Here is a 144,179-nt window from a genome sequence, read left to right as displayed (position 1 = left end):
CCATGATCTCCTTCATCACTGAACACAACAATAATCACTTTCACTGCTGGCTGCAACAAACTTGCTAGAGGATCGTGAAAAACATGAAGATTTGCCACTGCCACCTCCTGCTGAAAGAACAAGGTGTCCTTTGTTTCAAATTCTAATCTGCCTTCATCATGTGCTTCGGTAAAAGTATGCTCATGGGCTTCAAAAAACTCTGAACAAATGAATGGGCAGATCTCCTCTTGAAATAACATTTCAAAACATGAGACATATGAGGAAGAATCTGAAACGGAATCCTGAATGTTTTGTTCTTCTATGGTGTGAATGCACTGTAGGTCATCTTCATATGATATCACAACCAAATGATCAAGTTCCTTATTACATTCTTCAATCATGAGAAAAGAAATTTCAGATGGTCCTTGAAGCACAAGATGATCATTTATATCGTTTACCACAATTTCATGAAGAAAAACTTTTTCACTTGCTTGAGCAAAGATCTCACCTTGTTGTTCATGAGCTGACTGAATGACCTCCTCATGAAGATCTAGTTCCGGTGAGGTGGGAGCACTTAGATTTGTAACTTTGTTTTCTTCATGCCAGCTGATCTCAACAGTCGAATTCTTCTTTATAGGATTCAACACAAAGAATTCTTGGTCACCATGATCTGAATTTTGATCTGAAATAGCTGAGTCGACTGCATTACATTCTAAAATTGAATCTTGGCTATCTTGCACGCTGTCTTCTTCTGTAGGCAGATCTGAAACAAGCTCTTCTCTTTCATCAATTACAGCCATATGGCCATCTTCAACCTACTGATCTTGACAAGTATCCTCTAAGATTTCTATGTGCTGCTGAAACGGCTTTTCATACAGGGCTTCCATGGTCTCTTCATCCATGAAATTATCATCTTCATAAAACTTCTCAAGGCTTTCAATAAAACTATAGGCATGCTTGCAATAGTCTTGAACTAAATTCAATGATGAATAAGAGTCCTTATATCTTTCGATGAACATAGCATGAAAATCCTTTAAACAGTAAATACAAGCAGGCGGCAAACTTTCATACCATGATTGAGTTGTACCTTCCAGAGTGGCCAAGAATATCTTCATCAAGCAATCTTCAGGAAAATCAACCTTCAACTTGCGAATATGCATGTGAAATCTAACCAGATGTAGAGCAGCATCCTTCTTACCATCATCATTAAATGTAGGCAAATTCCTTGACCAATCTACCTTCGGAATTTTATTCGGAAAACCTGGAATGTGATCTCGGCTCATGGGAGCATATCTTCTTGCAATTAGGTCCATCATGAAAGTCTCACAGCTACTGATCTTCCTGTAGTGAAGTCGCCATGAAGCATAGGTTGCTGGATTCTTCAGTGAAAGGAGTCGCCAAGTGAATGATTTCAGCCTTTCAAGTGTCTAATCGTTGTCCACTATCAACAATCAGATCTGAACTTGATACATGTACTGGGGTGAAATGTAAATGAAGTGTTGTATTCACAAGCTCACGGAGATTGACTGAAGCAGCGTTTATCTACTTACGCTGATGTAAAACAAGAGCGTTTTCGAAGGCTACCTGGCGTAACTTCAGGCTCCGTCTAAGACTTATGAAACAAACACATCAACCCACAAACAAGTTTGTTCTCCCCAGTATGGTCGCCAGTATGTTAGCACTTGAAATTTCACCTCAGGCTGAAAAGGCAAATCTCAAAGCTACATCAAACCATTCAGCCTCGTAGCTAGCCCTACGAGGCAGGAGAAGGCTCTCTCTGGTCAAACTCGGTGGATTTTTCAATAGGATGAGCTGACCAATTAGAAACACTGATATTAGGCTAGTAAACTGATAAGGAGGGTTGATTTAAAGTTTTTGGGGTTTTTGGTGGCAATTGGAGGGAGTGCAATTCAGGGTGCGGGGATTGAGCTCAGGTTTTGCAGGTGGGTCTTTGGGGCAAGGTAGGAGTTTGTGTTGATGCCTTTAGCTGAGATGGATGATCAAGGAAGAAAAAAGAGAAGCTAAAGAGGGCAAACAATGACTTTGAATCCTCTCTAGACAGTGGAAAACATAAACATTAAACAAATTTGAAAGCTGAGCATGGCAAGCATGAATTCAAACTTTATCACTTCATTTGTTTAATAAGCTGCAGTAAAGAAAGAGATGGAACACATAAACACACTTACAATTACAATAAGAGAACACACCATCAACACAAGAGTCCACAAGAATCCCAATGATGTCTGCAAAACCCTGGTCTTCCTTAGCCAAAAATTGCAGAGATACAATGAAAATATACAATGATAGCTTCTCCCTCAAGAGTCCAACCATGAAAATGAGCAAGAGAAGGCATAATATAGATGATCTAACTCCTTTCCCCACCTCTAGGGGTCGTGCTCAGCTTCCTAGGAGCTGTTTCAACTAATTCTAAACTGAGCACTAGATAATAGGCAGTCAAAACAACTTGCCTCTAAAACTTAGGAAACCTATCCATGCATTAAATATTTACCATTTACATCAAAGAATCTTCTAGAAGTGATGAAGGAGAGTAAAAGTATCTAAGTGCCATGAAAATTATACAAAAATCCATCATTTACATGCCTCAAAAGTCAACCAAGATGAAAACAGTGTTTTGCTAGCCGAACTGGTCAAAACAGGCAAATTTCCCTGACAGGTCGCGCACATCACTCTGACAGGTCGCGCACATTCACAGCTCTGTTTGAGGGCCTTCCCGGTGTCCAAATCAGGCGCAAGATAGCTCGTTGGAAAGGTCTGCGAGTCTAGTTGATTTGACCCCTCAAATGTCATTTCTCCCAAGACAGCTTTCTGCAACTCAAAATAGGGGCAGAAAGTCAAAATTTGCATGTATTTTGAGCTTTTGGAAGCCCAAATCTCCATAAAATATGAAACCCATCCATAGGCAAGTATATTTTTGCATGCCAATTCCAAAAATGCAAAGTTTTCCCCGTTCTGAGTTGCCCCCATGTAGGGTCGCGCGCGGGGTGAGACCCGTCAAATGGCCAAAACCTGTAAAATTCCCAAAAATGCCAAAAATGCTTCAAAACTCTCAAAATTTCTTGGGTTTGCTGCTAGGAGGATGCTAATGAGTATCATGGTGAGTGAGAGAGGCCTCAGCCAAGATACGGAGCGGGTTGGTCTTCTTCTTCCTCTTGCGGGCCTCGGACAACCTCCTCTGGAATATCTTCATCTTTGCTTTGCAAACATGCATCCTCGCCCAGTAATGATTCTTCATGTTCCGTAGCAGTCTCTTGTCCTGGTTGGCCTTCTCCAGCAGCCTCTCCAAGTGTGCATTCACACGGATAAGCATGGATTCCCTCTCCTTGGGCAGCAAGTCACCGGGCCTCCTACGGTTGATGACTCGGTCACTTCGAATCCTCCACAGCTCATCCAACTCTTTCTCTTCCTCAAGTTGCTTGTTGCGCTGCTCAAGATAGTTTATTGTCCATTGGGCCATGTCGAGCTTCTGCTGTAACAAGCGGTATTCCGCCTCTCTCTGTCGGATGATCTCATGCAAATCTGAAGTGGGGGAGCGAGCATCAAGATCAATGATGTCAACCTGTGTGTCACCGGCTCTCTCCTCCTCTGTCATGGGCTGTTTTCCCTCCCGTACTACTGATGGAGAACGCGAGGTCCCTTCCACCTGGTGTGGAGATAACACTCGCTGACCTGTAGATGATGATGGCGAGACCCCTTCCACCTGCTGTGGAGATAGTACTCGCCGAGCTGCTGCAAACAAGGCCCTCGGGCCTTTCTGATAAGTGAGCTGAGGTGAGGAAGCAACATGTCTCGGAACAGTGATCTCAGGCTGGTGTGACGGACCTCCCTCCTCATAAATGGCCTCTGGCTCTGGCTCTGGCTGTGGTGGCACTGTAAAGAACTCATGAGAAATGAAGTCTACCCATGGAATACCCTGCTGACTCAACTGATGGGAAACAATGAGCTGGATGAGACCATGATGGCACAAACTCCTATACTGCTGAGCTGGGGACCGCCTCTAAAACACGGACACCATCCTCTGAATGTCCTGGAAGAAGAAAACCGGGATGTTCATCATCCTCACTCAGGTAAAGTGCATCAACAGGCGAATGTGATAAGAGAAGACCTGTGAAAATCTCGATTGATTTGGCAAGCACGAGGGCGATTGAGCAAATTTTGAAGCGGTTTTGTGAGTGACAGGTTGACGGGTCGCGCACAGGCTTTGACAGGTCACGCACGGGCTGACAGGTCGCGCCCGTTATGTTTTTGCACTGCAGAGAGGCGCCTGACAGGTCGCGCACCGCCCAACAGGTCGCGCACAGTCCCTGACAGGTCGCGCACCTGAAAAACGACCAATTTCTCTGCACTTCGCCTTCGTTCGCCTCTTCGCCCTATCTCTTTGCCTTGCAAGCTCTTAGATGCACAATGAGGGTGTTTTAGAGGGAATTTGACTCTTTATAGGCCCAATTTGAAAAAAATTACTTACCTAACCCACTTTCTAATGTTTTGTTGTGGCATTCACTTTTAACACTGATTTGAGTTTTCTTTGTCCTGAATTTGGCTCTTTGAGTGCTTTAACTCCGTTCTTTTTGCAGGTAGACCATCTGATGGACTCTGGCGAGAAGACCAGGGCTATTGCCGACATTTTGAAGAATTTTTGAAATTTCCTTATTTTTTGCAAAATTGACATGACCTTGGCTTTAAAAACAGGGTTTTTAAATCCAAGGTATAAATGAGTTGTACCTGATGAAAATATCAATGAAACATATTTACATACCTCCTTCTGGCTTGCTGGGGACTCATGGACTTTTGACCCATGACATTGCAAAGACTTTTGACCGAAACCCTAGACCTAAGACTTTGGACTTCAAGACAAAGCAAAACAAATGTGACACAAGCTCATTAACTGATATGACCTGATCCAGCAAAGCCAAGAAGGGAACAAGGACCAGCTCCTCCATCAGTTTTATGGCATGCCTAACGAAATGCAAAACTGACATTGATGAGACACCTACCTATGCATAATGCAAAGAGCTTTTGATCACCGATGGAGGGCATCATGACCGACACTAACAGAATGCAGGGTTGTATTGATCTGCAGGGAATGGCACCTTTACCACTTCCATCTTGAGCTCCTTCATATTCTCTTTCCACCTCCAAATTTTGTCCCAAAACCATGTTTTATGAGTCATTTTGCCAAGAGCACTCATCCTAGTTCAAGAGAGGCCACTCAGAGGTCCTGAGCATGGCTAGGGGTTCAAACCAACGTCCCTCCATTTGCTTCAACTTCCATCCACCTCTCCATACCCTAAAGACATCATTTTCAGCTTTGAAAGCCACTCGAATGCCCTCCTATAGCATTACAGGCCCTCCTGTAGCAGCCACTTGTAGGAAACCTATAACACCACTTTCCTTCATCAGTTTTGATCCCCACTGCAACTTTGACTTAGTCTATATGAATAATAACCCCCAACTATGATTTTATGATCAAGAGAAGCTCCTAGGCCACTCCAACCCTTCCTTTTCTTCACTACAAAAACAGGTAGAGTTAATTTCTTTATCACAAGTATGATGCAAATAGGTTACCGATTTACAAGCAAGTGTGAACTAGGTAGAAGATACATGCAATTCTAATTGGTAGTTTGATGAATTATGCAAGATAAATTAGTTTTCTTTCGGCAAGTAGATTTGGTAGTTTGATGAATTTTGCATGATAAAATAGCTTTATTTCTATAAGTAGATTAGCCTTTGTCCTTTCATGAATTGATTAGTTAGCACTTACAAGTTGAGTCAATGGCATTTCCACTTTCATAGCTAGAAGTAGTTTTCAATTGTACCTTCATCAACAAGGTTTCATTTTAATGCAGCAGGAGGAATGGTCTTTAAGCACTTTTTGATCTAATGTCATTATTGAGGGTCACGTGAGCGGAATCCAATCTGATGTGCATATAGCATTGTCACCTCTAAGTTTGTAGGAACCTCGGGTTGATAATTTGAGTTGAGGAGCCTTTGGGAGTTGCAACATTCTTGATGCAAAACCAGGGCTCACCAATTAGTAGAGCCCTAAGGTTGAATATTAGACTTCCCTGCTCATAAATTATTATTTTCAAGCAAAATTAAAGGAGGGTGCCTAACGCTTTCTAACAAGGGACACCCAAAAGCACCCCTTTTGGGGAAATGCATCCCCCACAATGGGGAAATGTTCCCCCTTACATCTCCTTGACAGGTGGGGTGCATGCACCCCACCCTGGGGGATGCATCCCTATGGAACATTGTTATTATTTACTCTCTAGTTCATTGTTACTACTGAACTGTTTATTCCATCTATCATATGATAAGAGATTATTACATAGCTCTTCAAACGTTAGATCAGCATCCATAGTGTTGATGTTCAAGGTTCCAATAAAGTGCTCATAAGCATTTTTAAAGCTTTTGAACATAATTACTATCATGTTGTCCTCTTTCATTTTCCAGCCAATGGCCAACAACTATTGTTTGACATCCTTAACCTTGATTAAATGTTCCTACAATGTTGCATTCTTATCATCGTGATCAAAAACAACATGTTCTTCAAGAAGAAGGTCATGCCTTCATCCAATGTCTCATAAACTTTCGCAAATGCTTCCAAATTGTTGTTGAAATCTTCCCTATCTAGATTTTAGAAGTATTTCATCTATTACAGACAATTTAATTAGCACTATTGATTTTCTATCTTGCTCATCATACTTGTCCTAGTCTCTATCCACATTTGTTGGTCAAGTATATTTGCCTAGAACCACTCAACTAAGAACCTATGCTTCAATATGGCCTATTACCCACCATTTTGTGGGTGATATCCCTGGGAGAATTTTTTTCTCCAAGATGGTCCTCAGTTTGCTGCCAGCAACCCCTTGCAGCCACTAATTAACTCATTGTGCCATTTCTCCACCACCTGAGCCAACCATGTGATCCATCACCCATCCGCCATGATCGTATGTTTGAAGGTGGACCTCCCAAACCTAAAGGTATGCCTTGTCATTTGGTAATTGAGTATTGTAGTTTTCTTATCATGGACACTTTTGGGCATGGATTAATGGGGGGATTAGGAAAAAAGAATGGATTAGGTTTGTGCTTTTGTCCTCGAGACCCCTTTTGGATATTAACCTTGGATTCTAGTCCTATGGGATCTCGTTTACTGACCATTTGGCTTTAGGGATGGTATTTCACGAGAAACCCTGAATTTGGTTGTGTGGTCTTGCTCCCTTATCCGCTTATATTACCCCCTTTCCATGCATTATTACCCCATTCATCATTTCTCCCACTTGGGTCTGCATTCCTCCATTGGGTCCACATAGGGCTAGTTGTTGATTTGTGTAGCTTGGGAGGTACTCCAAGCTCTAGGATTCAGGGTTTGGAGGGAAAAGTGCCACAAGAGTCACTTGTGGGCTTCAAACCCAAGTATGGGGTTTTGCACCCATTGGTATTTGGGCCAAAACCATGAGTACATTTCGACATGTGATGGATGTGGATGATAGCTCTTGGCGAGATGAATCTAACGCAATGAGAATCATCCGATTTTGAGTTGTAGAAATGGAGATATGAATTTTTGAAGTTTATAATTGGGTTTTGCACATGTATGTCTAGGTCGACTTGGTGTTAAGAAGACACATGACAGTTGTTCAAGCCCTATTATGATGTTGGAGGAGCCCTTCTATTGGTGTATAAATAGAAGGTGTTGGATAACACTTGAGGCATCCATTTGTGCAACACATAACTTGAAGACAAGCTCGTTGGAGGAGAAATTATCTCTGTTTTGGGCCGCAGTTAGGAGAGGCAAACCAACGAAGAAGGAGAGGGATATTTCTGCCCTACTTCAAGGATTCAAACTGTTGGAGGGTGGTCGAGTATCCTTGCTAGAGGTCGAGGTAGAGGAGCTGGGTTGCAGGGTTGTTGGGGACAAAAAGAAAGCAACATAAGGTTTCTTTGGGTGGGTTGTAGGTGGCAACGCAGGACTGTGGTAGGCCGCAGGCCCAGCCACTCCAAAACAAGGCGGCGTGGAGGTGTTAGGGGCTGCAAAGTGCCTAGAACAACAACACGTGTGGAGGAGCCTTCCTTTCCTAGGCCGCAGCAAAAGAGTTGCTTGGTGACTTGTTTAAGGGTTGTTGCAGCATGTTGGGTGCCCTAACCAATCAAAGTTAGGAACAACAGAAATACAACAGACTAGAGAAGAATTTGTGTTTTGTGTTGGGTCATTGCTTTGACTAGTTTTCGATCATTTTGACTAGCAACCTGTGGGAGCCAAGTTGGAGGCTTGAATTGGTGATGAGAGCCTTCATAGGAGCAGATCTTGCAGTGAAGAATTGGGTGTCATTGGTCTGGTGGAGGGAAGTGTGTTGGCTACCCAAAGTAGCCCTAGACTAGTTATCGTGAAGTGACGAAGAAGATCTGAAGGTTGGGTGGATTGGTGCCAAAAGTACAGCACTTTGATGGAAAAAAGTGATTGCTAGCCTAGCAGATTGGAGCTTGGGAATTGGCCAGTCTAGAGAGCAGATTGGATCAACCCGTGTACATGCAGCAAAAGTGACTTGTAGCAATGTTACGTGGCAACCCTCCTGGAGTCTCAATGTGTTTTCATTTGAAGGACTAAGGGGCAGCTTCAGTATGAGGACAGGTTAGAAGGGTTGTCCAACTATAGTCCATGGAAGGGAAGGATCAAGTTGGTCTTGCAAGTCAACAAGATCTAGGAGTTTGCCGAGAAATCCATCAAGAAGCCAACTGACCCAAAGGAGATGGAAGTGTATGGGGATTTGGATACAAGGTGAGATTGATCATCCTAGATGGTGTGAAGTATGCCCTAATACCTCATTTTTTTGGGAAGAACATCGCACATGAGATGTGGATGGATCTTCAGAATTTGTTCCAGAATAAGAACGAGAATTGGGTATTGTTATTGGAGGATAAGTTGAAGTCCACCAAGATGATAAAGGGTGAAGGAGTGACTTCGTATCTGACGAGATTGTCTCAGGTCAAAGATGAGCTTGTTGTCATCAGTGTGACTATTTCAGATGGAGATATGGTGAGGATTGCCTTGAAAGGGTTCACCGAGGAATGGAAGCCCTTCATCAAAGGAATCATTGCCAGAGAGAAGTTTCCATACTGGAATAGGTTGTGGGACGACTTCATTCAGGAAGAGTTGTGAGACGAGGATCTTCATCCAAAGAAGAAGACTTTTGATGATGATGTGGCACTTGCAGCGCGAATGAAGGGTAAGCAGAAGAAGGACTTGAGTAAGGTCAAGTGTTTCAACTGTGGCAAGATGGGTCATTTTTCGTCAAGATGTCCGATGAAGAAGAAGGGAGATGACGAGAAGAAGAAAGGAAAGCAGGTCGTCAGTGTTGCCACTTCTGTTGAGATAGACGATCTCACCAAGAGATTGGAGGAAGAGGACTTTGCCATGATCTCTCATTTCTCGCAGGGTACTATCAATGAGGATGGATGGTATGTGGAAAGTGGTGTGAAAAAACATATGACAGGGTCACATGAGGTTTTTGAGACTAGTTCAGTGGGACTTGAAGTTGCACATGGTGTTGGGCGACAAGAGTCAGTTGGAGATTCGAGGATCGAGAATTGTGCCATTCAGGATGGAGACAGGACGTGTGATGTGGGTCAAGGATGTACTGTTTGTACCAAGACTCAGATATACCGTGCTTTATGTCTCAATGATTAAGAGGAAGGGGTTTGAAGTCTTGTTCCAAGATAGGAAGGAAAGACTCGGGCACAGAGGCTCTAAGTCCGATGGGATTGTACTCGAAGTTACAGAGCATGGTCTATATAGGCTGACGGGCAAGACTATGGATCATGAGAAGCAGGTGGAGTAGGTGCAGGTTCCAGAGAAGCAGGTGCAAGTGCAGGCTTCATATGAGCAGGTATAGGTTCCCGAGAAGGCGGCCCAGGTTCCAGAGACTCTGAGGGAGTCGATTTCAAGAGGGAGCTTGCAGATTCAAAGGGAGAATCTACAACCCAAGAAGGGTGTGTGGTCAGTGGGGAGCAAGGGTGCTCCTACAACTGCCAAGAAGGAATCATGGAGAGAGTGGAAGACGTTACATGAAAAGAAGAAGAAGCAGGGCGCTTTCAGTAGTGACACTTCCGAGAAAGGCGTAGTTCACAAAATAGGGATTGTTGCGATTGTGAGCGTCGAGAGTTGGGCAAGTGTTGTGAGCAGTGATGATGATGATGAGTTACTTCCTAGTCTTGGAAGTACCTCCCTCATGAAGAGGGAGTGTTGATTTGTGTAGCTTGGGAGGTACTCCGAGCCCTAAGGTTCGAAGTTTGGAGGGAAAAGCGCCACAAGGGTCACTTGTGGGCTTGGAAACCAAGTATGGGATTTTGCACCCATCGGGATTTGGGCCAAAACCATGAGCACATTTCGACATGTGATGGATGAGGAGGATAGCTCTCAGTGGGTTGTAGGTGGAAACATAGGAATGTGGTAGGCCGCAGGCCTAGCCACTCCAAAACAGGGCAGTGTGGAGGTGTCACGGGCTGCCCAAAACAGCAACACGTGTGTGGAGGAGCCTTCCTTGCCTAGGCCGCAGCAAAAGAGGAGTTGTTTGGTGACTTGTTTAAGGGTTGTTGTAGCATGTTGGATGCCCTAACCAGTCACAGTTAGGAATAGCAGAAAGACAACAGACTAGAGAAGCATTTGTGTTTTGTGTTGGGTCATTGCTTTGACCGATTTTGGATAAGTTTGACTAGCAGCCTGTGGGAGCCAATTTGGAGGCTTGAGTTGGTGATCGAGAGCCTTCATAGGAGCAGATCTTGCAGTGAAGGATTGGGTGCCATTGGTCTGGTGGAGGACAATGTGTTGGCTACCCAAAGTAGCCCTAAAAAAACTATATTGAAGTGACGAAGAAGCGCTGAAGGTTGGGTGAAGATTGGTGCCGAAAGTGCAGCTCTTTGATGGACAAATTTGACTGCTAGCCTGGCAGATTGGAGCTTGGGAATTGGCCAATCTAGAGAGCAAATTGGATCAGCTCATTTACATGCAGCAGAAGTGACTTGCAATAGTGTTAGGTGGCAACCCTCCTGGAGTCTCGTGTTGTCCTTTGAAGGACTAAGGGGCAGCTAGTGAGCAGTACGGGAGCGAAGGGCTGACAGGACAAGATACGACATCAAGTCTGTGCAACATGTTTTTCATTGTATCTTGCATATCATAGACTATTGTATTATTCATATTGGGTTTAATATAACGAAGATTGGGTTGTACATTATTGTACAATATTTGTAAAAAAATGTGTATACTTGTGTACATGTGATTTATTGCTTTATATTTTCTGCTATGCAAAGTAGTTCTAGTTGAGATTCTTGGTTTGGTAGCATCAGTGATTCTAAGACTCTAACCTAGACGCAAGATCATGGAAATTCAACACTAGCTCTCCCCTTCCCCTTGCCCACACCTTGGGTCGGGCTTGGAATGATGCCTCAGAGGTTGGTGCGAGCTAAAAAGAAAAACAAAAGCAAAATTGGCCACATTCAATAGGAAAACGTGCCACAAAATGCAAAAGATGGTTGGGAAAAACAAGTTTAGCACGTAGGAAAAAGCCAATACATGAGCTCTACATCATCACCCTGGTTCCTACAGGTTCTATGAGCCTCCTTCATCAAGTAGGAACCCATGATTGTCCCAACTCCTAGTGGAAAATGAACCACTCTACATTAAAAGGGGGTATCCACTACTACATCTCATACATCATACTCTTACCCCTTGAGCCCCGAATAGTTAGTCAAATAAAAAATCATAAAAAGGCAAAAGGCATATAAAGAAGGGTAGAAAAATAAAGGTCGAGGCACCTCATGTACCACAATTGCTCCCTCCTATACATTATAAACCCAAGTGTGGGCTTCCCTTTTATTAGCTACCCTTGTACCCTAGCATGTGGCCTAGGGTTGCACCTTCTCATCCCCTACTTCATTCACCTCTCTATCACATACCACCACCTTTTAAAGGATGTACCTGAACATATTATCCCCTTTAGAAGTAGAAAACACCTAATAGGATACTTGGTTAACCCCATTTGGAGTTTGGGAGACATTGGCACATCTCAAAGCCCATTATGGAAGGGTAGGCCAATATGAAGTCCCCACCTATGGTCTATGGTTGGTAAGCTCATTTACTCGATTTCTTTAATGGCTTGTTGCACTGGAAGGCTAGGGGACGCATTGGATCTTATGCAGAATTGCAAATGGTCTCCATCTTGGGTTTGGTCTCCCTATACGAGGTCCTAACCTGCCAAAGGGCTACATTGGCACATGTAGGGTGTGCGTTCATGGGCCTCCACAGCAGTAGACAGCACTCCATGGATCCCCGAGGATGTTCAGAGATTGCTCGAGATTCACCTATTGGACGAGAAAGATGCACCTGGTTCACCTTTGCCCAGTTGGCCCCACAAATGTACCATGCACTTGGCAATAGACCCAAGACTTGTAGGTTGATGTGGCATCACCCACACCATCATCAAAGCCCTTACAGATGTCTACAGGCATCTTCGACTCATTTGGATACCCATGAGGTTATTATTGTGCCCCCACACCCATTGGGAGCACCACTGGTTTATTGTTTGGAGAACAAGGGGCCAACCCCTTGTCCGTCACTTTTGAGGGTCCTACCCTTCATTATGGCACCCATGGGCCTCATCAGGTCTCTTAGAGGGCTCTATGACATGTATTATTAATCATTTGACCTCATAAGAGGCATCTTTTTTCATTTGTGAGCTAGTTTGGTGGGCTTGTCACTAAAGGTTAGAATATTAGCACATTATTTTATTTTTGCAGCTTATGTAGGCCTAGGAGACTAATTTGAACTCCTCATTAATGTATAAATACAAGTGAGAAGAGTTCATTTTCTCATCATCACTTTGGAATGGGTCTCTTCTCTCTCTTGAAAATTTTGCACTTTTTCTTGGAGGATGAATTGGAGCTTTATGGATGAATTTTGATGTGTGGATTTGGTTTATCTTATCTTGGTGCATCTCTATTGTCAAATTGTGGATGGTTGGATATGTTCTATTACATGTAAGTACATGTTTTTAATGTTATTCTTGTTTTACTTTGTCATATGCATTGGATTGGGATTTTCGTTATTTTTAGGGCTAATTGTTGCGTGCATATACTACAAAAATTGTGGAATTTTGTCTCTATATAGCATCTCTCAATGTATGGGCCATGTAATTTGAATGAAATCTCCTAGGGATAACTCTATCAACGAATTCATCTTGATAAGCCATCACCTTTTGCACATTGAAGTATAAAAACTACAAGATTGCTTCTCTTTGACCTAGAAAGCTAGCAAAGTAGTCTTGAGGCCTCCTTGACTAAGAACCAAAGGTCCTCATTCATATTTATCATAGAATCAATTCTCCCAAGACTAAGGCACTGGTCTACCAAGAGGTGGTCACCTAAAATCAATTCCTTTTCACCTTTTCCTAGATCTAGCCAAGTTGGGTCACCTAGGGCATCATTTTCCCGACAAGATAGCCCTCCAAAAAAAGTTTTATCTCTTAGTCTCTCCTGCGTTAGTGTCTCTCCAATGCCTCCTCCAATTTTGAAGCCATTCCGACAGTGGAGTTGTGAGAAAATCCAAGCCTTAGCTCTGAGATCAAACTTTGTCCTAGTTTCCCCAAGGTTAGTGCCTCATAGGATCAATTCAACACCTTTAAGTGAATATTCTTTCTTTGATCCTTCCCCCTCCTTGTCTGGGTTAATAACATCATTGGTTGCTAAACTCTTACCTCCTAACCTAGGTTGGGTCCACTTGGTCTCATGTGGTCCCATTCCTTTGAAAGGACAATTCTTCAAGAACCATCCAGGATACCAATTTCAATAAGGATTTTAGGGATTGGGAAACTCTTTCACAAGTCATATTCCCTAAACCTAACTCTCAAATCCTCCCATCCTTCTCCTCCTTCTCCTAGAAGACATTGTACCTTGCTTAGAAAGCAAGCAAGCTCTATCCTTCAACCTCTTCTAGAAGGGATCCTTTGGGTCACGCCACATCCACTTATTGATTTATCCTTCATTAGTGACTCCATAATATAGTGGGTCTCCTCCCATCAGTGAAAGTCTATAAATAGTAGGGAGCCTTAGCTGAGGTGATAGTGGGCTAAGTCTCCATTTGTTTCCCTCTAACATTTGCCCTTTAGGGGTCCCCTTTAGGTCCCCTGCTAGTTTGAGCGGTAACATGGCCAACACACACTACTTCTATGTTATGAATAAATATATAGGAAATAATGTAAATGATAATAATCATAAATAATGATTAGCTAATTAGTAATTAGGTTGAAGAGTCATGTCTAAATGAGACATGACTCTCCGTGAAGAGACACTTGCTTGGTATATAAGCAAGCCTCTCTCTCTCATTGTATCATCATTCTTAATCACACATTTAATATATAATATTTGTATCATCATGGATATTTTTATATTCCAAGTCTTCTAGAGTAATTAATTTGTAGAAGGAACTTTATTCGCTTCATTTGGTATCGGAGCAGTTCAATCCTTTTGTCGCTCCACCGCTACACAAAACCTCATTCTCTAATCCAGGTCCTTGGCCATAAAAATCGTCAACCTTGTTGTCGTGTCTGAAGCATTCGCTATAGCGAGCGTGGAGTTTCTCCATCATTGATTTCATCAGAGGCCTTTGGTTAAAAAAATAGAAAAATAAAACAAAACAAATATTTAATAAAAAAGAAGTTATTATTAAAAAATAATAATAATAAAATATATATATATAAGAAATTTAAAAAAATTACATATAAAGACAAAAAAAAAAACAAAATCAAAAGTAGAAAAAAAATGCATATACATACGAAGTCGTAAGAAAAAAGAAAAGGGGATTGTCGACTAAAGGTCACACCCAACAACAGCCACGCTACACAGTGGTCACTGCGAGCTGCCCGACTGCCACCAACATCCATTTGGTATCGTTGTATGACATATTAATTCTATCGTTGTGCTGCTTCCCATAGTCACCTATGAGCACTACTATTTCCGATGTAATTTCCATCTAAGCCGTCTCAATTCTATCGCTACTAAATTGCTAATCGGTAACTACAAACTCGTCTTATCAACATCGATTTCGTGTCTGCCTATTCCACTGCAACCATAACACCCTGCTGCTTCCGCATCCATTGTTTTAACTCTTCGTTCTGTTTAATTATTTAGGAATTACCCAGTCGACCATCAACCATCTCATCACAACCGTCAGTAGATTTTTCATAACCACAGACATGCTTCCATGGCCCCACCGAATTTGGTTGTCTTCAACACCGCACAGCCGCAGCCAGCTGTTGTAGCCACACCCACCGCCATCGGCCATGCTGCAATTTTATTTCTGCTATACAAGGACGATGTGTATGAGCTAATAATCGACATTGATGAAAAGGATCATTAATCTTGTTTGCAAAGTGGCACAAGGAATAACAATAGACACGTCGAACGAAAGAGACAGGACACACGTGTGTCGATTGAAAAAATAAATAAAATCGGCTTGTTTGGAAAAAAAACTGACTACGTGCTTCCTAATCGGTTTGTTAAAAAGTAAAAAATTCCAAAGACATACAACAGTGGTATTATTATCATTTAAATAAGAATAAAAATAGTGTATATGTATGTGTGTTTTAATAAAAACGACCTTCAAAGAAGTGAAACGAGGCCAGAGAAAAGGGAATACATATAAGTATAATAAGTAATATTAAAAAAAAAATCACGAAAGCAAAATAAGTGAAAAAATAAAATAATAATTCAATTCAAGACGAGGGGCATCATTATAAAACCTTAAAAGTAAGGCAATTGGAGTCAACTCCTGAAGAAGAAAAAAATGGAGCCTAACAAAGAAATGAAGGCCAGAAGATTCTTAGAAACCTTACCCAGCTACGTTGAAGCATTATTTAACATTAAGGGAACTCTCGCAAGAAAAGATATTATTTCTATCTCTCCCGCAGAGGATAAAAAGTATATAACACCTAAAATCGCAAACTAATTAGTGATCCTTTCTTAGTGCGATAGTTTTGTTTGTCACTTACAAGATCATATCAACTTGTATCGACGAAGATGATTATTTTGAGATGAAAAGACATTCGAAACCGAAAAAGAGATCAGCGTTTTTCATCGACAAAGCTTTGAGGACAGCTTTTTGAGGAGGAAGGCAATGTTATGAACAAATATATAGGAAATAATGTAAATAATAATAATCATAAATAATGATTAGTTAATTAGTAATTAGGTTGAAAAGTCATGTCTAAATTAGACATGACTCTCCATGAAGAGACACCTGCTTGGTATATAAGCAAGCCTCTCGCTCTCATTGTATCATCATTCTTATTCACACATTTAATATATAATATTTGTATCCTCATAGATATCTTTATATTCCAAGTCTTCTGGAGTAATTATTCTGTCGAAAGAACTTTGTTCGCTTCATTCTTCGTATTGTAATTCAGCTACCTTCCAACATGAAAGGTAAAGAGGCCATTGCTACAAGTCAAAAATGCAGAAATATATACTAAAATATGGTAGAATGTTGGAAAGTCTTGCTCTTCTCTCCCTCAGTCCACAAACGAGTAAGAACACCCATACACTAGCTCTAAACACCTGTAGCAACCACGTATTGCTGAAAAAACATAGATTTTGCCAAATATATTCAAAAACAACACCAAAACATAAATTTATCTGAATTTTCTCCTTCACTCTACTGTAAAACACTAAAACAATAGCCAAGTCTTCCAGATCAGAGAATCTGGGCAGCAATATAGGCTAGAACCCTCTAATCTGCTTCCAAATCATTTGTACCGTTAAGAAAAATGAGAAATTTCACTGATTGACTATCCAAACAGGTCGTATAGTTCAGTTTTACACTGAAAAACTCATCATCATACGTACAATCCAATTTGAGGTTCATATAGTCAATCCATAACTGTACAGCCTCTCAATCATGTCTATATGAGGAAATTACCTCATGTGTGGGTTGATTTCCCCTTGGCAGCTCAATTTTCACCTTGTCGACTAGATTTCTAGCACCATATACCACACAAATCCTCACATACAGACTGGTTTCGCCTTGGTGGTTGTTTTTCACCTTGGCAGCTGTATGGCTGTACGTGTTGATCAGTAAGGTCTTTCCCTTAAAAAAATGATTTTATTTTCAATTTTCTTCTTTTCTCCAAACCTGGCCTTTTAAAACAATGAAAATCAATCGATCCATGGTTTTAAATGATTCAAAATGACTTTTGGCCCGTTGATATGTTATGCTATCAATCACTTGATCTATCTCAACTGACAGCAGTCCCTATGTCTTCACACTCTCACAGAATCTGTGGCTTTAGCCAAACTCTGACATCGTATCACAATAAGAAGGAAATCAAAAGCATAAAGGGAATCAAGATTACTCAAGAGAGTTCTATGTATGGCATTATTAAATGAGAAGTGAAAGCCTCCTATAAAGTATTACATACTTGTCAAGTCAATCCACTTTAATGTGGAATAAACCAACACAAAGTTAGCAAGTTGTGATACCTGCTCAAGACCCCTGCAGGCATATCAGTTTGGATTACAAAAGAGCAAACATCACTCCAGCAGATAAACAACCTCCTATATATCTCAGCAGCAAGTTACCTATTCTAGTCTACAAAGGACACCACACGCCACCTCTTCTAGTTCATCTGACCAGCCTTCCATCAGTAGTTTCTTTCCTATGGCGTCAGATGTTAGGGGAGATATGCATACAGAGGTTGCTGAAACAGAGGGAAACCTTCACTCCTATGTTTCAGGCAATGGCAATGGCAATAACTTCATACAACGGAATCCTCCAGGGTTCTTGGTCTCAGCAGTACTCAACTTTGTATCTGCATCCCAACTTTATATTTCGCCCTTAGATTTTAGCGCATAGACATTACAGATTATATATCAGATCTGCTTCTCACTTGCTTTATCGTAGTAGCCTTTTCACTCCCATTTTGTATCAACACTATTGTGCTAAGCAATCCCATTGACCTATTTGTGGTCATTTGTTGGACACCAATAAACGTATATACTCATATCTTATAATTATAGCAAGCAAATATATAGAACAGGCTGGTCAAAAATGTTAATCAATGGAGACTCTGACATTCTGACATTTTTAGTTTTATTTGCGCCCTGATACATCCTACAGTATCAGCTCTCCAAAAAACAAGCAAATTAGATCATTTGATAAGTTTTCAAAATGGATTATTCAGTAGTATGAAAATCAAAGTTCTCAACAAAAAAGGACAATTTCAGCTCTTCTATGAGTCCAGGGGACAAAGTAACAAATAAGGAATATTATATAAAATATGCATCCACAATCCCCAATTCATATCTGTCATTCTAAATGGACTGCCGCAAATAGTTGTCAATGCATGCTCCACAAAAGAATCTAATATTCTAAACATCGTTCTCTCTTAATTTTCATGAAAGCTATAGATCATTGCAGTTTGTAAACTTTTTAAGGTTCATAGTCTTCAAAGTGATACCAATCATTGTTTCTGCATCTAGTCCAAAATCTGGTAAGATCTTAATCACCATCTGTTAATTTCATTTACAGGCCTTTGCGCAGCTTCTGAAATGCAATTGACGTATTGCTCATGGTGTAACAGAAAGTTCATATCATAATTGTTTTCAGCCCATCACAAATCATCCAGGCAAATCAACAGCAGAGGAATATAAGATCATCCATATTTTGGATCTGTATCTTCTAGATATCAGTAACTTCTCAGACCTCAAAACAATTGGTCCAATCTCAGAGCTTACAAGTTCTATAAATTCATTCATTCCTAACTGGACTGTTTAAATAGAGAGAAATCCACAGAATTGTTAATTCAATCTAATATTTAAAATGCAAATGTTGGATCCACTGAACTATACCCACTCACAGTGTTCATTAACAATAATAAGAACAAGCCCCAAATAATCTACATAAGATACAATTCATTGTCATCACTACTACTTTGCAGTATAAAGACCACAGTTTGGCAATGCTTAGAATGGTGACATAAACATCGCTGCCATGCTCGTCCTGCAACCTGTCTAAAATCTAATCCAGGAGTAGATATTGTATGTATAAACCACCTCAAATTCAAGTAAACAACTCCCCCAGTTCATGATTTAAACTCGGCATCTATCTTAGAATTAGCAAATTGATTTCATTGAAAACTTACTAGTTCAAACCCATAGAACCCAGGCCTAATACTCCAACAACATGCGTCAAGATCACTATCATGCCCCGCTAATGTGTGTTCTTGGGCATTTGAGAGGAATAATCATAAGGCTGTGTAAACCAATTCACAAGGCAGTTTGGTTTGGCAATCAAGAGATCAGAAATGCCATCATTGATCAACAATATCAACACCACCAAGCCTAGCAGCCAAGGGAGCAGGTTTTGCATTGTTGGACACATCTTTGCAATATTTTTTATTTATTTTTATTTTAAGGACGGATAAATCACCAACATTCTCTGAATCACTTATCATACCTGGAGCAAATGGCCTTTTTGAACTTTGAATTGATGGCTTATTGGGTTGTCCATGTTTCCAATATATTTTAAGTATCTAAGATTCTAATGTCTCTAAAAAGGAAAATAGGAAGCACGGCAAATCACTAACATTACCTGTATCACTAACATACCTGGGTAAAATGGCCTTTTTCACCACAGATACAGCATGTAAGCTCCTCTTCCTTCTTTTTTTTCCAATTTTTTTCTATAGACTTAGCCTTTGACTCCCACACTTTAGCCTCTCTACTAGTAAACCCTGTGGGAATAGCATTTGGATCACGAGTCCTTTCATCCTCAGACTCATCATCACTAGCAGATCTTTTTTTCATTGTATTATTATCACGATCTTTGAAATCAGAAGGCTTAGGAGGTCCTGTATATTCCTTTCCATAAACCTCTTTCATCCATTCCTCATCTTTTTCATCATCCTGAGGATGAGCCATTACACAAGAACCAAAGTACCTTTTTAATCACCTTCAACAATGCAAATTGTAAGTAGTTGCAATTGTCCCACCCAATCCTGCAACAAATTTATGCAGGCGTTTGTTGAGCACCGCTTGGTTCAGAGCAACCACAATGGGTCTGTGAGACAGACATCAAGTAGAATGTGGTTAAGAATTGGTAATGCACTGACAAGCACCTTGTTGCCTCACAACTATACGCATGCATATGCACAAAAAAAAATAAGGTTCTTACCCTCACATACTGCATGCTTACCCAGCCAAAATCTATGGTAGGCCATGTAGCTTCTTGTAAAAGGTATACAAAACTTAATATTACTAATGTTAAACTTGATAATTTTGTGTATGTAGTTCCAAATAAATACAAATCAGGCCAAAAGAAGCATATTATTTTACATCAAAACTAGTCTATTAGAAATAGGGCTTTTGCACAGCCCACAATATACTATATAGTAAACAAGATGTCAGCACTCAGCAGTAAAGCATTATTTTACCAAAAGCAAAATATTTCTACAAGAAATGAATGAATCCATTAAGTACTACAGTAATCTACCACACTTCTATCATAAGTACTGTCCTGACAGTTGAAGTCTAATAGCAGGAAAATCCAACCTGAAATAATTACAAATGCTCCAATATAAACTCATTTCAACTAAAATGCAAACTTCCACAGTAGATATCATCTGAACAAAATGTAAAATGGAAGAGCTTCAAAAAAGTATTGTTTAAAAAAGGGCTTAACATTGTAAACAACTCTGAGAAAAAGAATACAAGGTGCAGGTATTCAAAATCGAACCCCTTTGCACCAGCTTAGGAACCAGCACAGGAGTTGTTCGCCAAGGAAAATCTTAAGGTAGAGAGAGAAACATGAAGTAATGCAGAAGAGGATCATTTTCAGAAGTTTAATGTCCATCTGAAAATAAGCGGAAGGATGTAAGTCTTAAGATTTGTTATGCTGACTAATACATGTATACAAGAACACTTTAGAGTGATGCAATTAATTTTACAACACAATACAGATTAAATGGTAAGGATAATTTTCCCATTCTTTACTTGATACAGAACATTAGTGGGCTTCCAACTCCAGTGATTTCAGGTATCATGTGTCAGATAAAAGTTTGTATGGAACTCATTATAAAATTCATGCATTCAATGACTCTGTAAAAGGTACATACAAGTTGGTGGACTCTCTGTTGGATTATTTCCCACATTAATTACCATATATTTAAATAATAATAATAATATTACAAAATTATATAATAAAATTACAAAAAAAAGAGTGGTAAAGAGATCACGTAACAGAAGCTCTATTTGGACAAAAACCTCAGGCTAGTGAAGCTCTATTTGAACAATTGGGAAAATCAAAACTAAGTGTACAACACAATACAAGGGAAAAGCTGCTAGAATTTAAGAAGCTGAAAAACTAGCATCAATCTGAAGCATTGTGCCAATACATAGCTTAAACTGCACCAACCATCTTGACTGCTTTGGTGTTCCCAAGTTTTTACACAGTATCTCACTATGCTCATTTGCAATTAACACAGAAGAACTATTAACAGCTGCTACCAAATAGTCAATTTGCTGCAACAATGTCAAGATACTATCAAGATTCAAAATCAACAAATTTTTATTATATCTCCTGAAGGCCTATTGCTGAATCGCTAGCTGAAACAACCCATATCAATCATCATATTGAAATGAAATCATGGTGTAATTTCTGTACACAATCTCAATTGGATAATACCCAGATTAGGAAGAATGGATATTGTCACTAGTGGAATTCATATAGTAAGAAAAACAGGGAGTTGTATATCCAAAAACTTCCCAACCATTTTCAAGATTTGGCATGTGTTTGATCCAGCACTCCACAGAGACCAGCTTATTTGCATCCAACAAAACTGAACTATAGTGTTTGTCTCTACTACTGGATACAATCAAAATTCACAGAATTTCAAATATATCTCTGAAGGCCTCCTGATGAATCATTTGGTTGGCACAGCAGTGCTTGTGGCAACAAAGATGAAATATATTAAAATAAGACAAGTGCTGCAAAAGATAGGCTACAGGAATCAACTTTAAGCAAAGTCTTTCCAAACCCAACTTTGAGAAAAGACTTTGTAGGTTTAGCAATAGACCATTCAATGAGACAATTTACTCAGTGCTTGTATCTAAAAGAACCACATTGAACATCCTGCACACAATCTGATTAGGGAATTTGCCAAATTTGCGAACATATGATACTGGCAATTGTGGAGTCCATATTCCAGAAGTTCCCAATCATTTTAAAGATTTGGCATTTGTTTTATCCTGCACTCCATAGTTAACTTTCTTTGCATCTAGCAAAGCTGTATTATAGTCTGTCTCCAATACACAATACAATCAATTTCCCACTACAATAATGAGAGGCTATCAAAAAAATGGGCATCTTTTAGATGCAGAATCCAAACCTGATAAAGGCATGCTCTTGAAAATAAAGGGTAAAAGAATTCAAATTGAACCTCTTGCTCAAAAAAGGCCTATATATATACCATCTCCACACATGAGATAGAACCCTATTATGAGAACTTTCATGGTTGAGTCTTAGAACCAAGCCACAATACATCATGTGCCCAACCTGATTCAGAAAATTTGCAAATTTGAGAACAGGCATTTGTTCTTGTTTCCCCATTGGTTTTGGAGCTTCAACATAGTTAAATGAAAAAATTAAAAAGGATAACCCTTCAACTAGTTAGGAAGGTGTTGCATATATGTTGTCATTGATGTCAACAACAGTGTCATTGATTTCAAAGTTCAGTAGCATGAGAGACTATAGCGGTTTGGATAGCATATCTTTGAAGGCACTTCTTCTTGTCTCTAGACCAAATGAGAATGAATGATGCATGGTAAGATAGCCCCCTCAAAGATCTTTCCAATGGCATATGGCACTTCCATTAACTCCATGGGAATCAAGCAAAAAGTGAAGTTGAAGTGAAGAGGTCTCACAAGGTTCCAAGCCTGGTCTTCAAGAATATCCAGATGCTTCAGCATATCCGGATATCTCAGCATATCTAGGCATCCAGGCCCTTTGCTGCAAAGAGTTATTAGTTGGATACAAGACTTGTTTCTCTGCATCCGAGCAACTGGGTAATCAGAGATGCAGCATAAGAGCCATTTAACAAAATCACTAGATTTTTGGATTTCTTCACTAGCCAATGAATGAACCCCAACTGACATGGCAGTACAGGTAGGATAACAGATGGTGCCAGGTGGCAAAAAGATGATGATGTGGCACCCTAAAATGCGGACACATGGCAAGAAGAATTAGACCTTTTGGATGGCCAAGTAGTCCTATTCCAAGTGACATGTGGTGACAACATGGCATGACACATGATATAAGCTTGAGTGGCAGAGGGCATGGCAAGTTCTGATTAGTTCTTGAAGTTTCCATGTGGCAGCCTCAGAACTAGTGTCAAGGACTGTATTGGCAAGGTTTTTAGCGTATTTAGCTCTTGACTAAATTAGCGGCATACAAGGAAAATTGACCCAAAAAAGCAGAAGGCCTGAGTTTACAACCATCTAACCATCTGGAGTTAATGCTAAGTGATCCAAGAATCCGGTAGTCTAGGGGTGCAAGCAGCTTGCACATATGTTTGAAACCTGAATCTAGATATAATTGTAAAAAGGACGCTTGGTCAAAGTTCCAAAGTCATGGTTCCATGTGAAAAATGTATCCAGGCATCTGGGGGTCGGTCTATGCAACAGTGTCGGCTAGGGCTAAAAGAGCCGGATTTCCAAAACTAATTTAAAATTTTAAAGTGTTGTTAAGGCTGTGATCCCACCAGTTGGTCATATAGGTTAGTCATATAAGCCCCAAGGAACCAAGAAGCCATTGATTCATGTTGTATCTGGGTCATCCGAACTGGTTTTCCAGCAAGCAATACTAAACCAAATGGAAAATACAGGTCGTGTGTTTAAATTGTCAGGCCTGCCATGGCTGGTTTCTTTGAAAAAATATAAATAAGCCAGAATACTTTTGAGTTGTGTGTGTGTGAATCGTGGAAATAACATGAAGAAGTTTCGGTACAGAGTGTTTTGGGGAGCAAATAGAAAGGAATAATACCTAAGTACCAGGAAACGGATAAGGGAACAGATATGGGTATGGGGTTTGAAACAGATATGGCAAATTTTCAAAAAATCTGGATACGATACGGCAGGATCGTGGAAATAACAAGAAGAAGTTTTGGTACAGAGTGTTTCGGGGAGCAAATAGAAAGGAATAGTGTCACAAACACTGATGTGAAATAAAACATAAAAACATGATGTATGAGATTTTGGAATTATACTGTGTATTAAGAATGGAAATGTCCATTCAAACCTAAAATCAAAAATGAATTTTTACTAACACAAAAGCATAATATAACCTAAAGTCAAAATGTTTTTTATTAATGCCAATGTCCAATTGACCATTACTAATCTAATGTTACTCTATCTATGGTGGAAACCTGAGAACCAATGCCTATATACCATCAATAACATTTGCATGCTTATTAAAGTAAAAAATAAATGCATGTAAGGATTCTATTAGATGTCTGCAAAAAATAAATAAATGGCATAAATAACTATGTAATTGCAAGAGGATAGAGCACTCGTATAGACGTATTTTCCTTTACTTAATGAAGAAATCTACAAGATGACGCCAACTTCAATCCCCAGCATAATGTACTCTGGTCCTATTATAATTCGAGAGATTAAAATGGTTACCATAAATACACTCGAGATTCAAACAATGTAGTCTAAAAATCATTTTCATATATTGTAGAATAAACTGGGCAAAAGTGCTACAGCTTCACCATCAAGGACGACGATCATCTCTTCTTTCTTAAAGCATTTTGTTGCAAATTTCACTCTGCAAAATACAGACATGCTCTTAGTTGAATCAAGATGGAAAGTCTTTGTAACTGAAATCTATAGTCTCATTTCTTTACTTCTATGGACATTAGTTAAACAATAAGCCAATATCTTCACTCATTCATGCATCTATACATGGAAACTTGGAAAGAGAGAGAATTCAGAAAATGAAACCTGTATTTTTGCCTGTACTCCCTGAGTTCTAGGGCCTGCACTTCAGTGATTAGATTATCTCCAACGCAAACAGGAGCTTTAAACTGCAATGTTTGAGATACATAAATTGCTCCTGGCTATATCATGCATATCAGCAGATAAACAATGAAAGTTAGTAAACCAATAGGATCACAAATTTAGATCTGGTAGTTCAAGTACCAATTAAATTCAACAACACCATTCTATTAATAAAACATTATATCGGTCCCAGGGGGGCAGTTCAATTGGTTAACTTGAAGTTTGTAAAATTGTGGAAACAAGGCAACCCAAGTTCAACTCCCCCCTGAAGTGACCCGGTTTACAGTAAGGACAGGTCTTAAACCCCCAGAGGTTTACTAGTAGTTACATGTCAGGCGGCTGCTTGGTTCCTCTGGGATACAAAAAAAAAAACATAAAAAATAAATACAAACAAAAATCATTATATCAATGCACTCTCATTAGCCCATTAGCCCAGAAACCCGTCAACAAAATTGTGTTGTGAATCTTAAAACCAGTAACTGCTGTTATAGAATGAGAGATTTTGCATGCTTTTGTAGATGAAAGTGCCCTATAGAATCACAAACTTGATCTATGTGTGGAATGGGATTCAAAAAATAGTAAGAGACCTTGAGAAAAAATACGCAAGCCATCAAGGTTAATGCATTGGCAACTCTTAGCTTGGTGTGGGAATGTGGTCCCTTGCTTCTCATTTCAACTATATAATTTATCAACCTTGCTTACGGTAACAATGGTAAGCCACCACTGCTATGCTTCAATTGCATCAATTTGTCCAAGGACTAGGAAGTCCACATTTTCTCACCAGATAATGGTTTAGCCAAATTCTTATGAATACCGTAGTGGACTATAATTTTTAATCATTAAAAGTATGAAAATGAAAAACCAAGTAAACTGCACTGCATATAATTGACCAAAAGAATCCCAAATCTTGAAATTGGTGTGGAATGGGGTTCAAGAGACAATAAGAGACCTAGGAAATAACATATACAAGCCATCAATGTAACTGGCTTGGAAATGATAAGCTTGGTGTAGGAATGCAGTCCCTTGATTCTCATTTTCAACCATATAATTTGTCATCCTTCTGAACTGTAACCAAGATAAGGCATCGTTGCTATGTTCAATTATATTTCATTAATAGTTCAAGGACCAGGAATTTCACATTTTTCACTAGAGAAAATGATTTGGCCATATTCTTACGATCATGATCATGCTATAATGTTTAATCTTTGAAAGCGTGAAAGTGAAAAGCCAAGTAGAACCATACCCAAGGGATAGCTTGATTGGTTTGGCCATATCACCAAAGGCATAGTGTGAATGGGAACCATTCTCATCGATTCCTTCGGCAGTTAAAACCACCTTCCATCTGAGATTTCGAGGAAGAGGGGAATTCCATGAAGTATTTTTCAGAAAAAAACTCCAAAGATTAGCTCAATCAGTTGAACCATCCTCCCAAGGCATGTTTCTGATGGGAAGGCCAGAGGTCACAGGTTCAAATCTGGTCAAGTCCCTCGGCCTCGGGGACACCAACCACTATCATGTAAGGCGGTTCAGCCACCCTGCATCCAGATATTCTCAAGAAAAGTGGGGAATCCTGCAAAGTTTTCCTTCGAGAAAAAACAAGTAGAACTGCATTGCATATAACTAACCAAATAGAATCTCAAATCTTGATCTTGGTATGGAATCAAGTTCAAGAGACAATAAGACTTAAGAGGTAGCATAATCAAGCTATCAAGGTTACTGCATTGCCAATCCTAAGCTTGGTGTGGGAATGCAGTCCCTTGCTTCTCGTTTACAACTGTATAATTTGCCATCCTTCCAAACTGTAACCAAGAGAAGGCATCATTTCTCTGCCCAGTTGTCTTGCATCAACTGCTCAAGGACCAAGAACTCAATTTTTACTGGAGAATGTGATTTGGTCATTTCCTATGATTGCCATAGTGGACTGTAATGCTTAACCTCTGACATTATGCTGGTTTGCCACCTACATTCAAAATGTTTTACTGCTAGTTAATCTTAGCAAAAATATAATTCATGTTAAAATTGACAACTAGGGCCAAATTCCACCTTAGAACAGCTCATATGATGGAGATTATTATTTTTTCGAGAGGTACAATTTCGATATAAAGATCATCTCATTCTGACAAGCAGAAATGGAATTTTGAATTTATTCTTTCTCATGCACAAAGGTCGGCCTCAGTCAAATGTAGGCTCATGAAGCCCAACAGATGTGTCTCCTCACTGTCAACGAAGTGTATAAATAGAAGTGACCTTTCTCTCATTTGGGCATCATTATCTCATCACATATCTCTCTCTCTCCTCTCTTGTTTGGTTCATACACGTTGGAGGCTTCTCTACTTCGCACGTGTTGAAGAGGACGAATTTCTGGACTGGTTTTAGAGGCCGAAAATTTCAGGGATTAGGGCAGCATTGACTTGGACTGTTTGACCATGCGTTGACTTCGTTTTGGAGGGCAGAATTCTGATTTCTGGAGGCCGCATTGATTGGCACGATTTTTGAGGTGTTTGGGGACTGTTTGACCATGTTGACTGCAGTGTTGACTTTTTGTTTGACCACAGAAATTACAGCATACTTTGACTGGGTTGACCTAGCTGTTTTTGGGTTGACTTTGACTCCCTTGGAAGGCCAAATTCTTCTGTTGTTGACCGAGCTGCTTGGAGGGAATTTTGGGGCAGCTTTGACCAATGTTGGCTTTCTGATTAGGGCTGCATTGACTGCTGATTTGGCAGGACTGTTTTGGGCATGTAATTCTGATATTTGTACTCTCCCTCTCTCTGTTGAACTATTGAAGAATAATAAGAACATTTGATCTAAGGATTTCCTCACATTGGAATTTATCCCTAGCATCCACCATATCTTGTGTCCTCTTGTCTTGGCTTGTCTTCTGCACTTGTTTTTATGTTCTATCCGCATTTACTATCAATGTGTTTACGTTAATGTGACTGCCACTGGATATAATTGGAAATTGTCATTGGGCTGCTAAAGGAACATTGAAGTAAATTGTGCTAAAGCATAGAACATACCATTGTTATCAAAAATTAATATGGTATCAAAGCTCAGGGGAAGACCAAGCCAAAGCAAGAGTGAAGCAAAGCAATCACTAAGGGAAGTTGTTGGACAAGGACTTGGAACTAGTTCCAATGATGACTACATCTTTCTTCAAATACGAGGACAAGCTTAAGGACAAATTCGACTATCATGCATGGAAGATGACTCTAGATTTGACATTGGAAGAAAATGATGCCATGGACTATGTCAAAGGAAGAATAGCAGAGCCTCCTTCGAATGCATCCGTTGCTGCATAAACAAAGTACAAGAAAGGTGAGGTTAAAGTTAAGAAGATTAATGTTGATTCTATTCATAAGCCTTTGGTTGCCTATATTTCTGATTTGGAAACATCTAAGGAGATGTATGACAAGCTGGTTGGGATGTTCAAAGTAAATAATGTGAATCAAGTTCTCTTTCTCAAGAACAAGTTGAAAGACATCAAGATGGATAGAGGAGAATCCTTCCAATCCTACTTCATGAGGATTACCGAGATCAAGAATGATCTCCTATCTATTGGCAAAGTCATTGGTGACAGGGAGCTCACTTTTATTGCACTTGGAGGCCTTCCAAGAGAATGGGATGTGCTCAACACTACCATCCTCAACAATGACAGGATTCCGGGATTTGATGAATTATTGGCCAGATGCACTCAAGAAGAAATAAGGATGATGGAAAGAGACAAGATTTCAAATGGAAACAATCCTACCGCCTTCTCCGCTCATTCTAAGAGAAGGAACAACGTTGGTCTAAGGAATCAAGGACAAGGGCTCAAGTCGGGATTCAAAGAAGGAAGAAAAGGAAGATTCTTCAATTGTAACAGGTTTGGCCACTTCGCTAGAGAGTGTCCTCACAAAAAGGATACTCCAAGAGATGATGACAACAATAACAATAACTTCAAGGGCAATGGCAATCAAGGGAACAACAAGTTCAACAACAAAGGAAAGAGAAATGCTTCCACTGCTCGAAATGGAAATGGTCGCCCTCCCAAGAAGTCGAGAAACTCCAGGTATGAAGAAGTTAATGTTATAAAGAAAAAAGAATTTTATCTTATTTCTGCCCTCTCCACCGCCTCTCCTCCAGACACATTAGACCAGTGCTTGATTGATAGTGGTGCCTCAATGCACTTCCCTGAGTACAAGGAGGCCCTCTCAAACTTGTTTGAAAAGAAGATGAATATGGAGATCATACTTGGGGATAATGCCACTTATCCCGTGAAAGGAATTGGGACTATTACTCTTCACTTAAATCAAGGTCAAACCCTCCACTTACAAGAAGTACTATATGTACCTGATCTGAAAAAGAAATTGGTTTCTAGTTCTGCGATGGAAGACAAAGGTTTTAAGGAAACATTTATTGATGGGAAGGTTCGTGTTTGAAAAAGTAACCCAAGAGATGCATTCACTCTTGGATTCAGGGTTGAAGGTCTCTATCAGGTTGGAGGAAGTCCGTTGGGAACAATGACTTGTGATACTTCTCTTCAATCCGAATTATGGCATCGGAGATTTGCTCACCTTCATTTCAAAGCCTTACCTGATGTAAGGAAGATGGTCACAGGTATACCAGAATTCAACTAAAATGATGAAGGTGTTTGTCAAGCATGTGAAGATGGAAAACATACAAGGGGACCATTCCCCTCAAGTGAAACTCAAACCACCGATATTCTTCACTTGGTCCATTATGATCTATCAGGTATGTTGCATGTGACATCTTTGGGTGGATATTTGTACTATGCTATTTTTGTGGATGATTTCTCCCGCAAAACACAAATTTATTTCTTATAGAAAAAGGATGAAGTATTCAAATTGTTCCAATCTTTCAAAGCCTTGGTCGAGAATCAAACAGGGAAGAAGATCAAATGAGGACCGATAATGGGACCGAATATGAGTCAAATGAATTCAAAGACTATTGTAGAGAAGCTAACATTAAGAGGGATACCACTACTGCATATACTCCTGAACAAAATGGTGTTGCCAAAAGGAAGAATCGTACTATCATAGTAGCCACCCATGCCATGCTACATGATCAAGGTCTTTCGAAGTTCTTATGGGGAGAAGCTGCCAACACCATTGTGTATGTCCAAAACAAATGCCCACATCAAGCTTTGGACTTTAAGTCACCCGAAGAAGTATTCACCGGTAAGAAACCTTATGTTTCTCATTTTAGAATTTTTGGTTGTCTCGTATACTTTCATGTGCCGAAAGAGAAAAGAAACAAACTATATGCATCTAGGAAGAAAGGAACGTTCGTGGGCTACTGTGAAACTTCAAAGGCATATAGAATCTATGTGCCTAGTCAAAGGGAAGTCAAATTAAGTCAAGATGTCACTTTCAATGAAGATTATGCTCTTAGAAAGATCTGAAATCTTCCTATCCCTAAGAAGGACAATGATGATGTTGATGCAAAAAAGCAGGATGAACCTCCGTCTGATGAATCGATGCCCGATGTTGAAGGTTTGATGGATCCCATTGATCCACCTCCTAGTGAGCCCTCTACTTCAAGGAAAAGGCCTTTGTGGCTCAAAGATACTCTTGAAGATGCTAAGAAACATATTGCACTGAGGGGGGCATTTCGTGAAAGCAAGAAGCCATTGTACCAAGGGTACTTAGTTGCCATGAGTATTGTTGTACAATCTGAGCCTTGTACATTCGAAGATGTCGTGAAACAACAAGTTTGGAAGGATGCGATGAACGAGGAGTATGAATCGATCATGAAGAATGATGTCTGGGATGTGGTTCCTAGACCCAAGGACAAGTCAGTGATCACTTTGAAATGGCTCTACAAAATCAAACATGCTGAGAAATTCAAGGCCAGATTTGTAGCTCGAGGCTTCTCTCAAAAGGAAGGAGTAGACTACGATGAGATATTTGCACCAGTTGCCCGATATACCACCATTCGTTCGATTATAGTTTTTGTTGCTTCACAAGGATGGAACGTTACACCAGATGGATGTCAAAACTTCCTTCTTGCATGGTTCGCTTAAGGGGGAAGTGGATGTGGAACAACCCGAGGGGTTCGAGGTTCAAGATCATGAGACACATGTATGCAGGTTGAAGAAAGCCCTCTATGGGTTGAAGAAAGCCCTCTATGGGTTGAAGCAAGCCCCTAGGGCTTGGTATGATCGATAGCTATCCTATGAAGTTGGGATTTACAAAGAGCGATGGTGACCCAAACCTATACTTCAAGGTTGAAAAGGACAGACCTCTCATTCTGGTCCTTTATGTTGATTTTTGTAGCATCGGATGTGTTCTAGCCCCGAAATTTTGTGGAGGGGATAGAATACATGTATTCTCCAAAACCCAAAAATCGTTTCTGGAAATTCCACCTAGAGACGACTTAAAATAATTAACTTTTTTTAATGGTTCCTAAGTCTAAACTTAGGAAATTTGGTTAATTAAAGGGTATTAATTAAGTCATGGTGAGAATCTTCTAGAAGAAGGCATGGCTCGATTTCTAGTTAATCTTAACCATCGATTATGTTTTAATATTGGTCGTTGGTGCTCCAACATAAGATTATAATAAGAAGTTGCTCAAGTAGATTGATTTTCTCAATGGCTGAAGTTCGGCAAAAGAAAATCGAGTCAGACAGTGAGTTGCAGGTGGGAGAGAGAGGGCATCAGCATAGTCTAAGATTGCAGGACAAATCTGGCAGAGGCAGCACAGAGGAGGGACGCAGATCGTTAGCGCAGAGGGTTGACACAGGACCTAGACAATCACTGCGCAGAGGGTGACGTAGAAAGGCCAGCAAAAGGGCAGGAGGTCCTCTTTGGGGTCAGAAAAACACTATCGAGTGTGAGAAATTCATTAGTAAATTTCTCTCAATGATTGAAGATTAATAAAAGAAACCCTCATCTGCTGCATCGGTTTTCCCACATTGGGTTTTTCGGGGGACAATCGTCCAAAAATAATTGTCATTGTGGTTATATATGTGTTAGTATTTTCATTGTATTTACTTTCCACCAAATTTTAGTTGTGAAGGCTGCAGTGTATGTATTTGGATATTTGCCGTAGAAAACTACAAATAATTTGTTTAAGTAGTTTTACAAATAGGAGAAATATTATCAATTACTGCAGTATGGTTCGGGATCACCGAATTTTCACATGGTATCAAAGCATTGGTAAAGCAGGAAGAGCTTGGTTGAAGACGAAATAAGGATTTCGAAAGCACTGCATATGTAGCAGTTCGAAACCCTAGAGAGGTTGCGCAGTCCATTTGCTAGGTGGGCAAATTTTTCGTGGAAAATTGATTCTCTGAGTGAGTTGACAGAGAACAAAATTTTCTAGATCGAGATTTGTCAAAGGCAGAGGGAGCAGCGCAGCAGTTTCCATGCAGAGCAGGACATGCATTTTGGCAGCTGCAAATTCAGTGTTGGGAAGGAAAAATAGCACAGGAAATTATGGATAATCAAGAAGTCTCAGATATCTTCCAAATTGGAAGATGAGGTTGCATTTCTATTAGGATCAGCGTCAGCTGGTGTTAGGTATATTGATAGCAGAGCTTTAGCTCACATGACTGGAGTAAGGGAATATTTCTCGAGCTATCAAGAGGAGCAAATGGACTTCCAAATCACTATGGGCAACAAAACTAAGTGTACTCCAGTAGGGAGAGGCACCATAGATTTTCATACGGAAGCAGGAACAAGCACTAGCGCCACGAATGTACTGCATGTGCTAGGATTGGGTATGAAGTTATGAACCTAATTTCATTGTTCTAGTTGCAGGACAAGGGATATGATGTATACTTTGTCGGAAGGAAAGTATATGTTGTTGAAGAAAATGTAACTAGGTTCGGTCTTCATAAACGTAATTTTGATATTTGTACTTATTCAGGAAAAGAGAAATTATTTTTGTATTATTTGTCAATGAGTTTCTTGCTCATTGAAAATAGGTTAAGCACATTTTGAAGTGCTTCTAGAGAGTCAAAGCCAAAATGTAATTACGAAAATACCCTTTGAGGGCATGTTACATCATGCAAGTCATCATACAAGGTCAAGGAAATAACTCCAAGCATGGTCAAATCCTCTCCTAGCACCAACGAAGTCTACAAGCAGCAAAAACGATGAATGAATGTTGAAATATAATGCAACTACAAGTCGGATTTAGGGACAATCATGTTGGCTTCAAGGAGGAGGGACAAACCTCTATAAATAGAGGTTGTCCACTCCTCATTTGGACACACACTCACATCTCTGAAATCTGCAAGGAAGAAGGCTTAAACAACGAAGAAAAGGTGAGAAAAGGGGCTACAAGGACAGTGTTACAAGAAGGAACAACAACGAAGTTAAGGGGTCGCTTTCTAGGGTTTCTGCAGCCACGCGTGCAAAGGAGTAAGGGACAGAATGCAGCCAGATCAGCAGCAAAAGTGCAGTGACATATCATTTATGGTTTGGGCTAGAAACTAGGCTAATAAAGATCTCCTACTCTAGTGTTGAAGGCAGCCTCACAAGCGAATGAAGAAGAGACATAACCGAGGAAGAAGAGGATATTTTTTGGGGCTAGAAATAGTCACACGTGCGAGGAGCAATAAGGGCTTGACAACACTTTAGGGCGGCAGCATAAGAAGCCTAATTCGGATGTGCAGTTAGGTCTACAAGGTATCCCAAGGTCAGCAAAGAAGGTCCTCCTTATAGCAAAGAAGAGGAGCCCTAATATTCTAGGGTTTCCTAACCTAGAGGACAAAGTGCTGGAAGACAAAGTGTCGGAAGATGTGTCGAAAGTGACAGTGCAGAAAGAGGAAGGATTTGACTCATGCTTGGAGGAGATCTTAGTCAAGGGTCTAGGGTTTGGCATTTGTTCAAATAAGAAGCTTCAATAAGAGAAAACTTACAAAGGGTTTGCCTCTCAGGAGTGGAGAGGGTTTGTCCCTGGCAGAGAGCCAAATTTTGTGTTCTTTTTATTTTGTTTTAGTAGCAGTTTGATGAAGCACACACATATGCACTAATAAGAACAAGAAGAAGTATAAGCTAACTAAGAAAAAGTAAAAAGACTTCACAAATTGTTATCAAGTCTCGGAGAATCACCACAACACTACTTTGCCCTAGATTCTCTAACATGGTATCAGAGGAAGGTGACACATCAAGGAAAGGGCAACTCACGAACACTCAAGCATCTACAAAGTTGAAGCATCAAGCCTAGTAGTCTCAACCACTTCAAGGACAAGAAGGGTCTACAATCCATCATTCATCAAGGAGGGTTACAAAGCTAGAAGGAGAGCCTTATATAAAAGAAGAAGCAGATCTACATCAAGCTACAAGTCCTCAAGCACACCTCATCACCAAGTAAGTCCACTTGGAGAAGACAACTTGAAGGACATCAAGATCCAGGGAAGACAAGCCATCAAGCTTTCAAGGAGGAAGCAAATCCATCAAATCTCAAAATCTATCAAGTAAGTACATGTCCCCTTCTAAATATACATCAATGTCTTTTTGCAAGGAAAGCAATAAATTGGTAGGCACCAATAAATTTATTACATGGAAGAAGAGGACTGATCTACTTCTCAAGGAGAATGAGCTCCTAGAATATGTCAAGGGGAACATCATTGTCCCTGCTAAGGAACAGACTCAAGCCTTAGCCAAGTATAATAAGGATGAGACAAGAGCTCAAAGGATTCTAATAGAATCAATCAAGGACTCTCTCATTCCCTATGTCTCCAAGTTTGAGACATCAAAAGAAATTTATGATAAGCTAGTAGAGCTATTCGCAGTATCCACCACCGGAGAAGTATTATCTCTGAGGAATGAATTATACAAGATGAAGATAACAAAGGAAGGAATAGCTCCCTACTTCATGAAAATCTCTGAGATGAGAGATCAACTTCAAGAGCTTGGGGAAGTCATGTCTGACAGAGAGATGGCAACTATTGTACTCAATGCTCTGCGCGAGGAGTGGGGAAACTTCACATCAAGCATTATGCCAAGAAGGAAGCAACCACTCTCAGTGATATGTGGTCTCTATGCAAAACAGAGAAGACTAGACTTAAGGTGAAAGAAGATGTGGGATCAAAGGAGCAAGCATTTGCTACCATGGCCAAAAGAAAAGGTAAATTTGGCAAGTTTGGTCCACGAAGAACAAACAACAAAGACATGTCCAAGATCCAATGTTTTGGATGCCAAGAATATGGACACTACAAAAGGAATTGTCCCAAGCTTAAGAAGGACAACAACAACAAGAGAAAGAGAGAAGAAGCTCATATAACTCAAGAGGTGGAAGAGGAAGGAAAGAAGCAAAAGAAGGAAGATCCTCTGGATCTCTACTATGACTAGGTCAAACTCTTTCCTTCTAGACTTCTTTCAAAGTTTCAGTAGAATAGGAGCATGTAGGAATAAATTAAATTGCATGGCTAGAATTACCCTCTAGAATCTAGCAGCATGATGTACATGGAGTTCTAGACACTCATGTAGATGTAGCATTTATGAGAAGAACAAAAATGCATAAGTAGAAATATCTTCTAGAATATAGGAGCATGGCAAATATAGCTCAAAGATATTCATGTAGAAGGAGCATACCTAGAATAGGACCTCATATATGATGGAAGAAAACTTGATCATGACAAGAATCTTAGAAGACCTAAATCATCAAAGGTAGGAAACATTTGCAAGGCAAGGATCCTTAAGATCCTATGATGGAATCTTCAAGAGAAGGTTTGTGAACCAAGGCAGATGTCTCATTGGGAATCCCACTCATGGGATTCAAGAAAAAGGGATGATATGCAAGCAGGCTAAGATGAAGCAAGAAGGGCTACACCAAAGAATGATCAAGGAGGATCAAGATGAGGTATGTATGCATCAAAGTTTAAGTCATGTCATCATTTGTATATTATTGAGTCATGGGTATAGTTCTATAACATGATCAAGCATGAAAAGATCTCTTTCACCAAGAATATGCTCAAAGGCATGTACCACGATGGAATGAAGGTCAACAAAAGAAAATGCTCACATAAGGAGCATAAGATTGTTGACTAAGAAGCAAGAAGAAATGTTGACAAGTCCAGAAAGCAAGGGATGAAGGAATGCTTCCACAAGAAGCATTAGGTGGTTGACCAATCTATCTGAGAAGAAGCAAATGAAGAAAGAGATCAAACATGTGAAGAACACCATGATCACCGAGAATCACTATCTGACAAAATGCCTTGAAAGATATCTCCCGAAATAAGGCAGGATAACTCTAATGAAGGAAGAAAGGACCCTTGACACCTATGAAGACCTTGGAGATATAAAAGGTGCAGATAATTGATTCTACTCTATGAAGATGTCGTGATGAAGAAGCCATCCAACAAAAGGAAAAACAATGTTGAAGCAATATCAGGATGAAGTCATGATGGGCTACCAGGTCAAAGCATATAAGCTAGCAAGTACAATGGAGCATCCATGAGGAGAGCATTCTAAAGCATGGACAAGATGACAAAGGAGTAGCCAAGATGACAAGACGAACCTAATAGTCACTTTCCACAAAGCAATGACATGACAAACCAAGAAGGAAAGTGATGGGTGGATGGTGCCCTACCGAGAAGAAGTTCGATTGAAGACTTCATGACATCAAGAAAGGAAGGAGATCATGCAACTGAAGGACCCACGAAGAAGAAGTTGTTGATGAAGGAAAGAGTCCCCAGTTAAGAGGGAGCTCTGACAGGTCCCTGATCAAGAGGGAGTTCTGAATCACTCCTGATTACAAAGGACTGACAATTGTGTTTTCCTTTTCATGGGCCTTGCAACCATAAGTCTAGATGAAGGCCATGAATGGAAATGTGAACACAAGATAGACACAACATTCTTGTCTTCACTTGGGAAGAAAGAATGGGAGGATTAGGTAATCATCTGGCATCCGATACTCTTTGAGGATGTGTAAGGCATCCAAGACAAGAGTAGGCAAGAAGACTGATATTCTTTGAGGGTTGGGAACCCAAGATAAGAATAGTCCTAGAAGGTCATACTCGAGAACACTCGGGTGGGTATGTACTTTGAGTGACAATGATGAAGGTGTTTATAAATCATTGGTCTCGCCAACATTGTGGCTCATGGTCTCGTGAAGATATGGAGTTGTTAATCAAGGCCTTGCACTATGACAATGCTGATGGATATGATGCTATAACAGATGGATTGCTAATCCGGTTTCTCTTATGTGAATTATTCAAGATTGAAAATTGCCAAACACCTTGTAATGTTGTATGAATACCTCTCTAGTTAAGAGAGAGTGTTGAAGAAAATGTAACTAGGTCGGTCTTCATAAATGTAATTTTGATATTTGTACTTATTCAAGAAAATAGAAATTATTTTTGTATTATTTGTCAATGAGTTTCCTGCTCATTGAAAATAGGTTAAGCACATTTTGAAGTGCTTCTAGAGAGTCAAAGTCAAAATGTAATTATGAAAATATCCTTTGAGGGCATGTTACATCATGCAAGTCATCATACAAGGTCAAGGAAATAACTCCAAGCATGGTCAAATCCTCTCCTAGCACCAACGAAGTCTACAAGCAGCAAAAACGATGAATGAATGTTGAAATATAATGCAACTACAAATCGGCTTTAGGGACAATCATGTCAGCTTCAAGGAGGGACAGACCTCTACAAATAGAGGTTGTCCACTCCTCATTTGGACACACACTCACATCTCTAAAATCTGCAAGGAAGAAGAAGGCTTAAAGGACGAAGAAAAGGTGAGAAAAAGGGCTACAAGGACAGCATTACAAGAAGGGTTTGTCCTTGGCAAAGAGCCAAATTTTGTATTCTTGTTATTTTGTTTTGGTAGCAGTTTGATGAAGCACACACATATGCACTAATAAGAACAGGAAGAAGTATAAGCTAACTAAGAAAAAGTAAAAAGACTTCAGAAATTGTTATCAAGTCTCAGAGAATCACTAGAACACTACTTTGCCCTAGATTCTCTAACATATGTCAAGCATCCCATCTGGAAGAAGATAAGATAGATTGAAGCTCGAAGCAACAGGCTATATAGATTGCAAATCGATTCTCCAATGGCACTGATAGGTAGTGATAAAAAAAGTAGGAAGGAACTAAACGAACTATGGCACAGGAGGATGCGACACTTGCACCATGGAGCACCTAGGATGGCTCAAAGAGATTGTAACAAGAGTTCTAGCTCTCAGCACCGAGCATGATGATCTATGCCGAGGATGTGTACTTGGGAAGTATGCAAAAGCAGCGTTTCCCAGAAGCGACAACAGAGCCAATGGCATGTTGGGATTGATACACTCGGATATTTGTAGCCCTATGTCCACCAGATCTCTTAGCGGTGGCGAGTATTTCGTCACCTTTATTGATGACCATTCCAAAAAAACTTGGATCTACTTCTTAAAGACCAAGGATTAGGTCTTTGATCGGTTTCGTGAGTTCAAAGCTCTCGTAGAAAACATGACAGGGAAAAAGATCAAGGTACTACGTTCAGATAATGATGGAGAATACACAGATAAAGACTTCACAGATTTCTGCCAAAAGGCAGGTAACAAAAGAGAGTGGAGAACTCCCTACAATCCACAGCACAATGGAGTTGCGGATTGGAAGAACAAAACTATAACTGGGGCAGCAAAGGCCATGTTGTATGATCAAGATTTGCCTAGATTCCTATGGGCAAAAGCCTACAACACAACAGTGTACATTCAAAACAGGACAGCTCACAGAGCTTTGGGGAAGAAAATGCCAAAGGGAGTCTTCACTGGGAAGAAACCTAAGGTAAGTCATTTGAGGATATTTAGAAGTGTGGTGTATTGTCACATTCCATATGAGAAGCGCAGTAAGTTGGATCAGACTACAGAAAAGGGGTATCTCATAGGATATAGCGAGACCTCAAAGGCATACAAAATCTACGTTCCTAGCAGCAGGTGTTGAATTTCCATGACCTTGGGTCTAGGTTAGAGTCTTAAAATCACTGACGCTACCAAACCAAGAATCTCAACCATAAACTAGTTTGCACAGTGGAATATAAACAACAGTAAATCACACATGCACATAATATGGAAAAAATTTTACAATTTTCAACCCAACTTCGTTATATTAAACAACATATAATACAACAGTCTAGGGCTCCCGTACCAGGGATAATGGCCCTCGTACATCCACTAGTACAAGATACAAAATTGGGGCTTTGTGTCAGTACATCGACGACCAATCTGCCCTCAACAAGATATTTTGATCATCTGGCTGATATGTTGACTCTCTCAGCTCCCCTTAGTCGTACCCTATACCTGCCCGATCCTTCGGCTCCAGATTTGTAGCTCCTGCCTCTATCAATGCTCCAAGTCCAACGAGCCACTGAACCTCGGCTATTCAATCTGCTCACTGGTTGATTGTTCATCCATCAACACATCAAGACTCCTATCGAGTTGTTCACAGCTCCACTTGTGAACAGCTCTCAACTGCCCATTGTTGCTCCTCAGCTACTAAGGGACTTCAGCCCACTATGGTCTTCCTGTGCTGCACCAATAAAGACCAACATAGGGCACGGAGGGTTGTCACCTATCACTACAAGATGTCCATCTCCCACAATGAACATGGGCTAGGAGGACTGCCCATCTTCTGCTATAGATGTCCTTCTCCACACACACGTCTCGGGCTCCACAAACTGCTCCTGGTTGATCAAACCCTTGAGCTCATCAACTGCCTCTCTTGCAACCACCTTTGTCCATCAAGGTGTTGCTCATCAGGCTCCAACTTGGACACTATCTCGTTGTCCTCTAGCAGACCATAAGTGCCCAATCACGTCCACACTTGGTCCACTCTCATGCTGCCCTCCAACATTCCATGAGTGACCAATCCTTGTTGTAGCATCTACTCCTAGTTAGGGCATCCAACACCTAGGAAACGCTTCCACATGGTTGCTAACAAACTTCCAAATTGTCCTGTCCTAGGACATCATCCACTAGCATCAATTCAACCTTAACACATCAATACAATACATACTCAGCTCGTTCTTGCACTCGTGCGTCCCTGTACTCGCGTTCCTGCACTCGTGTGTTCCTGCAGTCGCGTTCTTGCACTCACGCGTTCCTGCACTTACGTGTTCCTACACTCACGTGTTCCTGCACTCACGCGTTCCTGCACTCACGCGTTCCTGCACTCACGTGTTCCTGCACTCACGCGTTCTTGCACTCTCATTCCTGCACTTGCGTTCATGTACTCACATTCCTGCAATCGTGCGCTCTTGCACTCGCATTCTTGCACTCACACGTTCTTGCACTCATCCGTTCCTACACTCGCATTCCTGCACTTGTGCGTTCCTGCACTTGTGCATTCCTGCACTCATGCGTTCCTGCACTCATGCATTCGTGTACTTGCGCGTTCCTGCACTCCTGCGTTCCTGCACTCGCATTCCTGTACTCGCATTCCTACACTCGCGCTGCCCACACCCGAGCTGGATTTCTTGATGTGTAGAGTATGAAAGATGCTTCTTGGATGTGTTAAATGACTCTCCTCCACCTTGTATTTAAATTTTATACACAATACAAGGGCTGCATCAAATCACATGTGTGGGCTTGACTAAGCCAACCTTGACACTTGTTGTTCATGCCCACTCTTTAACTTCAAAATTCACAACTCAACAAAGACAACTCGGAATCAAACGATTCTCGATGCGTTGCAATTGTATCAACGAGCACTATCATCCTCATCCATCACATGCCATACCTCCATCAAAGTTTTAGCCCAAATCACGATGGGTACAAAACCCCCAAGCTTGGACCTTAAGCCCACAAGCCCATTTGTGGCGCTTTGACCTCCAACCCTCAAACAATAGGGCTTGGAGTACCTCCCAAGCTACACAAATCAACAGCAAGAAGATTCTAGTGAGGCGAGATGTAAAGTTCATGGAAAACAAAGCTTTCAGAAGATCTCGAGAAATGTCTGCAGGAGATCAATGATCAGATATTCCATTAGTCCAGCAGCAGCAGGGACCGCAGGTAGAAGAAGCAGGGGGACAGTCACATGATTAGAGTATAGTGACTAGTACTAGCATCTCCTCAATAGCAGGAGATCCAAGAAGTTCTCAGCAGACAGAGTTACAGGAACAGGTGGAGGAACAGATTGAACCTCCCACCACCAGTGGTAGGACCAGTAGGGAAGTGCGTCAGACCTTGAAGGATGCAGAAGAGTTTGTCGAAGCTCCTAGAACCGACAAGAGGCAGTGCAAGCAACCCGACAGATACCAAGCCTTGGTGGCTCAGGTTGCAAAACCCTCCAGCTTTCAGGAAGTCTCGCAACATCAGGTGTGGGTGGATGCCATGGTAGAAGAGTACAGTTATATCATGACAAATGATGTTTGGGAGGTGGTGCCTAGACCAAAAGATAGATCAATTGTGGGTTCCAAATGGATCTACAAGATCAAGTACGCTGCAGATGGCAGTGTAGAGAAGTATAAGGCTAGATTCGTGGCAAAGGGGTATGCACAAAAAGAAGGAATAGACTATGAGGATACCTTTGCCCCAGTTGCCAGATATACCTCTATCAGATCCGTCATATCCCTAACAGTGCAAATGGGATGGGAAATTCACCAGATGGACGTCAATACAACATTCTTGAACAGGGTGATAGAAGAAGAGGTGTACATAGGGCAGCCTGAAGGCTTCGAAACTCATTAGAAGCACACTCATGTATGTAGATTGAAGAAAGCCCTATATCAGCTCAAGTAGGCACCCAAGGCATTGTACGGTCGGACTGACAGTTACTTGCAGCAGTTGAGATTCTTCAAGAGTGACGCAGATCCCAATCTCTACTATCTGATGGTGGAGAATGAGCCTCTCATTTTGGTTTTATATGTAGATGATTTGTTTTTGACAAGGTCATCAAAACTCATAAAGGACTGCAAAAAGAACCTTGCAACAAAATTCGACATGAAGGATATGGAGTTGATGTACTATTTTTTGGGGTTGGAAGTATGGCAAAAGAATGGGGAAAACTTCCTCGGGCAAGGTTGATATGCTACAGAAATTTTGAAGGGATTCAGAATGCAGGATTGCAGATCCATGGCAACACCCATGATTACCAATTGGAAAAATATAGATGCCTCAAGGGACAATGAAGTCGAACCCACCTTGTACAGACAGCTAATTGGGTCATTCATGTATTTGGTCAACACCAAGCCAAACATTTTTTTCACTATCAATACCCATAGTCAGTTCATGGTGGAACCGAAAAGGGTACATTGGGCAACAGCTAGGGTCGGGTTGAAATATACTCAAGGAGATGACATCAAGTTGAGCGGATTCACAGATGCAGATTGGGCAGGTAGTTCAGTGGACAGGAAAAGTACCTTTGAGTACTACTTCAAAGTTGGATCAGGGATGATCTCTTGGTGCAGCAGGAAGCAAAAGTCAGTAGCACTGAGCTCAGTAGAAGCAGAATATATGGTGGCTAGCACGGCTACGTGCGAAGCCATATGGCTTGGGAAATTGTTGGTGAGTTTGTTCAAGAAGAAGATGGGAGAGACCAGTGTTTACTGTGATAATCAGAGTTGCATAAAACTTTATGAGAATTCAATATTTCATCATAGGTCGAAGCACATTGATATCAGATGTCATTTCATCAGATATTGTGTTCAACATGGGGCAGTCCAGCTGTAGTTTGTCCCCATAGGGGATCAGGTAGTAGACATACTCACAAAAGCTCTAGGGAGGGTTAAGTTCATCCAAATCAAAGAACAGATGGGTATGGTGGAGAATCTATTTCAATAGATTCTCAACAGGAATAGTTGAGATGGAATTGAAGTGCAGATGCAGTAGTTGACAGCAGTTCAACAGGGTCGGCAACAGCACAGATGCAACACATATCAGAGTTGCACAGAAGTTGGTGGGCAGCAGCAGCGAAAGATCAACAGTGTGACAGGGGATAATGCAGAGATAGGATGTGGCTTCAATGGGTTGCACCACTAGAACACATTCATCGCTAAGAGGGAGTGTTGATTTTTGTAGCATCGGATGTGTTCTAGCCACGAAATTTTGTGGAGAGGCTAGAATACATGTATTCTTGTTGGTACCATTCCATGACCTTCTTTTTCCTCTTGAAACACATCATTTGTCTACCTTTTCCCTCCATAGATCCCTTGTATTCCTTGAAATTGATTAGTTAACAGCATTATAGTTGTTAGTTTGCATTAAAGTTAGTTTATGAGTTTTTATGTTAGAAATTAGGAATTTTTAATAAAAAGGTTACAGGAAGTTACAACATCCTGTAAATGGTTCATCATCTGACACGTGGCATGACAGGCAAGCTAAAGCAAGGAATAGGAACGAAAACTAGAATGTACAAGCATGGAGAAACATTGATCCTATAGCGAATCCAACACTCCTTGTTATGCGGTCAACACTGGTCAAAGCCCCAGCCTTTTGGTGACAAACACAGCAACAACCATAGGTTTCCAAACCGGTTTCGTTTTGTTTCTTTTTGGAAATCGGTTTTGAATGGAAATGACCCAAAAATCATTCCATAGTAAAAGCGGAAACAGCAGCATAGTGAATGTACATTCAATCCAAATGAAAACCGTGTATTATTTGTTTTTAAAAACACGGATGTAGTTACAGTTACATGGTTGTTGATCTCTGTATATCGTTTTGAAAACAAAGCTTTTGTATGATCTTCAGAACTTAATACCAAAACTCGATTACAGTCACGGTTTCATTATAACATTGTTCATGCGTTAATACCTTAGTTGCTTGAGCGTATTCCAGTATACCGTTGAAACGCGAACGGGCCCTGCGTGGACGGGTATACTGTCATTTTCATTTCATTAGCAGCTTTTGAATATTGAATAGCATGCATAGTCATTAGAGTTATGCTTATGATTTCGTTGATTTAATTAGCAATCCTTATGAATGGTGTTTATGGTGATAGCTTAAAGGATTTATCGTTAAGATCATTGAACCGTATCTCGTAAGAGATCTGATCCATTGTTATATTTTTAAAGCATCTTCATAGACTCTGTTTGCATGTATTTAAATTTGTAGTATGCTTTTGATCTTTCATGAATGTTGAGTGTTAAATGCTGAGTGTTAACTAGACAGAGCTTTTACGCACAACATCCTTGTAAGGGGATTAAAATCTCGGTCTAGCAATACACAGTGTCTTTAGGACAGTTAGATGAGTTGAGTGACCTGAGTGTTAAGAGTGATAGGGAACATATCTTAACCTTCTGTAAAGAAGTACTGTAACCTACCACAATGAACACTTAGTTAGGAATCCTTTATGTCTATAGATTTTAGACGCATGCCTCAAAGTTTACTTACCCTGGTCGATAATAAATTTAGCCTAATCTAGCACCCTAGGTTTGTCACTACATTTTGGCGCCGTTGCCGGGGAGGCGTAGTTAGAGGATTTCAAAAAAAAAAATTAATAAACAAAAACAAGCAAAAACATAGATTTAGAAGTCATGTTTACTTATGCCTAGATCTAGAGATAATAAAGGTAGATTCACAAAAACCCCCCATCCAAAAACTAACCTACCATCAGGAGCAGACCCTTTAGGAAACATTGAACACACCACACCTGCTAAGGAAGTCACCATACAAGAATTAGAGGATAAACAAAAATCAGGGCAAAGACTCACATTCATCGAGAGGCAAATTCTATTAGCACACAAGTCACAGAAGAAACACTTCCCTGGATCCTCTATACAAGGAGAAAGTAGCACAGTGACTCAACAATCTTTCTTTAATCTTCTCTTTGAAACAAGTGACACTGAACAAGGAACAGAGGAACCTATCAAAATGGCTGAGGAAGGAGATGGATCAGTACCAAATCAAGGTCGAAGAGACAAGGAAGAGTCAACCTTTAAATTTCCTATTCAAGAACCACAAGAAGATGATGAAATAAAAATGAAAAACATACCTCCATCTGTGCTACCAAACTTTTATGGCATGGCTTCAGAAGACCCAGATTCATTCTTGTTTGAGTTTGACATTGTATGTCGAACATATGGTTACACAGATGATGCCCATAGGCTTAGACTCTTCCTAGCAACATTAAAAGCATCAGCATTAAGATGGTTCATGGGGCTCGGTGAACATGCGATAACTGATTGGGATGGCATGAGAAGAATATTCCTAAAGAAATACCAACCTTATTGTAGATCGAAAGATTCCAAAGATGATATCTTTAAGATGAACCAACAAGAGGATGAAAATTTAGAGGAATACTTAGAACGGTTTGTTTACAATTTACAAAAATCCAAACACCGAACCATGCCTCTTGATTTGATTCGAACAATATTCTTGAAAGGCATTCGAGAGGAATACTTAGATGATCTTAACTTGATGGGCAAAGGTGATATTTCCACTTTACCTTTTGAAGAAATTGCTGAGTTATGTGAAGAGTATTTTAGGAGCAAAGCCAAAATTGGAAAAAGAACCATATCATCCAAAGTCACAAAATCTGCTTCAGCAAGTGTCACAAGGGCTGAAATAGGGAACCTGTTAGAGGAATTCAAAACAGATCTGTTAAGTACCTTAGGAACTCAAATTGACACTTTAAAAGCTAAGAAGAGACAAGAAGAGGAAGATCAGATGATGGCTATCTTTTGCCCAAAATGCCGGAAGAAACATGCCTTAAAAGACTGCCCATTAGAAAACATTCAAGTTTGTGCCTTTTGTACTGAAAATCATGATATATTTCATTGCTCTAAAGTCAAGGTTTTGCAGAATTGTAATGTGGCAGCTAATGCAGATATGGAAAATGTGTATTACATGGGCGCAAAGAGACCATGGCAGCCAAAACCAGCACCTCAAGGTATGTTCCCAAATCAGAATTTGCAATTTCCTGTACATGATCAGATGTATGCTCAGAATTCATGGAATGTACCCATGCCATGGCAGCACCAAAATTACCCCCAACAACAATGGAGACCATCTCAACAATACTCTCAACAATATCATTCATATCCTCAATCATACCAACCATACTCGCAGCCATATCAACAATATCATCAGCCATACTCGCCATATCCTCAATCATATCAGCAATATCCTCAGCAACAAGTTGTTTACCCACATCAACTTCAACCCACTCAACAAGCATTGCCTGCTCCTCTACCAATAAATCCAACACAATTACAACTTCCATCTAACTCACAACCTCCCAGACCTACTCAAATCCCTGCTCAACCTATACCAAATCCAAATAACAGAGCAGAGAGGCCAGCCTACAATGTAGATGAGGGAACCTCATATCCCACATTACCCTTGCAAAATATCAATTTGAGGTCTAGTAAGGTACTTCACAAAGAATCTCCAACAGCTGATAAACAAGAAGAAAACAAAGAAAATGAAAATGAAACCGCAAATCAAAGAAAACAAAACGATGACACCAAAAATAAACAAATGCAACCATTGCATCCACCACCTTTTCCAAACCGATTGGTCCAAACAAAACTTCCAATGTCTATACCACAGTTTGATGTTTTAGACGAGCTCAAGAATGTCTATATAAAAATTCCACTACTACAAGCCATAAAAGACATTCCCAAATATACTAAAGCAATCAAAGAACTATGTCTTAAGAAGCCCACTAGGAAAAGGGTTGATCCACAAACCATTCATGTTATTGGACATTTAGCTGGCCTTATGACAAACACCATCTCAATGGAAAAGTATGTTGATCCTGGTATTCCCAGAGTCACTACAATCATTAACAACATACATATTCCAAACACCTTAATAGATCTTGGGGCCGCAATAAATGTCATGACTCTTGAAACCATGAAAACACTCCAGCTCACAAATTTGCAACACACAACAATTGTTCTAGAACTCGCTGATAGGTCTAAAGTGATTCCTGAAGGGATTTTGGAGGACATAATCGTTTCACTGGACTCTTGGGAGTATCCAGTGGACTTTTTAGTTCTTCAACCCAAATCCAATTTAGGAGGGCACCCTATCATCCTTGGTAGACCATGGTTAGCAACTGCTGATGCATTCATAGGATGTCGATCGGGTAATATGATCATTTCATGAGGAACTGAAAGATAACAACTCACTCTTTACCCATCAGCACAATCACCAGCAATAGCACACAATTTATGGCTTGACGATAAATACAATGATAAAGAAGAAGTACAATATGTTTTTAGCATCAACCAAATCTACAATTTTCAAGAACATAATAATGATGATTTGGTAGAATTGTTCCTTTCTCAACCTGATATTTCCGAAAATTTGAGAAATGACCAATATCATGCTGCAGATGAACTTTTAGCCCAAAATTTTCAGGAAACATGCACCATTCAATCTTTACAAACAACATTCCACAATATTTTTCCCATTCAATCCATCACAAACACACAGAGTAAGACCATAGAGATTAGTCCAGGAAAAACTCTGAATATTCGCACTCACCTAGACTCATCTCAACAAGAGAAATTGATTCAATTATTGAGAAAATACCAGAAAGCATTTGCTTGGGACTACACCGATATGCAGGGGATTCACCCTGAAACATGCACTCACCATATTTATACCAATACTACTATCAGACCAGTGAGGCAACCACAGAGACGAATGAACCCCATGCTCCAGGATATTGTTAGAGAGGAATTACAAAAACTGTTGAAAGTTAATTTTATTTATCCTATCTCTGACAGTCAGCGGGTATCCCCATTGGTAGTAGTGCCCAAGAAAAATGGTAAGTGGCAGATTTGTGTCGATTACAGACAATTGAACAAAGCAACGCTCAAAGATTATTCCCACTACCATTTATTGACCAAGTGCTATACACATTAGCTGGGAAATCATCATTCTCTTTTCTTGATGGTTTCAGTGGCTACAACCAGATCAGAATAGCCTTAGAGGACCAAGACAAAACCACTTTTACTTGTCCCTGGGGCACTTATGCTTATAATGTTTTGCCATTTGGACTTTGCAATGCTCCAACTACATTTCAGAGAGCTGCATTAGCTATTTTTGTTGATTTAGTTCATGATTGCGTTGAAGTTTACATGGATGATTTTTCAGTGTATGGCGATTCATTTGAGCATGCATTAGAGAATCTTGAAAAAGTTTTGAAGAGATGTATTGAAGCTAATCTGTCCCTGAGCAATGAAAAGTGCTTTATGATGTTAAACGAGGGGATAGTATTAGGCCACTATATTTCTTTTCAAGGCATTAAAGTTGATCCATCGAAAATCCAGATCATTGTCAATTTTCCAATTCCGAAGACTCAAAAAGAGGTAAGAAGTCTCCTTGGGTATGCAAGCTATTACAGAAGGTTTATTGAACATTTGAGTAAAATAGCTTCACCTTTGTTTAAGCTTCTAGCCAAAGATGTACTTTTCAACTGGAATGAGAATTGCCAGCAAGCATTTGAAACACTCAAAAAGAAGTTGTCAACCACACCAGTCTTAAAAGGACCTAATTGGAACCTACCATTTCACATCTTTACAGATGCATCTGATACTGCAGTAGGTGCCTCATTGGGCCAAAAAGAGGAGTCTTGTCATTATGCCATCTATTTCATTAGCAAAAATCTAACACCTGCAGAATTAAACTACACAGTCACAGAAAAATAAATGTTTGCCATCATATATGCTGTGAATAAATTCCGACATTATATAACTGGTTATGAAGTTTTTGTACATAATGACCATTCTGCCATTAGGCATTTAATGAATAAACCAGTAACTAGTGGCAGAGTTACCAGATGGTTATTATTGTCACAGGAATTTAACATCACAGTGTTAGATAGACCAGGTAAGGAGAATCGGGTGGCAGATTTTCTTTCTAGACTGCAAAATCAAGGTGAGGTTGTTCTGGTTGAAGATTCTTTTCCAGATGAAAATCTATTTGCAATTTCAATAGTGAATCCTTGGTATGTTGACTTGGCCAATTATTTGTCTACAGGAAGAACACCTCCATACTTTACTCCAAAGGAAAAGAAGAGGCCAGTCAAACAAAGTGCTTGATACTCATGGATTAATGGCGATTTATTTTACACTGGTTATGATATGATTATTAGACAATGTGTAAGAAATGATGAGATAATTGATATTTTAAAATCTTGCCATGATGAACCGTGTGGTGGGCATTTTGCAACTAAGCGAACAACATTCAAGATTCTTAGTCTTGGATACTACTGGCCATCTATTTTTAAGGATTCCAAGAAGTACGTGAAGAGTTGTGATAGCTGCCAAAGAATGGGCAAGCCAACAGCTACAGATGAGATGCCACTTCAGCCCCAAGTGCACCTAGAGCCATTTGAAAAATGGGCTCTAGATTTCATAGGAGCCATTAATCCAACCTCCAGTGGTAAGAAGTACATATTAGTATGTACCGATTACGTAACAAAATGGGCTGAAGCAAAAGCACTAGTTAGAGCAACTGAACAAACAGTGGTAAACTTCCTTTTTGAAGAGATTTTTGTAAGGTATGGAGTACCAAGGGAGATAGTGACTGATCAAGGTACTCAGTTTACTTCAAAGTTAGTTAAGGACATCACAGAAAAATATCAAATCAAGCACAGAAAAAGTACACCTTACCATCCACAGGCCAATGGCCAGGTGGAATCCACAAATAAAACTTTGGAAGGAATTATCACTAAGACGGTGGCAATGAACAGAAAGAATTGGGAAGAGAAGTTCAAAGATGCACTCTAGGCTTATAGAATCACGTGGAAGAATACTACAGGATTTACACCATATCAATTGGTGTATGGCAAAGAGGTAATGCTTCCTATTGAGTTTCAAATACATACTTTTAAGATGGCTGCAGATTTGGGAATTGATCTGAATGAAGCACAACAAGAAAGAATTCAGCAGTTGAACCAGCTGGATGAAATGAGGCAACAAGCAGAGGAAACAACAATCCTCATGCAAAAACAAAGGAAGCAGTGGCATGATGCACATATCAAGAAGAAGCAGTTCAAGGAAGGAGACTGGGCTTTACTCTTTGATTCTAAATTCAGAGATCATAAAGCCAAGTTTACCACACATTGGATGGGCCCATACGAAATCATTCAAGTTTATGACAACGGATCAGTCAAGCTCATCACTATTGATGGAGAAGGCCACTCCTTTATTGTCAATGGTCATCGCTTGAAACTTTACAATAAGCCCATCAGTAAGCAAAATTTTCTTCAAACTGTATCTCAACAGAGAGAGGTTGAGATATTGCAGCCTTCAGCTGTAGTATCTCTGCCTTAGTTCATTTCATTTCAATTTAGAAATTCAAAAGAAATTAAAATATATATATATATATATATATATTTAAAAAAAAAAATTAAAAAAAAAAACAAATAAAAAAATGGGTTAAATGTGAAAACCAGACTCTGGCACACTCTAACCCAGAATTCTTACTTGAAAACCAATTCTTTGGCTGGTAAGAATTCCTTTTCTTTTTGTTTCCTGTTTGATTCATCAATTGAATAATGACTTGAGGACAAGTCAACGCTTTAGTGGGGGAGAAGCATCAGCATTTTGTTTTCTTATCTCATCTCCTCATTGTAAATTCTCAAAGATTTCTTATCTCATCTCCTCACTGTAAATTTTCAAAGAGTTTGTTTCAGCACTCCAGATTTCAATAAAGAAGTAGTTTTTGTCTTTGTTCTAATTAGAGGGACCTGTTTAAAAACACTATGCAGTGGGACCTGTTCAACATACATAAAAGGGACCTGTTAAGAGACTGTTATCTCAAGTTACTTCAGCAAAGCTTCAACAAAGTTTCAACAGAGATTCAAAGGTTGCTTGTCACCGAGGCTTCATCAAACACCAAAGATCAAGGAACCTGCACACATATAATTCTTTTCCAGATTTCAAAGAAGCTGCACAAACATTTTCCAGATCTCAGAGGGACCTGTTGCATTCAAATCCATCTTAGAGGGACCTGTCATGAACAGCAAAGATTAGTCAAGAAAGACTAGTCCTACCTAGCATGCCAATTCAACGCTTGATCAACCAATAAAAGTGTAATGTATTCTTTATTTTTAACATTTAAATTCTTAGATTAATTTTTAATGTTAAATGTGATGACTATGACTGCTACGATCAATTTCAAAAACACCTACATACCTATCACCCCTTATCATATTCTTAATCCCTATCATCTCCCAACACTCTAGCCTATCCCATATTTATACGATTTTTAAAATCCCCATACTCTCCATACGATTTCTCAATCCCCTCTCATATCACCCTTCCAGCCTTTGTTATTAACTCTTTATCGGCCAATCAAACCCTACTGCCGGTCCAACATCTCTATTCGGCCAGGTACCAATGAACGAGGGACATGTGGTGAATTGTTTGAAAGCCAAATGCTATACGGTTTTGTTCATTATGTTTGAATCGGCCGAATTATAACATAACCACCCGACGAAGTCGAATGATGCAAACAACTATCTGATATCATACTCCAGTACTCCATACATGCCTCCAGCGTTCTCATGATGGTATTCATACGACCCGGTACAGCTACTCCTCTGTCATAAAATATGAATATGCTATGAATTGAGTCGGGTCGGTTATTAAAAAAATTTCATTTCATTCTCAGTTGTTCTATATTAGCAATTCGACTTCTGTGATTTCAACAGCAAAGACTGAGAGTAGCAAGTGCTACGAAAGGAAAACACAGTCATTTGGGTTTACAAGTTTCGACCTCCACCATAATTACAAGACAGTCATCTGGGCATCGCTTAAGTCACTGAAGGAGCTAGTTTCGAAGAACAGAGGGCGCCACCAGGTCAGCAGTGTGGAGCAAAAGACAAAGGTAACAAACCAAAATACCTTTGTTGAATTCGTAGGCATAAACGAAGAGGGTTAGAGCAAAATTTCTCTGTCAAAATGACTAATAGGGTAGAGCCAAGCACATTCGACAGTTCTCAGTACCACGATGACTGCATTGCAATTCTAAAAGAAAAACAATGGCTACCCTTCTTGGAGAAGTTTCATGGAAGCAATGAGGAAGTCACTAAACAATTTGCCTTTACATTCAATGGGGAGAAAGCCTTGATAGGTAATTTTTCATTCAGGGTTTCAAAAGACACCATAGCACAGTCCTTAGGGATCAGCCGAGACGGGGAGAAATACTTCAAGACAAAACAGTTCAGAGAAAAATCATGGACCCAATTCATGTCCAGATCGAGGGTCTCATCCATTAACTGGAAGAAAGGTGTCCCTAGGAGCTCGCTGATGCATCCATGGGACGAAATGGTGTATATCATCCAAAAATTTGTAACTTGTGAGGGCTGCTACAGCATCATCTACTTATACCACATCAAACTACTGTTACATTTGAAAGGGCAGTGCACTATTAGCTTACCATACTTCCTCTTGCAGAGCCTAACCAAAATGTCGAAAACCATCCAAAAGCAAAAAGGTAACGAGGACAAGAGCTTATATCATTTCGGGCTAATTAAAATTCTTATTGAGTATGAATTACAGAGAAGGGGAAGAACGTGGAAGGAATTCTTGGCTGCCAACCAAATCAAAGATGAAGAGGATGAGCAAGAACAGCAAGAGCACTCGGGATTTATGCATGACATTGATGAAGAGATTCCTGTGCACAAATTAAGCAATGTACCTCCACCCATTAGTAGTGTGAGGACGAGGAAAATGAGAAAAGAGGATGCCCAGAAAGCAGAGCAAGATAAAATTTTTACTACCTATACAAGAAGATCCAGGAGAGCACAAAAGACCCAGCTACAAGAAGACCAACCAGAATCGAATGCACCTGCACCGATGGACATTGAGAGCAGTGCTCACTCACAACCTGGACCAGAAGCTGAGATGGAGGTTGAGAGCAACAATAGGAAAGAAAAAGAGTCACCACCCGCCATTAAGAAACAAAGGAAGCTGGAAAAGCAAATTGAAAATTTAAAGGAAGAAATGATGGAGGCCAACATGCTGGAAAAAGTCATCAAGAAAGAGAATGAAATGCTAAGAGCACAGAGTAAAGAGACTCAACAGAAAAATGAGAAGTTGAGGGAGCAGATCAAGGAACTCGAGGCTGAACAAACTGACATTTGCAAGTGGGCAACCAAATGGTATAACCAAAAGAAAGCCCTCAAGGAGAAGTACAAGAGTTTAAAGCATGAGCTCCACAGTCAGAAAGATGCCCAAGCTAAGAAGAACATGGATGCATTGTTGAAAGCAGCAGAGGTGCAGGCAGGGACAGAGTTTAGAGGCAGCACATCAGGATTAGTGTAAAATTTTCTGTTTCCCACCCCGGTTTTCAGTTTCACCTTATTTCTCCCATGTAGTTAAATGCCCATTCCCATAGCCATACATTTAACAGACTGAAAAAATAAATATTGCTGAAAACACAAATTCTGGAAATTTTTCAGAGTGCTGGAAATTGCAGAAATAAAAAATCAGCAATTAAAACAGCCATTAAAACACATTTAAACTCAGTGATTTTTGGTCAACTTGACCCTGGAAAAACCCCCTACAACTCTTGGGGAAAACCAGTTTGAGAGCTCTTCTTTATTTCTGGAAAATGCCTTTTACAGAGAAAATTTTTCAGCAAAAAATCAGCAAAACAGAAATTTTTCCAGCAAGCAAAACTTATCTGTTTTCAGCCCAAACGACAATCTGAAAAATGCTGGAAGAGCTGTACGGACCGTACGGATGTACGGACTGTCAGGCCAGGTTAGCTCAGAAATTAATGAGCGCAAAACAACTGAGTGATATTATTCATTAGACTATTAATATTTATACATATACAAAAACGGATCAGTTCATCTTCTAGATGACTGTCCGGCTTCACCTCATCCGTTTCGGATTAGGTGTCAACATTCCCCCCCTTAATCTGAAGGGATGTTGGTGAGTCCAAGCATCGTTCTGAATCTTTCAAGCTTTTCTCTTCCAAGCGCTTTGGTGAAGATGTCCGCAATTTGCTCGTTTGTGGAACAATGACGGAGATGGATTGTTTTGGCCTCAACATGATGTCGGATCAGATGATATTTAGTATTGATGTGCTTAGTACGATCATGGAACTTTGGATTCTTGGCCAACTTTATTGCAGATGTGTTATCAATCATGAGTGGAGTAGATTGTATTTGTTTTACTTGCAAATCTTCAAGAATTTTCCTGAGCCACACAATTTCTTTCGTTGCTTCAGCTGCTGCCACATATTCTGCTTCTGTTGTGGAATCTGCTGGTACTGATTGTTTGCGTGATCTCCAGGAGACAGCTCCTGATCCAAGACTCATAGCATATCCTGAAGTAGATACCCCAGTTTCTTTGTCTCCATCGAAGTCTGAATCAGAGTATCCAATCAAGTTGAAGTCGTCCACCTGTGTATACTTGATTCCAAGGTCTTGAGTTCCCTTCAAGTACCTTAGAACTCTTTTTGCAGCAGACCAATGTCCTTCACAAGGCTTTTGCATAAACCTTGAGAGGATTCCAACAGCAAATGAAATGTCTGGTCTGGTAGTAGTGAGGTAGATGAGACTTCCTACAAGCTGTCTATACTTTGTTGCATCCTCAAATTCTTTTCCTTCAATAGATGTGAGCTTCAAGTTTTGTTCCATTGGAGTAGAAAGGGGATTGCACTCTGTCATGCCAAATCTGTTTAACAAATCTCCAATGTATTTCTTTTGAGAAAGAAATATGGACTTTGGATGTTGGGTTACTTCAATGCCAAGATAGTAATGAACATAGCCCAAATCAGTCATTTCAAAAAAAAATTCTAATTCTTTCTTTATGGATGCAATATAACTTTCATTGTTCCCTGTCATTAAAAGATCATCTACATATACCACAAGATATACAACTGTTTTGCCAACTTTCTTGACAAATAAAGTTGCATCATCAAGATCAAAATGTTTGAAGTTGAGTTTCAGAAGATGCTCAGTTAGTTTTTCATACCAGGCTCGTGGTGCTTGTTTGAGGCCATACAAGGACTTCACAAGTTTGCATACTTTGTGTTCATGTCCTTTCACAGCAAATCCTTCAGGCTGGGACATAAAAACATTCTCTTTTAGATCTCCATTCAAGAATGCAGTTTTTACATCCATTTGATGGACTTTCCAACCGTTCTGAGCAGCTAGTGCAAAGACTGTCCGGATGGTGGCCCATTTTGCTGTGGGAGCAAAAGTTTCCTCATAATCGACCCCTTCCTTCTGTGCAAAACCTTTTGCCACAAGCCTAGCTTTGTGCTTGTCAAGTGAGCCATCAGCTTTGTACTTGTTCTTGTAGACCCACTTGCAGCCAATTGGTTTGGTTCCAAATGGAGGATCAACCAGCTTCCAAGTGCCATTCTTTATGAGGGCATCATACTCCTTCTGCATCGCTTCTTTCCATTCATCATGAGAAGCAGCTTCTTTGAAGGAAGTTGGTTCAAAATCTGTAGACAAGTTCAATTCACAATCATAAGTAACATCCATATCAACAGGTGAATTAGAGTTATCTACATCACCTCCATCTTGTCGGTTTGAATTTCTGATTCCTGTTTTTCCAATTTCATCAGGATGAACACTTTCAAGTGTCTTTGTCAGCCACTTTGGAGGACCTTTCTGAGATGGTCCAGGCTGTTCTGTTGATGGAGTTGGGTCTGAATCAAGATTGAGTCTCCCAATTCTATCAATTACATCACTTAAAGCATCATCCGTTGTTGGAGTGTCATGCAGGGGAGATTGTTCTTCAGAAGAAGATTCCACATGTTGATCTAGTATAGGAATCCCCCCTTCAAGATGTGGAATCTGATTATCAAACTCTTGAAATGATTTTGGTTTTGTGAATCTATCCAAGCGATCAAGTTGCCGCTCAACAACACTGTCAGATTTGGATGATTCAAGAAAAATGACATCTCTAGATAAAACAAACTTTTTATTTACTTCATCATAAAGGCGGTATGCTTTAGATGTGTTTGAATACCCCAGGAAGATACACTTACGACTTCTAGCACCAAGTTTGTTTCTATGTACCTTTGGTATTAAAGCATAACAGGTGGAACCAAATATCCTGAGATGTTTTACCGAAGGAACATGTCCATACCACAATTCATAAGGAGTCTTGTTTCTTATAGCACTAGATGGACATCTATTCTTTATATATGCAGCACATAGAACAGCATCAGCCCAAAACATTGTCTTTACATTTTTGAAGAAAAGCATGGATCGTACCATATTCAAAATTGTTCTGTTCATTCTTTCAGCTACACCATTCTGTTGAGGATTATAAGGCACAGTTGTTTGATGTTTAATCCCATGTTGGCGAAGATAGTGTTCAAATTCATTTGATGTATATTCTTTTCCATTATCAGTGCGAATAGACCCAATATGAGATTGTGCATCATTTTCAATCCACTTATGAAAATTCTTGAATGTTTGAAAAGCATCAGATTTGTTCTTCAATAAATAAACCCAACACATTCTGGTGTAATCATCAATAAATGTCATGATATACTTATTTCCATTTGCAGAAGGAACAGGCATTGGACCACATAAATCTGAATGAATAAGTTCAAGCTTCCTATGTGCTCTTGAATGTGAATCATGAAAAGACTGTTTGCTATGCTTTCCTAGAATGCAAGCATCACATTGTTTATGTTTTCTAGGAATTGTAGGCAAACCAGCAACACCATTTTTCTTCAACAAGCGGAGACTATCATAGTTTAGATGTCCAAATCTAGCATGCCATAATAAACTTGATGGAAGTGTACCTTCATCATGATGAGAAATATATGAAAAATGTTGTGCATGAGCAGAGGTTCCTTGCAGTTTAAGAAGTCTTTCTTCTTCTATACCCCTCATGACAAGTGAATGGTCAGATGCCTTTCTTACCTCAAGCTTTCCATCAAACATATGAATGGAGTGACCTTGCTAGCGGATGTGGACCAGGGACAGCAAGTTTCTCTTGAGCTGTGGGAGATATAGAACATGATCCAGAAGAAAGTCTGGAAGACCAGGCAGTTTAAGCCTGACTGTGCCAAGCCCTGATGGCTTGATTTTTGACTGATCTGCAAAGTATACTGCTCCATCAACATTATCAGTGAAATCTTCAAAAAAATCTTTCCTATGAGTCATATGACAGGTTGCTCCTGAATCAAGCAACCAGTCATTTTTCGAAGAAGTAAGTGAAGCATTAAACAGATCTTCATTTACTCCAATGTTACATTGTGCCAAAATATAGTGAGCGGATTCAGGTGCTTTACCTTTGTCTGAGTCATCAGTTTTACCTTTCTGCTGATTTCTTCTCTGCTCAATCTTTTCCCATGGTAGCTTGCATGTAGAAGCATCATGAGATCCTTTTTGTTTGCAGCGAATGCAATGTAAGTCTGCCTTTTCTTCTTGAGGGTGTCTGCCCCCCCTGCCTCTGAAGTATCTTCTTCTTTCTCTTGAATGCATACTGTAACAAAATATCTCTGCCAAAAACTTCTGTAAACAAAATCCTTCTGAAAAAAAATATCTCTGCCAAAAACTTCTGTAAAAATATCCTTATATGATTCCCTTATGCATTATATATATCACTGTTCACATATATATATCATTGTTCAAAAATCAAAGAGCGCTCAATACACTGTTCACTGCTCAAATACACCACTGTTTAAAAATCAAAGGGCGCTCAAATAGTGTTCACTGCTCAAATACTGCTCACATATATCACTATATTACTGTTTAAAAAAAATGAGGGCGCTCACTGCTTTTCCATATATCACTGTTTAACAAAAAATGAGGGCGCTCAATATATCACAGTTCATGCAGTCACCAATATATATTCACCATATACCATTGCATATATTCAAGGTTAATGTCAAATTCTGCAGCCATTTTGGTTTATATTGCAAATTACAACGCATTGTGGCACAAATGTATTTGTGGTTCTCAATCAACAATTGAAGTGTCACAATTCCATAACGCTCACTTCATTGAACGCTCGCCTCACTTCATACAATCAATAGCACCGTTAGAATACCAAAAAACGTTGTAAGAATGCGTTGTAAGTTGATACAAAAAATGTTAAATGTTTTCCAGAATAACGACAGGTGTTTTTGGAGCCACACAGATGCCCTCGACACTAGCTTCTTCCGTTCCACCAAAGGCACCTTTAATTGTTACGCACGGGCTGCGGTAACACAATGCGGTAACCAATGTATTCACAACACAGTGAGCTTTCAATATATATATCACATGAAAAAAAAACGCTGTCACCATACTTGCAGTCACATTTCCTTAAGACCGTGCTCAAAAAAAGACGCAGTCTCAGCTTGCATCATTAAAAACGCAGTCTTCTATTCAGTTCTTATGTCATCAACGCAACGCAATCTATCAACGCAGTCGCAGTCGCAGTCTTCAAAACAATACCACGCATGCTTGCATCCATTCTTCAATATACCGCAGACTTTAACACAATACAACCCAGCATTTCCATATAATACAATACAACATAGTTTCAATACAACGCTGATGTACAATACCACACTTCCGCTGCGGAACTTTGTTCTTATCACAGTTTACAAATAACGCAGCATCAAATACATTAACGCAGCACCAATTCATTAACGCAGCATCAATACATTAACGCAGCATCAAATACATTAACGCAGTTTTCATACCAGTATTTCCAGCAGTCATGGCATTACAAACGCAGTTTTCATTCCAGTATTTCCAGCAGTCATGGCATTACAAACGCAGTTTTCATTACAGCAATTACCATTTACAAACTCCAATATCATTTTTCAAAAAAAAACGCAGTTGCATTTTCACCAGAAACGCAGTCATGGTTATGACAACTGAAACGCATCAACTCATACTTACATTCAACAGCGCATTCCACTCATCAACGCATAGAGCTGGACAGTCATGCAGAGGCAGGAGCTATTTCTGGGACCTGTGCTCTGATACCATGTCAGGCCAGGTTAGCTCAGAAATTAATGAGCGCAAAACAACTGAGTGATATTATTCATTAGACTATTAATATTTATACATATACAAAAACGGATCAGTTCATCTTCTAGATGACTGTCCGACTTCACCTCATCCGTTTCGGATTAGGTGTCAACACGGACGTACGGATGTACGGACCGTACGGACTGTACGGACGGCCTTACGGACTTGTACGGACAGCCCTCGGAAAAAGTGCAGAAAATCGCCTCCTCGATATTCGTGCTGAAAAATAATTTTTCCACTATTTTGCTCACAAAAACTGCCTTTTTCTGCTTGTTCTTTATGCTGTTCGGATTTGCTGAAGTGCTGCCTTGGTGTGTGTGCCAAACTGCTGCCTCTTTCTCCTCCTTGTCCAGAAATCTCCCTTGCTCTCTTGCTCTCCTTCTCCCAATCTGCTCATGAAAGAATGAATGATCTTTTCCTCCTTTTCCTCCCTTAACCCAACCCTAAATGACTTTTGGGTGATCCCTAAATCCAATGGCTGAAATAGATTTAGATCAATGGCTGAGATTAAATGCTCATTTAAATCTCACTTTCTATTTTTTAATTCACCCCACTTTAATAAAGACCCACTTAGTCATTTATTTCCAAAGTCACTTTTCCTTTCTAATTTTTCATTGACTTTATAAAGTCACTTTAAAATTAGACTTAGTAACTTTATCACTTAAAGTCACTTTCAAATTAGATTTAACTTTATAAAAATTATAAAGTTACTTTAGGAGAAAAATTAAATTCTTTTGGACACTTTTCCCTAGGCCAAAGATCAAAGCCTTAGGGAACCACCTGTCCTCCGGTACCAAATTTCAACACTCCCTCTTACCGAGGAAGGTGTTCCTCACCACACCCATCTTGTCTCTGAAGTAAACATGCTTGCCCCGTGGTAAGGCTTTGGTAAGAATATCTGCAACCTGCTCATCAGTGGAAATATACTCAAGCTTCACAGCTCCCTTCTGAACATAGTCTCTGATGAAATGATATCTGATCCCGATATGCTTTGACCTGTCATGAAATACTAGATTCTCCGTGAGTTTAATGCAACTCTGATTATCACAGTAAATCACTGAAGGTCTCAAAGGCTGACCAAATAAGCCAAACAACATCTTGCGAAGCCAGATGGCCTCACAACTAGCTAGACTGGCTGCCATATACTCTGCTTCCGCTGAACTCAGTGCTACTGACTGCTGCTTCCGGCTGAACCATGACACTACTGCTGAACCCAACCCAAAACAACACCCTGAAGTGCTCTTCCTATCAGAAGCACAACCTGCCCAATCAGAATCGGTGTATCCTGCCAATCTCACTCCATCTCCCTGCCTGTAGTCCAGACCATAATCCACTGTCCCCTGCAAGTACCGCAAAATGTGTTTTGCAGCCACCCAGTGAACCTTCCTAGGCTCACACATAAACTGACTCATCGTGTTGACTGCAAAACAGATATCTGGTCTGGTGTTGACCAAATACATCAAGGAACCAATCAGCTGCCTATACAATGTGGGATCCACCAACTCGGAATCCGAAGCATGAAGCTTCTTCCAGTTGGTGATCATCGATGTCGACATGGGTCTACAATCCTCCATGTGGAATCTGCTAAGGATGTCCACAATATACTTCCCCTGCCCCAGGAAGAAATGCCCCTCCTCCTGCCACACCTCCAAACCCAAAAAGTAATGCATCAAGCCGATGTCCTTCATCTCAAACTCCGCCACAAGATCTCTCTTGCAGTGCTCTATGAGTCTCTCTGCACCTGTAATGATCAAGTCATCCACATACAGCACCAGAATGAGAGGCTCCTCACCAATCACAATAAAGTAAAGGTTCGGATCTGCCTCACTCTTTGTGAAACCCATCCCCTGCAAGTATGCATCTATCCTGGAGTACCAAGCTCTGGGAGCTTGCTTCAGGCCATAAAGGGCCTTCTTCAATCTGCACACATGGGACTCCTTCCCATGCACCTCAAAGCCCTGTGGCTGCTCAATGTACACCTCCTCCTGTATGAAGCCATTGAGAAATGCGGTCTTCACATCCATCTGGTGGATCTTCCAACCCATCTCTGCTGCTATCGATATAATGGAGCGGATCGAAGTATATCGAGCCACGGGAGCGAAGGTCTCCTCATAATCAACTCCCTCTACCTGTGAGAACCCTCTAGCCACAATCCTTGCTTTGAATTTCTCAATGCTGCCATATGCAGCATGCTTTACCTTGTAAAGCCATCTGGAAGTAACCACGGATTTGCCCTCAGGCCTCGGCACCACCTCCCAAACATCATTCTTCATGATAGAAGAATACTCCTCCTGCATGGCCTCTCTCCAGACCTGCTGGCTAGCTGCCTCCTCATAGCTAGAAGGCTCAGAGTCAAGGATGCTGGTAACCATCGCCATATAGCTACAAAATCTCTCAGGTGGTCTACTCTCTCTGACCGGCCTCTTCGGCTCAGCAACAGATGTGGCATCTCTCAAGGTGTCCTGAAGCCACTTGGGCTTCCTCTTCCCTGAGCACGCTTCTCCCATAGAAGAATGAAACTCCTCCTCCTCATCCCCATCAGTAGCCTGAACTCCTGACTGTCTGTCTGCTGTCCTCCTGCCTGCACCTGAACCTGTAGAAGCTGAGGTACCGTGTGAACTGTCCATCAGTGGACTCCCTAGTGAACTGCTCTGTGAACTGCTCTGCATGCTGCCCGGAGCACCACCCCTCTGGCTCGGCGAGCCACTGCTCACTGATGGACCTGACATCCTCATAGATGTACCTCCGGATCCTCCTGATCCCTGCCCACTGGATCCCTGCGACTGACTCAACTGCTGCTGAGGGTCTGGCTGATCCAGATACTCTAACTCCCGTGACCTCCTAAAGGCCCTGTCCTCCTCGAACTTCACATCCCGTCTGACAACAACTTTCCTCTGTGCAGGAATGTAAATCCGAAAGGCCTTTGAGGTCTCACTGTAGCCCACAAAGATACCCTTCTCTGCGGTGGGCTCTAGTTTGGTCCTCTCCTCCTTGGGTATATAGGAGTATGTAATGCATCCAAAGATATGAAGATGACCAAGATCAGGCTTCTTCCCAGAGAAAGCCTCCTCCGGAGTCATGTGCCCCAAGGCACGATGCGGACTCCTGTTCTGCAAGTAAACAGCTGTGTTGCAGGCCTCTGCCCACAAGAACAATGGCAACCCCTGATCATATAACATGGCTTTGGCAGCCCCTATGATGGATCTGTTCTTCCTCTCCGCAACCCCGTTCTGCTGGGGGTTGTAAGGAACAGTGAACTCCCTCCTAATGCCTGCCTCCGCACAATAGTCAACAAACTCTCCAAGGGTGTACTCTCCTCCATTGTCCGACCTCAGGGACTTGATCTTTCGACCTGTCTGAGTCTCCACAAGAGCTCTGAACTCCTGAAACCGCTTGAAGACCTCACTCTTGGTCTTCAAGAAATAAATCCAGGTCCTCCTGGAGTGATCATCAATGAATAAGACATAGTACTCATATCCACTCAAGGAAACATGAGACATCCGACCGCTCACATCGGAATGAATCAAATCAAGTATCCCCGTCGCTCTGCTGTCACTGCTGGGAAAAGGGGATTTGGCAAACTTGCCCAACGCACAACCTCTGCAAGTATCGAAGTGATCAGTACTGAAATCTGGCACACCTGTAGTGATCTCCCGCAATGTCCTCAAGGCTCCATGATACATGTGTCCCATCCTGCGGTGCCAAATCTCACACAGCTCAGAACTGCTAGCTCTGCTGTCGGTACTACAGCTCAATGCCAAAGGGGGCTGGAATGCAAACTTGTACACCTTTGCATGGCGTACACCTATCACTCTAGCTGAATCAGCTGGAGAGCCCCTGGGATACATCAACACCTGTCCTTCCCTGAACAGTACCTCATATCCTCTGTCCTCCAAAGCTGAGACGGATATGAGGTTCTTCCTCATCCCTGGCACATAAAGAACCTCTGACACCTTCAAGGGAGGTTTGGACTCCCTCTGAAATGTCACTGTCCCCACCCCGACTGCTCTAACAACTCTGTCATCACCAAGTACTACCTCAATATCAGTGCCACTCTCTGAAAGCTCTGAGAAGTACTCCCGGACTCCTGTCATGTGACGTGAAGCCCCACTGTCCACATACCAGATACCTGTAGATGCTCCGCTAATCGAGGGAAAAGCATGTTCCCTCTGAACCTGTGTGGCAGGTGATCCTGCACTAGAGGACTCACATGTAGTGAATGCAAACTCCCAGTCAAAACGACCTGCAAAGTCCTCAATCTCAGCTGACGCTGCCACATCCTGGGTCTTCCCCTTCTTCTTCTTCTTCTCCGGACACACAACTGCATAGTGTCCCATCTTCTGACAATTCCAACACTTCACTTTGGAATAGTCCTTTTGTGAGTTACCCTGTTTACCTTTACCTTTGCCTTTGCCTCCACCACCGCTTGTGGAAGCCTGCTTCTTCCCTTTGCCTTTCTTGCCTCCTGCCATCAGTGCTACGTCCTCATCCTGCTCAACTGGCTTGGCTGCCCCAAGCTGTCCTTTCCTGATCTCTGTCTGAATACAATCATCCCAAAACCTCTCCCATGTGGGAAGGGTCTCACGTGCACAAACCCCATCAGCAAAGTTCAACCATGAACGGGGGAGGCCATTCACTGCAATACGCACCAACTCAGTGGATGGAATGGCCTCTCCAATCGCTGCCAACTCATCTCTCACATTGGTAATCTTTGTGAGATATCCAACTGCACTATCATTCCCCATCTTAATGTTCTTCAGCTTCTCCTTCAGGACCATCTTCCGGTTCTCATTGGTACTCTGGTAGAGATTGGACAATGCTGTCCACATCTCATGGGCATTGCTCTTTCCTCTCACATGAGGAATGCAATGGTCTTTGATTCCGTCTAGAATCAGCCTCTTACCCTTGTTGTTCTTTTTATTATAAGCTGCCAACTGAGTAGCATCAGTAGGCACAACAACAGGGTGCTGTGTTGTATGCACCATGATATCCCAGACTTCTGCCTCCTCAAAGATACTCTGCATTCTCTCCTTCCAAACGCTGTAATTTGTATGCCCATCCAACCTATCCTCCACCCTCAATCCCAATGACATCTTGCTGTCCTAAAACTGAAAAATAGCACTGCTGTGGTAAAGATAAACCTGTTGTTTATGAAAAATCAGCTTGCTGGAATTTTCTGAGTGAAAAAATCAGCAGTTGTATTTTTTCTCTTTTGCTGTCCCAAACTGCCCTTCAGCACTCAACCTCTGATACCATGTAAAATTTTCTGTTTCCCACCCCGGTTTTCAGTTTCACCTTATTTCTCCCATGTAGTTAAATGCCCATTCCCATAGCCATACATTTAACAGACTGAAAAAATAAATATTGCTGAAAACACAAATTCTGGAAATTTTTCAAAGTGCTGGAAATTGCAGAAATAAAAAATCAGCAATTAAAACAGCCATTAAAACACATTTAAACTCAGTGATTTTTGGTCAACTTGACCCTGGAAAAACCCCCTACAACTCTTGGGGAAAACCAGTTTGAGAGCTCTTCTTTATTTCTGGAAAATGCCTTTTACAGAGAAAATTTTTCAACAAAAAATCAGCAAAACAGAAATTTTTCCAGCAAGCAAAACTTATCTGTTTTCAGCCCAAACGACAATCTGAAAAATGCTGGAAGAGCTGTACGGACCGTACGGATGTACGGACTGTACGGACGTACGGATGTGCGGACCGTACGGACTGTACGGACGGCCGTACGGACTTGTACGGACAGCCCTCGGAAAAAGTGCATAAAATCGCCTCCTCGATATTCGTGCTGAAAAATAATTTTTCCACTATTTTGCTCACAAAAACTGTCTTTTTCTGCTTGTTCTTTATGTTGTTCGGATTTGCTGAAGTGCTGCCTTGGTGTGTGTGCCAAACTGCTGCCTCTTTCTCCTCCTTGTCCAGAAATCTCCCTTGCTCTCTTGCTCTCCTTCTCCCAATCTGCTCATGAAAGAATGAATGATCTTTTCCTCATTTTCCTCCTTTAACCCAACCCTAAATGACTTTTGGGTGATCCCTAAATCCAATGGCTGAAATAGATTTAGATCAATGGCTGAAATTAAATGCTCATTTAAATCTCACTTTCTATTTTTTAATTCACCCCACTTTAATAAAGACCCACTTAGTCATTTATTTCCAAAGTCACTTTTCCTTTCTAATTTTTCATTGACTTTATAAAGTCACTTTAAAATTAGACTTAGTAACTTTATCACTTAAAGTCACTTTCAAATTAGATTTAACTTTATAAAAATTATAAAGTTACTTTAGGAGAAAAATTAAATTCTTTTGGACACTTTTCCCTAGGCCAAAGATCAAAGCCTTAGGGAACCACCTGTCCTCCGGTACCAAATTTCAACAATTAGCATGAGGACATGCTAATTCATTAAGCTTGGGGGAGATGTTGGTACCATTCCATGACCTTCTTTTTCCTCTTGAAACACATCATTTGTCTACCTTTTCCCTCCATAGATTCCTTATATTCCTTGAAATTGATTAGTTAACAGTAATATAATTGCTAGTTTGCATTAAAGTTAGTTTATGAGTTTTTATGTTAGAAATTAGGAATTTTAATAAAAAGGTTACAGGAAGTTACAACATCCTGTACAATGTTACTTGGGAGCGGGAGCGCGAGCGAAAACGAGAGGGGAGCGACCATTTTCAGAAGCTCCCGGTTTGGGAGCGAATCCGGGAGCGATTTTTTAAAAATATATATATATTTTTTATATTTTTTAATTTTTGATACATATATGTCAACAAAAACATGTAGAATGATGAATTAGACATAAAAAACATAAAAAAAACATAGATTGATCATTGAACCATATCACATCAATCATCTAGAAATTATAATCGTCATCAACCATGTCCACAAGTTAGTAAAATACATATTACAACTGCAACATATTGAGTCTTATAAATCATGATTCATCAAATTCAATCTTAAAGTTTCAACTTCAAGCTTTCAGAATTGAAAATTCAATAACATTTATCATCATTGATCACCAAAGTTGTACTTGTAAGCTAAGTTTAACCATTACAAGAAGTAATATCGAAGATATTTCTAAGTCCTAACTTCTAACTGTTAACATGATATGAAATGTTAAAAATTTATAAAATGAAACATGAATAATGAGATGAAATGAAACAACTTTAGTCTTTCACAAAGCATCATATTCATAATTCACAATCATTACCAATGAGTTATAATTGCCAAGGCCCAACTTCAAACTTCAAATTTTCATTGTCACAGTGATATAATGTTTACAAAAAATATCATTATGATATGAAAGAGTCAAGAGTCAAGGACTCAAAACTCAATAGGTATGAAAACTAAAGTCTAATAGAAACTAAAAAAGACAAGTAAACTGTAAATCTACATGTGGCCCTTGCCACGAGAGTCTCCAGGAGTATAAGCAGGTCGTGGTGGTCTTCTAGGAGTCTCCCGCACAGACCGACGACCAGAACTAGAACCTCCACGCGAGGGTGTAGATGGAGTTGGCGATAGCAAAGGAACAAGACTCGGACCTCGAGCACTGCTACTGGATGGTGGAGGTGGAGGTGGAGGTGGCATGGCTGTTGCAGCTGCTTCATTTTCATCCCTTACAAGTTCCTCTTCTAGTTCTTCAATATGTACAATGCCATCCTCCAAATTGTCATCCTCTGGGTGATTGTCCCAAATTTTATATGTGGGATCCTCATTAGCCCGATCACAGTAATGACTCAACAACCTCAAGTTGTAGTGCACATAAACCAAGCTTTCTGCTCGGTTTTCATTGAGTCTGTTTATTTTCACATTATGTATATAGCTGTAGGTGCTCCAACACCTCTCTGCAGAAGAAGAATTTACAACCTGTGAAAGAACTTTTTTTGCCAATTTTGGCAAAAGTCGTGGCCGCCATATGTTTCCCACCATGTGAGAGATTCAAATTTATCTTTGTCGTCCATTGCATGGAAGTTACCATACAAACCAGTGCCACTGAAGTATCTGCCTATTTCAAGGCACACAGCTGCACATTCCTCCCTGTCAGGTACCAACTTTTCTAATGCTTCCAAATATCCTTTAGTTACCTCTGGATCTAAATGGGATTTGGTCCTAACCCCACCCCCTGCTGCAGGTTGGCCCAACCAAGATGTAGAGTAGTATTTTGGCATAAGGATATACACCAAGCAATGTAGTGGAAGGTTAAGCCTATTCCACCGTTCACACACACAATCATGAATCAGTTTGTACAAGTTGGGATCTCTATTATGAACAATGTCTTTTATTTCCCCCAACATGGTATCCATTTGCTCATACACCTCGCCAATCACTGGTTTGTCTGTATCTGCAAACCGAATCATGTGATAAATTGGCTTGGTGAAATCCAATACCTGCCTCACACTTGTCCAAAACTACCCATCAAGAGCGGCCTCCTCCACCATTTCAAAACCTGCCATGTCAGCTACATTTGTAGCCCTTTCCTTTAACCCCTGCCAATGTGGACTTGATACCATGCTAGCTAATGCCTCTCTTACCTTCAAAAGGCGCCTGAAGGTGAGGTAATAGCGACCAAATCTAGTCTTCGCAATCTTCAGCAACTCCAATCTCGAGTGACTGCGGAAAAGGCCATGGGTATTGCTATGATTTGTAATAAATTTTATCATTTGTTTGCCTTTCTTGTGCAAATTACCAATCCATTGGTATTGTTCATTTTTGTTTTTGACAATATCATGCAACAGAAGGTTCAATGTGTGAACCAAACATCCAGACCAAAATATGTTGGGGTATTTATCCTCAATAATTGCTCCCGCTGCCTTACAATTAGGAGCATTATCGGTGATGACTTGGATGACATTGTATGGGCCAATACGCTCAATTGTTTCAAGTAATGCTTCTGCAATGTTGATGGCGGTCTTGAACTTGTCTGAGTAATCATGTGCAGCTAAAAAGATGGGACCACTAACAGACACAGCAAGAACACTTATCAATGGCTTGCCTTTTACATTTGTCCATCCATCAGATACAATGGACACCCCATGGTCAGTCCAAGAACTTGTCATTTTATTCAAAGAATGTGATATTTTTGCTTTTTCATGATCAAGGCCAACGGTTCTTGCCTTGTCATACCCAGGGCTCTTGTATCCTTTAGGGGCATCATTTATGGCAGAAACCATTTCGTGCCAATAAGGTGAGCGAAGAACATTGAATGGTATCCCACATGCATAGAGAAACCTGTAAACTTTTGAATCCACATCATTCCTACACCCCTCATCAAGGAAATTTGATATGGTTCTACGCCTTAAGGATGATGACCCTGTGCCTCCATGTCCATATCCACTGCCTTGGGAGGATGTTGAAGGAGTTCTTTGTGATTGTGAGCTTGGTTCAAAGAAACCCCTTGATTTTTTTGTTCTGTATTGGGCTTCCTCCTCTTCCCTTATGTATTTGGCTCTCTCCGCTGCTGACACCGCTGTACAAGTTTTGATTCCTATTTGTTTCTCTCCATCCCATGGCTTTTTCCCGCAGAGGTGTCTTCTAGCACGGGTGTATGAACCTGTGTAATCAGTGTTGCAATGGGGGCAATGAAATTTAGTGGTTCCACCCCCTCTCCCTGTTTCAGCCCTGTTAACATATTTCCACAATGGAGTTTGGTCTTGTTTAGTTTTTTGAGGGTCATGTTCACCTTCCTCCAGCTCCTCCTCACCGGGATTTTCACCCATTTGACTTTCTCGGCTTCTTCATCCCCCTCTTCAGTTTGAGGCTGGCCCCTCTGTTTCCTACTCTCCAGCACCATAATAACCATAAAAGGGACCAGGAAGAGAAAAATGCCAAGAAATATAGCCAGGTCCATGGTGTTTGATGTTTGTAGGGTTTTGATTCTTGAATCTGCAAATTAATTTAATTTATTGGGATTAATTAATTTAATTTAAATACATGATTTTTAAACTCAATAAGCTAAATTAAATTAACTAAATTACTACCTAACCAGCTAAACTAACTAAATTACTAAGTTACTTACCTCTGCAGGCTTGCTCCTCGCTCCTCAGCACTTGCTCCTCACTCCTTTGCTCTTGCTCCAGCTCCAAACTCAAGCTCAATGAAGTAACAATGAATATTTTTTTGGCCCATTGGCCTTTTAAAACCAAAAAAAAAATTTAAAAATTTAATTTTTTTTGGGTCCGCGGAATTTTTTTCCGCCGACCCGCTCCCGGCCCCGCGCGAATCGCTCCCGGAGCGATTTTTAATGCCCGGGAGCGATCGGGGAGCGATCGCTCCCGGGCGTTAAAAATCGCGCTCCCGGAGCGATCGCTCCCTAAGTCGATTCCGAACAGACCAGGGAACGCAAATTTTTTTGAGGGAGCGCGCTCCCGAAAATTGCTCCCATCCGGGAGCGATTTTGGGACCAGCCGCTCCCGCCCGGAGCGCGATTCGGGAGCGGGTTCGGGGGGCGCTCCCCCGCAACATAGATCCTGTAAATGGTTCATCATCTGACACGTGGCATGACAGGCAAGCTAAAGCAAGGAATAGGAACGAAAACTAGAATGTACAAGCATGGAGAAACATCGATCCTACAGCGAATCCAACACTCCTTGTTATGCGGTCAACGCTGGTCAAAGCCCCAACCTTTTGGTGACAAACGCAGCAACAGCCATAGGTTTCCAAACCGGTTTCGTTTTGTTTCTTTTTGGAAATCGGTTTTGAATGGAAATGACCCAAAAATCATTCCATAGTAAAATTGGAAACAGCGACATAGTGAATGTACATTCAATCCAAATGAAAACCGTGTATTATTTGTTTTTAAAAACACAGATGTAGTTACAGTTACATGGTTGTTGATCTCTGTATATCGTTTTGAAAACAGAGCTTTTGTATGATCTTCAGAACTTAATACCAGAACTCGATTACAGTCACGGTTTCATTATAACATTGTTCATGCGTTAATACCTTAGTTGCTTGAGCGTATTCCAGTATACCGTTGAAACGCGGACAGGCCCTGCGTGGACGGGTATACTGTCATTTTCATTTCATTAGCAGCTTTTGAATATTGAATAGCATGCATAGTCATTAGAGTTATGCTTATGATTTCGTTGATTTAATTAGCAATCCTTATGAATGGTGTTTATGGTGATAGCTTAAAGGATTTATCGTTAAGATCATTGAACCGTATCTCGTAAGAGATCTGATCCATCGTTATATTTTTAAAGCATCTTCATAGACTTTGTTTGCATGTATTTAAATTTGTAGTATGCTTTTGATCTTTCATGAATGTTGAGTGTTAAATGCTGAGTGTTAACTAGACAGAGCTTTTATGCACAGCATCCTTGTAAGGGGATTAAAATCTCGGTCTAGCAATACACAGTGTCTTTAGGACAGTTAGATGAGTTGAGTGACCTGAGTGTTAAGAGTGATAGGGAACATATCTTAACCTTCCGTAAAGAAGTACTGTAACCTACCACAATGAACACTTAGTTAGGAATCCTTTATGTCTATAGATTTTAGACGCATGCCTCGAAGTTTACTTACCCTGGTCGATAATAAATTTAGCCTAATCTAGCACCCTAGGTTTGTCACTACAATTCTCCAAAACCCAGAAATCATTTCTGGAAATTCCACCTAGAGACGACCTAATTACAATAATTAACTTTTTTTTTAATTGTTCCTAAGTCTAAACTTAGGAAATTTGGTTAAGTAAAGGATATTAATTAAGTCATGGTGAGAATCTTCTAGAAGAAGACATGGATCGATTTCTAGTTAATCTTAGCCATCAATTATGTTTTAATCTCGGTCATTGGTGCTCCAACAAAAGATTACAAGAAGAAGTCGATGGGTAGATGAAGAACACACCAAGGTAGATACTCAGTTCCTCAAGTAGATCAATTTTCTCAGTGGTTGAAGTTCGGCAAGAGAAAACCGAGTCAGAGAGTGAGATGCAAGTGGGAAAGAGAGGGCATCAACATAGTCTAAGAGTGTAGGACAAATCTGGTGGGACGCAGATCATCAGTGCAGAGGGTTAACGCGGGCCTACGCAGTCACTCTGCAGAGGGTGACGCAAAAAGGCCAACGAAAGGGCAGGAGGTCCTCTTCAGGATCAGAAAAACGTTGTGGAGTGTGAGAAATTCTCATATGCTACACCGGTTTTCCCACATTGGGTTTTTCCGGGGACAATTGTCCAAAAATAACTGTCATTGTGGTTATATATGTGCTAGTATTTTCCTTGTATTTACTTTCCGCAGAATTTTATCTGTGAAGGTTGCAGTGTATGTGTTTTGATATTTGTTGTAGAAAACTGCAAATAATTTGTTTAAGTAATTTTACAAATAGGAGAAATATTATCAGTTCTACAGTAGGATTCGGGATCACCTAATTTTCACACTTTATGTGGATGATCTCTTTCTAACAAGTGATAACTCTCTCATTCATCAATGCAAGAGGGATTTGGATTCCGAGTTCGAGATGAAGGACCTAGGACTGATGCATTATTTCCTAGGGCTGGAGGTCAGGCAAAAGCCAGGTGAGATTTTCCTTTCTCAAGGAAAATACATTGTGAAGCTACTTTAGAGATGTGGAATGGTGGATTGCAAGTCCGTGACTACTCCGATTGAACTCAACTTTAAGAAGCTATCTGGAAGTGTTGTTAGGCTCGGATTAGCAAACCCTACTGAATATCATCAACTTGTAGGGGCCCTGATGTTCTTGGTCAACTCCAGTCCTGACATATGCTGCGCTGTGAATACGTTGAGTCAATATATGGTCGAGCCTCATGACACTCATTGGATTGCCGCTAAGAATCTCTTGAGATATATCCAGGGCACAATCCAATATGGACTGTTGATTTGGGGTGGCATTGGATGTTCTCTAGCCATGAAATTTGGTGGAGAGGTTGGGGCACATGAGATCTCCAATACCCAAAAAGGGTTTGGGTAGATTCTAAACAGTTCAAGAGATATTAAAATAATTAATATTTTCAATGGAGTCCCTAAGTCTAAACTTAGGGAAAATAAAATATTAATGTGTATTAATATGAAACTGTGTTAGAATTGTCCAAAAGACATGGATCAAGCCAGATCTAATCTTAGCCGTTGATTAGGGACTTAATCTCGTCTGTTGATATGTCAATAGGAAAAGTATAAGAAGAGGCTTGAGGGTCACTTGGAGAAGACACCAGAGTAATCAGTCATTCTATTCTCTAGAGCAGGGTTTGCTAAGAGAGATAGAATTAATGATCGGGAGTTGCAACTGAGGGGCATTGAGTACAGAGACACAGAGAGACAAAGATAATGTCGCGAGAACAGCGCAGTAGCCAAGGAGAGTGACGCAGAGCCAGCCAGAGCTCATGCAGGGCCACGCAAAGGCAGTCGGGAGCTGCGTAGAGCCTCAGAGAGGTCAGCGTTGCTGACGTAGAGGGCTAGAGGGTTATCCGGAGTTTCAGCCAAGAGATTTGTCTCAAACAGAGAGGTATTATTGCCAAGGAAATTCTCTATTGGGTAGGCCAGTTTCGGCACCCAGATTGTACTCTGATATTGCTTAATAAGAAAACCCTCAGATAGCTACACTAGTTTTCCCACATTAGGTTTTTCCGAGGACATTAGTCCAAAAATAATGGTATCATATGGTGTGATTGTTTCTGTTTCCTTTAGTTGTTGATCTGTAATATGTTGGGCATGCACTAGTGTTTATTTTTTAGTATTTACATTGTAAATAACTTGTTAAGTAAAATAACAAGCAGGTAGGAATAAATCAGATAAAGTGCATGGAGGGTTTCTAACTAAGTAAACTTAGAAACGTCAACATGGTATCAGAGGGTGATTGCAGATCACAGGAGGACTAAGGACATTAGCCGAGCGGAGCAATAGCAACGGAAAACAGTTTTCCCGAGGTGACAGAAGTTGTTTCTAGTAGAGCAGCAACAAGGAAGGGTGACGCAGTGCCTGCGTCATCAAGGGTGAGTCGGAAAGAGGCAACGCAGCAGCTAAGGAAGGCAAAGGGAGCCTCACGCAGAAGCTGGGAGGGTTGACACAGTTGGCTAGGAGGTCGGGTTGCTGGTACCAGGATTGCGCAGAGCCTAGGAGCTCTCACCTTCAGGTTGTTGGGGTTTAAAAGGCTGTGGGAATATTGCAGAGTGGAGTTGGTGAGGTACTATAGTCAAAACAGTACCTAACAGAGTAAGGCCAAGAGGAGGGAGTTGCTGCCGAGGGTTTCTAGCCAAGGAACCCAGATCAGTGGTGCGGTTACACAAGACGATCAGAGTAGGGGGCATCTCAATAGCGGCAGAAGGATTTCCAGGAGGGAAATCGGGACTCAGAGGGAGTCCAGAAGAGAACTTCCAGACACGAAGTAGAGACTCGGAGGAGTCGAACAGAGAACTTCCAGGAGGGAAGTACAAGAGCATCATGGCACTACACGGAGTAAGAGACCAAGATAGACTGGACGGAGCGTCGAACTTCGCAGTCTGGAAGGCTAGAATCTTATCCGTACTTGACAAAAATCGTGTCAATAACTTCGCCTTGAAGGTAATAGCTATCCCATTCGACCCCAATGATAACGACAAGTACGAGGAGGCAATGGCAAGGGCCAAGAGCATCATCCTCGACAGGGTCAAGGATCATGTAGTACCACACATTGCCGAGAGGGAAACGACATATGAGATGTGGGAGGCTCTCAAAAAATTGTACCAGCATACTTCTGTGCAGAAAAGAATGCTACTTGAGAATCAGTTGAGGTCGTATCAGATGAAGAAGAGAACCAATTGACACCTTCCTCAGAGGACTGAAAGAGATCCGAGATCAGTTGACTGTTATAGAAGCCACACTGGATTAGGAGTTGATGGTGAGGACAACCCTAAATGTTGTCTCAGAAGACTGGGAGGTATTTGTCTAGAGTATACTTGGCAAAGGGACTCTCCCACCTTGAGACGAGATGTGGGTGGCTCTTCGCCAGGAAGAGATCAGACGGCAGTCGAAGATGGGTAGCAACAGCAAGGGGATCAAAGTCAAACAGGAGGAGGAAGATGTTTCCCTAGCATATGATGGAAAGCAAGAAAAGCGAAAGAAGAAGGATCTCTCCAAGATCAAGTGCTTCCACTATGGGGAGTTGAGTCATTATGCGACCTAGTGTCCAAGAAAGAAGAGTAAGGGAGAGTCTTCCGAGACTAAGGCAGCGCCAGCACGGGCAAAGAATGAAGTTTGAATAGACAATGACTGTGCCATGAGTGCACACACACCACTTGAGCGAAAGTGGGGAGACATCAAGTTGTAGTCAGGCGGACTACAGGCGATGAGGGGCAGGATCCTCGAGGTACCCAACCTCTTGGATTAGACCTTGCTACGGGAGCCCCGAAAAGGAGTAGCAGGACTGGCTGAGTAGAGTAGAGACGGATGCGGATGGAACGACACAGAGAGCTACAGTGCAGGAGTCTTAAGACAGCGCGAGGCTAGCAGGTTGCAACAGTGCGAGAGGCACGGGAGTGTTGCACCAGTGCAGGATGGCACAGAGAGGTGTGCAACAGTACGAGATACAGGGAGTTGTTGCAGCAGCGCAGAGGTCAGAGAGGGAGCACTTGTCAACGGCAGAGGGAGCTTCAACATCAATGGGTGTCTCTAGCCCAAAGGAGAGGTCAGATTGGGAGATCAGTTACTTACTTCTCAGTAACTGAGTTGCAGTGCAGCAGTGAGCAGCACGATGCAACATGATGAGAGGAGGTGCAGTGCGGATGCAATGCTGGGAGAAAGGACCAGTAGCAGCACAGATGCAGAGGGAGTTGTCGTACAGATGCAGCAGTGGCAGTGGCAGAACCATGGGCGGCAATACAGGATACAGCAGTGTAGAGGATGGTGGGCAGTAGACCTAGCATTAGCACAGGGACCGATGCTGGATGATCAGAGTAATACTTAGTGAGGAGTATTGCTAGAGCACAGTCCTCGCTAAGAGGGAGTGTTAATTTGGGGTAGTATCGGATGTGCTCTAGCCACGAAATTTGGTGGAGAGGTTGGGGCATATGAAATCTCCAATACCCAGAAACGGTTTGGGCAAACTCTAAACAGTTCAGAAGATATTAAAATAATTAACATTTTTAATGGAGTCCCTAAGTCTAAACTTAGGGAAAATAAAATATTAATGTGTATTAATATGAAACTTTGTTAGAATGGTCCAAAAGACATGGATCAAGCTAGATCTAATCTTAGTCGTTGATTAGGGACTTAATCTCGGCCGTTGATATGTCAATAGGAAAAGTATAAGAGGAGGCTTGAGGGTCACTTGGAGAAGACACCAAAGTAATCAGTCATTCTATTCTCTAGAGCGAGGTTTGCTAAGAGAGATAGAATTAATGATCGGGAGTTGCAGATGAGGGGCATTGAGTACAGAGACACAGAGAGACAGAGATAATGTCGGGAGAGCAGCGCAGTAGCCAGGGAGAGTGACGCAGAGCGAGCCAGAGCTCACATAGAGGCAGTCAGGAGCTGCGCAGAGCCTCAGAGAGGCCAGCGTCGCTGACACAGAGGGCCAGAGGGCTGACGCAAGGCCTCTTAAGGCTGACGCAGACCCATCCAGGGTGACGCAGGACCAGCGCTGGGCAGAGAGGGGCTAACGCAGTCCAGAAAACACTGACATTGGGGTTCCTGGGGCAAATTGGTGCTGAGGAGTTGCCGGAAGGAATATCCGGGGTTTCAGCCAAGAGATTTGTCTCAAACTGAGAGGGGTATTACTGCCAAGGAAATTCTCTGTTCGGTAGGCCAATTTCGGCACCCAGATTGTACTCTGATATTGCTTAATAAGAAAACCCTCAGATAGTTGCATTGGTTTTCCCACATTGGGTTTTCCCAGGGACATTGGTCCAAAAATAATGGTATCATATGGTGGGATTGTTTCTGTTTCCTTTAGTTGTTGATCTGTAATATGTTGAGCATGCAATAGTGTTTATTTTTCAGTATTTACATTGTAAATAACTTGTTAAGTAAAATAACAAGTAGGTAGGAATAAATCAGATAAAGTGCATGGAGGGTTTCTAACTAAGTAAACTTAGAAACTTCAACATGGACTGAGATACACTGTCAGGAATTTGAGGCTACATGGATATTCTGATGCTGACTAGGTTGGCAATGTGGTGGATGGTAAAAGCACGTCTGGTTGTTGCTTCTCTCGGGGGTCTGCTTCTATATCTTGGATAAGCAGGAAACAAAAATCGATTGCACTAAGCACCGCCGAGGCCGAATACATTGCTGCGAGTATGGCCTATTATGAAGTCGCTTGGTTGAGGAAACTCTTTAGTGAGATATTTGAGCACGGTCTGGATATCACCGTGATCTTCTGCGACAACCAAAGTGTGATTCATCTATCGGATAATCCCGTGTTCCACAACCACTCTAAGCACATCAATGTTAGGTACCACTTTATCTGGGATATGGTACAACGGGGAGCAATAAGGCTCCAACACATTAGAACAAATGAGTAGGTCGCTGACATTCTCACGAAGCCTTTGGGGAAGGTCAAATTCTTAACCTTCCGAAAGAGACTTGGAGTCGTGGAATGACCTTCCTATGAGGGTCCCGTATGAGTTGGACACAGAGCTCTGGGAGCTCTTGGGGGCTTGGCGTACTTCTTGGAGCTATGAGTGACCATAGGGTGAGTGGTTCACCTTCCCCTGTGATACCCCATTATGGTTGACATGTGTGTAGGGTGAGTGGTTCACCTTCCCCTACCCAGACACATGTATGTAGGGTGAGTGATTCACCTTCCCCTATGATTGACATATGCATAGGATGTGTGGTTCACCTTCTCCTATGGCATATGAGCAGTATGAGTGGTTCACCCTCTCCTGCTAATGCCCTCGCACACATCCTACCAATAGAGTCAGGGATTCATGGGAAGTACCTCTCATCTGGCCAATGAGTTGCATAAAGATGGTTAGGGACCATAGCACTACCGATTCATGCATCATGTACTGTCGTACTCCCTATGACTAGGATGCATGGTGTTCAACAACTTGATCTGGGATCAAGGACTGACTTTAGTCAGTGGAGAGTGGTATGATCTTATGACTCACTCTCGATCACTTCTTCTTCATTATTATTTCATGGTTTAGCAAAGCAGGCAGGGCAGTGATGACAGGGATGGTACAGGATGGCATCATGATAGTTGGATTAACAGGTGCAATTCTCCCTAGTTGAGAAAACGTGTTAAAATTGGAAACTAAGGCCAAATTCCACCTTAGGACAGCTCATATGATGGAAATGATTATTGCATTGGATTCCTCTTTTCAAGAGGTACAATTTTGATATAAAGGTCATCTCATTCTGACAATCAAAAATGGAATTTGGAATTTCTTCTTTCTCATGCACAAATTGTCAAGGTCGGCCTCAGGCAAATGTAGGCTCATAAAGCCCAACGGATGTGTCTCCTCACCCTCAACGAAGTGTATAAATAGAAGTGACCTTTCTCTCATTTGGACATCATCACCTCATCACGTATCTCCTCATCGATATCATCTCATCATCATCTCTCCTCTCTTGTTTGGTTCGTACACCTTGAAGGCTTCTCTACTTCACACATGTGGGAGAGGACGAATTTCTGGACTGGTTTTGGAGGCCGAAAATTTCAGGGATTAAAGCAACGTTGACTTGGACAGTTTGACCATGCGTTGACTTCGTTTTGGAGGGCAGAATTCTGATTTCTGGAGGCCGCATTGGTTGGCATGATTTTCAAGGTGTTTGGGGACTGTTTGGCCGTGTTGACTGCAGCATTGACTTTCTTGTTTGACTGCAGAAATTACAGCATACTTTGACTGAGTTGACCTAGCTATTTTTGGGTTGACTTTGACTCCCTTGTCAGGCTGAACTCTTCTGTTGACTGAGCTGCTTGGAGGGCATTTTGGGGCAGCTTTGACCACTGTTGACTTTCTGATTAGGGCTGCATTGACGGATGATTTGGCAGGACTGTTTTGGGCATGTAATTCTGATATTTGTACTCTCTCTCTGTGCTGAACTATTGAAGAATAATAAGAAGATTTGATCAAAGGGTTTCCCCACATTGGGGTTTGTCCCTGGCATCCGCCATATCTTGTGTCCTCTTGTCTTGGCTTTTCCGCTGCACTCGTTTTTATGTTCTATCTGCATTTACTATCCATGTGTTTAAGTTAATGTGATTGCCACTAGATATAATTGGAAATTGTCCTTGAGCTGCTAAAAGAACATTGCAATAAATTGTGCTAAAGCATAGAACATACCATTGTTATCTAAAATTAACAATTCAGCATTGTATTTTCTCTTCAACTAGGGAACATATAAGTCAAGCCCACTAATCAAAAGCCTCGAGGAGAGTATAATCGCCTCGAACAGTGATAGGAAAGAAAACACCAAAAACGTTTTAAAAAGATATAATTTACAAATTCACCCAAGTAGGCAGAAAGAAAGGCAACAACAGCCAAAATTTGCATCCTGCATACCAGAAAGAATATATTTCAAGTTTTAACAAGTGCTTACCCAACTTTCCAAGAGGGACGTGGTCTATTCTGGTAACCTTTCAACACATCAGTCTAGTTGATTTGATTAAAAATAGAATTATTAAGAATTGAACTTGAACCAATTGCTTTAGATCTAAATGATATTTATAGAAAACTATAGGGGGGGGCTAATATAGGGTGATTTGCTGTTCTGCTTTCAAAATTGCCAAAACAAAAATCTGTAAGATCATAAGAACAGCTCCTGACATTTGCCCAATTTTTATATATAACGTATGAAATATTGGGGCATTCCTTCAAATCTCCAAAATTAGATAGTAGGTTGGAATTTTTTTCGAAGAATTTCCTTTGAATTATAAATTTCTGAATTTCAGATTAGGAAGACTAGGCAACCATTTTTGCTTTTAAGACAAGAACGTTTTCTGAGGTCAGCCCTGATGATAGCAGTAATACTATATGGAATGTAATGTTTTTCATGACATAATAGGTCATTATTGAATGCAATTCGTTCAATATTGATTTTTTTTGGTCAAAAGGATTTCTTTCAATCTTGGCCTCACGGGCATTATTGTTTGACTAGGAACAGTTTTCCTTGTCAACCAAGATCAAAAGAAACTGTAGCCAAACTAAAAAGCAATTTTGTTTTTTAGCACAGTATCATACTTATACTGAAGTACCATAGTAATCCCATAAAGTGTCACCCCACTGTATATCAAATAACCGATATAGATCAGTAGTTCTGCAAAATTTAGCACCTCAATGATAGGCCCCACTAGATCTCTGGCAACTGTGGGATCCACCACAACTGTCACCCTAGTAATGAATTCCCCTGCTGCTTTCTGAGCAGATGCAATCCCCACAGGGAAGGCTTCCCCAACAGGTCTCAGAGATTAGTAACACAAGGATTCCCAGGCATCTTCTTTTAAATTCTCTGGCATGTCTGTATGAGCCAGCAGAAAAGAAGACTAAATTCCTGACATAAGAAGAGGAACCCATTGGGATTGTTTATTTCCTCCAGCTTTATTCATAGGAAAGGCTATTGTTTCCCAAACAGTGGCATTTCCATCAACATAGTCTTATTACAAACACCAAAATTTCAAATTCAGTGCAAGATGATCCAACCACTAATCAACTTATCTGGGGTTAGCTAAAAATTTAATGTTGTTTGTGGGCCCACTTCAGTGGAAAGGGGATGTTGGATAATCAGCTTCCATGGTAGGGAGATTTGAAGTACCATCGGTTTCAAGTCAGCCATCTTCAAAGACATTTGACCTTCAAACTGTTAAATTATGCAATTAGGGTCAAATTCCACTTTGGACAGCTCATTTGATGGAGATAATTATTGCATTGAATTCCTCTTTTCGATAGGACCAAAATTGACCTAAAGATCACTCAAATCAGACAAGGAGAAGTGCATTTTTAAATTAATACCCACTGATGTACAAATTATCAAGGTCGGCTACAACATTATGCAGGCTCATGAAGCCCAGAAGACATGTCTTTTCACCCACATGGATTCATATAAATACAAGAGACCTCAAACCTCATTTGGCACTTTATCAACACACATCTTCTCTCTCCTCTTCCTATTGGTTCGTACAGCTCAGAAGTGGAAGGTTTCTCTCATATGTGCAAAGGACAGGTGGCTGATTCTGATTGGGCCGAGTTGCAGGAATGTTGCAGGGTGTTGACTTGGGTGAAGCTGACCTTCTTTGACTGCATTTTTGGGTGGAAAAGTTTGATTTCCCTAGGCCACATTGAAGGACACACAAAACGAGGAATTATGAGCAATTTGACTGGGATTGATTTTCTGGTCTGACTGCAGAAAATTGCAGACTGTAACAGCAAACTTTCTCTCTTCTTTGACCAAGTTTGACTAAGGTTTTGAGGGCTGTTTTTGGGCTGACTTTGACCTTCATTCAAGGCCGCATTTGACTGCCTTAGACCAAGCTGCTGAAGAGTTGTTTTTACTGTGGAAAGTTGACTGGTTAGGGCACATACTGTTGCTGTTGACTGGGACAGATTTGCACTTGAGTTGACTCTTGTTGACTCTCTCCCTTTTGTCTCTGTTTTGGATAGTGGATTGGATATTGGATATTGAATAATGTACTCTTTCTCTGCTGAACATTTGAAGACAATCTTATAGAAGAAGATTTGCAAGGGTTTTCCCCATAGTGGGTTTTGCCCTGGTCATTGACCAAAATTTGTGTCTCTTGTCTCTTGGCTGTCTTTCATTGTGCATTTGTCTAATTGTTCTATCTACTATTGCTCTATTGTCATTGGATAATTGAAGAAGTAAAATTGTTAAATTGGATGCTATTGGATATTGCTGAAGTGATAGTTGCAGCATAGAACAAATTGATGAAAAATTAACATGGAATCAGAGCTGAGGTGAAGACAAGCCCAAGAGACATAGAGCAAGAGCATCCATTTTCTAGCAGTTGATTGAAAAAGGGAAAATCTTTTGATAAAAATGTCTTCCTCTTTCTTCAAGGAGCATGAGAAGTTGGGTGACTCATCTAACTTCGCTGCATGGAAAGTCAGGTTGGAGATCATAGCTGACAACAATGATGTTTTGGACTTCATTAAAGAAAGAGTACCTGAGCCATTGCTATCAAAAACAAGCATAAGAAAGGTGAGTTGAAAGCAAAGCAAACTATAGTTGATTGTTGACAAGATAATTTACTTGTGTATGTTGGAAATTTGAGAAGGTCTGAGAACATGTATGATAAGATAGTTAGCATATATGAAGTCAACAATTTGAATGAAATCATGTCTTTGAAATACCAACGCAAAGACATGAATATGAACAAAGGAGAATATGTGCAATCATACGTTATGAGGATATCTCGTCTTAGAGATCAATTGCAAAGAATTGGGGAAACCACACCTGATAGGGAATTGGTGATTGTAACTCTTAGAGGTCTCCCTCCCATTTGGGAAACCTTCATTACTACTATAAGTAACAACAACAGCTTCTTGTCATTTGATGAGCTTGTTGGAAAGCTCACTCAATAAGAATCAAGGATGATATCTAGAGAAACAATTCAAGAACCAAATGAAGGAGAACCCACTGCCTTTGTTTCTCAAGGAAAGAAAAAGAATGCAAAGAAAGGAAAGGGAAAGCCATCTAAATCAAGAAGACCTCCTCAATCCAATCGAGATTCCAAGGATTCAAGAAGGCGAAATAGAGATGTTGAGTGCTACAATTGTCATCGAAAGGGTCACTATGCTCGAGATTGTCCCGAAAAGAGAGATGCTCCAAGAAGAAACTCTTCAAGGTCCTACAACAATAATCGTGGCTTCAACAACAACAGGTCATATGAAAGAAGAGACGATAGAAGAAGGAATGAAAGAAGAAGAGACTCCCCTGATGATCGTGAAGATAGCTATCATCCTCCAAAGAGGTCAAGGAACTCCAGGTATGAAGGCAATGCTACTAATCAATTTGAATATATTCTTATTTCTGCTTTATCTAGTTCATCTCCTTCGGATTCTTGGGATAGTTGGCTGGTTGATAGTGGGGCCTCTCACCACTTTTTTGGATATAAGGAGGTTCTCTCTAATTTGGTAGAGAGGGAGACCAATTTGAACATTATTCTTGGTGACAATACCACTCATCTCGTAAAAGGCTTTGGTTCTGTCAAATTTCATTTGAACTCTGGGGAATCTGTCTTGCTTCATGATGTATTATATGTGTCGGGATTGAAGAAGAATTTGGTTTCGATATCTGCTTTGGAGGATAAAGGAATGAGGGTTGCATTCATTAAAGGAAAAGTACTCACTTGTCCTATTGAATCCTATATGAGGAATGTATTCACATTGGGATCTAAGTTTGAAGGACTCTATAGAGTCACTGGAAGACCTCTTCTAGCTATCGTCCATAATACAAAGCATCAAAGCGAGTTGTGGCATCGAAGATTGGACCATCTGCATTATGATGCTCTTCCAAAATTAAAGAAGTTGGTCTTTGGGATCCTCGATGTTCAAGCTCAACATGATGGAGTATGCCCTGGGTGTGCTAGTGGAAAGAAGACAAGGGGACCATTCCCCTCTAGCGAAAACAAGACGAAAGACATCCTTCATCTCATTCATTCTGATATATGTGGTCCAATGCCCATGCATTCACTTGGGGGTCATCTTTATTACATCACCTTCATTGACGATTTCTCAAGGAAGACATGGATATACTATTTGAAGCACAAGGATTAGGCATTCAAAATATTCAAGGAATTCAAGGCTTTGGTTGAAAATCATACAGGGATGAAAATAAAGATCTTCAGGTTCGGCAATGGCGAGGAATACATCTAAAATTTATTTATAGAATTTTGCAAGAAGGAAGGAATAAAGAAGGAGAACATTGTGCCCTACACTCCCGAGAAAAATGGAGTGGCTGAGAGAAAGAACAGGTCCATTGTAGAAGCTTCCCAAGCCATGCTCCATGATCAAAAGCTGCCAAGGTTCCTTTGGTTGAAGCAACAAACACAGCAGTATATGTTCAAAACAAGTTGCCTCATCAAGCTTTGGACAACAAGACTCCCGAGGAAGTATTCACAGGTGTCAATCCAAATATTGGTCATCTACAGATTTTTGGCTGCCCCGTATACTTTCGCGTGCCGAAGGACAAAAGAAACAAGCTAGAAGTTACAAGAAGGAAAGGTACGTTTGTTGGGTATATTGAAGATTCTAAAACATTTAGAATATATATTTTTGGTCAAAGGAAGGTTGAAATTATCGGGGATGTAACATTCAATGAAGATGTTGCCCTTAGAAAAGCAAGGGACCTCCCTCCACCTCCTTCCTCCTGAAGACAAGAGTGATGATATGGATATTCTAGAAGGTCCTTCTATGCTTGAATCCAAGAAGGACATCGTTGGCGATCCCATGGAGCCTATGGACCCTTTGGATCCTCCTCCATGCAATCCCCTTGCAAGGAAAAGACCACTTCGGCTCAAGGACACTCTAAAAGATGCTAAGAAACATGTTGTTGCTCGTGGAAATTTCAAGGAAAGCAAGAAGCCATGCACGTACCAAGCATATGTTGTAGTTATGAGCAACATGATTCAAGTTGAACCAAGTACCTTTGAAGAAGTCGTGGAGGAACAAGTCTGGAAGGATGCAATGGCCGAAGAATATGAGTCTATTATGAAAAATAATGTATGGGATATTGTGTCGAGATCGAAGGGAAGATTTGTGGTAACCTCCAAATGGCTCTATAAGATCAAGCATGGGGCTGAAGGAAGCATCGAAAAAATACAAGGCAAGTTTCGTAGCCCGTGGATTCTCTCAAAAGAGGGAGAAGATTACGATGATATATTTGCTCCTATGGCCCGATATATAACCATCCATTCGATAGTAGCCCTTGCTGCAAGTCAAGGATGGACTCTCCATCAAATGGATGTGAAGACTGCTTTCTTACATGGTTTGCTACAAGAAGCGTACATAGAACATCCTCCAGGATTTGAATTTTATGACAAGAAGACCCATGTATGCCGATTGAAGAAAGCTCTCTATGGATTGAAACAAATCCCCTGTTCTTGGTATGCTCGTATCGACAGTTACTTGATAAAGTTGGGATTCACAAGGAGCAATGTTGATCCAAACGTGTACTTCAAAACAATCCAAGGTGTGCCTCTCATTTTGGTATTATATGTTGATGACTTATTCATGACAGGTGCAGACCCCCTCATTCTAGAATGTAAAAGGAAGTTGGCTTCCAAATTCGACATGAAAGACCTTGGTTTGATGCACTATTTCCTTGGACTAGAACTATGGCAAAATCCGGGCAAGATTTTCCTTTCGCAAAGAAAATATGTTGTGAAAATTTTAGAGAGATTTGGCATGGTCGAGTGCAAACCCTTGCCTACACCTATGGAGATGAATTTCAAGAAGTTGGGTGGAGAGGTTGTTGGACCAGACCTAGCAAACCCTTCTGAGTATAGACAATTGGTTGGTGCTCTGATGTTTCTCGTAAATACTCACCCCGACATATGTTTTGCAATTAACACCTTGAGCCAGTTTATGACCTAGCCTCACCATGTACATTGGGTCGTGCCAAGCATGTGTTGAGATATCATCATGGGACTATTAACCTTGGAATGAGATACGTCGTTGGAGGCGTTAGACTACATGAATATACAGATGTAGATTAGTCTGGCAATGTTGTCGACAGGAAGAGTACTTCCGGATGTTGTTTTAGTCTGGGATCTGCTGTGATATCATGGATAAGCAAGGAGCAGAAATTCATAGCCCTTAGCACTACTGAGGCCAAGTATATTGAAGTTAACCTTGCCAGTTGTGAAGCAGTTTGGTTGAGGAATCTCTTTGGAGAGCTATTTGAGTAGGTCTTGGACATGATAGTTATCTATTGCGACAACAAGAGTGGGATTCATTTGTCAGAGAATCATGTTTTCCACGACAAGTCCAAGCATATAGAGATCGGATATCATTTTATCTGAGACATGGTGCAGAGAGGAGCCATGAGACTTCTTCACATTTGACAGATGAACAGATATCTGACATCCTCACCAAGCCTTTGCCGAAAGGGAAGTCTTGGTCTTCAGGGAGCAGCTTGGACTAGTTGAGATGACCCTTTCAAATAAGGGTCCTAGCTTATCAAGAACACTGAGCAACGTTATTCCCCCTGGTTGAGCTCCTAGGGTGAGGAATGGAGCTATAGGGCTCCTGGGGATGAGAGACCTCTAATCGATAGGATGTTGAGAGTCAAGACCTAGGATCTCCCTTAGTCAGACTATGCCCCAGTTAGCGTCCTACCCACTCTGTGGGATAGCCTCTCCCATCTGGCCAATGGGTTGAGGGACTTGGGATAGAGTGTGATCCCTACCCCTTGCAGTAGGTGTATCTTGCCCAAGTTGGCGGATGCATGTGTTCTACCATCTAACTCTTCAAGGTTAAGATGGATGATTAGGGACAATAGGGTAGACTTTGGGATAGAGTGTGATCCCTACGCTTGGGTAGGTTGGTCTCGCCCATGGTCTTTGGTTTCGGGTGGTAGCCATGACTCCCCAACAAAGATGATGATGATAATTCCGAGTGGTAGCCATGACTCCCCGACGAAGATGATGATGATGATTTCGGGTGGTAGTTGAGTCTCCCTGATGATGATAGAGACAAGGTTGTAGCTGGAGCTCCCCTACAACATTTCTTCTTCTTTAGATTCGAGAATGTTCAGCATGAGATAAGCAGAGATTATGATGATAGCATGACATGATGATCGACAAACATATATTGACAAGTGGAATTCTTCCTAGTTGAGAGGGAGTGTTAAATTATGCAACTACGGCCAAATTCCACTTTGGACAACTCATTTGATGGAGATAATTATTGCATTGAATTCCTCTTTTCGAGGACCAAAATCGACCTAAATATCACTCAAATCGAACAACGAGAAGTGCGTTTTTAAATTAAAACCCACTGTTGTGCAAATTATCAAGGTCAGCTACAACATCATTTAGGCTCATGAAGCCCAAAAGACATGTATTTTCACCCACATGGATTCATATAAATACAAGAGACCTCAAACCTCATTTAGCACTTTATCAACACACAACACATCTTCTCTCTCCTCTTCTTATTGGTTCGTACAGCTCAGAAGTGGAAGGTTTCTCTCACACGTGAGAAGGACAAGTGGTTGATTCTGATTGCACCGAGTTGTAGGACTGTTGCAGGGCATTGACCAACGTTGACTTAGGTGAAGCTGACCTCCCTTGACTGCATTTTTGGGTGGAAAAGTTCAATCTCTCTAGGCCGCATTGAAGGACACAAAAAACAAGGAATTTTAAGCAATTTGACTGGGATTGACTTTCTGGTCTAATCGCGGAAAATTGCAAACTGTAAAAATGAACTTTCTCTCTCCTTTGACCAAGTTTGACTAAGGTTTTGAGGGTTACTTTTGGGTTGACTTTGACCTTCATTCAAGGCTGCATTTGATTGCCTTAGACCGAGTTGCTGAAGAGTTGTTTTGACCATGGAAAGTTCATTGGTTAGGGCACATACTGCTATTGTTGACTGGCACAAATTTGCACTTGAGTTGACTCTTGTTGACTCTCTCCCTTTTGTCTCTGTTTGGATAGTGGATTGGATATTGGATATTGAAATTGGATATTGGATGATGTACTCTTTCTCTGCTGAACATTTGAAGACAATCTTATAGAAGAAGATTTGCAAGGGTTTTCTCCATAGTAGATTTTGCCCTAGTCATTGACCAAAATTTGTGTCTCCTGTCTCTTGGTTGTCTTTCATTGTGCATTTCTTTAATTTTTCTATCTACTATTGCTCTACTATCATTGGATAATTGGATGTTATTGGATATTGTTGAAGTGAAAGTTTCAATATAGAACAAGTTGATTAAAAATTAACACAAACAAGCTTGCAATAGCTTTTGCACTTTTTCGGATTTATAGTCTTCATGTACCTTTCGGACCTGTAGTCTCCATTTGGACCTGTATCATTTTCTGTAACTCTCGGACCTGTGTAAACCCTAGTAATCACAGAAACTTTGCATAAGAGATTTGATCTAAGGTGAAAAACATCCTTTTCTTCTTCATTGGCCTTCTGCCTATCTTTCAAGACCATCGCACTTATTTCTAGCTGCAGATAAGATCATATATATGTGTGATATCTCCTTCATCCAAGGAGGTCGAAGTCCTCTTCTATATAAAGTCTTCACAAGGGTTGGAACAATGTTTTAAAAACCGGAACCGGTGACCGGACCGGTCCACCTAATCAACCGGGTTTCAAATCGGAACCGGTCGAATCGGGACTGATCAGGTCTAAACGAACCGGCTTCTAAAAAAATACATAAAATAATTAATTTTTAATGAAAAAAACCATTTTTAAGATTTAAAACCATGATTCCAAGCCAATAGAAATAAAATATGCAAGGTTTGCTCATCTATGTACCATGTAAAGGTGAATATATCAAAATGGCATCGAGTGCAATACATATCCGCAACAAAATACATAATCAATGAGGCTCTAAATGGCCTCTAGAGTCCGAAAACAATGCTCTAAGCTATGGGGTCACTAACCTACCATAAATCTACATATCAATGATCAACAACACGATCACTCCTCGTCATGATCAAACTCATCACCACTACTAGACAAGAGATCATCAACATGAGCTACATAAATAATATGGCTCAGAGTTTAAGGACTCCTAAAACTCCTCTACAATTTTAGTAGTAGTAGCAAAAATAGACATCAAAACTACAAATCACTGATCAACATGGTCACTTGTTGAAATTTGGTACCGGAGGACAGGTGGTTCCCTTAGGCTTTGATCTTTGGCCTAGGGAAAAGTGTCCAAAAGAATTTAATTTTTCTCCTAAAGTGACTTTATAATTTTATAAATTTAAATCTAATTTAAAAGTGACTTTAAGTGATAAAGTTACTAAGTCTAATTTTAAAGTGACTTTTATAAAGTCAATGAAAAATTAGAAAGGAAAAGTGACTTTGGAAATAAATGACTAAGTGGGTCTTTATTAAAGTAGGGTGAATTAAAAATAAAAAGTGAGATTTAAATGAGCATTTAATCTCAGCCTTAGATCTCAATCTATTTCAGCCATTGGATTTAGGGATCACCCAAAAGTCACTTGGATCACCCAAAAGTCACTTGGGGTTAGATTAAAGGAGGAAAAGGTCATTAATTCTTTCATGAGCAGATTGAGAGAAGGAGAGCAAGGAAGATTTCTGGACAGTGAGCTACGGAGTTTTAGCAGCGGAGTTTCAACAGAGCGGAGTTTCAGCAGAGCGGAGTTTCAACAGCGGAGTTTCAGCAGGGCGGAGTTTCAACAAGGCGGAGTTTCAGAAAGGCTGAGTTTCAGCAAGGCTGAGACAAGTTGTAAAAGTTTGTTTGCTGATTTTTGTTGAATATTTCTCTTACTGTAAAAAGGCATTTTCCAGAAATAAAGAAGAGCTCTCAAACTGGTTTTCCTCAAGAGTTGTAAGGGGTTTTTCCAGGGTCACATTGACCAAAAATCTCAGTGTTTAAATGTGTTTTAATGGCTGTTTATTACTGCTGATTTTTATTTCTGCAATTTCCAGCATTCTGTAAAATTTCCAGAATTTGTGTTTTCAGCAAATTTATTTTTTTCAGCTTGTTAAATGTATGGTTATGGGAAAGGGCATTTAACTATATGGGAGAAATAAGGAGAAACTGAAAACCGGGGTGGGAAATGAGAAATTTCTACATGGTATCAAAGCTTGAGTGCTGAAAGACAGTTTGGGACAGCAAAAGGAAAAATTACAGCTGCTGATTTTTCACTCAAAAAATTCCAGCAAGCTGATTTTTTTCATAAACAACAGTTTTATCTTTACTACAGCAGTGTTATTTTTCAGTTTTAGGACAGCAGGATGTCATTGGGATTGAGGGTGGAGGATAGGCTGGATGGGCATACAAATTACAGCGTTTGGAAGGAGAAAATGCAGAGTATCTTTGAGGAGACAGAACTCTGGAATATCATGGTGCATACAACACAGAACCCTGTTGTTGTGCCTACTGATGCTACTCAGTTGACAGCTTATAATAAAAAGAACAACAAGGGTAAAAGGCTGATTCTAGACAGAATCAAAGACCATTGCATTCCTCATGTGAAAAGAAAAAGCAATGCCCATGAGATGTGGACAGCATTGTCCAATCTCTACCAGAGTACCAATGAGAACCGGAAGATGGTCCTGAAGGAGAAGTTGAAGAACATTAAGATGGGTAATGATAGTGCAGCTAGATATCTCACAAAGATTAATAATGTGAGAGATGAGTTGGAAGCGATTGGAGAGGCCATTCCACCCACTGAGTTGGTGCGGATTGCAGTGAATGGCCTCCCCCGTTCATGGTTGAACTTTGCTGATGGGGTTTGTGCACGTGAGACCCTTCCCGCATGGGAGAGGTTTTGGGATGATTGCATTCAGACAGAGATCAGGAAAGGTCAGCTTGGGGCAGCCAAGTCAGTTGAGCAGGATGACGATGTAGCACTGGTGGCAGGAGGCAAGAAAGGCAAAGGGAAGAAGCAGGCTTCCACAAGCAGTAGTGGGGGCAAAGGCAAATGTAAAGGTAAACAAGGGAACACACAGAAGGACTATTCCAAGGTGAAGTGTTGGAATTGTCAAAAGATGGGACACTATGCAGTTGTGTGTCCGAAGAAGAAGAAGAAGAAAGGGAAGAACCAGGACGTGGCAGCTTCAGCAAAGATTGAGGACTTTGCAGGTCTTTTTGACCGGGAGTTTGTGTTCACTACGTATGAGTCCTCTAGTGCAGGATCACCTGCCACACGGGTTCAGAGGGAGCATGCTTTTCCCTCGATTAGCGGAGCATCTTCAGGTATCTGGTATGTGGACAGTGGGGCTTCACGTCACATGACAGGAGTTCGTGAGTACTTCTCAGAGCTTTCAGAGAGTGGCACTGATATAGAGGTAGTACTCGGTGATGACAGAGTTGTTAGAGCAGTCGGGGTGGGGACACTGACATTTCAGAGGGAGTCCAAACCTCCCTTGAAAGTGTTAGATGTTCTTTATGTGCCAGGGATGAGGAAGAACCTCATATCCGTCTCAGCTTTGGAGGACAAAGAATATGAGGTACTGTTCAGGGGAGGACAGGTGTTGATGTATCCCAGGGGCACTCCAGCTGATTCAGCTAGAGTGATAGGTGTACGCCATGCAAAGGTGTACAAGTTTGCATTCCAACCCCTTTTGGCATTAAGCAGTAGTACCGACAGCAGAGCTAGCAGTTCTGAGCTGTGTGAGATTTGGCACTGCAGGATGGGACATATGTATCATGGAGCCTTGAGGACATTGCGGGAGATCACTACAGGTGTGCCAGATTTCAGTACTGATCACTTCGATACTTGCAGAGGTTGTGCGATGGGCAAGTTTGCCAAATCCCCTTTTCCCAGCAGTGACAGCAAAGCGACTGGGATACTTGATTTGATTCATTCCAATGTGAGCGGTCGGATGTCTCATGTTTCCTTGAGTGGATATGAGTACTATGTTTTATTCATTGATGATCACTCCAGGAGGACCTGGATTTATTTTTTGAAGACCAAGAGTGAGGCCTTCAAGCGGTTTCAGGAGTTCAGAGCTCTTGTGGAGACACAGACAGGTCGAAAGATCAAGTCCCTGAGGTCGGACAATGGAGGAGAGTACACCCTTGGAGAGTTTGTTGACTATTGTGCGGAGGCAGGCATTAGGAGGGAGTCCACTGTTCCTTACAACCCCCAGCAGAATGGGGTTGCAGAGAGGAAGAACAGATCCATCATAGGGGCTGCCAAAGCCATGTTACATGATCAGGGGTTGCCATTGTTCTTGTGGGCAGAGGCTTGCAACACAGATGTTTACTTGCAGAACAGGAGTCCGCATCGTGCCTTGGGGCACATGACTCCGGAGGAGGCTTTCTCTGGGAAGAAGCCTGATATTGGTCATCTTCATATCTTTGGATGCATTACATACTCCTATATACCCAAGGAGAAGAGGACCAAACTAAAGCCCACCGCAGAGAAGGGTATTTTTGTGGGCTACAGTGAGACCTCAAAGGCCTTTCGGATTTACATTCCTGCACAGAGGAGAGTTGTTGTCAGACGGGATGTGAAGTTCGAGGAGGACAGGGCCTTTAGGAGGTCACGGGAGTTAGAGTATCTGGATCAGCCAGACCCTCAGCAGCAGTTGAGTCAGTCGCAAGGATCTAGTGGGCAAGGATCAGGAGGTACATCTATGAGGATGTCAGGTCCGTCAGTGAGCAGTGGCTCACCGAGCCAGAGGGGTGGTGCTCCGGGCAGCATGCAGAGCAGTTCACAGAGCAATTCACTAGGGAGTCCACTGATGGACAGTTCACACGGTACCTCAGCTTCTACAGGTTCAGGTGCAGGCAGGAGGACAGCAGACAGACAGTCAGGAGTTCAGGCTCCTGATGATGATGAGGAGGAGGAGTTTCATTCTCCGGTGGGAGAAGTGTGCTCAGGGAAGAGGAAGCCCAAGTGGCTTCAAAACACCTTGAGAGATGCCTCATCTGTTGCTGAGCCGAAGAGGCCGGTCAGAGAGAGTAGACCACCTGAGAGGTTTTGTAGCTATATGGCGATGGTTACCAGCATCCTTGACTCTGAGCCTTCTAGCTATGAGGAGGCAGCTGGCCAGCAGGTCTGAAGAGAGGCCATGCAGGAGGAGTATTCTTCTATCATGAAGAATGATGTTTGGGAGGTGGTGCCGAGGCCTGAGGGCAAATCCGTGGTTACTTCCAGATGGCTTTACAAGGTAAAGCATGCTACAGATGGCAGCATTGAGAAATTCAAAGCAAGGTTTGTGGCTAGAGGGTTCTCCCAGGTAGAGGGAGTTGATTATGAGGAGACCTTCGCTCCCGTGGCTCAATATACTTTGATCCGCTCCATTATATCGATAGCAGCAGAGATGGGTTGGAAGATCCACCACATGGATGTGAAGACTGCATTTCTCAATGGCTTCATACAGGAGGAGGTGTACATTGAGCAGCCACAGGGCTTTGAGGTGCATGGGAAGGAGTCCCATGTGTGCAGACTGAAGAAGGCCCTTTATGGCCTGAAGCAAGCTCCCAGAGCTTGGTACTCCAGGATAGATACATATTTGCAGGGGATGGGTTTCACAAAGAGTGAGGCAGATTCGAACCTTTACTTTATTGTGATTGGTGAGGAGCCTCTCATTCTAGTGTTGTATGTGGATGACTTGGTCATTACAGGTGCAGAGAGACTCATAGAGCACTGCAAGAGAGATCTTGCGACGGAGTTTGAGATGAAGGACATCGGCTTGATGCATTACTTTTTGGGCTCGGAGGTGTGGCAGGAGGAGGGGCATTTATTCCTGGGGCAGGGGAAGTATATTGTGGACATCCTTAGCAGATTCCACATGGAGGATTGTAGACCCATGTCGACACCGATGATCACCAATTGGAAGAAGCTTCATGCTTCGAATTCCGAGTTGGTGGATCCCACATTGTACAGGCAGCTGATTGGTTCCTTGATGTATTTGGTCAACACTAGACCAGATATCTGTTTTGCAAGGTTCCTTGATATGTGTGAGCCTAGGAAGGTTCACTGGGTGGCTGCAAAACACATTTTGCGCTACTTGCAGGGGATAGTGGATTATGGTTTGGACTACAGGCAGGGAGATGGAGTGAGATTGGCAGGATACACTGATTCTGATTGGGCAGGTTGTGCTTCTGATAGGAAGAGCGCTTCAGGGTGTTGTTTTGGGTTGGGTTTAGCAGTCGTGTCATGGTTCAGCCGGAAGCAGCAGTCAGTAGCACTGAGTTCAGCGGAAGCAGAGTATATGGCAGCCAGTCTAGCTAGTTGTGAGGCTATCTGGCTTCGCAAGATGTTGTTTGGCTAATTTGGTCAACCTTGAGACCTTCAGTGATTTACTGTGATAATCAGAGTTGCATTAAACTCACGGAGAATCCAGTATTTCATGACAGGTCAAAGCATATCAGGATCAGATATCATTTCATCAGAGACTATGTTCAGAAGGGAGCTGTGAAGCTTGAGTATATTTCCACTGATGAGCAGGTTGCAGATATTCTTACCAAAGCCTTGCCACGGGGCAAGCATGTCTACTTCAGAGACAAGATGGGTGTGGTGAGGAACACCTTCCTCGGTAAGAGGGAGTGTTGAAATTTGGTACCGGAGGACAGGTGGTTCCTTTAGGCTTTGATCTTTGGCCTAGGGAAAAGTGTCCAAAAAAATTTATTTTTTCTCCTAAAGTGACTTTATAATTTTATAAAGTTAAATCTAATTTAAAAGTGACTTTAAGTGATAAAGTTACTAAGTCTAATTTTAAAATGACTTTTATAAAGTCAATGAAAAATTAGAAAGGAAAAGTGACTTTGGAAATAAATGACTAAGTGGGTCTTTATTAAAGTGGGGTGAATTAAAAAATAAAAAGTGAGATTTAAATGAGCATTTAATCTCAACCTTAGATCTCAATCTATTTCAGCCATTGGATTTAAGGATCACCCAAAAGTCACTTGGGTTTAGATTAAAGGAGGAAAAGGTCATTAATTCTTTCATGAGCAGATTGAGAGAAGGAGAGCAAGGGAGATTTCTGGACAGTGAGCTACGGAGTTTCAGCAGCGGAGTTTCAGCAGAGCAGAGTTTCAGCAGTGAAGTTTCAGCAGCGGAGTTTCAGCGGCGGAGTTTCAGCAAGTCTGTACAGCGGAGTTTCAGCAGGGCGGAGTTTCAGCAAGGCTGAGATAAGTTGTAAAAGTTTGCTTGCTGATTTTTGCTGAATATTTCTTTTACTGTAAAAAGGCATTTTCCAGAAATAAAGAAGAGCTCTCAAACTGGTTTTCCCCAAGAGTTGTAGGGGGTTTTTCCAGGGTCACATTGACCAAAAATCTCAGTGTTTAAATGTGTTTTAATGGTTGTTTATTACTGCTGATTTTTATTTCTGCAATTTCCAGCATTCTGTAAAATTTCCAGAATTTGTGTTTTCAGCAAATTTATTTTTTTCAGCTTGTTAAATGTATGGTTATGGAAAAGGGCATTTAACTATATGGGAGAAATAAGGAGAAACTGAAAACCGGGGTGGGAAATGAGAAATTTCTACATCACTCATGAAACTCATCATTGATTCAACGCAACTTGAAATACATAAACATCATCAACAAGAGATACATAAACATCATCTAGCTCAAGGTCTTTAGACTTGGATTGCTCAACCTTATAACATGATAGAAATTGAAAAGGTTTAACATGCTTAACCAATGATTTTGGTTTGAGTGAAGGGTTCATCTCCTCAACCTTATAATGTGGTAGAAAAAGTTTAGATGCCTAACCAGTGGTTTTCCTTTGAGTGAAGAGCGCATTCTTGTTAAGGACATGGTAGAGGAGTTCAACAATCAATACCACCAACATCAACAAAGTTCAACAATCAATGTCACCAACATCAAGGTTCTTAAAGGGCTTCATGCTCTTGATCAAATGCCAATCTCATACCCTCATGCATGATAGAATCAAATGGAAACATTGCAAACCCCCAAACTATGAAATCCTGAAAACCATTAAGTTTGTTGAATTTTGAGTGAAATCTAAAATTCTAGTTTCTCCATATGAAATCCAATGAGGTCGAAACCACTCTCAAACATCCTGAGTCATTTCATGGTAATGTTAAAAATTTAAGTAAAAGGATGCTTTAATTTTCATTTTCATCCTTTTACTTTAAGAATTTAACATTACCATTAATTGCCAACATTGCTAGGGTTGAGATGTGTCAGGAAAATGAGAGGGTAGGCATGTTTTTCTTGGAGGGACTATATTTGGAGGAAAACAACCCCAAATTTCCCTCAAAACAGCTTCAAAACTCAAAAAAATGCATTTTGTGGGGTTTATGGTTGCCCTGGCAATAAATCGGCCGGTTTATGATGGAACCAGCCGATTTGACCATAAACCGGCCAGTTCCATCCTAAACTGGCCGATTAGGGCCGGTTTTTCTAATTTTTTGGCAAAGGGAGGGGTCAAACCGAGTTTTTCTACCAGTTTGACCCAGTGGGCTAGTGAACCGGCCAGTTTGACTGGTTACTGGTTCAAACCGGCCGGTTTTAAGAACAATGGGCTAGAATGAGCCTCTTTAGGCTAACTTTATGTTTCTTGGCCGACTTGATCTTGGAGGGTCTCTAGGCTCTTTTAAATATAAAAATAATTTTACTTTTTCTTGTTACAAATGCCCAATAGGGTCTTTTACATCATAACCGTGACTTTGACTCAAGACAAAAACCCTAGAGCACACAATGGATGCTTTGACCTAGGACCCAAATACTTTGAGCATGAATCTTTTTATTTTTATTTTTATATATTCTTATTTATTTATCCCTTTATTATTTATTTATTTTATATTTTATTTAGTTTAGTTTATTTTTTTAGTTATCTATATATTTTTTATTTTTATTTTACTCATTTTTTCCTAATTGAATAATCAAATAAATAAATATATAATATTAATTAATAAATAAGGAATGAATAAGTTAATTAATATATTAAATAATTATTTAAATAAATTAAATTATTAATTATTAATTATTTAAACAATTTAAAGTGATCCCCTTCCCCAGTCTTATATAGCCGTTTAGTTGGTTTTCAATATTATTTTCCCTCCCCGGTCAACTATAGTTGTTTTTTCTTATGACCGTTAGGTTGACCTAGCTTCTTATTTAACCTTCCTCTGAGATCTTTCTCTTCATCTTGTCCTGAAGATGAACCATACTGGCTGGTTCGAAACGCGTCGATCAACTACTCTCTATGTGATTTTTCCGAAAAATCTCATGAATTAACAAAATATTTTTCTTTTACAAAATTTTCTTTTTCTTTATTTTGACAAGTACAATAATTACATCATGTCATGAGTTTTATACAATTATGAAGAACGACACTAGTTACAATCTTCAACAAGCCCTAAGAGATATGTCTGACTTACCATACATACATGGCAATAAATGGCTTAGTGAACTATTACAAGTAAGTTAGTAACAAAAGAGAACTAGAAAAGGATAAGCATCATGATTCATACGTATTTACCAAAGGTTCATTGTAATAGTGATTATGTTACGGTGATTAGTTTTTTCATTTACAAACATTCTTGTAAATGGTTATGTTGGAACCTAGTAACCTTGGGCAACACTAGAATATGGGATATGTTGGGGTTACTCAATTGCCTCGTTTAGAATAAATGAAACTCACTATACCACACAAAAATTCAATGATTAGGTTTTCTCTGGGTTGTTGAAATATTAAATTGCTTGGAAAGAAAAGATATTGCAAAGGATGACATTTTGTTAATTTTGGTATGTTCTATGCTTAAGAGCAATTTACTTCAAATTTCTCACTAGCCCAATACCAATTTCTAGATTAGCAATCACATCAGCATGATAGTAAAATGCAGATAGAACATAAACATAAACAGTAGAAGACAAGCCAAGACAAGAGGACACAAGATGTGGCACCAGCCAGGGACAAACCCCAATGTGGGGAAACCCTTGATTAATTCTTCATATAATCTTCAATAGTTCAGCAAAGAGAGAGAGATAGTACAAATATACAAAACTGATATTTTATGACAGCAACAGCAAACCCTAACCAACAAAGTCAAAGTTGGTCAAACAGGTCAGATTTGACCTCCAATCAAGTCGGTCAATAACCCAAACAAATCAGCCTCCAACAGCAAGGAGAAGCAGTCCAAAACAATCTGAAAATACCTGTCAAACTTCGGTCAACAGCAGTCAGCCCTGCTGCCATCCCTAGCACAGTCAATGCTGCTCAGCGCAGGGGCAAAGAGAGGTTGAGAAGGCTGTCCAGAACTGCGGCCTGCCAAGGAGAGGCAACCTAACCCAATCTGCACTCAAGGAGAGTCAATGTTGGTCCAAACCCTCCTGCAGCTTCAGTCAAACTCAGTCAACGTTGCCCTAACAGAAAATCAGAGTTCCTTCTTCGAACATTTGAGAGGATCTACTCCAGCTATGCGTACCCAAACAAGAGAAGAGAGAGAAGAATGAATGGATGAGATGATGAAATGAAGCCATGAGGTCTCCTCCTTTTATATGCAACGTTGAGGTTTAAGTTGGGGGTGAAAATAACTATTTTGCTTGCTGGCCGACCTTGACAAATTGTCAATAATATAAATAAATTCATATCTCCGTAAATACATGTCGGAATCGGATGATCTTTAGATCAATCCTACACCTCTCGGAGACAGGAATCCAAGAAAGTATCAGCTGCCATAAATAAGGTGACCCATATGGAGTTTGGCCCTAGTTGCCAATTTTAACACATTTTAGCAGTATGGCCAACACAAAATGCAATTTGGACGGTTGAGCATTAGATTATTTCATAAGACATTTACAAAGGATAACATTTTAGGCAACAAAATATATATTGTATTCAATCAAGAACTGAAATGTTGGGTCCCTATAATACTAGTGATTACCCCATTACTATTGTAGTTATACCCCTTATTTATATTGTTGTGCCCATATTGTTATTTTTGTGCCCCATAGAAGCCCCCTATTGTTATTTGTGTGGCTTTATATTATTATTGTTAGGTCGGCTGGATTATATTGTGACTCCTTAGACTCCTATATATAGAAAGGAGGTTTTGTCATTTGTATCATCCAAGAATTGTTCATTTATGTAATGTAAAGGAGGTTGCCCCCTCGAAGAGGCTGAATTCTAAGGCGTTGATCTCTCTTTTCTATATTTTCTTGAGCTAGTTTCATAACATTTGGTATCAGAGCTTTGGATTCTAGGGTTTCGCTGCTCCAAACAGGTCATCGTGGCATTTTCGCTATAACTTGTTTTCTGTGACGTTTCAGAAGTCGCAAAAAAAACCCATTTGAGAAGAATTGGCGCTGAACCTTGGGTCCGAATTTCAGAGCTTTTCACGCGAGATTTTCGGAGATATGATCTGAGGAAGTTGGCCTTTCTGCAGACTCCTGAATTACATTCAAAACAGGTGACCTGGGGAAAATCGTCATAACTCTCTCTCTGAGGATCGGATTGAAATTTCGTAAAAAGGTACAGAAAGAGGACATACTGTAGTTTCTTGTATGTGTGTTTCAGATTCAAAGGTTGAAACAGTGACTCGTGGCACGTCGTACAAGTTCGCTCTACTGAACCAGTCTAAAATCAAGTCACTGTGGGAGATTTCACATAACTCTTCCTTGGAGAATCCAATTTGGCTCAGACTTGTGGCATTGGAAAGAGGACGCAGAAGGCTACTACAAGTAGCAATTTCAGAACTGGATGATCCGAAATTACAGATATACATCAGATTCAATATCAGGCTTCTATAAAGTGAAAAAAGGTGTGTAGTTTTTTTTTAAATTTTTATGTAAGCTTGGTTTAACGGAATTCAAAGGGCATAGTAAAGCATTATTATCGGTAACTGATGCCCCGAGGAAAGAAAATGCAAACACCTAGTAAGGAACCTGAAAGCTCTAGCATGACTCATGAAGAAGAGGAAGAAATGCTACATGATATATCAAAATTACAAGAACAAGTGCAACAAATGTCACGCTCACAAAAGCTAACAGAAGCTAAGATAAGTGGCGTGGAATCTAAGATAAATGGTGTGGAATCTAAGATAAAGGGCATGGAAACTAAGGTGGAGGATTCGATGGTAAATTTGAAGATAGATTTGAAGACAGACATGGAAGAATTGAAGAACTTGCTACAAGAAAGGGTCACTAATGGTGAAAAGGTAGTAAAGGAAACTCATGATGAGAACAAAAGAAATGTTAATCATGATTCCATAGACTCTAATGTTGGATCGAAGACTCACCATGTTCCAAAAATCGATATGAGGAAGTTTGATGGCAAGGATCCCGCCACATGGATATTACAGATGGAGCAATTCTTCGATCTCAATAATGTGCAAAACACACAAAAGGTACGTATGGCAACTTTATATTTGGAACCAAATCAGTTTGTATGGTATCAATGGCTTTGTTCTCGTAAACAATTTATCACTTGGGCAATTTTTACGGAAGAATTGATAGCACATTATGAGGATACAAAAAGCAACACTTTTTTTAGCCAATTGATAAGTCTCAAACAAAAGGGTTCAATAATGGAGCACATTGAGGAGTTCCAAAAATTGAACATAAGGGTAAAAGATATTCCAGAGGAGCATAGGATTGATGTGTTCATAGGGTCTTTAAAGGATAATATCCAACATGATGTGCGCCTTTGGGAACCTGATTCATTAGAGAAGGCATTCAGGTTAGCAAGAAAAATGGAAAGCAAAATTATGGCAACTAGGAAGCATACCATTCACAACTATAAAGATGGAAGTGTTGTTGCCCATAGTCTTCCACAACCTACAAGGTTGACACCACAACAATTGGAAGAAAAAAGAGCAAAAGGGCTTTGTTACAATTGTGATAGCAAATACACAAAAGGTCATAAGTGTGCTGAGAAGAAATTATTCTACATAGATTGTGAAGAGGAAGAAGAAAAGGAGCAAGAAAGGTCAAAAGAAGAGGATATATTCCAGGAACAAAGCCTAGATGAAGAACAAATAAATCCGACCATATCTTGTAATGCATTGGCGGGAATTACCACTCCTCAAACCATCAAGATAGAAGGACAAATCAAGAAGAAAAAGGTAATAGTGTTGATTGATTCAGGAAGCACCCACAATTTTATTCATTGTAGGGTAGCAAAAGAATTGAATTGCTTCCTATATCCAGCACCAGAGTGTCAAGTGATGATTGCAAATGGAGGAACAATAAATTGCTCTGGAAAGTGCCATAATATCAAGCTATCCATGGGAGAATATGTATTGACTAGCCCAATGCTTTCCATTCCAATGGGAGGTGCTGATGTTGTACTAGGAGTCCAATGGCTACAATCCTTGGGTACAATAGCTTTTAATTTTCAAGAACTTTTCATCAAATTTTCTTCGGAAGGAAAGGAAGTTGAATTAAGGGGTATTGCAGGGAAACCAGGAAAGATAATCAGCTCTAATGGTATGACAAAGCTTCTAAAAAGGAGCAAAGAGGTGTAATTGCACAATTATGTTCGCTAGATGTTTCCACATTGGAATCATCTATTTCTCCAGATCTCCAAAAAGTCTTGGACAATCATTCCAAGGTATTTGAGACTCCCAAAGGTCTCCCACCTATGCGTGATCATGATCATGCTATTCATCTGATTCCAGGAAGTGTTCCTCCAAACATCAGGCCGTACAGATATCCCTATGTCCAAAAAAGTGAAATTGAACGTATGGTTGCAGAAATGCTAGAGGCTGGTATAATTCAACCGAGTCAAAGTTCTTTCTCAGCTCCAGTAGTATTGGTGCACAAGAAGGATGGATCATGGCGCATGTGTCCAGATTATAGGGAGCTCAACAAGCTCACTATTAAAGATAAGTTCCCCATTCCTGTTATTGATGAATTACTGGATGAATTGCATGGATCAATTTACTTCACCAAGTTGGATCTTCGTTCGGGATATCATCAAATCAGAATGAAGATTGAAGACATTCCAAAAACGGCATTTAGAACTCATGAGGGTCATTATGAATTTTTGGTCATGCCTTTTGGCCTTACCAATGCACCTTCAACATTTCAAGGTTTGATGAATTCAATTTTCAAACCATTCCTTAGAAAATTTGTGTTAGTATTTTTTGATGATATACTAATCTACAGCAAGTCTTGGAAGGATCATGTTGAACATGTTGACAGGGTGCTACAACTATTGGAGGAGAAACAATTATATGCAAAAAGATCCAAATGTTTCTTTGGAGTCCAGGAGGTGGAATATTTGGGTCATATTGTATCTCATGAAGGAGTTAAGGTAGACCCTAGCAAAATTAAAGCCATTAAGGAATGGAAAATCCCCACATCCATAAAGCATCTGCGAGGATTTCTTGGGTTGACAGGGTATTATCGCAAGTTTGTTAAGAATTATGGGAGAATAGCAGCACCTCTAACAACATTATTGAAGAAAGATTCATTTTCATGGACTCCGGAAGCAACAAAGGCCTTTGAACATCTTAAAGAGGCAATGTGCCAAGCACCGGTCTTAGCTACACCGGACTTCACAAAAACCTTTATTGTGGAATGTGATGCTTCAGGAAATGGAATTGGTGCTGTTCTAATGCAAGATGAAAGACCCATTGCTTTTGAAAGTCGTCCAATCAAGGGAAAGTTTTTAAGCAAAGCTATTTATGAGAAGGAAATGTTGGCAATACTCCATGCACTTAAGAAATGGCGACCCTACCTAATGGGAAGACACTTCAAGGTAAAAACGGATCATGATAGCCTTAAATACTTTTTAGAACAAAGATTATCCTCTGAAGAGCAACAAAAGTGGGTCACAAAGATGTTGGGTTATGACTTTGAAATCATCTACAAAAAAGGGAAGCAAAATGTGGTGGCAGATGCACTCTCAAGAAAGGATGAGGATGTGGAAGCATTGTTGTGTGCCATTTCTATTATCCAACCAGATTGGATAAACGAAGCAAGGGAGGAATGGAAGAATGACGAAGAAGTGTGGGCACTTATTCGAAAGCTACAACAAGATTCCAGTACTTCTGATACATTTAGCTGGCAAAATGATTCGTTATGGTACAAAGATCGCTTATACCTCTGTAAGAATTCCCAGCTAAAACAAAAGATTCTTATGGAATTGCACACTTCTCCCTTAGGAGGGCACTCAGGATTTTTAAAAACTTACCACAGGGTTAAGAAGGAATTTTTTTGGGATGGCCTTAAATCAGATATTCAAAAGTTTGTGGCGGAATGTTTGGTTTGCCAACAAAATAAAGTTGAAACAATTAAGACACCGGGTCTATTACAACCTTTATCCATTCCAAGCCAACGTTGGGAGGAGGTTTCAATGGATTTTATCACAGGTTTACCCAAGTCTGAGGGAAAGAGTGTCATCATGGTGGTAGTTGACAGACTTACCAAGTATGCACACTTTTGTGCATTATCACATCCATTTAAAGCCAGTACAGTTTCTACTGCATTTATGGAAACAGTTCAAAAGCTACATGGAAACCCAAAGATTATTGTAAGTGACAGAGATCCCATTTTCACTGGAAATTTTTGGACAGAATTATTTTCTTGTCTTGGTACTCAGTTAGCTCATAGCTCATCTTATCATCCTCAATCTGATGGGCAAACTGAGATAGTAAACAAATGTTTGGAAGGATATCTTCGTTGCTTTGTATCTGATAAACAGACACAATGGGTCAAATGGTTGCCTCTGGCTGAATGGTGGTATAACACTTCCTTCCATACAGCAACAAAAATGACCCCATTTATGGCACTTTATGGGTATCAACCACCATCCATCACATCATATTTAAGAGAAAATTCTAAGGTTCAGGCAGTGGAACATCACATCGAACATCAACAACAAGTCCTCCAACTCTTAAAGGATAACCTCGTGTTGGCACAAAATAGAATGAAACAACAGGCAGATCAACATCGCAGTGAAAGAAGTTTTGATGTAGGTGATTGGGTATTCCTACGGCTACAACCATATAAGCAAATGTCCCTAAAGCAAGCTAAGAAGGATAATAAATTATCACCAAAGTATTATGGTCCGTACAAGGTGTTGCAAAAGATTGGTACTATGGCATACAAATTGGAGCTTCCTGCAGCTTCTCGATTGCACCCAGTTTTCCATGTTTCATGTTTAAAGAAGGTTATAGGTGACAAGCTCCCAATTCAAACAATATTGCCAGAACTTGACGAGGAAGGAAAAATTATATTGGAACCAGAAGCAGTCACAGAAACAAGAACTCGACAGCTACGAAATCGATCAATTTCAGAGTATCTTATCAAGTGGAAGAACTTATCCGCTGAAGATTCCACATGGGAGGATGAGAATTTTATGCAGAAGTATCCAGAACTACTCAAGCGTTGAGGACAACACTTTTTTGAAGGAGAGGGGCATGTTGGGTCCCTATAATACTAGTGATTACCCCATTACTATTGTAGTTATACCCCTTATTTATATTGTTGTGCCCCTATTACCCCCATATTGTTATTTTTGTGCCCTATAGAATCCCTCTATTGTTATTTTTGTGGCTTTATATTATTATTGTTAGGTCGGCTGGATTATATTGTGACTCCTTAGACTCCTATATATAGAAAGGAGGTTTTGTCATTTGTATCATCCAAGAATTGTTCATTTATGTAATGTAAAGGAGGTTGCCCCCTCGAAGAGGCTGAATTCTAAGGCGTTGATCTCTCTTTTCTATATTTTCTTGAGCTGGTTTCATAACATGAAATATCTTATTAGACTAAACGATTACCTTGGAAACATATATGGGTAACAAAATGAATAAGTGTGGATAGAGGAAGAAGAATGTTAATCAATGTGTCCAATCCTTATCTTATTAAGAGTTAAAGACTTGAGGCCCGGGATCAAGTTCTAGATGCTATATGGGATACATTGAACTTAAATGGGGTCCCTGACAAGTCATTTGAAACCAGACCAATGGAGAGAGACGATGCTATCAGTAAGTGATCCAAACCAACAACATACATTATGACATCAACCACCTTGAATACTCCAAAAAAGGATGCCTTATGAATTTTTCAAGGCACATTGTAGGTGATGACCTTTTGACAGTATCCTTTTCAAGAAGGTAGATTTTCTAGGATTTTGATCCAGGGTTTAATCGGGCTAATTCCTAGGAATTCAGCTACATATACGATTGGTAGTTGATGCCCCATCACTTATTTGAATGTATCCTGCAAAATAATTGTGAACACCCTTGCATTGGGATTCCATATGTGAAATTTTAAATACTATTGCAGTTACTGGTTATTATTCACCTGTCAAATTTGATTATTTGCCTTTTTCAATTTGTATGCGGAAAATACTGGATAAAACACTACTGCAACTTCACAAAAAATAGATTAACCACAAGAATTGAGAAAATATTGCGCGCACACACACACACAAATAATGAACACTGATATTTTTGGACAAACGTCCCTAGAAAAACCCCAGCGCGTGGAAAACCAATGCAACAAATGAGGTTTTATATTATTAATAAATCTTCAACAATTGAGAATTACATAGACTGTTTGCCTCTCACTAGCAAAGCTCCGGCAATATCTTTACTCCACTTGTATTGGCCAAATCGAACCCCTGCAACAAACTCGGGTCTCCTCTATGTAACACCTCCTTCTAGCAACACGCACTAGAAAAACTGGAAATATACATATCCTCTTCTGTGTTGAAAAATCAATAGGCAGATAAAAGTGATGATTTCTCTTACTTGATAATTACTTGTGAAATTATTGTTGGCTTATTATTATTATATTTGTATTCTTCTTTTCATCAAACAACTACCAAAATGAAAAAATATGAAAATCACAGAGAAAAAGAGACACAAAATATAGGCCCCAAGCCAGGGAAAAACCCTGCAAGCAGGAAAACCCAACGAATTCTCTTCTTATAGAATCATATCAAAGTGAGATATACAAGACCCAAGAATTCAACCTCCAAGATGCCAAGTTAAACCCTCCAAATTCATCATCTTAGTCACAGGGAATAGCTTGCATCAACCTCAGCTCATATGCCACATGGAACTTGTATAAATCTCAAAATATAGGCCATGGAGACTTTACATCAATCTCAGAATATAGGCTACAGAAAATCACAGCAATAACAGATGTATCACTTCAAGAAATTAACATCAATAACAATGTATTACTTCAGGAAACTCGCATAATTTCATATCATTTCCACATAAAAAACTCACGTAATTTCCTTCACAAGAAAGTAGCCTCTGAACTTTGCATCTTTCTACCTCAAAACTCATCTCAGAGAAGTACTGAATTGCTTACCATTTGGTGGAGGACGCATGCCAATATACAGTTGTTCTCATATGCTAAAAGACACATCCGTTCAATGAGCCTACTTGTCATCCAAGAGGGTCGAGTTGGCTTCTTGAGGTGAATTGACCAAAATTACATTTTTTTTTTTAAACTCTTTTTTTTCTTACAAGAAGTCCAAAGAGGACTTTGACTCAATGAATCCTAAAAGCATGCTTGACAAATGAAAAATAACATAAATTTTCTTTTTCTTCTTTTTGCTTTTACATAAAATACAAATTGATACAAGTACAAAGATAATTATGAAGACCAAACCTAGTTACTTTTTCCAACACCCCCTCTTAACTAGGGAGGTATTCATAATTACACAACAGGATACAAGGATACTCTCAAATTGAAATATTCTCATAAGAAGAGTTCGGATTGATAAGCCACCATCAAGCATCAACATCATAACCAGCGTTGTCAATCTGCAATATATCAAGGCCTTGAATAACAAGTTCTAACTCTCCACTAGATTAGAGCACAATGTTGGGAGGCATACATTTGGACACCACCACCACCACCTCTCAAGGCACATACCCCATCCGGATGTTCACCAGGTATGTCCTTATAGGACTATTCTTATCTTGGATTCCCAATCCTCAAAGAATATCGGTCCTCTTCGACTACTCTTATCTTGGATACCCTGCCCTATCCTCAAAGAGTATCAGTCCTCAGGACTACTATCTTGGATTCCCAATCCTCAAGGAGTATCGGTCCCAGATGCTTATCCAATCCTCCATTCTCCCTACCAATGCCTTCACTAGACTTATGATTGTTAGTCCTGGCCTAGTGCATGACACATGGAGAATACGATGTCCCTCATCACTCCCTCTCAACCAAGGAGGAGATCCTTACTCCCTCTCAACCAAGGAGAGATAATCACAAGCTTCTACTTGTCTCATTCATCACCTACTTATTCTTTTGTGGATATCTTAGTAGTAGCTTGTATGACTTCTAGATCTTTGCAGGGCTTCTCGGCTCCTAATAGCATCACATCATATCGAACTGTGATCATCCAGGATCTTGACAATCTTCATGCAACTTTGTCATCAAATCATTCATCTAACATCTCAAGGAGCCAAACTTCCTCACAATTGCTTGCACATGCCTTCTTTCCTTCATAATAGAGTTATGCCTCACAATCTTCAATAATTCATATTCAAATATCAATTTTGTCCTCATGCTCTTCCAAGCCATCATCAGTGTTGTCCACTCAATCCATGTGCTCTCAAATCGAATCAAACAGTTGTCCGTACAATATCATCAAACAAGCTAGCTTTCCAGCCTCTTCACATACTTTTGCAATATGTCTATTCAGGGTGCCAAATTATATCCCAAACAAATCATCAATATCAGAGTTACCAAATCACAATAGCCTCTAGTCAAGGTGTGGGATTTGTCATGACAAATTCTAGTACTTGCTCCCTCTGAGATCAACATTCCTTCACATGGTTTATCCTCATATCATCAATCAATGTGTTCTTGGATCAGCTGCTAGCATGGCCATATCAGAATTCTCCAACCTTCTTACTAAGGAGTATTGTCATCAGCTTCTTTGTCAAACTTCAAATTGCTTCCTTCTTGATCTTGATCTTCTTGTAAACCATCTTTATCCATATCATCATCGAGGAGTCATCCAATCACAAGTCTTCTTGCTTCTCTTGTTTTACTTTGTTCTTCCATCCTTCTCATCTTGCTTCCACAACCTTGACATCCTTCATTGTACACCTGCAATCCTTACCAGGAGGCCAAGGGAGAGCAACTACAACCAAGCTCAAAGACAAGATACTAATAAAAGTGCAATAATAGGAATAGTCAAGAAGGTACTTATCTCTTAAGAATATGCCAGCTCCTTCCTAGTCAGCTTGATGTAAATCCTGTCATTCTCAAGAACTCTATTTTCTTTTTACATTTGAAACAATTACCTAGGGTTTCTAGGGTTTTCTAAGTCAAGCTCTTGCTAGGGTTTGTAAACCCTATATTCTTCTTTTGTCATTTATTAATGCAAACCCTAAAAAATAATGTAATTCAAATTCTTTCAAATTCTGCATGTTAAAAGGCTAGTTGCAAAACCCTACGCCTTTTATTCACAAGATTTCACTGACATGCAACAGGATACTTTAAATGCTAGGTATCTTTATATCAGCCTTGCAATCTTTACTATGACAAAAGGACAAAAGTATACGTACCTTTCTCTATTTTACCTTCTTCATCCTTGCAGAGATCTTTGGCTGTCAGCTTTCTCCATCGAGGGTGCCCTAATCCTCCACCCATTGAAGTAGGATACAAACCATAGTAAGATGGTATGTTCCATTCATTCTTTTAGACTTCTTATCTTCAGAAAAACTCTAAAATGTCTTCTTAATGTCATCATAGATGCCTTTCTTATAAGTATGATGCCACAGTCAGTCAGCAAGAACTTGTCCAATATAGATATCGTGGAGAGATGTGTCACTGGAACTTGTATGAGAGATATGCTATCAGAATTTTCATCACCTCCTTTCTTTATGTGTAGGAGAAGGTATGGTTTATATGGACTTAAACTCTTATGTAAATGGAGTATTGTCTTCTTTTTGGATGCCTTTTAAGTCTTGAATTTAACCTTATTATTCAATGGATTGAACCAACATTTTTCACTGAGCCTTGGCCTGATGTCTTTGGGTATCAAAACATCCACTTCAGATCATTTTTTAGTTTCGGATTGATTTAGCATAACAAGGTGACTGCCATATACAAGATTACTGCCATACTCAAGGTAGTTTTCAGATTACTGTGGAGACATCTCGGAGGACTATAGCATCTCGAGTTATTTGTCAAAAGTGTCTTGAATAAATATCTTCAGATCACAGTCACAGGCAACTTCGGATAGGCACATTCAGATCTCTGCCTTGTCATAGGTATCTTCGGATCTCAGTTATAGACATACAGGAGTACAGACTTCAAGAACTCGTGTCATAGTCTAGTCTTGTTGTATCTCACTTCGTATTACTGTTGGACAAACTTGCATCAAGATAACAAGCATCATGTACCTCAGAAGGAAACTCGCATTACTGTATTGCCTTTGTCTCACTTCACATTACAGTTTAGCCTTAGCATCACATCGCATCACCGTAGAGTGTCATCATAATTCGGATCTATGGGCAGTAACTCGGATCACTGTTTGTAACTCATATCATACTTCAGAGAATTCGGAGGAGAATTGTCATACACTTGTAGGGAACTCGCATCTCAGTTATGTCAAGAAAGAACCTTCGTATAACTGTTTGCATCACATCGCATCATTAGGAGGAGTTTTCGGATCACTGTCAAAGGCATATCTCGAATCAAAAGGGCAAAGGAGCAATTCAGATCATAATCACCTCAAGGTGTGACCTTGGATGATACACAGAAGAAACCTCAGAAAAAATCATATTAACCAACAGTATGCTCCACAATAACTTGCATTGACTTAACAGGGAATTCGCATTACTTCCTCAGAATTGTAGTCACAGGAAAACTTGTAGTAGCAACTCACATTATAATCATTGTATTACAGTCATTCCTTTGGAGAGATGACTTGGATACCTTTCAATGAGCTTGCATCAACCAGCAGAAGAGACTTGGCTCGGATGAACCACAGAAACCTTCAGATGAATCACACACTTGGATTATGTATCACTGTTTGCCAAGCAGAAACTCGCATTATACACAGTCACGCCAGGAAGATTAACTCGCAGAAACTCACATCACAAAAAGGTATCTTGAATCAATACCTCCATAGAAACTTCACAGAGAAAGTGACCTTAGTCCTTCGTTTTAGTGCCAATGAATTTCAACAAGAGTGATCTTCAAACTACCTTGCAATTACCTTAGCTCCGATACCATGCTGAGAAATCAATAGGCAAATAAAAGTGACAATTTCTCTTACTTGATGATTAGTTGTGAAATTACTGTTGGCTTATTATTATTATATTTGTATTCTTCTTTTCATTAAGCAATTGCCAAAATGCAAAAATATGAATATCACAAAGAACAAGAGACACAAGATATAAGCTCCAAGCCAGGGCAAAACCCCACAAGGGGGAAAACCCAAAGAATTCTCTTCTTATAGAATCAGATCAAAGTGAGATATCCAAGACCCAAGAATTCAACCTCCAAGATGCCAAGTCAAGCCCTCCGAATTCATCATCTTAGTCACAGGAAATAGCTTGCATCAACCTCAACTCATATGCCAAATGGAACTTATATCAATCTCAAAATATAGGCCACAGAGACTTCACATCAATCTCATAATATAGGCTACAGAAACTCGCACCAATAACAGATGTATCACTTCAGGAAATTCGCATCAGTAACACATGTATTACTTCAGGAAACTCACAGGAATTCCCACAATAAAAGCTAGCATCATTTCAAATCATTCCACAGAAAAACTTGCATCATTTCCAGACATATAGCTTCAGGAACTCGCACTCCTTCACAAGAAAGTAGCCTCTGAACTTCGCATCTTTCTACCTCAGAATTCATCTCAGAGAAGCACTGAATTGCTTGCCATTTGGTGGAGGATGCATGCCAATATATAGTTGTTCTCATATGCGAAAAGACACATCCTTTCAATGAGTCGACTTGTCATCCAGGAGGGCTAACTTGACTTCTTGAGGCGAATGGACCAAAATTACATTAAATTATTCTTCTTCTTTTTTTCTTATAAGAAGTCCAAATAGGACTTTGACTCAATGAATCCTAGAAGCATGAAGAACATGCTTGACTAATGAAAAATAATATAAATTTTCTTTTTCTTCTTTTTGCTTTTACATAAAATATAAATTGATATAAGTACAATGATAATTATGAAGATTGAACCTAGTTACATTTTCCAACAATCTGGAACTCGCACTACCTCCAAAACTTCATTCCGGAAATAATCTTTGCCTCCAAAAACTTGCTAGATCAACTCACACTTCCTCCGGCAACTGTGTCCAGCAACTGGAAATCGAACTACTACCCAACAACTCGCACTGGCTAATGTGGCCTCTCTATAGAATAATTCAGCCTCCTTCCTTCTCTCGGAATAACTAGAATCTTCGTGAAGAATTTCTCTAGAAATTCTCTCCCCAATTTTCCTGTTGAAACCTTGTTGTTGGTGTCATCCACGCTATCACTACGTGACTACGCCCTTACTATCATTGCAAATATGTGCCTTTGATGTGTTCTCCAAATGCCCATCGATTTCCTCTTATAAGCTCTTGTTGAGCAATCAATGGCCACGATCTAATTTCAATCGATGGTTAAGATCATCTTGACCCCATTAAATGACTTTTCTAGAAGTCAAAGAGGAAAATCGATTCCCCTCAATTAATCCAGATTAATTAAGTCATTTCTATATGTTAGACTTAGGAAAATTAATAAACTAGATAATTAATTCTAATTAAGGTAATTTTCCTTAGAAACTTTTTTTGGGTATTGCAAAAAACTAATCCAGTGTTCCTTAGCCTCATGGACACCATTTGAGACTAGAACACATGTCTGAGCTACATAAACTAACACCATAAAGTTGTAGCACATATAGCCAAATCCGAACAAACTAACTTTTTTCAAGGGAGATTTATATTGGATAAGATAATTTAATTAATGTACAACAAATGATCACAAAAGTATGCCAATGGGAATAAAAGATACATCAAATGTGAGTACAATGTAGGAGTGGAAAAGCAACTCCTAGGTAACGTTGAAAGCAAGGTAAAGGAAGCTAAAGAAAAGGTGCAACATAGGTAAGTATCTAATCAAGCTAATCACTAGGGCTAAGCCGCTAACCAACACCAAAATATATATATAGCAGTATTGTAGGTGTAATGATACAAAGTGAGAGTTTGATATTGGAAAATTGGGCATCTCAACGCTAATGAAGAGAGAGAGAGAGATAGACTTGAGCATGATGTTAAGATCTTTAGGGCCTAATTACTGAGGGTAAGGGGGGCAACTAGGGCACTGACTTGGTATCAGAGTCTTCGAGCACCATGGTGGGATCCGACTATACAATCTCTAGGGGGATGTAGGAGCGAGGAAGCCTTGCTATCCTACCATCCAAGATTGTATAGACAAGAAAATGACGGGAAAAAATATGAAAGGAACCATAAACAAAGAAATATTGCAAAGAGTAGAACAATATAGTAAGAACCAAATTATATTAGTAAATCAAATAGTTAAAGACAATGAAATGAAAAGCAATACAAACTAGCTAGAATGGTGGTAGCTTATCTTTGAAGAAAGAAGTGTCAGTTACGATCATTTGTAAGCTTATTATTACAAGAGACCCAAGTGGCCTTCTAACATAAAGTCCTAAACTCTAATAGGAAAAAACCTTAAAGATCCAAAACCCTAACCCTAAGAGATGAAGTGGTAGAAAGGAATGTGGGCCCCAAGAAATCTACTTGATACATCAACTTCTCAAGGGTTGCAACTTCTACATACATTTTTGTCTAGAGCATGGTTGCGGGGGAGCGCCCCACTTGTCGAATCTGCTCCTAGAGCAATCTCCGGGCAGGAGCGCATCGGGAGGGAGCGATTTTCGAGAGCGCACTCCCTAAAAAAAATCACTCCCTGCCTTTTAAGGAGTGATAGAGGGAGCTATTACAAATTTTTTTGAGTGTGGCAACCTAATGTTCAACCCTATGGCCCTAGTGTTGATATGCAGTTCATCGTAATGTTAAATTCTTAAAGTAAAAGGATGAAAATGAAAGATAAAGGAGAATTAACATTACCATGAAATGACTCAGGATGTTTGAGAGTGGTTTCGACCTCATTGGATTTCATATGGAGAAAGTAGAATTTTAGATCTCACTCAAAATCCAGCAAACTTGTCATTTTTTTCAGGATTTCAGGATTGTGGGGGATTGCAATGTTTCCATTGGATTTTGTCATGTACTAGGGTATGGAACTTGTATTTAATCAAGAGCACCAAGCCCTCTTTGCGGGGGAGACTCCCAATGATCAAGAGCACCAAGGTCATTCGACTATGCAAGAGGAGACTCCCAATAAAGCACGAGACAAGAAATTAGAAATTTCTCATGGCAAGAGGGTCAAGCAGTAGATAATAGATTTACTTGTCTTTTCTAGTTTCTAGTACTTTTTATAACTATTGACTCTTTCGTATTTATTATGGTATTTTTTGTAAACAATATATGACAATTTAAGTTTGAAGTTTGAAGTTGGCATTTATAACTCATTGGTAATGAATTATGAATATGATGCTTCGTGAAAGTTGAAAGTTGAAACATTTCATTTCATGTTAGATATTCTTTGTTAGAGTTTGGTTACTTCAAAATGGTAATGGTTACAAGTACAACTTTAGTGATAAATGATGATAAATGTTATATATTGAATTTTGAAAGCTTGAAACTTTAAGATTGATGAATCATGAGACTAGATATGTTGTATGTTACTAGCTTGTAGACATGGTTGATTAAGATTATAAATTCTAGATGATTGATGTTATATGGTTCAATTCATGATTGTATGTTTTTTATATCTAATTCATCATTCTACATGCTTTTGTTGACATATAAGCATCAAAATACATAAAATATATATATATATATTATATATATATATATTATAAAAATTCGCTCCCAAACCGGGAGGCTTTTGAAAATGTTGCTCCCCGCTCCCCGCTCTCGCTCCCGCTTCTGCTCTCGCTCCCAAGTAACCTTGGTCTACGGTAACCAAGAGATTGTTGGTGTTCTCATGACCTCTCATTCAAGTGGTTTTGTGCACTTTTCCAAGAGCTCATGTCCCAATTGGAGCCAGATGTTACCCACCACCTGTGAGTACTGTATATAGGAGAAAAAAAAAATTCTCCTATATTGACCTCAGCCTGCAACGAGCAACCCCTTACAACCCCCAGATAGCTCAATGTGCCATTTTCTCCGCCACCTGAGCCAACCTTGTGGTCTTATTGACCACTAGAGTGGCACCTGATGATTATATGAAGACTCCATGCCCAAGGATGATCCAGAGGACACTTGTACCATCAAATATCGTCAGTCAACAGAGGTTTTTTAACTCTACTTCTATCTTCTCATCATCTTTCTTGTAGCCAGATTCCACGCCCTACAGGGAATTGTAATAAGTGATACTAGTAATGAAGTGTTTTGAGTCTGTAATAGGCCTAGGATGTTTGGACTCGATCAGCAAACGAGTACACCTTGGAGTGTTTTTTTTATCTGGTTAATTATCCCTTCTTTTTCAGAGGCAGATAATTTTCTAGGTCTTTCACTCGCGTTTTACCCCAAAGCCGGAGTGACGGTTTCAAGGTTGAGCTCCTGACACATCTTAGTGTCTAGAATCTATGTATATTACCATACTAGATCACACAAAAAATTTCGTGGAATTTGGTTAGGTCTAGATAGTCATTTTTTAATTTTTTAGATTTGCCACAGGTTCAAAATTGCAAATAAAATTGTATTTAAATTGTAATAAGTGTAGTCTAGAGAATTTGTATGGGGTATGAGTAATCATAATTACACCTCTCACTCTCAACTTTCTACTATAACACATTTTGAAGGGTTAATAATGTGTTTTGGACCCTCAAAACCCACTTTTCCTAAGTTTAGTGGGAAATTTGGCAATTAATTAAGCCAGAAATTAAACAAATAGAGAAAAATAAATATCCACACATGCTAAATGTTGTGGAAATGAGGTGGAAAATTATGGGGGAGTTAAAGTGAAGTCCCAAGGTGATGTGGACTCCTAAAATCAAGGAAAGGACATGTGCTCAAATAAAATCAAATTTCTGGCATTTAATGAAAAACTGCTTGAAAATTCGAATTTGTGAAGTTCACGTACATTTGGGAGGATTTGGGAGAATATTTGATGGAGATTTTTGTGGGAAATTGTCCCCACATGGGTTACCACCCATATACACTTGCCATTCCACCATAAAATTCGAATTTGGCACATAAGGGAAGAAGAAAATGATGTCCACTTGCCAGAATTCGATTTTTACACTTGGCATTGGAGCTCCATTCAACAAATTCGAATTTTTCTTTGGGATTGTCACCTCATGCCACTTGTTTAATCACTTCTACATTGGGATTGGCTCCAATGCCATTTGTCATTGTCATTCTTCATTGGGATTTGCTCCCAACTCTCTATATAATAGAGCCATGGGCTCTCACATTGTATAATATTGTTACTAGCTATTGTGCTTGCGGAAGCGCTGTTGCCTTGTACACTTTCAGAAATATCAATAAAGACTTTGGGGTTTCATTCATGAGGTGTTCCTCCTTTTCGAGTGTGATGAATTGTTGAGCATTGGTATAATTCCTTTTACTCATGCTTTGATCTAATTTGTTTCCATATGCTCTTGTAGATTTGTTAATGTAGAGCTATCTTGCATTGACATTTGATTTAAAAGTATGCTCTAGGTATAGAATGCTCTAGTTGGTTTTAAATAAATCTCTAGAGTTTCTTATCATTGTTTATTGCTAAATCTATATGGAACTAATTCTTAATTGAAGTTTTGTAGAGGGAACATCTTGTTGGGATTACAGAATCAAGCGTGAGGGGAAGTCTTTAGAGAGACCAACCCACTCTTGGTACATTCTTAAAGGAGCTCTCATTTGTTCTTTGGACCTTCATAGTCTTATCTTACAAAGTGGTTTTGCAGGGATTTCAGCCCATAGCTTGTGCACAAGCTGAGAACTTCTAAATTTAAATCTCTTTTAAAAAAAACATTGTACTTCATTTCTTTCATTTGCTATCTAAGAGCTTGAAAATGGCTAAGCAAAGACGAGAGTTTACTCTCACTCTTTAGCTTAGCCTTTTGTAAATTATAATTGTACATATACATTTTATCATGCTGATTTTTCCATTAATACTTAACTTATTTTGCAACCATTGTTTGGATTGTTTGCTAACTCTTGTGTGGCAAATTTTGAAGAGCAACTTCCCGCAACATCTAACAAGTGTTTGCAGGACCTTTACCAAGTGTTGGGGGTTCGATTTCCAAGGATGTCGTGAGCCCTTTTGATGCCTATTTTGGCCAAGTCGAGTTCACTAGAGGGCTGCCCATTTTCCTCTTTAAGCCGTGGGCAATTGGAGGAAACTCACAACTTGTTTCTCTTGCATAAGTTTTGTGAGATTTTGTCACTACTTTCTCAAGAAAGGCGGTCTAGTGTCCAAGTTTCAAGAAATTATTGTGAGGACTCTCCTTGAAGTATAGTTGAGAACTTTGAAGGGCCCTCTTCTCGTTGTACTATTAATAAAAGATCTAACTTGCTTGTGGGAGCTTGGGATTTCTCCCATGGTATCCTATCTCTCCATTTAGAGGGAGGCTTCTCTTGGGTGGATTGACATTTGCATGGTTTAAGCTTTCATACTTCATTCACTTACATGCATGCTTTAGTTGGGAATTAACACAACCTCACTATCACATTTCATTAAGCTAAAGTTTGTTACAATTTCATTTGAGCTTTGCATTTTCTTTCTCATTGTTGCTTGGAGCTACAAGCTTACACTTTACTTTGGGCAATTCATCTTTTACATGCAAGCATTTTATATTCGTAACAAACTTTGATTCGTTTCCAATTACCTTGGTAAATTGTTTCATGAGCACTTGAATACATGCTTCAATTTTATGCTACATTGTTATCTTGAATATTGGAGCAATTTATTGTCGTCTATTTGAAACAAATTTTACTTTCAAGCAAATTACTTGTATCATTTTAATTCATTGATGAAACGCATGCAACACTTGTAAACTAATTTTATTCCTCCAATTGAAGTTATAATTGCAACTTATGTTGAACACTATTTCATTTTCAAGCATTGCAAATCAATCTCTTTGAAGCATTTGCATGTATCATTATTTTAATTTGGGGAATTAACATAATTTGCATTTCATCTAGGCATTTTAGTGTAGGAAGGCCCCAAGCCTCATTAAAATTTTACCTCTAACATAAGTTGGTTGAAGTAGACATCTTAGGGATCCTTTACTCCTCTATTGACTCCTCACTGTGAGATCCATATCATTGGGCAAGGGTGAGGTCTGAGGATTGAAGAGTTAAATTGTAATCTTGTTGTAGAACTAATTAATAAAATTAACCAATAGCACTTTCCATTACATTTACTTTGCTTGTCTCTTGATGGTTTGAGTTTTCATATGCAAAGTCTATTCCAAAAGAAAATATTGTAATCATTTCAAACAAGTGTTTTCTTTTCATGTTTCAAGACTAATTGCATATTGATGTCTTGGTTTAGCACTTCCTTTCTTTTACATTTCCAAGTTAATTACTAATTTTTGGGTTTTGGCAAAATATGCTTCACATGTTTTGATTTATAAAGTTGATTATCTCAAAAGCATTTTGTATCTTACATATCTTGTGCTAACAATTCTTATTTACATTTCAGGGTTACTTTGTTTTTTCTTTTGAGAGCATTGCATTTTACTTTGAGCAAATATATCTTTAAATTGTTGAGCAAATTCCTTATAAGGCACTGGTTTTATGGTTTTTAATCATATTAATGATTGGCATTGTTATTTCAAGTTGTTCACTTCATATTTGCCCATAAATCCTTAAAGGTAATCCATTTTCACTATAACACTTTCCTAGAAACTCACATCTTTAAATTAACTTTTCATTAGGGACCCCTTAGCTAACCTAGGAGATAGCTCAAATGAAGAGAGTCGGGATTAGTGTGACAGCCCCTTCTCTGAGTTCCCTGCCACCAACCACACCTTGTGGGGTTGAAGGCTTTTCTCACTGACTTGTAGGTAGGTGTAGGCGGCAGGATCAATAGGTCCCTTGCCCATCTATTATGAATGTATGTTTGAAGGTGGGCCTCCCGACCCCGAAGGTATGGTCTTTCATTGGTGTATTTGAGTAATTTTCCTTACTTGTCATGGGCCCTTTTGGGCATGAATTGATGGGGGGATCCAGCGAAAAGAGTGGGTTAGGTTTGTATTCTTGTCTCCATTGCCCAATTTCGTGGTTACTCTTGTACCCTAGTCCTGTGGGATCTCCTTTACTGGCCATTAGCTTTAGGGTTGGCACCACATGGGAAATCTTGATTTTGGTTGCGTCATCCCGCTTCCCAACACTACCTACATTACTCCCTTTCCAACTCATTTGAGTCCCATTCATATCTTTTCTCGTCCAGGTCCACGTGTCCACTGGGTCAACATAGGGTTAACCTCCCCCTCCCCTTGTCCACACCTTAAGTCGGGCCTGGAACAATGCCCCAGAGGTTGATGTAGTTAAAAAGAAAAGAAAAAGCATAATTTGGCCACTCTTGACAAGAAATGTACCACAAAATGCAAAAGATGGCCGGGACATACAAATTTAGGACGTGGGCAAAAGCCGAACATGAGCTCTACCCCTTATGCATGGCCATCACCCCGGTTCCTATGTACCCCCTCCATCATTATGGAACCCATGATTGTCCCAACCCCTAGTGGGCAATGAACTGCCCCACCTCAAGGCGGTATCCACTGCTACATATTACACATCATGCTCTCCATCCCCTATAGCCCTGAACAATTATGAAGAAAAATCAATAAAAGGCCAAAGGCATATGAAGAAGGGTGGAAAAACAAAGGTCAGGATAACTCATGTACCACGATTTTCTCCCTCCTAGATTCATATACCAAGGTGTGGGCTTCCCTTGTATAGCTGCCCAATGTACCTTGACATGTGGTCTGGATGATTCCCCTGATCCCCACTCCATTCCATCATTATATCATTTGCCATCTACCTCTTAAAGGATGTACTATGGACATGCCACCCTCTTTAGAATAGGGTCCTTAGTTAACCCACTTTTGAGCTTGGACATACTTGTACTTGCCAAAGCCCACTGTGGAAGGGCATGCCACCATGAAGTGCCTCATTGATCCCATAACTTGTAAGCATTATTACTTGATTATTCTAATGATTTGTTGTATTAGAGGGCAAGGGGACGCATTGGATCTTATGTGGGTTTGCAGGTGGGTCTTCATTTAGTGCTTGGTCTCCCTATTCGAGGTCCTGGCCCTCCAAAGGGCCACATTGGCACTTGTAGGTGAGCGTTGAGAGCCATGGGCCTCCACCATAGCAGGTATTACTTCATGGATCCTCAGTAGCATTCATTGATTGCTCATGTTCCACCTTTGGATGAAGATGATGCACCTGGTCCACCATGCCCAGCAAGCTCCACAATTGCACAATACACTTGGCATATGTTCCAGGATGCCTCCCAATGTGAATGGAGGGTTTATATCATCACTCTAGCCCTTAGAGATGGTTTATAGACATATTTGATCCATTTGGAGACCCATGAGGTTGTCCTTGTGTGCCCATGCCCACTTGGGAGCACCATAGGTTCTTGATTGGATAACAAGGGGCCAACCCCTTGTCCACTATGTTTGGAGTCCTTTTCTTCATCATGGCACCCCTTGGAATTCATCAGGCCTCCTCAAAGGCCCAATGACATCACTTTATTGATCATTCGACTCTCTTGAGAGGCTTATCTTTACATTATTGAGCTATTTGGTGGGCTTGTCACCAAAGGTTTTGTTATTATGCACATTATTTTATTTTAGGGGCTAAATTAGGCCTAATTAGCTAAATCGAATTCATTAGGAAGTGTATAAATAGAAGTGTGATGGAATCATTTGATCATCACTTGGATTGGATCATTCTCTCTTGTGAGATTTTCGCTATTCTTTTTGGAGGATGAAATTGGATGGATGGATGAATTTTGATGTTTGGATCTCTTCATTTTTGTCTTGGAGCTTCTATATTGGCATATGATGATGATTGGATATACTTGTTCTTTTAATGTTATTTTGTCTTTTTCTTACGTCACATGCATGTTGCTGGGGAATTTTGCTAGACTAGGCTGAAATTTGCTGCTTTTCTTGTGTGAAATGATGGAAATTTGTCTTTTATTAGTGTTGCATCATGTCATGGGCCATGTTTGAAAAAGTGAATGTTCCTAGAGATATTTTGTTAAAATTTTATCTCGTTAAGTTATCACATATTGCATATCGAAGTATAAAGACCTTGAAGCAAAGGTCCCATGCCCTAATTGCCATGCTCAACTGTTCTAGAGGCCTCCTTGACCAAGTGAAATCACTCCAAGCATTGGAATCATCTTGACTTCATTTCTCCCAAAAGATTAGGCATTGGTCCTCTATAGGTGATCACCAAAAGCATAATCTTTATCACCTCACCCTCTTTCTTCTAGGCCTAGCCTCCATAGGGGTCTTAGGGCATCAAACTTCTCACAAGTTATCCATCAAAAAAATTCAATCTCCTAGCCTCTACTGCATTGTTGTGACTCCTAGGAGCCCTACAAATTTGAAGCCATTCCAACGGTGGGATCTTGAGATACTTCAAACCCTAGCTCCGAGATTGTTTCTTTCCCTTTGATTCTCTTGATTAATGACCTCATTGGGATCATTGTATTAAGATTGTTGAATATTCTTCCTTTGATCCTCTTCTTCCCCTCAATTAGGTCAAGCATACCCTTGATTGATAAACTCTACCCCCTTGACCTAATTTTGGGTCCACTTGGTCCCGTGTGGTCTCACAACGTTTTGAAGATAATTTCACAAAGGCTACTTGGAATCAAAGTTTTCACAGGGATCTCTTAGACTAGGTCCCTCCTTCACAAGTCCTATTTGCAAAAACCTGGCCCTTGAAATCCCCCTGGCCCTTCTTAGAGAGCTTTACAGCTTGCTTCTCAAGCAAGCAAGCCACAAGATTGAGTCTCTCCTGTGAATAGACTCTTAGGAATCACTCTTTACCCCTTCATTGACTTATTCATCTAGTGACTCCCTTCATGCCGGGTCTCCTCCCATCGGTGAAAGTCTGTAAAAAGTAGGAAGCTTTCTCTGAGGTGACAGTGGGCTATTGCTCCATTGTTTCCCTTGACCTAGTAGTTGTCCCTTTAGGATCCCCTGCTAGTTTGAGCGATAACAGGCTCCACATGTACCATGACACGAGATATGCTCTGAATTTAGCAATCTCTCAATTAAAGAGACATAGCAAGAATGGTTACACAGTCGTTCTTGAATCTTTACAAAGGCAAGCAACAAGTTCATAAATTCATAGATATTTGTTTGAAGTCCGAGAGATGGTGTTAAAATTGGCAACTAGGGCCAAACTCCATGTGGGTCATCTTATTTATGGCAGCTGATATTTTCCTTGGACTCCTCTCATCGAGAGGTGTAGGATTGATCTAAAGATCATCCAATTCCGATAAGTATAAATGGAGTTATGAATTTATTTGTGTTATAAGACAATTCGTCAAGGTCGGCCAGCAACCAAATAAACCCCACATGTGCTCAACGTTTTAGTATAAAAGGAGATGACTTAATAGTCATTTCTACACACACTTCTATCATGATTTCTCTCCACTTGTCTTGGGTTTTAGTGGAAGAGAAATCTAAGAGTGGAAGCCCTAGAAGTTGGAGGAAAAGAGGTTGCCCTAGCCGCAGCAAAGAAGGCAGCCCTAAATGTTGTTCTAAGGCAGCCCTAACGCTATCCTAAAGGAAAGCCTAAACGTTGTTTTAAGGCAGCCCTAATGTTGTCCTAAAGGCAGCCCTAAACGTTGTTCTAAGGCAGCCCTAATGTTGTCCTAAAGGCAGCCCTAAACGTTGTTCTAAGGCAGCCCTAAATGCTGTCCTAAAGGCAGCCCTAGGCTAGATAGTGCTGCAAAGATGCATGGACAGCAAGGCTACATAAGTGTTGCAAAGATGCATGGATAGCAAGGCTAGATAGTGTTGCAAAGATGCATGGACAACAAGGCTACATAAGTGCTGCAAAGATGCATGTACAACAAGGCTAGATAGTGCTGCAAAGATGCATGGACAACAAGGCTACATAAGTGTTGCAAAGATGCATGGACAACAAGGCTACATAGTGCTGCAAAGATGCATGGACAGCAATGACATGGTGACATGGCAGCAAAGGTACATGGTGCTGCAAACTCATTGGACAACACAATGATGGGACAGCATCTTGTTGGGACAACACAATGATCAATGACATTGTGACATTGTGCAGCAGAGATACATGGGACATCTAGTATTTAGTGCAGCAAGTTCATGGTGCTCCAATAGTATGGTACATGGAACAACAACAACAACAAGGTGCAACAAGCATAGTACTGCAAGCACATTGGGACAGCAGTATGGTACTTGATGCAGCAACCACATGGGTGACAGCATGGTCCTGCAGTGGCACGAGGTACAACAGTGCTAAACACTGGGACAACAATGCAGCATAAGGTGCAGCAGTATGATGTGTACAACATGGTCATAAGGTCCAGCATTGTGATGATGAGTGCAGCATGGTGCAGTGAGGTGCAGCGTGACGACGAGATGCAGCACAATGATAGGTGAAGGAGTCACCTTGGAGAATCAGTTGAAGCAGCATGTCTTCAACTGATCTCATGTATCATCTTCTTAGAGAAGATCTATTCTCTTATCTAGATAAATCAAAGTGTTGACTTATGTTGTAAATGTACTATCCCTCTCTCTCTCTGCTGAACTATTGAAGAACATATAAGAAGAATTGATCAAGGGTTTCCCCACATTGGTGTTTGTCCCTGGCTAGTGCCACATCTTGTGTCCTCTTGTCTTGGCTTGTCTTCTGCAATTTATGTTTATGTTCTATCTGCAGTTTATTTTAATGTTGATGTGATTGCTAATGTAGAAAAGGTTTTGAACTAGCTGTGAAAATTGAAATAAATTGCTCCAAGCATAGAACATACCTAAAATTAACATGGTATCGAAGCTGAGGTGAAGACAAATCCCAAGCAAGAGTGAAAGAGCAATCACCAAAGACAGTTGAGAAAGGACAAAAGGATCAATGGATTCCTCATCCCTCTTCAAATTCGCCAAGGGTGAAGTCGAAGCAGAGAATATTATCAGAATGGTGCAGCAAAAGCTTCTGATGGCCCACCTAAAGATCACTTCAATGGGAAGTCTGGATCTAAGGGTGGAAGGAAAGGCAAATGCCTTGGTAGTAATAAGTCCGACCATTATGTGAAGGAGTGTCCAAATGGTAGGGACACATCACTTGATGAAGACAACAATCATTCCAGGGACATCTTCAATGATCAGAGAAATGACTGGTAATGCAGGTCATCAAGGAAACGTGCGACTCTTCAAGAAAGCAAGGAACCCCAGGTATGAAGAATCAAATGTTGTTTCTAATAAGATAAAGAAGCGTTATCTTGTATTGGCCCTCTCCTTCAGATTCTTTGGTAATTTGGCTTATTGATTAGTGCTTCAAGGCATTTCATCAGATAGAAGGGTGATATCTCTAATTTAGTAGATATGGAAACAATCATGGGATTATACTTGGAGCCGATGCCACCTATCCTGGAAAGGGTGTAGGGACTGTTACCCCTAGATTGAATGAGGGTAACTCGATTCATTTACAAGAATCTCTTTATGTACCTGATCAGAAGAAGACCCTGGTGTCCATTTCAGCAAATGGAAGTCAAAGGTTTCAGGGTGGCATTCATCGATGAAAAGGTACGTGTTTGAAAAGAAAATTTTTAAAGATGCTTTTACTCATGGGTTCAGGGTTGGAAATTTGTATCAAGTTGCAAGATGGTCCATTGGAGACCATGTCAGTTGTCACATTTCATCTATAGCACTAGAGGTCTACTTATTATGGGGCCCTACCTGATGTGAGTCAGATGGTGACAGGGATGCCTGAATTCAAGAAGAGCATGAAGATACATGTCCGAGATGTACCAAAGGAAAATCTTACAAGGGGACCATTCCCCTCATGTAGCAGGTCCACGGGTTTGGAACAACTCGAGGAGTTTGAGATTCATGATCAAGAATCTCATGTATACAGGTGGAAGAAAGCCCTCTATGGCTTGAAGCAAAAAACCCCAGGCATAGTATGAGAGGATTGATAGCTGTTTGATGAAGCTGAGATTCACTAGGAGTGAAATTGATCCAAACCATTGCTCGAAGGTTGTGGATGATAGACCTCTCATACCGGCACCTTCTGAGGACGACCTATTTCTGACAGGTGCAGACCCTCTCATTTGCAGAAGTAAGAGGGAGTTGGATTCCGAATGTGGAATAGTAAACTGCAAGCCCGTGACTACCTCGTGGATCTTAACTTTCAGAAGTTATATGGTAGTGATGTTGGACCAGATTTGGGAAATGCCTCTGAGTTTCATAAACTCATTCGCATTGATGTTCTTGGTGAACTTCTGTCCGGATATATGTTTTGCAATTAGCATGGTGAGCTCATGTTTGATTGAGCCTCACTGGATTGGTGCCAAGAATCTTCTGAGATATCTTCGGGGCACAATCTATCATGGATTGAGATACACTGCCGAAAATATGAAGCTGCATGATTATTCGAATGCTCACTGGACAGGCAGTGTGGAGAATCACTAGAGCACTTCTCAATGCTGGTTCTCTTTGGGTTCTGCTTCGATATCATGGATGAGCAGGAAGCAGAAGTCGGTTGCTATAAGCACCACCGAGACCGAATACATAGCTACGAGTATGATCTCGTATGAAGCTGCCTAGTTGTGGAAGCTCTTCAGTGAGTTGTTTGTACACATGATGAATACCACTGTGATCCTTTGTAACAACCAAGGGGGGATTCGATTGTTGAGGAATCTCATATTCAATGATTGCTCCAGCAGATAGACATCAGATACTACCTTATCTGGGATATGGTAAGTCGATGAGTGAGGAGGCTCCATCGCATTGACACTGATGTACAAGTCGCAAACTTTTTGTCAAAGCCCCGGGGAAAGGTCAAATATGTGACTTTCCCGAACAACTTGGAGTTGTTGAGAGACCTTCTTATAAGGGTCTTGCATGTTGCATGCATTGAGCTCTGGGAGCTCCGGGGAGCTTAGGGTACTTACTGGAGCAACACGCGACCATAGGGCGACTCACCCTCCCCTAATGGTGCGCTGTGTATAGGTGAATGGCTTAGCCTTCCCTGTGATATCCCGTGGCGACTGTGGAACAGGATGATTAGTTCTCATGTGGGCCACGATGATTAGTTCTCCCTTGGCGACTGTGGGACAGGGTGATTCGTTCTCCTGTGGACAGGATGATTAGTTCTCCTATCGAGGCATCCTACCCATGCAGTCTAGGACTCATGGGAAGTACCTCTCATCTGATCAATGAGTAGGGAAATGGGTTTAGGGACCATTAGTAGTACTATCGATGGACGCATCGTTGTATCTATCGTACTCCCTATGCTAGGATGAACTCCATTGATCTGAGATCAATGAGATAAGTATGAGTGGTTTGAGACACTCTCTTGTGATATTGATCTGGGATCAATGAAACTGACTTCGGATCAGTAAGAGTGGTATGACACACCCTCTTCATATGGAACTGACTTCGAGTCAGTAGAGAATGGTATGAGACATTCTCGATCAATTCTTCTTCTTCATGGTTCAGCAGAGTAGAGCTTAGCAGAGCAGAGCAGAACAGAGCAGAGCAGAGTAGTGCAGGGCACTGATGGCAGAGATAGTACAGTCAGACAAATGGATCACCGGATGGAGTTCTCCCTAGTTGACAGGGAGTGTTAAAATTGGCAACTAGGGCCAAACTCCATGTGGGTCGTCTTATTTATGGCAATTGATATTTTCCTTGGACTCCTCTCATCGAGAGGTGTAGGATTGATCTAAAGATCATCCGATTCCGATAAGTATTCATGGAGTTTTGAATTTATTTGTGTTATAAGACAATTTGTCAAGGTCGGCCAGCAACCAAATAAACCCCACATGTGCTCAACGTTTTAGTATATAAGGAGATGGCTTGATAGTCATTTCTACACACAAATATATCTTGATTTCTCTCCACTTGTCTTGGGTTTTAGTGGAAGAGAAATCTAGGAGTGGAAGCCCTAGACGTTGGAGGAAAAGAGGCTGCCCTAGTCGCAGTGAAGAAGGCAGCCCTAAACATTGTTCTAAGGCAGCCCTAATGCTATCCTAAAGGCAGGCCTAAACGTTGTTCTAAGGCAGCCCTAATGCTGTCCTAAAGGCAGCCCTAAACGTTGTTCTAAGGCAACCCTAATGCTATCCTAAAGGCAGCCCTAAATGTTGTTCTAAGACAGCCCTAAATGTTGTCCTAAAGGCAGCCCTAAACGTTGTTCTAAGGCAGCCCTAATGCTGTCCTAAAGGCAGCTCTAAACGTTGTTCTAAAGCAGCCCTAAACGTTGTTCTAAAGCAGCCCTAAATGTTGTCCTAAAGGTAGCCCTAGGCTAGATAGTGCTGCAAAGATGCATGGACAACAAGGCTACATAAGTGCTGCAAAGATGCATGGACAGCAAGGGTACATAGTGCTGCAAAGATGCATGGACAGCAATAACATGGTGACATGGCAGCAAAGTCACATGGTGCTGCAAACTCATTGGACAGCAGAATGATGGGACAGCAGCTTGTTGGGACAACACAATGATCAATGACATTGTGACATTGTGCAGCAAAGATACATGGGATATCTAGTATTTAGTGCAGCAAGTTCATGGTCCTGCAATAGTATGGTACATGGAACAACAACAACAACAAGGTGCAACAAGCATAGTGCTGCAAGCACATTGGGACAACAGTATGGTACTTGGTGCAGCAAGCACATGGGTGACAGCATGGTGTTGCAGTGGCACAAGGTACAACAGTACTAAACACTGGGACAACAATGCAGCATAAAGTGCAGCAGTATGATGTCTACAACATGGTCATAAGATCCAGCGTTGTGCTGATGGGTGCAGCATGGTGCAGTGAGGTGCAGTGTGACGACAAGATGTAGCACATTGATAGGTGAAGGAGTCACCTTGGAGAATCAATCGAAGCAGCATGTCTTCAACTAATCTCATGTATCATCTTCTTAGAGATGATCTATTCTCTTATCTAGATAAGTCAAAGTGTTGACTTTTGTTGTAAATGTACTATCTCTCTCTCTCTCTCTCTGCTGAACTATTGAAAAACATATAAGAAGAATTGATCAAGGGTTTCCCCACATTGGGGTTTGTCCCTGGCTAGCGCCACATCTTGTTTCCTCTTGTCTTGTCTTGTCTTCTGCGATTTATGTTTTTGTTCTATCTGTAGTTTATTTTAATGTTGATGTGATTGCTAATCTGGAAAAGATATTGAGCTAACTGTGAAAACTGAAATAAATTGCTCTAAGCATAGAACATACCTAAAATTAACAAATGGCCTTCAATGCCCTTAAAGAAAATGCATCGATGTAGAATGCGGGGCTTTGATATGTTGGTGAATTGACAGCTAAGACATTTTTAAGCAAAAATTTTAATAAATTTTATGTTACTCAAAGAACCTGGGCCTTGGAACTGGAATGCTACGTCTTGACCATATTGGAGTATAACGAACTTTTATTCCGTCATGCACAAGTGATACATGTTTTAAAGCAGAAATCTAGCATGAGTAATCTTAAGCTGATTTGCAAAACACAGAGGGTCAGGAGTTTAGATTTGCAACCTTGGGCTTCTGTTTTGTCTAAAATATGTGTTTCAGTAATTTCAAGTCTGTGTTTCGACTTTTATGTGTGCATTGCCCAAGACTTCAATTCAGAATTTGTACCATTGACATTTAAAAAGCGATTACAAATAACCTGAAGACCACAATTCTGAGATGCAAAGAGAATTATTAATCCTTTCTCCATCTCGTAAGCAATACTTGATTTGTAGCCTCCAAGTAGACTTTTAACATTTTGTACAGCAAAAAAAAAACGCATGGCAACCAAAGTCAATGATGACACTTCGTTTGCAGGTAGAGCCAAGTCATAAACAACAACTTGGACACACTGCCAAAACACATTATCGTCTAGACTATTACTATGTGAATGCAGTTATTCTGATTTATAATGACCTGACTTATATCATATGACCACGATTCTCAGATGCAAAGAGAATTATTAATCCTTTCTCCATCTCGTAAGCAATACTTGATTTGTAGCCTCCAAGTAGACTTTTAACATTTTGTACATCAAAAGAAAAACACATGGCAACCAAAGTCAATGATGACACTCCGTTTGCAGGTAGAAGTCATAAGCAACAACTTGGACACACTGCCAAAAAACATTATCGTCTAGACTATTATGATGTGAATGCAGTTATTCTGATTTATAATGACCTGACTTATATCATCCAATGTAATACGTTGTTCTCCCCTCCATTATGATGTGAACTGTAAATCTAATTTCATTTACATTGTGAATTGTATCTTTTGGGTATTGAAAACCCTCTGGCCCCATTTCTTGTTTCCTGGGCATTTCTCATTATGGCTGACACAGAAGTCCATGGTTGGTTTAAAACCCTTGATTTGTTAATCTAAATGATAGAAAGACCTAGTTTTTCAAATGAGTAGATCCACCAACCAAGCATGACCTTGTTATTACCCTCAAGGAATGGAACTAGCCTTGTCATGGTAACAACAATAGGGATGTTTTTAACAAAATAATAAGTAGATAGACTATAATGATCGAAAGTTCATGACAATTTGGTGCAGCCCTTCCAAGCTACAGTGAAAATATATGTGCCTAGTCAAGCATGGAGTTAAGTTTCAGGCCAGCTCAAAATCAAACTTTTAGAAATGAACGCAACTGAATTTAACTAAAATTGTTTCAGATGAGATAAAAATCAAATTCTCGGAAATCAAAGCAACTGACTTTAATTCAATGTCACTTCAACCCAAGTGACAGTTCGAAGTAATTTCCTCGCTTGAATGTGACTTCCTATAATTAAACTGTTTGCATTGTTGTTGTTTTGATTCTAACATAACTAACAGTAAAAACACGCCCCGAGATTATTTTCTGGACTCGAACATGGGCATTTTCTTTAAGCCCGAATATCGTTTAAAGAGGAAGATCAATAGTGCAAAAATGGAGTTATGACAATTTTCCCCTAAATACGATAGCTCAAAATGATAGCTCCAGAACAGCAAAGAGATTTTTCAAAATTCCAAATTTCTTGAATCTGAAATTGACCTTTTCAATAAAAATGTCCGAAGCTGCTTACAAAGTGGGAGGCTATTATACTGGGGAAGAGACCAGCATAGAGCATTCCGTGAACCACTGTGTCTTTGAAGCCTGCCTTCTGAGCACTAGCAGAATCGAAATGAATGGGGTTGCGGTCGTGGCTAAGCTGTGAATAAGTCAATACTTCTTCATGTCTAAAAGCCCTTTCGTTCCTCAGCGTGTCCCCTTCCTTCAACTGGGTATCCAACGAGGTCGAGAGAAATGCTCGAGTAATTGCTATTGTGATTGGTGGGGGAAATGGAGGTGAAATGCAGAGTAGTGTATTCCGAAATGCTTTCATGAACTTCAAACGCATCCTTTCAAAATAAACGGAACGATGATCGAATTCCTTTCACAGTGAAAAGCAAGATTGTCTCGGTGTGCTCTACTGATTTTCAATTTAGTTACTTTTATATTATTTCTCTTTGGAATGTGACTTCGTTATCTTATTTCTCTCTGCAAATTTTACATCGGTTTGGATCCAATTCCCTTCGAAGAGTAACCAGATTTCCTCCGTTACGTTTAGTAGTTTTCTATTTGATTTATTCGCTGGATCATTTCCATGCTGAAAATAGGTGCGAGTGCCCTCTGTCGGGACTGATATTCAAAAGTTGTACTTTAAGACATGGATAATAACCATTTTATGGGTTCTAATTTTAGTCCATAAAAAAATTTAATATCTGTTATTATTAATTTAATATTTTTTAAATATTATTAATTTTTTAAGATTTATAGAATTATGTATTTTTTAAATTTTTATTTATTGTTTTATAAGTATGTTTATTTTAAAATAGATATCTAAGGATTTTTGTGATCTCAGTATGGGGTAGATCATGTAAACATGTAATGTTTAACATTTAGTATTTTTAATCTAGTTGATTTTATTTAAAAATCAACTTAATTATTACTATGTATGAATACAATATAAATTTAAAATATGACGAGATTTAGGAACACTTAAAAAAGAGGTATGGTAAATAAATATAAATATAAATAAACCAAACTTATGGTAAATAAATAAAACCTTTTTATATACTTACTCCATAGGTATAGTCAATAAATATAAATATAAATAAACTAGAAGTGTGGTAAATAAATAAAATCTTTTTTTACATTTATACCTTAAAACTCTTTATATTTACAAAAACCTCAAAAAATGGTTTTATTTAGGTGAAGCTTATGGGCCAAATACCACGAGACAAATTATTACTAATACCATGAGCCAAATGCCATATCTATAAAAGAGGTATCGTAAATATAAAAGAAGCATTAAGAGGTATGGTAAATAAATAAAAATATATCAAATAGTATTAGAAATCAACATCTAATTATATAATTATTACTAATACCATGAGCCAAATGCCATATCTATAAAAGAGGTATCGTAAATATAAAAGAAGCATTAAGAGGTATGGTAAATAAATAAAAATATATCAAATAGTATTAGAAATCAACATCTAATTATATAATTATTACTAATACCATGAGCCAAATGCCATATCTATAAAATAGGTATCGTAAATAAGTAAATATAAAAGAAGCATTAAGAGGTATGGTAAATAAATAAAAATATATCAAATAGTATTAGAAATCAACATCTAATTATATATGAAGCCTATGGGCCAATTACCATAGACCAAATTATTATTAATACCATGCAAAAAAAAACATTATTAACCCTAATATTAATATTAAAATATTATTATTATTATTATTATTATTATTATTAAATCTAATATTCATATTAATATATTATAGTATTAAATTTATTAACTTTAATAACTTTGGATTAATACAATTTTAAATTTGTTATATTATAATATATATTAATATATATCTATATATATATATATATATTAACTCTAGATATATATGGGAGGGAAGATCAAAGACATAAAGTGATAGAGGTGGAGAGATAGGGGAAATGACAAGGGAGAGATGAACATAAACTGAAAGACATGGGAGAGGACGAATGAAAAGAGAGAGAGGGAGAGGAGTGAGAGAGGTAGAGAAGGGTAAGAGAGGGAGAGGGAGACATAAAGTTGGAGGTGGGACATAGAGAAGGAGAGAGGGAGGGAGATAGTGAGAGGATTGGAGGGCAGAGAGAGAGAGAGAGAGAGAGAGAGAGAGGAAGAGAGAGGGAGGTAGGAGAGAAAGGGAGAGAGAGGAAGGACGAGAGAGAGAATGAGAGAGAGAGGAGGAGAGGGAGGGATAGAGAGATGGAGTTGGATGGGGAGAGAGGGAGGCAAGAAGAAAGAAATAAAGAGTAAGAAGTAGAGAGAGGGGGGGAGTGGCAAGGGAGAGATGGATAAAGAGTATGTATCTTTAAGGGTGAGATAAAGAGACAAAGAAGGAGAGATGGAGACAAGGGAGGAGAGAAGGAGAAAGGGAGGGATATAGTAACACAGTTGGAGAGAGAGAGGCGAGGGGAGGGGGGGCGGGTGGCAGGGAGATAGAGGGAGGCAAGAGAGAAAGGGAGAGAGAGAGGAAGAGGGTGATGGGGAAGAGAGAGGATTTGAGGGGAAGCCTGGCGAGCCCACCCGAAGGGGTCGCATACCAATCGACTTAACTGTAGGAGCCTAATTATGATGGACCCAAGGAGAATTGAACTCATGCCTCATGAAAGAGGGTCAATGACTTTGCCGAGAGATTCAACCAACTGGGTTACTCATCAAGACTAAAGAACGACACACACACACATATAGAGAGAGAGAGAGAGAGAGAGATTGGCATGGAGCTGAGGCTTGGTCACTTTGCCCTTTTCTCCCTTAAGCAAAGGCTAGAAGGATAATTTATTAATCCTTCTCAACCATCATACTAATAACTATATTAACACTAATGATAATATTAATACTAATGATAATAATAATAAGTTTGGTAATAATAATAACAACAACAACAACAATGACAATGGAATGAATGAATGAATAATAATAATAATAATATCTCTTCGTCTTCTTTTAAAAATGTTATTAATCTCTCTAGTAAACATTTTGGTCCTTTTGTTTTTAATCTTTTAAATAAGGGTCTTAATTTTTCCCTCGCCCCCAATAAGATTCTCATTAATGACATTATTTGCAACATTGAATTTGGTATTAAGGACCTTCCTGATAATGTTAAAGAGGTTATAAGGCAAGACTGTGTTATCGTTCTTAGGAAGGCTAAGCCTCCCAAAAGAAACATTAGCAAAGATGAATTTCTTGCCCTTAAAACTTTAAAGGATAACCCCGACATTGTCATCCTTAAAGCTGACAAAGGCGGAGTAGTTGTCATTCTTGATAAATCAAACTATTCGAACAAAATGATTGACCATCTCTATAATAGTGGTAGTTACATCAAGCTTAATAAGAATCCTATTAAAAAAGTTAACAAAGAAATATTTACCACCATTAACTCCATTAATTCCCTTAAACCTCTTTGTAAGAAGCTTATTGAAAGCAATCCCCTTACCCCCAGGATTTATGGCCTTCCCAAGATTCATAAGGCTGGGTTCCCCTTTAGACATATTGTTAACACAATAGGTGGGCCTACTTATCTTCTCGCTAAATTCTTAGCTCAGAGACTCAAGCCTCTTTTTGGTCGCATTGATTCCTTTGTTAAGGACTCTGCTTCCTTTGTTAAAGAATTGAAGGATATTAGACTAGAACCTGGTGATTTGTTGGTAAGTTTTGATGTTGTTTCCCTTTATACATGTATTCCTATTCAAGAGGCCATTGATGTCATAAATAGAATCACTGACAATGACACTGCCAAATTAGTTGGCCTTTGCCTCACCTCTACATTCTTCAGTTTTCAAGGTGAGTTCTTTGAACAAACCTGTGGGGTGGCGATGGGTTCTCCTCTTTCCCCTATAGTTGCTAACTTATTCATGGAGGATTTTGAAGCTAAGGCCTTAGCCTCAGCTCCATTTCTCCCTAAAAAATGGAAGAGGTTTGTTGATGATACCTGTGTCATTTGGCCTCATGGTTGAGAAAAATTGGATTTGTTTCTTAACCATCTTAATTCTCAATCAAACTCCATCAAATTCACAATGGAGGTTGAGGTGAATGGGTTTCTTCCTTTCTTAGACATCCTTCTCTCCAGAATGAGTGATGGTTATGTTTCTCACCGAGTCTTTCGCAAGAAAACTCACACAGAACAATATCTTCATTCTAGTTCTCATCATTTTCCAGCGCAAAAATTCGAGGTTCTAAGTACTCTAGCCACCCGTGCTTTAAGAATTTCGGATGAGATGCACCTAGAAGAGGAAAAGTCTCATCTTCTTAAAGTTTTTAAAAATAATGGCTATAACAGATCTCAAGGCCTCAAGGCTTTCCAAAGAGCCCATAAAGAGTCAAGGGTTAAGCCTCCGAGTGATGGCCCAATCTCTAAGGTGCAACTCCCATTTATCCAGGGGACCACTGACAGGATTGCCCATATTCTAAAGAAGAATAATGTCTCCTCTTCTTTCAAGCCCCTTAATACCATTAGAAATTCTCTTAGATCCATTAAAGACCCTATTGACCCCAAAGACATGAAAGGAGTCTACTCGATCCCATGTTCCTATGGTGTTCCCTACATTGGGGAGACCGGTCACTCTATTAAACAGAGAATCCAAGAGCATGTTGCATACATCAAGCACAACTGATCTCATTCATCAACTCTTGCAGAACATGCATAGAAATATAAACACCATGTTTGCATTGAAGATGCAAAGGCCATTGCCAGGGTTAATCATTTCCACCATAGGAAGTTAAGAGAGAATATTGAGATTGAGAAACATGCTATCAATCTCAATAGGGATGATGGATGAAAATTAAGTAAGAGTTAGATTCCAGCTCTTTTATCTTGATTATTCTCATATATATATATATATATATATATAATAATGAATAAATATTATATTATATTTTTATTATTTACTTATTTATGGAATAGAAATAGAATTAGTCTGCATTATTAATTTGTTTTGGAGTTGTCCCCAGTCATTTTATAAATAAAAATGGTTATTAAAATCAATAATTCTTATATGATTATTTAATATTATTAATAGATAATTTAATATCATTAATAAATAATGTCTTATCTAGTAATTATAATAAATAATATATATATATATATATATATATATATATATATATAATAATTTAATATTATTAATAAATTATTCTATTTTATTAATCTCTTTAGTTATTTATGAAATAGAAATAGGATTAGTTTGTATTATTTATATGTTTTTGATTTGACATGTTATAAATAAAAATTGGTTCATATAATCAATAATACATATATAATAATTTAATACTGTAAATAAATAAGTTCTTATTTGATATTATAATAATTAATATATGTATAATAATTAATATATTATAAATAAATTATTAAATATTTATATAAACAATTAACGGTAGTTTATACAACTAGTTTTTAATTGAAATTTAAAAATTTTAAATACATTAATTTATTAATTAAATAACTAATTTCCTAACTTAGTTTCTAAAAGCTAGTTTCTGGACTATGATGTTTCTGGACTCTGATGCTTCCTTGCTATTTATTCATAAGGATCTATAGATTCCTTGCTATTTATTCATTAGGATTTATGGATTTTTTCACCTTTGTCCTCGGGATGAACCACATTAGCATACACTGATGTGATTAATCTAAAAGACATGCTTACTGGATAATTTAATGTCAATCAAAGTGTTTGAAAAATAATTTAATGCAAATTAAAATGCTTGACAGAAATAATTACACATTGTTCAGATATTATCTACTTGATATAAACATTGTTAGACAATTTAATATAGAAAGTATTAAAAAAAAAATTAACAAATTAAAAAGTGGTCATTTTTAATTCAAATTCTGTTATAATGTTTATATATATGTTGAAAGAAAAAGGTTTATTAAATTATTCTAAATTCATTTTAATCACACATTAATTAAATGTTAAAAAGAAATTAAATTTTGTGTTTTACAAATTTATTTTTGAGTGTGAAATCTAAAAAAATTAGATTTCAATCGATTTAATCCCTTTAAATATTTAATAAATTCAAAATTAAATTAGATTTGAGAATAATAAAGATTAGGTAAAACATGATCTCTCAAAATTTCAAATTTTGAAATTAATAAATATATATTCATGTCTATAATAATTAGGATGAAAACAGAATTTGATAAGGAAAAAGAAAGAAAAATAAAAAATAGTTACACCAATTTTTTATCAATTAAATATTAATAAATTTTAACAATTTTGATATGTTTTAAAGATATAATTATAAATTATTAGCATATGCTTATGCAGTGTATAATATATAAATATATTAATATATGTTCAAAATTTTGTGGGCAAAAATCCAATCATATTTAAGGGTTGGTGTAGTCCATGTCAGACATGATCCCTATGTGATTTTGATGAATTAGATGTCCCTCGGTCATTGTTTCTCAAGCCAAAGGTGGAGCATGTAGTCATCTCTAAAGGACACAAACAACTTTTTTTTCCAAGGAAAAAACGAACTTTTTTATAAGAAGTAAAAAAGTTACATGCAGATGAGTTAACATTCTGAAATGTTCTGCCTAATAAAAGGCCAGCCTCCTCTAGAGAGGATCATCAACACCCCTACATCGTGCTGCTCAAAAAGTACACATGCACTCGGCCTAGGTAGCCGAAACCAGAAAAAAGAAAACATTTACCAGACGTCCGAGATCCAGCTGGGCCTCCTTTCAAGAGGAAAACGACCCAACTGATCCATACCGAAATATCATAAACACAGTCCGCTCTAAAAAACGGAGCATCAATGTATCTGAAAGATGAACAGTAGCCAAAAAGTATTTAAAGACTAATGCTACCAGATTTTCATGAAACGACAGAAAACATCTAGAGCATCTAGCAAAAAAAGAGAACTATGCATATGGAGGGTGATCCGACACCCGGATCTGTTCCTGGTTCTGCTCAGTTATTCTCCACGAGCCCATATTTTGTTGTAGACCTGCCTTAGAAAGCCCATCTGCAACCTCATTGAATTCCCTGTATATATGTTCAATGGAAAAGACATTAAACTGCTGCTTTAAGGATTGGATTTCTTCTAAAAGAGGCAACAACATATAATTCTGGCATCTGAATTTCCCAATCACCCAATTTATAACATTCAAGGAGTCTCCATAAATCTGAATAGTGAGGATGTTTTTTTGGATGAGCCAACAGAGCAAAAGTTTTAAGGCTGAGAGCTCGGCAAAGTTATTTGATCCCGATCCAACTCCAACTGAAGCCTTGAGAGAGTGAGAGTTATTTATGTGAATGCATATCCCGGCACCCGTGATATTGTTTTGTGCGGCATCGTCGAAGAAAGCCCACGGGATCCCATCCCGAATATTGGGTTTTGTCCTCTGATTTTGGTTGACATGTTCCTCATCCAAAGGAATGCTGTCAAGAATGGCGATGCTTTGAATGGCCACAGCAGCCACGGGTGTTAACTTTTCTCTAAAAATGCTGCGATTCCTTGCAAGCCAAACGCCCCAGCAGATGATGGGGGGCAGATTCCTCAAGTTCCTCCCCTGAAAATGGTTCCACCAGTATTAGGACACAAACAACTTAACAAACAAACAAAAAAATTTAATATATATTATGGATAAAGATATATAACTAGTCAAGAATTATGTGAATATAAATTAATAATATAATTTATTTATATGTAATTGAATACTAGTAACAAAGTCATTTTAGCATATTTTGTTATGTTAAATAGAATTTTTCATGTTGGATATATTTTCACTATACATCCATGTGTCAATTGTGCGACACCTTGCCACACCCAATAATATGTATAATATATAATTATTCACATTATGAATTACAACTTTCGGCCCACATTTAGCCCAACTTAATGTTGGCCATGAAAAAAAGAATTAATTCAAGTAGTGTTGCTCATTAACATTGTTATTAATAGTTTTGAGGGCAACTCAATTGGTTAATCTGAGAAATGTGAAATCTTTGAAACTCACAAAACTCAGGTTCAAATCTCCCTTTTTGTGACCCGGGCCATGGGAGGAGGACATATCATAGCCCCCAGAGGTTTACTAGTAGTTACATGTCAGACGGACTGCGCGATTCTTGTGGGTTACAATTAATGTCACAAAGTTAATGTATGTTGACATAGATACCCCAAGCTTGTTTAACATGGGATATTAAAGAACTACACATTAATGATATATTTACCTTACCCTGACACATTCAAATTCATACATGTGATTTACAAAAAAAAACACATAATTAATTATCTTGAAACGTATACATCAACATCATACTTATAAGGTGAAATATTAAATATTATTAAAATCAACACATATATATACATATAGGTTATAGTAATATATTTATTATTATTATAAGTTATACATTAATTAGGGTTATACATTTCTCTTTCTAATTAGGGTAAAAAGACGCTACTTGCGGTGGGAAATGTAACTAGTGTTGGTCTTCATAATGTGATTCAAATGTATTATTAATGTATTTATTATATTCATTTATTATTATTATTTAATAGTGAAAGCATGTTCTTCATGCTTATAGGGTCAATTGAGTAAAAGTCTCATTTGGACTTGCTGTAAGAAAAGGGAAAAAATATTTTATTTGAGTCAAAGATTCAAAATGTCACCACAAGACCAAGTCGGCCCTCCTTGGACAAGTCGGTCAAAGAGGCAACAATTTGACCCACTTAAACAAATATAAATACAAGATAGTTTGACCTCTTGGAAGCTCAATTTTATCCACTCACATTATCACATCAATTTATGTGCCAAATAAGAAGAAGAAGACAATTGAAGTCAAAGGAGGAAAAGAAGACGAATTTTTTGCCCTAGTTATGCTCATACATGTGAATTTTCTGAGGTATTGCGGGCCCAAAATTTCAGGAGCCAAAATCACAGGGGCTAAAATTCAGGAGTTGATCAGATTTCAGATATTTGACTAGCGTGGACTTTTGTTGACTTTGACTTGATTGGAGGAGGCTTGGATCTTGGTTTTGGGTCTTAGATATCTCTCACTTTGATCTAAATCTGTAAGAAGAGGCTTGTTTAGGTTTTCCACCTTGTGGGGTTTTTCCCTAACTTGGAGCCTAATTTCTTGTGTCCTTTGTCTCTTTGTGATATTCATGTTTTGTACATTTTGGTAATTGATCGATGAAAATAATGTAAATTTAATAAGAAGCCAACAAATATTCACAAGTAATTATCAAGTTAACAAAAATCAACCCTTACTTACCAGCTCCTTTGTTTCTCAACTTGGTATCAGCGCTAAGGTGAAGGGAAGGCAGATTGAAGATCACAATTTGTTGGCTTATTTGAAGACTCCATTATGTTGAAAATGCAACAAGATGATGGAGCTTAGTGAAAAGAAGTCGCCTTCACTAAGTGGGCCCGCAGGCTATCTTTGGTGCAAAGTCTATTTTTAGACATATGGATCATGGTCTATGAGTTGCAGGGTGTTATTTATGGATGATTGGTCATGTTGGTAAAAATAGATGGACCTCTATTTTTAGACATATGGGCGGAGTCTATTTTTAGACTGCTAGTCAAAAAATAGAACAGTCAAATATTATTAGCTCTTAATAATATTTGGACTATAAACATTATCTTATCCTCTTGCAGCACTTCAGTTCGAGCTACGGATGTGGCACATGCAACTGCCATAAAGAAATACGCTTTTCCTATGGGTTAGTTGAGCTATTGCATGATGGAATTCAGTTAGAACTCAAGTGATTGATTTTGGTGGAGTTGATGGAGTTGTGTTCAGTTTGACTTAGTTGAACTAGTTGTATTTAGTATAACTGTCAAATACACTAGTGATGAGTGATGTGAATTAATTATTAATTAATTCACTAATTATTAACTCATAAATCAACCAAAGAATACATCAGTTAACTCAATGCATGGATAGTTCAATGGAGACAAGTGTTAGAGGTGGGTGAAAGGGTGAGACTACTATCAGTTATGACTATAACTGTGCATGAGATTTGCACAATCATTGATTGAGATTGCCAATGAGGATTGCGCAGTACAAGCCAAAGGGAATTCGAACTTGGATCTGATCTATTCTCAACTTGGATTGCGCAGTAGAGGTAGGCAAACAGTGGAGGAGATTTGAACCCGTGACTTGTTCAGATCTGAGCTAGTTTGTGTGTAGCATGTGGAGATAGTACTGAGTACTTGTGAGGAGTATTGTACTATGTATTATTACATGTTCTCTATCATTATAATAGACAGATAGTTGGGGGTTTTCAGCTGTATTCTTTCCCCATTACATACTGTGTTGATATGTGTGATTGATGTTTCAATGTGCGCATGCGATTGTTTTTTTAATTTCGCAAATTGATGATCAATGGTAGAGGAGGTTATGTATTATGAATGCATTCTACAAATAGTGTATAATCAGGATAATCTCTGTGAATAAGTGTTATATTATTCAAATTTCTACATGTTATCGGAGCGAAGTTGATCATCAGATCTATTATTCAAAAAGTGATTACATTTTATTTCTTCAGGCAGAGTCTGTAATCGGGCCAGGTAGCCTCTGGATTCATCCTTCTTTTGGAAGGTGAGATATCCGGTAAATGCCCATACAGTCAATCTCTGTACGAGAAATACTTTGTTCTCACGAATTTTAGATCAGAAGTAGTTGAGTTTTGAGCTGGTGGAATTCGAATTTGCAGCAGTGTTTTCTTGGTGTCGAAGTTGAAATGTCTTTCAACGGATTGCGATTGGAGTATGCCCTTGAAGGCAACTCGAATTATATTGCATGGAAAGACAGGATGGAGGCGGTGTTAGATGACAATGGGTTGAAGGAGTTCATAGAGGCTGAGGTCCCAAAGCCTACTGATGTTGCTCAAGTTGAGGCTTGGCAAAAGAAGACAACAAAGTGTCGAAGGATTCTGTTGGAGGGCGTGAAGGATCACATTGTATCCAGCCTGCATGGAAAGGCTTCTCCATACTTGATGTGGAAAGCGTTGACAGATTTATTCCAAAGCAAGAGTGACCAGAGGAAGTTGGCGCTCAAGGATAAACTCAGAAACATTAAGTGTGAGAAAGGAGACAATATGCCCAAGTATCTCACGAAGTTCACCCAATGCCGGGATGAGCTGGGAAGTGTGGGGGTGATTGTCGATGATGAGGACTTGGTGAGCTTGGCTCTCCTTGGTCTTCCAAAGAGTTGGCATTCCTATCAGGACTCTGTCAATGGTCGGGAGAAATTTCCAGGATGGGAGAGACTTTGGTCTAATCTTGTGCAAGAGGAGATCATGCGGAATACCAGGGACAGATCTTCATCAAAGGCATCTGATGAAGAAAATTGCACTTTGGTTGTCAAAGCAAAGAAGGGGAAGAACAAGAAAGCTTCTCATTCTGGTGCGAAAGGCAAGAAGCAGGACATGTCCAAGGTGAAGTGCTTTCACTGTCACCAGCACGGACATTATGCCACAGATTGTCCGCAGAAGAAGAAAAATAAGCAAGCTGTTGGATATGCAGCGGGAGAGGCCTTAGCCTCGCAATTTGAGCTGGATTTTTCGCTGATCACATGCTTGGTATCAAGTGTGATGGGATCAGTATGGTTTTTGGACAGTGGTGCGTCTTTTCACATGACAGGAGATTGAGATTTGTTTTCTGATCTAGATGAGAAAGATCTTGGAGTGCACATCGAGATGGGCGATGATGGTAGATACAGTGCGACCGGTATCGGTACCATTTCCTTTGAGAGGGAGTCTGGTAAACCCTTTGTATTGAAGGAAGTGATGCATGTTCCAGGATTGAAGAAGAATCTTATCTCTGTGGCGATGTTAGAAGACAAGGGATATGATGTTGTCTTCAGCGAGGGAAAGGCTTTCCTGCGCAGTAAGACAACTGGATAAACCTGGAAGATAGGGGTTCGAGTCAAGAACCTTTATCAATTGCATGTATATGGTTGCGCAGCAATGGCATGCAAGGTAGAAGGATTGGTGAGCCGGGATGATGGTGAGTTGTGGCACCGGAGATTGGGCCACCTTCACCATGGAGCCTTGAAGATACTGCAGCAGATTTCTACTAGGTTTCCTAAAGGCACTCTTGCGCAGTCAGATCAGTGCAAGGGGTGTACTTTGGGAAAATTTGTGAAAGCCACCTTTCACGAGAAGGATAGTCGCGCCACGATGATCCTTGAGAGAATTCACACAGACGTGTGTGGACCTTTCTCAGTAGCTTCGACAGCAAAGCACAAGTACTATGTGATCTTTGTTGATGATTTCTCTCGAAAGTGCTGGATCTTCTTCATGCAGAAGAAGAGCGAGACATACTCAAAGTTATGTGAGTTCAAAGCACTGGTTAAGAAGGAATCAGGGAAGAAGGTGAAGGCTCTTAGGAGTGAAAATGGTGGTGAATTCATCTCTGGCGAGTTCAAGGACTTCTGCAGCACATAAGGGATTCGAAGAGAGCTCATAGCTCCTCATAACCCACAGCAGAACGGGGTTGCTGAGCGGAAGAACAGAACGATCGTGGGTGCTGCACGGGCGATGTTGCATGATCAGGGCCTACCCCTTCACTTGTGGGTGGAGGCATGCAATACTGCAGTATATGTGCACAACCGTTGTCCTCACAAGATACTTGGCATGAGTACACCCAAGGAGGCTTATTCTAGTAAGAGACCTGATATTTCCCATTTGAGGATTTTTGGTTCTCCTGTTTACATGCATGTGACGAAGGATGCCAGGAAGAAGCTGGAGCCGACCGCAGAGGTTGGGATATTTGTGGGGTACATTGATACGCCCCATAACTATCGTGTGTATTTGCCAGACAGCCGCAAGACTGTTGTGCGACGGGATATCAAATTTCAGGAGGAGAAAGCCATGAAGTGTTCGCTTGAGAGGGAACCACACTTGCATGCAGATGAGGAGCTATTAGTTCCTAAGGATGAGCTTCAAGATGTGGATTAGCCATAAGATGAAGTTCATGGAGTGGAAGAGACCACTCATGCAGCGCCAACCATCAGAGGGCGAAAGTGCACTACAGAAGCTGAGCGACTGGCTCAAGATGCAGAGAAGGTTGTAGGACCACCTACAGCACAGCACAAACAAAGACAGTCACCTAATCGGTACACTGGATACATGGCTCTTGTGAGAAAATGTGTCGTGACTGAGCCATCCTCTTTCGAGGAAGCTGTGGAGGATCCCGCATGGGTAGATGCCATGGTGGAAGAGAATGATTCGATTGTCAGAAACAGTGCATGGGAGATTGTCCTAAGACCGGAGGGGAAATTAGTGGTGGGTTCGAGATGGATCTACAAAGTGAAGCAGGCAGCTGACGGGAGTGTGGAGAAGTACAAGGCAAGATTTGTTGCCCGAGGCTTCTCACAGATAGAGGGGATCGATTATGAGGAGACCTTTGCACCTGTCGTAAGGTATTCTTCCATACGGACGATTCTTACTCTCTTAGCGCAGATGGGGTGGCACATCCATCAGATGGATGTGAAGACTGCGTTCCTCAATGGAGTCATTGAGGAGGAGGTGTACATAGAGCAGCCCGAAGGTTTTGAGATCTTCAGTAGCAAGTCGCATGTGTGCAGGCTCAAGAGAGCGATGTATGGGTTGAAACAAGCACCTTGTGCTTGGTACACTCGGATAGACAGTTATTTCACCAGACTTGGATTCTCCAAGAGTGAGGTGGATCCTAACCTATACCAGATTGTGGTGGAGGGTAAGTTGCTGATAATTGTACTTTATGTAGATGATTTGATTTTGACGGGAGATGAGCTGTTGATACTTTCATGCAAGGAGTACCTTGCTAGAGAGTTTGAGATGAAGGACTTGGGCCTCCTTCATTATTTCTTGGGATTAGAAATTTGGCAGCGCAGTGATGGACTATTTGTTTCTCAGGGTAAGTATGCCCGGGAGATACTGGAGAAGTTCAACATGCATGGCTACAAGCTTGTTGATACTCCTCTTCCTGGAGGTTGGAGGAAGGAGGATTCTACTTCAGCGGAGGTAGTGGATGCCACTGTTTATCGACAGTTGGTGGGGTCGCTTATGTATCTGGTCAATACATGACCCGATATATGCTATGTTGTTAACCAGCTTTCACAAGCTATGGTTAAGCCAACCAAGCTCTTCTGGAAGGCAGGCAAGCATGTATTACGTTATCTCAGAGGCACATCGGGATATGGATTATGGTACAGACAGGAGGATGAGGTGAAGCTATGTGGCTTCACGGATGCAAATTAGGCAGGGAGCCCAATGGACAGAAAGAGCACATCTGGAGGGATCTTCAGTATCGGGTCGACAACAGTTTCTTGGTACAACACGAAGCAGAGATCCGTGGCACTCAGTTCAGCAGAGGCCAAGTATATGGCAGCAAGTTTGGCTGCATGCGAGGCTATATGGATGAGGAAGATCCTGGTTGGGTTGTTCGGGTCACACTTGGAGCCTACTGTGATTTATTGTGATAACCATAGTTGCATTAAACTCTCAGCTAATCCAGTGTTTCATGATAGATCCAAGCACATCGACATCAGGTACCATCATATCAGAGATCGTGTGCAGCGAAGAATCATGTTACTTTCATACATTCCCACGGAGGATCAGGATGTTGATATCTTAACGAAGGCGCTCACCAGGAGAAAATTCGAAAACCACAGAGGCAGGATAGGGGTTCCAGATAATCCATATATTGTTGAGAGGGAGTGTTGAAAATGCAACAAGATGATGGAGCTTAGTGAAAATAAGTCGCCTCCACTAAGTGGGCCCGCAGGCTATTTTTGGTGCAAAGTCTATTTTTAGACTATGTCTATTTTTAGACATATGGATCATGGTCAATGAGTTGCAGGATGTTATTTATGGATGATTGGTCATGTTGGTAAAAATAGATGGACCTCTATTTTTAGACATATGGGCGGAGTCTATTTTTAGATTGCCAGTCAAAAAATAGAACAATCGAATATTATTAGCTCTTAATAATATTTGGACTATAAACATTATCTTACCCTCTTGCAGCACTTCAGTTCAAGCTATGGATGTGGCACATGCAACTGCCAGAAGGAAATACGATTTTCCTATGGGTTAGTTGAGCTATTGCATGATGGACTTCAGTTAGAACTCAAGTGATTGAGTTTGGTGGAGTTGATTGAGGAGTTGATGGAGTTGTGTTCAGTTTGACTTAGTTGAACTAGTTGTATTTAGTCTAAGTTTCTAACTGCCAAATACACTAGTGATGAGTGATGTGAATTAATTATTAATTAATTCACTAATTATTAACTCATAAATCAACTAAAGAATACATCAGTTAACTCAGTGCATGGACAGTTCAGTGGAGACAAGTGTTAGAGGTGGGTGAAAGGGTGAGACTACTATCAGTTGTGACTATAACTGTGCATGAGATTTGCACAATCATTGATTGAGATTGCCAATGAGAATTGTGCAGTACAAGCCAAAGGGAATTCGAACTTGGATCTGATCTATTCTCAACTTGGACTGCGCAGTAGAGGCAGGCAAACAGTGGAGGAGATTTGAACCCGTGACTTGTTCAGATCTGAGCTAGTTTGTGTGTAGCATGTGGAGATAGTACTGAGTACTTGTGATGAGTATTGTACTATGTATTGTTACATTTTCTCTATCATTATAATATACAGATAGTTGGGGGTTTTCAGCTGTATGCTTTCCCCATTACATACTGTGTTGATATGTGTGATTGATGTTTCAATGTGCGCATGCGATTGTTTTTAATTCCGCAAATTGATGATCAATGGTAGAGGAGGTTATGTATTATGCATGCATTCTGCAAATAGTGTATAATCAGGATAATCTCTGTGAATAAGTGTTATATTATTCAAATTTCTACACATTACAATAGATTTACTTGAAGATATCATTGTAACAATATCTTTCTATCAAAGGGAAAATAAGAGGACCTGAAGATCATCATCTTTGCAGCAATCAACACTAATTCTTGAAGAAGATCATTGATGCATTTATCTCTCTCTTTTGACTTTATTGAAGGTTTTTGGTTCTCACACATTAACACTCGTGTTCACTCATCAACACTCTTGAAAACACTCTTATAACAACTTCTCCTCTCTGACAAGTAAGTACTTCACTATATTCTATGTCTAATCCTCCCAACCTGATGACATCCATTTATATAGAAGACTGAAGTTTATTATCTAAAGGTACATGAAGTTTATCTCTGTGGCGCCTGATGCAAAGTACTATGCAAATTCGGTGGCATCTTTTCTTTGTTAAAAAATACGAATTGCAAGAGGCGTAGTACCTTTGTGTTGCGAGTTGAAGGAAGACATCAATATCCTTGTGATTAGAGCTCATCAACAAAGGAAGGATCAAAATCCTTAAGGGCTGGAAAAGGGTCCTATAATACATGTGAAGACTCTAAGGCATTATCTCTATAATTATTA

The 144,179-nt window shown here is 40.0% G+C and overlaps 1 protein-coding gene across 1 annotated transcript; it reads right to left on the bottom strand.

Moving 5' to 3' along the window:
• Window positions 1–24,599: 24,599 nt before the first annotated feature.
• Window positions 24,600–128,388, bottom strand: LOC149265012 (hydroxyacyl-thioester dehydratase type-like protein). The gene is made up of 3 exons (XM_089391126.1): window positions 127,785–128,388; window positions 25,042–25,157; window positions 24,600–24,865 (listed from the first exon to the last, which is right to left on the bottom strand). Exons 1-3 carry the CDS (start codon window positions 128,097–128,099, stop codon window positions 24,766–24,768), a joined length of 531 nt encoding a protein of 176 aa, XP_089247252.1. The 5' UTR covers window positions 128,100–128,388; the 3' UTR covers window positions 24,600–24,765.
• Window positions 128,389–144,179: the final 15,791 nt, after the last annotated feature.

The sequence above is a fragment of the Pinus tabuliformis genome, chromosome 6 (assembly GCF_031772625.1).
Source record: "Pinus tabuliformis cultivar Carrire ecotype Pingquan chromosome 6, CPIR1, whole genome shotgun sequence".
In the NCBI taxonomy this organism is placed as follows: Eukaryota; Viridiplantae; Streptophyta; class Pinopsida; order Pinales; family Pinaceae; genus Pinus; species Pinus tabuliformis.
Note: the sequence above shows the minus strand (reverse complement) of the source record. Positions and strands in the feature narration are given on the sequence as shown.

Bases quoted from the DNA above. Each gene is read 5' to 3' on its own strand.
- LOC149265012 (XM_089391126.1), bottom strand. From the start codon at position 128,099: ATGCGTTTGAAGTTCATGAAAGCATTTCGGAATACACTACTCTGCATT. The intron at 25,158-127,784 runs GTAAGCAGCTTC...TGCATGATATAG, and splicing joins GTATAATAGCCTCCCACTTT to CCAGGAGCAATTTATGTATC. The intron at 24,866-25,041 runs GTTTCATTTTCT...TGTATTTTGCAG, and splicing joins GAGTACAGGCAAAAATACAG to AGTGAAATTTGCAACAAAAT.